The sequence below is a fragment of the Odocoileus virginianus genome, chromosome 27, assembly GCF_023699985.2.
Source record: "Odocoileus virginianus isolate 20LAN1187 ecotype Illinois chromosome 27, Ovbor_1.2, whole genome shotgun sequence".
NCBI classification, from domain to species: Eukaryota; Metazoa; Chordata; class Mammalia; order Artiodactyla; family Cervidae; genus Odocoileus; species Odocoileus virginianus.
The window spans coordinates 21,498,360-21,642,538 of record NC_069700.1 but is presented as its reverse complement, the minus strand read 5'-3'; the positions used below and the strand labels follow the sequence as shown (position 1 = coordinate 21,642,538).

General features: G+C 37.1%; 3 protein-coding genes across 7 annotated transcripts; all 3 read right to left on the bottom strand.

Annotated features, from left to right (window-relative positions):
* Positions 1 to 11,988: 11,988 nt before the first annotated feature.
* On the bottom strand, positions 11,989 to 14,481 carry DEFB114 (defensin beta 114). The gene is made up of 2 exons (XM_020894210.1): positions 14,415 to 14,481; positions 11,989 to 12,125 (listed from the first exon to the last, which is right to left on the bottom strand). Exons 1-2 carry the CDS (start codon positions 14,479 to 14,481, stop codon positions 11,989 to 11,991), a joined length of 204 nt encoding a protein of 67 aa, XP_020749869.1.
* A 24,822-nt stretch (positions 14,482 to 39,303) lies between these two features.
* Positions 39,304 to 39,733, bottom strand: LOC110137678 (beta-defensin 110-like). The gene has a single exon (XM_020894215.2). The coding sequence runs from the start codon at positions 39,547 to 39,549 to the stop codon at positions 39,397 to 39,399; it is 153 nt and encodes a 50-aa protein (XP_020749874.1). The 5' UTR covers positions 39,550 to 39,733; the 3' UTR covers positions 39,304 to 39,396.
* A 6,346-nt stretch (positions 39,734 to 46,079) lies between these two features.
* On the bottom strand, positions 46,080 to 100,506 carry LOC110137680 (beta-defensin 110). 5 transcript variants are annotated; one of them, XM_070456325.1, is made up of 5 exons: positions 100,368 to 100,506; positions 66,802 to 66,859; positions 65,335 to 65,435; positions 63,668 to 63,808; positions 46,080 to 46,321 (listed from the first exon to the last, which is right to left on the bottom strand). In XM_070456325.1, the coding sequence occupies exons 3-5, from the start codon at positions 65,390 to 65,392 to the stop codon at positions 46,173 to 46,175; spliced, it is 348 nt and encodes a 115-aa protein (XP_070312426.1). In that variant the 5' UTR covers positions 65,393 to 65,435; positions 66,802 to 66,859; positions 100,368 to 100,506; the 3' UTR covers positions 46,080 to 46,172. The 5 variants fall into 5 exon arrangements, 2 of the variants coding, with proteins under 2 accessions (XP_070312426.1, XP_020749878.1); XR_011483882.1 differs by lacking the exons at positions 46,080 to 46,321; positions 65,335 to 65,435; positions 66,802 to 66,859 and adding an exon at positions 55,762 to 58,334; XM_020894219.2 differs by lacking the exons at positions 63,668 to 63,808; positions 65,335 to 65,435; positions 66,802 to 66,859; positions 100,368 to 100,506 and adding an exon at positions 51,175 to 51,508.
* Positions 100,507 to 144,179: the final 43,673 nt, after the last annotated feature.

The following is a 144,179-nucleotide window of genomic DNA, read 5'->3' as shown; positions in this document are numbered from 1 at the left end:
GAAGGAAATCTAAAAAACAGGGGATGTATGTATACATATAGCTTCTTCCCTTTGCTGTATAGTAGAAAATAACACAACACTGTAAAGCAACTATACTTCAATAAAATAATAAATAAATGAAATTTCTTGTGTAAGAGAACAAATGGAACAGTGAGAAACTTTATTTTGGGGGCTCCAAAATCACTACAGATGGTGACTATAACCACAAAATTAAAAGATGCTTGCTCCTTGGAAGAAAAGCTATGACAAACCTAGAATAGCATATTAAAAAGCAGAGACATTACTTTGCTGACAAAAGTTCATCTAGTCAAAGCTATGGTTTTTCCAGTAACATGTATGGATGTGAGAGTTGGACCATAAAGCTGAGTGTCAAAGAATTGATGCTTTTGAACTGTGGTGTTGGAGAAGACTGTTGAGAGATCCTTAGACTGCAAGGAGATCAAACCAGTCATTCCAATAGGAAATCAGTCCTAATTATTCATTGGAAGGACAGATGGTGAAGCTGAAGCTCCAGTACTTTGGCCACCTGATGCGAAGAACTGACTCATTCGAAAAGATCCTGATGCTGGGAAAGATTGAAGGCAGGAAGAGAAAGGGATGACAGAGGATGAGATGGTTGGATGGCATCATTGACTCAATGGACATGAGTTTGAGTAAGCTCCAGGAGTTGGTGATGGACAGGGAAGCCTGGCGTCCTGCAGTCCATGGGGTTGCAAACATTGGAAATGACTGAGAAACTGACTGAAGAGAACAAATGCATAAAACTGAAAAGGTGGACGGACTCCTGGACTTCCTGCTTGTAGTGAATCAAGTCACATCCCTTGATCTAGAATCTGATGGAGATCCTATTTGTTCCATTTCTTTGGTCTCTTTCAACTTCTCATTCATTTGGAGAAGTGCTCCTAGCAGTTTGGATACCTTTGAGTTGAAGGCTCCTAATAATAATAAATATTTTGGTGTCATTTAACATTCTCCAGCCAGTTAATAGAGAATTTATATCCAAAATAATGAAATGGTTTTCACAGAACCACCCAACATATTTTTTAAAAGATATCATATCCTTAAAAGAGAAATTAGTTCCTCAGATGATGCCATGTGACCGAGAAAACCACACGTACTGTGCAGGAGTGGTTAGTAAGTCAGGCTCATTCATTACTAACCCTGATACTCACTGTGTTTAATTTTTCAAGGATGTTGATTTTTATTTCAGACTTCTACATACAACAGTTCGCATTTAGTTTTGTGCAGAAACCAAATGGTATTTCAAAATTGTGGCATGCATGCCTACATTTGCCTCTCTTGAGAAAACAACTATAGGTATCTTTCATGGCACATTTCACTGTTAAAAGGAAAAAAAAAAGCACATAAACCACTTAGTTATTATTTGTGACATAGGGCCCTGAACATGGAATAAATCAGTTGTGGATATGAAATTTATTATAACATCTGCACATGCTGTTTCCTCCCCGCACTCCCTTTACAATAGGGATTTAAAAAGTCATATATTTCACTGTTTATCCAACCATGACAGTTTTGTGATTTGTTGTCTGCTCTCTCTGCAACTTTTGGCTGGGCCTGCTACTGGCTACAGCTTAGTTCTCCATGAAAATTTATAAATAGTTATTGTTAGATACAGAATAGCTTTGGAGCAGATGATGTATATTCCTAAATGTAACCTACCCACCTGATTACTTTTCCTCTAATTCAAAAGAAATTAAATATTTAAAATTTTGACTTTACAAGTCAAGAATGGGAAAATCAATTCATGTTGTTTAAAGAGCTCTCTTGCTTTTTCTTTAGAACTCTCTCTGATGGGAAGAATGAATAGAACCCTAGCATGCACTGGGTTAAGAGGGATTGTTGAACACACACAGATCTGAGGCTTTCAGGGAAGAAGGAATCACTGTATTAGTGATTCCATGCGTGAACAGCCTTAGACACACAGTGAAGAAGTGTAAAATCGCTTAGCATTTCCTTTTTTTTTTTTTTTTTCAGAATCTCCTCCTTTATAAAGTACTCAAATTCTCCTTGATCACAATATATACCAATGAACAGAATCATCCATATCATGGATGGAAGACTTGCTGTTTCACCTCTTTAAGAAATGCTTGCATTTTTAAAGGAGTCACCAACAGAGGGAGACTTACAAAGTAAAAACATTAAATGTAATGGTGAAATATCAGATATCCACAAAGAAGGTACACAAACAGTGGTCTTTGCTCTTCCCCTAGAATCTTACTTTACAGGATCCAGTTGTGATGGGGTTGATGGTACTGATAACCTGATATATACTGATGCCCTCAGATTTCAGCAAACTTAAGTTAGCATGAAATCCCTGTTACTTTGGATAACTAGGCCTTATAGGAAAAAAGTCAATCCCATACTACATTGATTTTTTTCCCCCATATATTTTAGGCCATGTGATATCACTGTTCCACTGTATAAATTAATGATGTCTCTTTATTTGTAATATCTAGAGAGATGTTATTTATTGCTTTTGATGCCAGAGGGAAAAGACATTATCTCACCAGCTTAAAAATGCATCCTCAAATTATACCATCCTACATGAGGGTTGTGAAGCATGTATGTCGACTTAATTGGAATTTACAAATAACAGAAGATGACAGCTGTCAAGCACCAGTATGAGGAAAAGAATAGCATTATTTAAGTGGCAATTCTAAATTAGCATATTTCCACTAGTAACAAAAACAACAAATATCTTTTCTCTAGATAACAGCTATTGCATCATATAAAAATTCATATTTATGCACAAGAAGGAATTGCAAATTTTTCAACTTTTAGATGAAACCATGCACATAAACATGTCTCGTAGGTTTCTGAAGATACTGAAAATGTCATGAAAGTTTTCACATAAGTTTTTCAAAAACAGATGACATGAGGGACACATGTAAATCATGATCATGTGATTGAAAGTAATATTTTATTACCCAAATGTGGTTGCTCTGTATACTAATCTTTTCTATTTTAAGGAAATGTTTATTTGGGGTTAGTAAAAAGCAAAACCTGGTTTTAATTCTGTTTATTCTGAGTTTAGAAAGATGTCATACAAAAACAACTTTCATAATTTTCATCTGAGAAATTTTATTTTAATTGAAAAATAGTTCAAGTCATTTAACTCTTTTCTCCAAAATACTTAGGTTTTCCAGTTTTAAATTTACTCAAAGATAGACTTAACTGTTAGAGAATTTGATTTCATTTATACTATTAAGGAATGGAGTGTAAGTTCAATTAGTAAGTTATTGAAGTTATAGGCCACTCCTAAGTAAAAATTCTCCATAGTTTTGTTTGTTTGCTTGTTTGTTTTGTTTGATTTTTAAGGTGAATGGAATTATTTTCTTGGGTATGTATTTTCACAGTATTCTTGTATATACAAAAAACAAACAAACAAACTTCTTTTTCTATCTTAAGTAGCCCAAAATACATCAGAACAACCCATCCAGTGATCTCCATCAAGACACATCCTTTGGCTATAAATCCAACCTAAGAGTTGGTTGCTTCAGTAGTTTATAAACGAGGGTACACAACCTAAATGCATGAAGTCCAGCAGAGTAAACGTTGTGTTTTATTCTACAATAGAGGTAAAAATAGAGTTTCTTTCTCCAAAATGAGGCACCAAGAAGTTATTTTCTTTCTCAGACATTTCAAGACAATGTAAAAGTAATCAAAATGTTTCAGAAGGACATAATCATAGTCGATATTAGGCACTTTGCATATTTATATATCTGTAATCCTCATGATAATGTTATTAAATAGATGTACTTACTACACTTAAATCATGATATTGTGGCCAAATCTATCATTCAGTGTACGTTAGTGAAAAATACAGTTACTGCACAACACACAGTGCCTCACTGTTTTTCAAGGATAAAGATGATTATACTTTAATATCATATCTACTGTGTCTTTCTGGATGGCCAGCCTAGACTGAGAACAAAGCATTGATCAAGTCCTTAAACTGTCTCCCACAATAATATAACTCATCAGGAACCTTACTTTTTAGTAAGATCACAAGTCCTTTCTGTAAGATTTACTTCTGGGACTATCACAAACCACTTTTTTGGCAAGTCACTCTATCTCCAGCTGACATCAACCAAGACTTATCTCTCTGTAAAGATTTCAACCAATTAACTTTTCCATTTTACCTGGTAACAGTGGGGCTAGAAAGAAAAATACAACAAAGAGAAGGACAGGAATCTTCATGATTGAAGAAAGTCAGTTAAGTCAGCAGCTCTGAAGTCTTTCAGTAAGAAGAAGGTGGAGAGTGTATCTTTTTATATTTCTCTTCCTACAGTGATATGAATTTAGTCATTCATGTTTATCGAAGTTAACACTCCTGTTTAGCAGAGCCTGGGGCAAAAGTGCTGGACATTGCTTCTCTTTTATCTTGGTAATCTAAAGTGCCTAAGACATTGCCAGCAGTTTATTATGATTTTTAGTAGCTAGTTGTTTAAATAATCCCATATCACTGGAATTTCTTACAGGAGGTCTGAGGAGTATAAATATGACAGTGTGATCTTTTCTTTTCTTATTGCTTAAGAAACTATGCAAAAATAAACCACTGAATTTTAAAAGTAGCAGAAAATTTTTTCTACTAATTTATTCCTTTTGCTGTTAGAATCTTTTCCTCTGTGATCTATAGTTATTATTAAAACCCTCTTCATCATTACAGAAATAAATAATTCTTTGTTGTCTCTCACATGCAACGTGGATCTTAAAGACACAATAGGTATGAGAAAATTTCACAATGAATACTTCAATTCACATATATGTACACAGCCAAATAATAATGTGTGTAATGTCATATTTGTAAGATGCCAAATGATGACATCTTCAATAAATACTTACTAAGAGAATTATTTGACTGGTGTATGTAAGTAGTTATATTATATATGGTCATATAAAGGAGATATTTAGCTAAAGATCCAAGTCAAGTTTTGCTTTGCTATGCAGTTCTTTTTTTTTTTTAATTTTCTTTTCTTTTTTTTTTTTTTATTAGTTGGAGGCTAATTACTTTACAATATTGTAGTGGGTTTTGTCATACATTGACATGAATCAGCCATGGAGTTACATGTATTCCCCATGCCGATCCCCCCTCCCACCTCCCTCTCCACCCGATCCATCTGGGTCTTCCCAGTGCACCAGGTCCGAGCACTTGTCTCATGCATCCAACCTGGGCTGGTGATCTGTTTCACTATAGATAATATACATGTTTCGATGCTGTTCTCTTGAAACATCCCACCCTCGCCTTCTCCCACAGAGTCCAAAAGTCTGTTCTATACATCTGTGTCTCTTTTTCTGTTTTGCATATAGGGTTATCGTTACCATCTTTCTAAATTCCATATATATGTGTTAGTATACTGTAATGGTCTTTATCTTTCTGACTTACTTCGCTCTGTATAATGGGCTCCAGTTTCATCCATCTCATTAGAACTGATTTTTAAGATCTAGAAGTAATAGGATTATTGGAAAATGTATTTACCATGGTCCATTAAAGAGCTGTGTTACTGAAATGCCCAGTTTAAAGGCATTCCATTTCTCTGTTGTTAGAAAGCAAGGGAAGTTTCTCTATTAAAGATTAAAAAAATTCAATAAACCTCCTTATGCTTAATTTCTGAACCAAGAAACCTGAAACAGATTTCCAGATTATAGGTATTATACAGGAAACTATTGAATTCCTATGATCAATTGTGCAGCAAATTTGCAAAAATAGGATAGGTCTTCTGAAGGATACTTATTCTTAAGGTATGTTCAAAACCTTGGTAATTATTCTAAGTTAATGTGGATAGTTTCCGATTTGATATGACCTTCAGTCCAAAGAATGCTATCAAAGCTCTGGTGCTTATCTAAGACTGATGCTTTTAGGACATATTTCTCATTTTCAGCACACTAGTCATTGCAAGCATCTTTTAAGTGTTTTTTAATTAATTAATTGAATTAATTAAAAGTTGCTTGCTCCTTGGAAGAAAAGTTATGACCAACCTAGACAGCATATTAAAAAGCAGAGACATTACTTTGCCAACAAAGATCCCTCTAGTCAAAACTATGGTTTTTCCAGTAGTCATGTATGGATGTGAGAGTTGGACTGTAAAGAAAACTGAACACTGAACAACTGATGCTTTTGAACTCTGGTGTTGGAGAAAACTCTTGAGAGTCCCTTGGACAGCAAGGAGATCCAACCAGTCCACTTTAAAGGAAATCAGTCCTTAATATTCATTGGGAGGATGGATGCTGAAGCTGAAACTCCAATACTTTGGCCACCTGATGAGAAGAACTGACTCATTGGAAAAGATCCTGATGCTGGGAAAGATTGAGGGTGGGAGGAAAAAGGGAAGACAGAGGATGAGATGGTTGGATGGCATCACTGACTCAATAGACATGAGTTTGAGTAAGCTCCAGGAGTTGGAGATGGACAGGGAAGCCTGGTGTGCTGCAGTCAATGGGGTCTCAAAGAGTTGGACATGACTGAGTGACTGACTGACTGAGTCATTGCAAAGGTTACCTTTGCTGCTACAGAGATCACAAAAACTGATTAAAGCAGAAATTAGCATGAGAACAGCAAAGGCATATCCTCTCCATCTACTGTGGATTCCTTTGGTGGACCTCTTTTTTATCTGGGAAGAGTAATTGTCTAGAAGTTATGGTACCTAATTTCTTTTCTTTATGTTCTGTGTGTATATGTGCTCAGCCACTTCAGTCATGTCTGACTCTTTGTGACCCCATGGACTATAGTCCTCCAGACTCCTCTCTATGGGATTCTCCAGGCAAGGACACTGGGATGGTTTGCCATGCCCTCCTCCAGGGAATCTTCCCAAACTAGGGATTGAACCCGCGTCTCCTGCATCTCCTGCATAGCAGACAGATTCTTTATTACTGAGCAACTGGGGAAGCCCCTTCTTTAAGTTACTGATTTGTTAAGAAACATTTTGGTCAATTTATCTAAGTAAATTTATCACATCGTTTTCATTGTTGTTGTTCAGTCATTAAGTCATGTCCAACTCTTTGTGACCCCATGGACTGCAGCAGGTCACAATATCCTGGAATTTGCTCAAACCCCTGCCCCTTGAGTGAGTGATGCTAGCCATCTTAACCTCAGCCAACCCCTTCTCTTTTTGCCTTCACTCTTTCCCAACATTAGGGTTTTTTCCAATAAATTGGCTCTTTGCATCAGGTGGCCAAAGTGTTGGAGCTTCAGCATCAACATCAGTCCTTCCAATGAATATTCAGGGTTGATTTCCTTTAGGATTGACTAGTTTGATCTCTTTTCAATACAAGAGACTCTCAAGAGTCTTCTCCAGTGCCACAATTTGAAAGCAATTCTTTGGCACTCAACCTTCTTTATGGTTCAACTCACACATCTATACAAGACTAATAGAATGACTATATAGCTTTGACTATGTTTTGATTGTTGAGCAATAAAAGCTAATGTTTGGCACTGTTTTATTTATATATGTTAACTCATTTTATCCTTACAACCTCCTACAAGGGTAAATAAAAATATTATTTACTGCTTATAAATGTGGAAACTGAGACATAAGGAGATGAAATAATTTGCCCAGCTTGGTACAGTTAATAAATTGTAGTGATTGCAATTGAACCCAAGATGTTAGATACCAGAGTCTCATCCCTTGACTGCCTTCTACACTGTGTAATGAAAGGTGTGATTAAATTATTTAAACCTCACCAGTGAAAATATGATTTTGCTCTGATTTCTTTCATTGATTATGACAAAGCAAAGATAAAAATGTTTGTAAATGTAAAATACTAGAAAATTATGTGATATTATTATGAAATCATTAAGATACCTAATCTTGTTAGTATGGCTTTTAAAAAATAATTTTGCTATTTCTAGAATACCTTGGTTGAACTTGTTAAATATTTTAAGTAGTCATATTGCACATCACTTCAACTGGTATTCATAAGACAAAGCACAGCACCCATCTAATAATTTAATTACCAGTCTATCACATGTACTGAATAAAAGTACAATAGCAAAGTCTCTTTGTTCTTCAAAAGAAGAAACTTCTATAAGAACCCAAGAAAGTGAGACTTTCTGTGATATCAGAGTTGTAGCATTGATTTTTGATGGTTGAGCAGATAGGATCAAGGGCAAGGTCTGAAGGCAAAGTAACCTAAAAAACAGCACAAAGAAAGATGTACCTTACTAGGTATCAGCATACTAAAAAGTTACAGTATTAAAAATAAGATGGTATTTTTACAAAATTGGTCAATGGATCAGCAGACCCACTTGTATATTCATAAATTTAGTTTCTCATGAATATAGCATGTCAAATCTGTGTGGAAAATATAGCACAAATGTGGCACAAATGATGTTGGGATCAGCAAACTATCAGAAAAAATGTGCAAAAACCCATGTCTGCTAACACGCTGAATATTAATAAAATTATATATATGTATAATTATATTCTTTAAAATGAAATACATGTGTATTTGTATGTATATTTGTACATGCATGCATATAGAATACATAAAAAATAAATATGGACATATTTATAATCTTGTCACAGGGAGGGACTTTCTAATCAAGAAGAAAAGCCTTACTAGTTATACAAAAGAAAATATAATTTAATGATATACACATTTATAACTTCTTTATGAATGAAAATCCAGAAAAGCTTAGATAAAATACTTACAACATGTAATAGCCAAAGGGTTATTGTATATAAAAAATGAGTGCAAAATTATTTTAAAACTACAGTAATCATTCTAAAGAAAATTAAGAGCTGTTTATGAAAAAAAGCACATCATAGGAGAAGAAATGAAAATAGCCAGTAAACTGATCTAAAATATTTAACTCACTTGGAATAAGAAAAATATAAATAATTGCATTTGTGGCATGTTTCATAATCATCTATTAATTTTTATGTTCTTTAAAGAGCAATCAAGACCTGTGGGCTTTTTGTGGAAAAACAGGCATGACATCCTGTGTATAAACATTAAAAATGTACTTTGATCCAGGAATTTCAAAAATTTATGTTCCTCCTATTGACACTGTGCCAGTACTTCATGATGTCACCTATATGCAGAATCCCAAAAGCAAAACAATTAAATAAAACAAAATGAAAACAGATTTACAGATACAGAGAACAAATGGGTGGTTACCAGAAAGGATAAACAGGTACAAACTTCGAGTTAGTTATGCAATAAATAAGTCACAGGCATATAATGCATAGCACAGGGAATATAGTCAATACTATTGTAATAACTTTGTATGGAGACAAAAAGTTACTAGACATTATGGTGATAATTTCATAACATATGCAAATGTTAAGTCTTTATATAGTCCACCTGAAACTAACATAATATTGTACATCCACTATATTTCAATAAAAATGGGCATCTAAAAAATATTTTTGAAATGGCAAAAAGAACAGGTGGAAAATTGAAATGTCTAGGGTAAATGTTCTTATTACTTTCCAACATTTATTGATTAATATCTACTATGGTTAGAAGCCTGTTATAAGTTTGAGGATAGACAAAGTAATAGATATAAACCCTTTCTAAGACTTCATAATTTACTTGAAATCCAGCTGAGGCTCCAAGAGAGTGGTATCTCTAGGAGTCAGAGTACAGTGAAATACATTAAGCAAGTACAATACACAGTGCTGCCAATACCTTGGTTGGAGCTCTAGAATTGGGGATAATGTACATGGATCTTTGTTCCTAATTAAAACACCAAATCGGGCTATTGAGAAATGGGAATTCTGGATACAGATATGCCACTGACTGCATGAGCTAAAACTCATTTCCCTTTCCTCAATTTTCCCAGTCATGGCCAAGTTTCATTTCCACTCCCAGTAGTGTTTTTCTTAATATAGAGGTGTTTCTTGGAAATGATCCCTGTCTGCTCAATTTCAGTATTTCATAGGAGTAGATTTTCTCAACCCCTTCATGTATTGCTAATCACTTCACTTACTGTTAAAGTGAAAAATCCCTCTAGTTATAGCTGATATTAACAAATATGTATGCCCTTCCTCCAACAGCATTCATTGAATGGGACTCCACTTTTCTGCACATCCATAGAAAGACTGCATTTCTTCCATCTGATTTCTCCCATTCAAACACAGATTTCACAATAGACTTTAAGCTACTGGTGTTTTTTTTTTTCCCTCTCCACCCATTTTTATAATAAAGTATGTGGGGATATCTTGTCACCTAGTTTGTCATAATTTTTTCATGCATTTTGGTTTTACTATTCAAAAAACAATTGCAGGTACCATCTTCCAGAATCCCTCTCCTCAAAGTTTTAAAGTAAATCTTGAGTTACTTTGTCTTATTTCTTATTGCATTTAATGTTGTCAACTTGTTCCTTATCCTTGAATTTCTTTATATATGTCTCTCTTCTGTTCTCAAATCCTTGAATTGGATACTGATATCTGGTTCTTGAGCCTATAGAAGTACAGATTCTGGCTAAACTTCTTGCCTCCAATGGATACATTCTACTTGAATTCAACATTTTCCTCTGAGGTACACAACACTTAAACCCCTGGTGGCTATATGAAGTCCATCTTGATACAAATTCTTTAAGGTAGACATCCCCTAGGTTCACCAGATTTTCAATTAAAAAAAAGGCAATATTCTTGGGCCTGTAGTTAAATTAGTTCTAAAGAATGTGATGATTAAAAATATGTTTGGGGATGTTATAGAATATTGATAAAGGGTAGATTTATCCCTTGATTTTAGCTGAAAAACAAATTCTAGTCTTCATGTTTCTCCCCCAGCTTTTAACATTAAAAGACTATTTGTGTTTAGTACTTATGCTGTGCTATGCTTGGTCACTCAGTTGTGCCTGATTCTTTGCAATCCCATGGACTATAGCTTGCCAGGCCCCACTGTCCATGGGGGCTAGGTGTTCTCACCCTCCACACAGCCAAAAATCTATATATAATTATAATCTTTCCTTTGTGTCCACTGTTCTTCTGTATCTTGGTTCCTTGTTGTTGGTGGCTCTGCCTCCCCAAATCCAACCAAGCAGGATGGTATAGTACTGTAGTATTTACTATTGAAAAAAGTTGACATGTAAGTGGACCTTGCAGTTCAAATTTTAGTTGTTCAAGGGTCAAGTGTATAAGAATTAGATAATATAGAATAAAATGCCTTTTTGAAAGAGAAGGACCTTGGTAGAAGAGTGAAAGGGCCAATAAACATCTCCACGCTTTACTATAGCTCATGCATTCATCTCCTACTTAGGTTTCCTGTCTGTTAATGTAAATAATGTGATGAGGATATTTAGACAATTGACAAACTTATCAGTATTAATTTTCATGAACCAAGTTTCTATTGAGATCATGGTTACATTGGAAAATGCTCAGTGGTATAGGTTTAGGTGAACCACCAGACACAAAAAATGTGGTCCAACATTGATGCAAATACAGTACCCACGGTAAGAAATTAGCAAAAGATACGCCTCTGTCAGGGCTTTCCTCTTGGCTCAGATGGTCAAGAATCCACCTGCGATGCTGGAGACCTGGGTTCAATCTCTGAATTGGGAAGATCCCCTGGAAAAGCAATAGGCTACCCACTCCAGTATTCTTGGGCTTCCCCGGTGGCTCAGATGGTAAAGAATCTGCCTGCAATGTGGGAGACCTGGGTTCAATCCCTGGGTTGGGAAGATCCCCTGGAGGAGGGCATGGCAACCCACTCCAGTATTCTTGCCTAGAGAATGCCCATGGACAGCGGGCCTGGCAAGCTAAAGTCCATAGAGCTGCAAAGAGTCAGACATGACTGAGTGACTAGGCACAGCACAGCACAGCATGCCTTTATCAAACCTTTAGAGAAAATAAGATAGATCCTACCTCATTCCACTGAACACATAATTAACTTCTACAAAGGAAGATAACAATATTGGTTTATGTATTTATTACAGAGCTTCTATTTGCATTCTGACACCTCTCTGCACTGGGGGCACCCATGATTCCTTTGGTCAGAGGTAAATCTTCCTTTTCAAGATCAATTATCCTCGAATGACCTCTCAATGCAGCAAATCTTACTTGGTGACAAACACAGTTCAATTTGCTTTTCATATTTAGGACAGCGTCTCTTACATTGACCGTACAATTTTGAGCATCGTCCAGGATCCACCAAGGCTAGAGTAAAAGAAGAGTAATTGAAATTACTGATTTTTTAATTTAAGGATGTACTATTTGTGATTATAAAAAGTCCTATGTGTAGACTGTAACAAATTTGCAAAATGCCAAAAAATAAGAAGACACTAAAATATTATATATCCCCGTTATACATGTAAAATTGAAACATTCTGAATTAATACATGATTAGATTGTATGACATATATTGCTCTTCTCAACAAGATTCAAAAGTTTTAGAGCTACATAATATTCCCTTGAAATTATATATAAGATAATTTATCAATTTCTCAGCTACATAATATTTAGAACTTTATGAGGTTATTTTTTAACTTTATTTTTAATTGGAAGATAGTTGTCTTACAATATTGTGCTGACTTCTGCCATACAACAATGTCGTTATTATAAACAAATTCATATTGCATATCTTAATATTTACATAATATATTTTTAGGATAATGGTGAAAGAGTTTGATTCTAAAGTTTTTAGTTTATATATTGCCACCAACAGTATATGCAAATTTTACACCCTCCAAAAATGGCATCCGCTGCAACTTTAATTTATATGCCTTTGATTATTTGTTTTGTACAATTTTTCTTTTTCTTTATTTTACTGCTTATATACTTTGCTAATTATATTATTGATATAATTTTTATTGTTAATGAAAGAGCTGGCTACACTTGAATACATCCTTGTACTCCTTACCCTCTGCTGCTTCATCTAGTCTTTTTTCTTTCTGCTTCTACTTCTCTTCTTTCATTTCTTGAAATATTGTAATGCAGTCTTCAATGTGATAAATACTTTGCTTACATTATTTCTTTTAATCTTTTCAAAACCTTATGAAGTTAAATTACCGTCCATTTTATAGTTAGCAGAACTAAAGTTTTTATCACAGCTACAAAGGAGCTCCAGGTCCTTGAAAAGCCTGGCCCATTTAATGGCAAGCTCACTATATAAACTATTATAGTATGCTATGTTCACTATCCCTATAGATTATTTGATGCTTGCACTTCCCCTAAAGTACTGGCCATTCCTTCATGTTTTAATCAACATCAGTATTGATTTCATCATTTTACAACTAGTCTCTCCAGCATGGTATCACTCTGGAGCAAACACTCATCTGACATCTTCACAAAGTATTCACTTAGACACTTTTTATTGCTTCTTTTTTTACTTGAAGGTTTTATCAATAGTCAAACCACACCATTGTGCAAGTGATATGTACTACTTGATGAATTCTTTCAAAGCCACTCACTTTGATATCTTGAATTGTCTTTCCTGGTTTTTTTATTTGTTTTTATTGATTGATTGATTTATGAAAGGCCAAACATAGAGCATTCTGTCCATTTCAGCTGGCATGTCATAACAAGAACAAACTTTTTTATCAGATATTTTACCTTTTCTACAATTGCTATTGATTCTGCTGTATTTCCTTTGTTTTTTGTTAAGGACATTGAAAAATCACTTAAATTCTCTAAGTGGCAATATGCACAAGCTATTGAGTAGAAAATCCAAAATCTAGATTTTCTAAGTTTGCAACCAGTTCTATTTCTAAATACATGCTGCACCTTTTGAAATTCCAGCTCTCTAGTGCCAAATTAACACACTTTGAGGCATATATTTGTATCTTCCTTGTTAGAGTCTGGATTACCTCAATGGCAACAGATATTAAGAAGAGCATGTAATCATCACTGGAGCTACATATTTTAATGATTTGCTTTTAACTGATTCATAAAACCACTGTTGTATTCCTTTACTAATGCATTAACTATTTCAACTAAGATTTTTGAGGTTCTATTTATCTGCCTTTTTATTCTCACTGCACCTCATTGCCCAGCATATTTTGAGACTATATTCTGGATCATTTTATAGAGTTTGTTATTGGTATCCCAAGAGATATGTACCTATTCTTAGTCTATTCATCTTCCCTGGGGTTCAATTTATTATGAAGTCTTCACTGATAGAAGATTAAATAAATTTAATAAGTTATTACATTCTTAAAAACTTGAATATCAAAACAAATCAACACTCCAAGAAGAAAAAGAATCTCACCTTAGTCGGCTTATTTTATTTGCATTTTGATTTTCAAACTGAAATAAATTATATTGGTATAGCACTATTCTAAAATAGGAAACTGAGTTTCAATATCATCAAGAGACTTTTTGCAAGAGATTTTTTAATTGAAAAGATTGTATTAGGAATCTACACTTTCTAATTTATAATTGAATATTTCTATTTTCAGCCTGGAGCAATAACAACAAACATATGATACATACAAACACACCAGAAGCATCTATTACCTGGTAGAACGAAGGTCGCATAACACAGAAAATGAAAGAGATAATAAAAGATCTTCATTCTGTAGAAAGAAGCTATTGAAAGATTTATTAACAACTAGAACACTTTCTAGAAAGCCAAGAGACATTTACTATTTATAGTTTTCTAGTGGAAGAAAGGCTCTCTTTTTCCGGAAATTGTTTTAATTTTGTGTTCCTATCTCTGCTCCACTGACTAGAGTTGTGGGCAGAATTGAAAACATTTGATATTAATCAGTCTTTAGGGAAGAATTTGGATGTAGAAGATAGTTGTAACATGACATTCTTATAACCAATGGTGATCAATTAAACACCAACACAAAGGATCACACATGGAGTGAGCTTGAGATAAATATTTACCACTTTAAATGTAAAACAAATGAGCACTACTGTCAGTTAAACTTCTGATTATTTTTCAAAATATATTCCAATTACTAACCTGGTACGCAAATTCATCAATATGTTCATATATCCAAAATCCTACCTTATATCCAGCCATCTCATTAGCCTCCCCAAATTACTCATTTACCAAAGCCTGGATATTACGTCTCACTTTTGTCACTGATTTTTATTACCTTTTTTTTTCAAGTGTGACTTGAATATTTATGAAGCTCTGTTTCTTTCTAGAAAGGCCCAATTAGTTTTCACTTATTTTAAAGTTTTTGGCACAGTAAAATAATGAATATTGAAAAATAACTTGCAATGAATATAATTTTCTACCCAAATTTCCTTATTTTTGTGTGTTCTGGTTACTATAAACAAGAATTTCTCCTTGTTTTGCAACCACAGAGTGTATCTTTTGTCTCCATTTAAAAAAAAGAGAGAATTTAGGTGACTTACACCTTCTCCTGTGACAGCCTTCTCCTCAAATATTTGAAAGTTATATTACTTTTTTGTAAATAATCTATAGGACTCTTTAAGCATTTAAATACTTTATCTTTTCCCCCACCAACTTTAGTCACAACATTAATTTTTCTGTACTTAAAGTAGCTTGTGTTGTCACATGGTTTTATTTTTTCTTGCATATATATCTGAGAATAGAATTGCAGAATCAAATGATTACTACATGTTTAACCTTTTTACGAAATGTTCAACTGTTTTTCAAAGTGTTTGCACAAATTTACTCATCAGTACTGTGTGGAAGTTCTAATCTCTTCATATCCTCTCCAATATTTGTTAATATTTGTTGTTTTGGTTATAGGCTGTTTAGTGGATGAGAAGTGATAACTCATCATGCTATTGATTTGCATGCCCAAGATGGCTATTGAGGTTAAACATATTTCCACGTGCTTGCTGAGCAATTTTATACTGCCTTTGGAGAAATGTCTATCCAACTCCTTAGTCCATTTTATAATCATGCTTTGTGTTTCTTTTTGTCTAGCTGTAGATATTCTTTATATGTTATCAACTATTACGGTTGGGAGATGTCTGGTTTGCAAGGCTACTGTAGAGCTGGGATGAGTTGGAAGGTAATAGGACAGTTAAAATGCCACAAAGGTATTTAGCGATTTAGCACTTTTTCTTGAATATATGCTCTTTGGATTTTTTCAAGTCTGTGGTTAATTTCCAGAGCTCTTAAAAAAGTTTATGTTGACCATTTTATGCCAATGTTTTGTTACTTTTATCAAGGGGAAAATTTTTGCAGTTATTTATTTAATCATTTCCCATTTTATTGTTTTCCCATTAGAAAAACAGAATGGGAAAGACTAGAGATCTCTTCAAGAAAATTAGATATACCAAGGGAATATTTCATGCAAAGATGGGCACAATAAAGGACAGAAATGGTATGGACCTAACAGAAGCAGAAGATATTAAGAAGAGGTGGCAAGAATACACAGAAGAACTATAGAAGCAAGTTCTTCATGACCTAGATAACCACGATGGTGTGATTACTCACCTAGAGCCAGACATCCTGGAATGAGAAGTCAAATGGGCTTTAGGAAGCATCACTACAAACAAAGTTAGTAGAAGTGATGGTATTCCAGTTGAGCTATTTTGAATCTTAAAAGGTGATGCTGTGAAAATGCTGCACTCAATATGCCAGCAAATCTGGAAAACTCAGCAGTGGTCGCAGGACTAGAAAATGTCAGTTTTCATTTTAATCCCAAAGAAGGGCAATGCCCAAGGATGTTCAAACTACTGCCAGATTGCACTAATCACACATGCTGGCAAAGTAATTCTCAAAGTTCTCCAAGCCATGCTTCAACAGTACGTGAACCGTGAACTTCCAGATGTTCAAGCTGGATTTAGAAAAGGCAGAGGAACCAGAGATCAAATTGCCAACATCCGCTGGGTCATCAAAAAAGCAAGAGAGTTCCAGAGAAGCATCTACTTCTGCTTTATTGATGCCAAAGCCTTTGACTGTGTGGATCACAACAAACGGTGGAAAATTCTTCAAGTGATGGAAATACCAGACCACCTGACCTGTCTCCTGAGAAATCTGTATGCAGGTCAAGAAGCAATAGGTAGAACTGGACATGGAACAACAGGCTGGACCCAAATTGGGAAAGAAGTGTGTCAAGGCTGTATATTGTCACACTGTTTATTTAACTTATGTGCAGAGTCCATCATAAGAAATGCCAGGCTGGATGAAGCACAAGCTGGAATCCAGATTGCCGGGAGAAATACCAATAACCTCAGATACACAAATGATACCACCCTTATGGCAGAAAGTGAAGAGGAACTAAAGAACCTCTTGAAAGTGAGCGAGGAGAGTCAAAGAGCTGGCTTAAAACTCAACATTCAACAACTAAGATCATGGCATCTGGTCCGATCGCTTCATGGCAAATAGATGGAGAAACAATAGAAACAGTGACCAATTTTATTTATTTATTTGGGGGGGGGCTCAAAAATCACTGCAGAAATGAAATTAAAAGATGCCTGCTCCTTGGAAGAAAAGTTATGACCAACCTAGACAACATATTAAAAAGCAGAGGCATTACTTTGCCAACAAAGGTCTGTCTAGTCAAAGCTATGCTTTTTCCAGTAGTCATGCACGGATGTGAGAGTTGGACCATAAAGAAAGTTGAGTGCAGAAGAATTGATGCTTTTGAGCTGTGGTGTTGGAGAAGAAATTTTTTTTAATTTAATTTATTATTTTATTGAAGGATAATTGCTTTACAAACATTTGTTGTTTTCTGTCAAACCTCAACATGAATTGCCCATAGTCATACATATATCCCCTCCCTTTTGAATCTCCCTCCCATCTCCCTCCCCACCCCACCCCTCTAGGTTGATACAGAGCCCCTGCTTGAGTCTCCTGAGACATACAGCAAATTCCCATTGGCTATCTATTTTACATAAGATAATGTAAGTTTCCATGTTACTCTTTCCATACATCTTACCCTCTCCTCCCCTATACCCATGCCCATAATTCTATTCTCTATGTCTGTTTCTTCACTGTTGCCCTATAAATAAATTCTTCAGTACCATTTTTCTAGATTCCATATATGTGCATTAGAATATGATATTTAACTTTCTCTTTCTGACTCACTTAACTCTGTATAATAGGTTCTAAGTTCATCCACCTTATCATAACTGACTCAAATGTGTTCCTTTTAATGGCTGAGTAATATTCCATTGTGTATATGTACCACAACTTCTTTATCCATTCATCTGTTGATGGGCATCTAGGTTGCTTCCATGTTCTAGCTATTGCAAATAATGCTGCAATCAACAATGGGATACATGTGTCTTTTTCAACCCTGGTTTCCTCAGGGTATATGCCTAGGAGTGGGATTGATGAGTTGTATGGTGGTTTTATTCCTAGTTTTTTTTTATGGAATCTCCATACCGTCTTCCATAGTAGCTGTATCAATTTACATTCCTACCAACAATGCAAGAGTGTTCCCTTTTCTCCACACCCTCTCCAGCATTTATTGTCTGTAGACTTTTTGATGATGATTATTCTGACTGGTGTGAAGTGATATCTCACTGTAGTTTTGATTTGCATTTCTCTAATAATGAGCGATGTTGAGCATCTTTTCATGTGTTTGTTAGCCATCTATATGTCTTCTTTGGAGACATGTCTGTTTAGGTCTTTCTCCCACTTTTGATTGGGTTGTTTGTTTTCCTGGTATTGAGTTGTATGAACTGCTTGTTTATTTTGGAAATTAATCCTTTGTCAGTTGTTTCATTTGCTATTATTTTCTCCCATTCTGAGGGTTGTCTTTTCACCTTGCTATAGTTTCCTTTGCTGTGCAAAAGCTTTTAAGTTTAATCAGGTCCCACTTGTTTACTTTTGCTTTTATTTCCATTACTCTAGGTGGTGGGTCATAGAAGATCTTGCTTTGATTTATGTCATTGATTGTTCTGCCTATGTTTTCCTCTAAGAGTTTTATAGTTCCTGGTCTTACATTTAGGTCTTTAATCCATTTTAGTTTATCTTTGTGTATGGTGTTAGGAAGTGTTCTAATTTCATTTCTTTTACATGTAGCTATTCAGTTTCCCCGGCACCATTTATTGAAGAGGCTGTCTTTAACCCCATTGTATATTCTTGCCTCCTTTGTCAAAAATAAGGTACCTGTAGGTGCATGGGTTTATTTCTGGGCTTCTATCTTGTCCATTGGCCTATATTTTTGTTTTTGTGCCAGTACCATACTGTCTTGATGACTGTAGTTTTGTAGTATAATCTGAAGTCAGGAAGGTTGATTCCTCCAGTTCCATTCTTCTTTCTCAAGACTGTTTTGGCTATTTAGGGTCTTTTGTGTTTCCATATGAATTGTGAAATATTTTGTTCTAGTTCTGTGAAAAATGCCTTTGGTAATTTGAAAGGGATTGCATTGAATCTGTAGATTGTGTTTGGTAGCATAGTCATTTTCCCAATATTGGTTCTTCCTACCCAGGAACATGGAATATCTCTCCATCTGTTTATGTCATCTTTGATTTCTTTCATCAGTGCCTTATAATTTTCTGTGTACAGTTCTTTTGTCTCCTTAGGTAAGTTTATTCCTAGATATTTAATTCTTTTTGTTGCAATGGTGAATGGGATTGATTCTTTAATTGCTCTTTCTGATTTTCATTGTTAATATATAGAAATGCAAGTGAATTATCTGTATTGACTTTGTATCCTGCAACTTTGCTAAATTCACTGATTAACTCTAATAGTTTTCTGAAACTATCTTTAGGGTTTTCTATGTACAGTATCATGTCATCTGCAGACAGTGAGAACTTTACTTATTTTTTCCAATCTGCATTCCTTTTATTTCTTTTTCTTCTCTGATTGTTGTAGCTAGGACTTCCAGAACTGTGTTGAATAAAAGTGGTGAAAATGGACACCCTTGTCTTGTTCCTGATCTTAGGGAGAATGCTTTCAGTTTCTCACCATTGAGAATAATGTTTGATGTAGGTTTATCATACATGGCCTTTACTATGTTGAGGTAGGCTCCTTCTATGCCCACTTTTTGAAGAGTTTTAATCATAAATGCATGTTGAATTTTGTCAAAGACTCTTTGCGCATCTATTGAGATTATCATATGGTTTTTATCTTTCAGTTTTTTACTATGGGGTATATCATTGATTGATTTGCATATATTGAAGAATCCTTGCATTCCTGGAATAAACCCAACTTGATCATGGTATATGAACTTTTTGATGTGTTGCTGAATTCTGTTTGCTAAAATTTTGTTGAGGATTTTTACATCTATGTTCATCAGTGGTATTGGCCTGTAGTTTTCTTTTTTTATGTTGTCTTTGTCTGGTTTTGGTATCAGGGTGATGGTGGCCTTGTAGAACGTGTTTGGAAGTGTTCCTTTCTCTGAAATTTTTTGAAAAAGTTTTAGAAGGATAGGCGTTAGCTCTTCTCTAAATATTTGATAGAATTCTCCTGTGAAGCCCTCTGGTCCTGGGCTTTTGTTTTTTGGGAGATTTTTTTTTATCACAGCTTCAATTTCAGTACTTGTAACTGGGTTGTTCATAATTTCTATTTCTTCCTGGTTCAGTATTGGAAGGTTGAACTTTTCTAAGAACCTGTCCGTTTCTTCAGGTTATCCATTTTATTGCCATATCGTTGTTCATAATAGTCTCTTATAACCCTTTGAATTCCTGGGTTGTCTGTTGTAACCTTTCCTTTTTTATTTCTAACTTTGTTGATTTGATCCTTCTTTCTTTTTTTCTTGATGAATCTGGCTAAAGGTTTGTCAATTTTATTTATCTTCTCAAAGAACCAGCTTTTAGTTTTATTGATCTTCACTATTGTTTCTGTCTTTATTTTTCATTTATTTCTACTTGGATCATTATGATTTCTTTTCTTCTACTAATTTTTTTTTTTATCGTTGTTGTTGTTCTTCTTCTTTTTCCTGTTGTTGTAAGTGTAAAGTTAGGTTGTCTATTCAATGTTTTTCTTGTTTCTTGAGGTAGGATTGTACTGCTATACACCTCCCTCTTAGGACTGCTTTTGCTGAATCCTATAGGTTTTGAGTTGTAATGTTTTCATTGTCTTTTGTTTCTAGACATATTTGGATTTCCCTTTTGATTTCTTCAGTAACCTGTTGGTTATTTAGAAATGTGGTGTTTAATCTCCATGTGTTTGTGTTTCTTACAGGTTTTTTTTTTCCTTGTAATTGATATCTAGTCTCATAGCCTTGTGGTTGGAGAAGATGCTTGATATGATTTCAGTTTTCTTAAATTTACTGAGGTTTGATTTGTGACCCAAGATGTGGTCTATCCTGGAGAATGTTCCATGTGCACTTGAGAAGAAGGTGTATTCTTCTACATTTGAATGGAATGTCCTGATGATATCAATGAGATCCATCTCATCTAATGTATCATTTAAAATGTGTTTCCTTATTAACTTTCTGTTTGATGATTTTTCCATTAGTGTGAGTTGGGTGTTAAAATCTCCTACTTTTATTGTGTTATTGTCAATTTCTCCTTTTATGTCTCTTAGTGTTTGTCTTCTGTATTGAGGTGCCTCAATGTTGGGTGCATAGATATTTACAATTATTATGTCTTCCTCTTGGGTTGATTCCTTGATCAGTATGTGGTGTCCTTCCTTATCTTTTGTAATATTTTTTATTTTAAGATCTATTTTGTGAGATATGAGGATTGCTACTCCAGCTTTCTTTTGCTTCCTATTTGCATGGAATATATTTTTCCACCCCCTCACTTTCAGTCTGTATGAGTCTTGAGGTCTAAACTGGGTTTCTTGTAGGCAGCATATATATAGATCTTGTTTTTGTATCCATTCAGCAAGTCTGTGTCTTTTGGTTGGAGCATTTAATTTACATTTAAAGTAATTGTTGATATACATGTTCCTACTGCTATTTTCTTAATTGTTTGGGGTTGATTTGTAGATCATTTTGCTTCTCTTGTATTTCTTGACTATATAAGTCCATTTAATATTTGTGTTAAAGCTGGTTTGGTGGTACTGAATTCTCTTAACTTTTGCTTGTCTGAGAAGCTTTGGATTTCTCCATCAATTTTCATTGAGATCCTTACTGGGTACAGTAATATTGGTTGTAGATTTTTCCCTTTCTGTATGTTAGATATATCCTGCCATTCCCTTCTGGCCTGCAGTTTCTGCTGAAAGATCAGCTGTTAAGTGTATGGGGTTTCCCTTGTATGTTACTTGTTGCTTTTCCCTCGCTGCTTTTAATATTCTTTCTTTGTTTTTAGTCTTTGTTAGTTTGATTAGTATGTGTCTTGGTGTGTTTCTCCCTGTGTTTATCCTGTATGGGACTCTTTGTGCCTCTTGGACTTGATTGACTATTTTCTTTTCCATGTTGGGGAAATTTTCAACTATAATCTCTTCAAAAATTTTCTCATACCCTTTCTTCTTCTGGGACACCTATCATTTGAATGTTGGTGCGTCTGAAATTGTCCCAGAGGTCTTTGAGACTATCCTCAGTTCTTGTTATTCTTTTTACTTTATTTTGCTCTTCAGAAGTTATTTCCACCCTTTTTATCTTCCAGCTCACTAATTTGTTCTTCTGATTTAGATATTCTGCTGTTGATTCCTTCTAGAGTATTTTTAATTTCAGTAATTGTGTTGTTTGTCTCTGTATGTTTACTCTTTAATTCTTCTAGGTCTTTGTTAATTGATTCTTGCATTTTTTTCCATTATGCCTTCAAGATTTTTTTTTTATCATCTTTACTATCATTCCTCTGAATTCTTTTTCAGTAGTTTGCCCATTTCCTCTTCTTTTATTTGGACTTCTGTGTTTTTTGTTTGTTCCTTCATTTGTGTAGTATTTCTCTGCCTTTTCATTATTTTTTTTTTAAACCTACTGTGTTTGAGGTCTCCTTTTCCCAGGCTTCAAGGTTGAATTCTTTCTTTCTTTTGGTTTCTGCCTTCTAAGTTTTGTCCAGTGGTTTATGTAAGCTTCTTATAGGGTGAGATTTGTGTTGAGTTTTTGTTTGTTTATTTGTTGGTTTTTCCTCTGATGGGCAAGGCTGAGTGAGGAGGTAATCCTGTCTGCTGCTGATTGGGTTTGTATTTTTGTTTTGTTTGTTGTTTAGACCTGCACACAGGGTGCTATTTGTAGTTGGGTGATGCCTGGTCTGTATTACAGTGGTTTCCTTTGTGTGAGTTCTCACTATCTGATACCTCCTAGGGTTGGTCTCTGGTAGTCTAGGGTCTTGGAGTCAGCGCTCCTACTCTAAAGGCTCAGGGCTTGATCTCTGGTCAGAAGTGAAGATTCCACAAATTGTTTGTTATGGCATTAAGTGAGATTAAAACAAATATCCAAAAACGTGAAACCAAAGGTGAACCCCAGACAAATGGCAGTTAACAAAATTAGGCAAATAATAACTAAAATAATGGAATATACACATACATATGTACATCCATGAGCAAAGTGAAAACATTACAATGAAAATAAAGCACAGTAGATTGATCCAGCAAACAAAGGAAATAAAAAATTATATTTGCCAGTTAGGAACAAAACTAACTAAAAGCACAAACTGGAAAACAAAGCTAAAGCAAGGTGCCAACTGGGGAATAAGGTAACAAAAACAAAACTAACAAATATGTTGAGAGGAAAGGAAAAAAAGAAAAGAAAGAAAGAATAGATATGAAAAGTTAAATAGGAGTAGATGAAGAAGATTTATAAATATTAAAGCTATAACTGCAAGGGGAAAAGAACTGTAGGTAAAGCAAACAAAGGGATAAATGTAGAAAAACTGATAGGTTTAAAAAAATTAAAATTAAAAAAAGAGAGAGAGGGAAAAAAAAAAAACACCACCCCTCAGAACCACCAAAGCCCAATATAGAGGCAGAGGTTTATAACAACAATAAAAAATGTGAGTGAGAAAAAAAGAAAAAGAAAAAAGCTCAAAACTTAGCTAGATTTCATAGTGCCAATAAAATTGACAACTACAACAGAGGGGGAAGAAAAAGAAAATAAAGAGAAAAAAATCCAAAAGAGTAACAGAACAAGTCAAAACATAAGAATAATAAATGTTTTCCTTTTTTTTTTCTTATGAGTGATTTTTTAAAAAAAAATTTAATACATGTTTTTCTTGAGTCACTGCTGTCAGAGTCCTTTCCCTCGCTGGGAGTCACAGTCCACTTCACCTCCATAGAATGCCCTCTAACACTGTGCTGATCTCTGGACCTGCTGCGAGAGCAGCTCAGATTCTGATCTGCTCCTACTCGTCTGTGTTCTTGCCTCCAATGTCAACAGCTATCAGACCTAGTATGTTTTCTTTTGTGGGAGCTCTCTTTTATATATAACTTATATATATATAACCTTTTATATGTAACTCAGAGTCTGCCTAGTTGATCATGTGGAGTTAATCTGCAGCTTGTACAGCTGGTGGGAGGGTTTTGGGTTTTCTTCCTCAGTCACACACCCCTGGGTTTCAATTGTGGTTTTATTTCCACCTCTGGATATGGGTTGTCCACTGGGGTTTGCTCCTGAGGCTGCCCTGGAGGACTTAGGTTTGCCCCTGTGAGGGCCAGGTGTGGAGATGGTGCAGCTGCTTAAGTCACAAGGGTTCTGGCAGCACCAGGTACTCAGGGGAGTGGGCAGCTAGGGCAGCAGGAAATATAGTGCTCTAGAAGGGTATGGCAACCAGTATTGGCCAATACACTCTAGGACTCTTGCCTGGAGAACCCCCTTCCCTGACAGAGAAGCCTGGAAGCCCACAGTCCACAGGGTCGCAAAGAGTCAGACACTACCGAAGCGACCCTCTGTTCACAGGCACAAGACTTTTTTGCTTGTTGCAGCTCTCTCCCAGTGAGAGTTGACCGTGAAGATAGTGTAGCTGCTTGGCTCACAGGGACCCTGGAAGCGCCAAGTGTGCAGGGACACGGACTGCCTCCGCGGAAGGAGTTATGAGCCTATCAGAGTCTTTATTCAAGCCTCTTGTAGCTGGTGACCAAAAGTCTTTCTCCATAACTCCGCCCATCAGGCACTTAGAGGGTTCCCTTGCCTGGGGTCCTACTCTGTAGATCAGCGCATCAGGCACTTAAAGGAGCACCCTGGCTGGGGTCCTACTTTGTACTTGAGTGCATCAGGCATTTGATGGGCCAGCTTCTCTACTGTTTAGCGGCCAATGCTGGTGTGTGGAGGGAGAGAGCCTCTGGTGAGGGCTCCACCACCTAATGTGACTCAGCAGTATCGCCTTGCTTCCATGGCTGCCTGGCTTTCCTCCACAAGAATTTCCCACCACAATCTCCTTCCTCACATCCCCTCGATCTATCTCTCCACAGTCAACAGCAGCCCTGGCCCTTGGATTGCTCCACAATCCCTAAACTCCAGCTCCCAGCCACTGTGCCATCTAGGGTATGTATGGCTGGCAAGGACTGTCTGATTCTCATTCCATTTAGGCTGCCACAGACCAGCTGGTTCACTCTCAGCCTTAAATGTTTCTCTTCTGACTCAGACAATTGCCCCGATGTGGGGATTGGACCCCTGCTTCAGTTCCCCCACCCACTGAGGGCAGGTCCAGTCCTACTAACACTCCTGTTTTCCCTGCTAATTCCTTCATCCTACTGAATTTTGTGTGAGTCTATATTTTCTTTTCTGCTGGTCAGGTACTCTGATATGCTCTCAGTTGGTGTTCTCCATGCCCGTCTGTGTCTGAAGGTTTATTCCTGATGTATCCGTGGAGAGAGGTGTATTCCACATCCACCTACTCTTCCACCATTTTTTTTCTTCTTGGAAAGGACTCTTGAGACTCCCTTGGACTGCAAGATCAAACCAGTCAATCCTAAAGGAAATCAATCCTGAATATTCATTGGAAGGACTGATGCTGTAGCTGAAGCTCCAATGCTTTGGCCACCTGATCGGAAGAGCCGACTCATTGGAAAGGATCCTGATGCTGGGAAAGATTGAAGGCAGGAGAAGGGGATGACAGAGGATGAGATGGTTGGATGGCATCACTGACTTGATGGACATGAGTTTGAACAAGCTCCGGGAGTTGGTGATGGACAGGGAGGCCTCATGTGCTGCAGTCCCAGGGTCACAAAGAGTCAGACACGACTGAGTGAATGAACTGAACTCAGCTTCATCATTTCAGAATTCCTGGCTGTGATTCCTTATGCATTGTTTCTTTTCCTTTTTTTTTTTTTTTTTACACTTTTTTTGTTTGGAAGTTATACACTGGTTAATATTGGTGTACAACAAATTACTCTGAAACTTGATGGCTTAAAACAGAAGCCATTTTACTATTTTCATCAATTCTGTGGATCAAAAATTAACACAAGGTATAATAGGAATCCCCAATAATCTTGCCTGGAGAATTCCATGGACAGAGGAGCCTGGTGGGCTATGGTCCATGGGGTCACAGAGTTGGACAGGACTGATTACTAACACACACACACACTCACACACACACACACACACACACAGTAGAAATGGATTGCCTCTTTTCTTCTTTGTCTGGGATATTATTATTTGGGAAGGCATGAAGCCTGGGAGTGAGTTCTCACTAGCTGTTTCTGCTGTTGCTAACTTGCTTCAGTCGTGTCCAACTCTGTGCCACCCCATAGACAGCAGCCCACCAGGCTTCCCCATCCCTGGGATTCTCCAGGCAAGATCACTGGAGTGGGTTACCATTTCCTTCTCCAATGCATGAAAGTGAAAAGTGAAAGTGAAGTCGTTCAGTTGTGTCCGACTCTTAGCGATCCCATGGACTGCAGTCTACCAGGCTCCTCCATCCATGGGGCTTTCCAGGCAAGAGTACTGGAGTGGGGTGCCATTGCCTTCTCCTTCTCACTGGCTATCTTCGTCTTACTCCCCCTTGTAGTTTCTAACTTTTTCTTAACATACCTAAATGTTATTGCTTGAAATTTCAGACTTTTTTCTTCTTAATTTTCCCTTAAGTGATTCCCTAAAGTGATTTTCTCATTGCTTTCAATATATATTTGAAATATCTCAAATCTATATTTGAAGTACATTTTTTCTTTCCTGAGTTTTATACATGTTTACAGTAGGAAAATTTAAACTCAAAATGTCAAAGTTTCCTTTGACTCTATAACTCTTACTGTATTTCCTAATGAATGTGTTTCATCAATTTTTTCAAGTAAGAAAGCTGAGATCAGTAACCTCAGTTATGCAGATGAAACTACCCTAATGGCAGAAAGAGCAGAAGAACTAAAGAGCCTCTCAATGAAGGTGAAAAAGGAGAGTGAAAAAGTTGGCTTAAAACTCAACATCCGAAAAACTAAAATCATGGCATCTGGTCCCATCACTTCATGGCAAATAGATGGGAAAAAATGGAAACAGTGGCAGATTTAATTTTCCTGGGCTCCAAAATCACTGTGGACCATGACTGCAGCCATGAAATTTAAAGACGCTTGCCCTATGAAGAAAAGCTATGACAAACCTAGATAGCATATTAAAAAGCTAAGACACCACTTTGCTGACAAAGGTCCAAATAGCTAAAGCTATCGTTTTTCTAGCTATGGTTTTTCACACATCCATATAAGGATGTGTGAGTTAGACCACAAAGAAGACTGAGGACCAAAGAATTGATGCTTCTGAACTGTGCTAGAGAAGACTGAGAACCCCTTGGACAGCAAGGAGATCAAACCAGTTAATCCTAAAGGAAATCAACCTGAATATTCCTTGGAAGGACTGATGCTGAATTTCCAATACTTTGGCCACCTGATACGATGAGCTGATTCATTGGAAAGGACCCTGGATACTGGGAAAGGTAGAAGGCAGGAGTAGAAGGGGACAACAGAGGATCAGATAGTTGGATGACACCACTAGTTCAATGGACATGAGTTTGAGCAAACTTAGGGAGATAGTGAAGGACAGGGAAGCCTGGAGTGCTGCAGACCATGCAATCACAAAGAGTTGGACACAACTGAGTGACTGAACAATAGCAAAAAGAAAGTTGAGACTTACCATTTCTTCTTAAATCTCAAATTGACTAAACTTTTTTCATTTGCTCTGACCTTTTTTCCCCTTTATTTTCCAGATGTGTGCTCTAGCTACATGTAAAAAATACACTCAGTGGAGACTTGAGATTCTGAATACCAAGCATTTACTGATGGAAAGATTTATAATTCATAAGACAGTTTATGTTAACAGCTTTACATTGTGATAAAATTAATGTGGAATGTGGAAAACTGGAAACACAATGGATTTATTGAAGACAAAGATGAGGACAGAAATATTAAATACAGAATTACAAGGTGAAGGAATTAAATAAACTCTTATGGACCAGGAGAGGACTCATGTATTGGCTCCCTACATTACTGATTATGAGAAATAGTTGGCACAGGATGGCAGAATTAGAAATGATTTTTATTTTCATATTTAAACATTTCTGTAATTTTCCAAATGTTGTTACTATAAGAAGAAAAAGTATACCTTCTAAAATTTTTAACTTGCTCTTATTCTCATCACATTTTACTCCTTGTGAGTTTTGTTCGTTGTTCTTTCTCACAATTATATTATCATATGATTTTATTACATGACTAAAATGTATAAAACTTTGTGTCCAAGGCCCAAGTGCATTTTTGCTGAAACTGTGGAAAGGTAGCATAAACCATGATTGACAGCTGATACTTAAAAGATCTTGTGAAAAATAACTAGGCTATTGCACAGGCCAGAGGTAAAGAGAAGTATTAAGTGTGGAAGGTGTTTGCCATGTGGGTGGAGAAGAACTTCTTCAGGTTTAATGGAGAGGGTGCCACTCTTTTTTATTTTTTTTTTTGCCACTCTTCTTTATTTCTCTTGTATTAACCTAACACTGAACTCACTAGCTGTCATTATATAGTTGTATATTCCAGAAAGCTAAAAAATGTGTGAAAATAGATTTATAGATGGTAGAAAGTTCATTTTTATTAATAATATTGTTATAGTGCTATATAGTGGAATTATAATTTACACTGCAGTATTAGACAGTGTAGTAAAATTATGATTTACATCTGTACCATTATGTACTGTGATGTAATTATAACTTGCACTGGAAGTATGTAGTGTAGTAGAAGTATAATTTACATCTGTAGCACTATGTAATGTACTAGAATTATAACTTGCATTGATAGTGTTATGCAGTATAGTAGAAGCGTAAGTTACAGTTTTATAAGATTTACTGATAGGAACGGGTTGGACTGGTGGTACATATTCCCGTGCCACACAGCAGGGCTCCAAACCGCAGTCAGTATATTTGTATTCCCATTGGCCGCATGAAGTCTTGCAGGCACCACGAACAAGATAACACTGTCTTTTTCTTTCTTCAACTTCTTTTATTTTTTCTCTTGTTTTCCTCTGTAAAACTAGGAAAAAGTGTCTTTGATCATTAATCAAGGTTTAACTGCTTTGTGTAGGTAGATGAATAAATAGGTAGATAATAATAAAGTTGTTTATAGAGTTAAATCATTTTGTTTCTGAAATCATGTCCAGGCAACTATATTAAAGAATTTGGATTTTATTGCCTATAGGATTTAGGGCAGGAGGAGAAGAGGGCAAAAGAGAATGAGATGGTTGGATGGGATCATCGAATGAATGGACGTGAGTTTGAGCAAACTCCAGGAGGTAGTGAAGGACAGGGAAGGTGGATGTGCTTCAGTCCATGGGGTCGCAAAGAGTTCGACATGACTTAGTGACTGAACAACAAACAACATAAGTACTTATTTACCCAACGATATTTCCTTTGCCATTAGCTTTTTTGTTATTGTAAATAGAATATTCATAAATAATCTGTGCACATTTATCAAGAGTAAAGACAAAATGATGTGGATAAAATAGTCTACATATGTTGTGTTCTAAATAGTCATCCACTCCAACACCTCTTTCCCTTACCACAAGTTACTGGACCAGTAGTAGAAAGATTGGGCTTCCCAGGTGGCTCAGTGGTAAAGAGTCCACCTGCAATGCAGAAGTAGTGGATTCTATGACTGGGTTGGGAAGATTCCCTGGAGAAGGAAATGGCAACCCACTCCAGTATTCTTGCCTGGGAAATCCCATAGACAGAGGAACCTAATGGGCTATAGTCCATGGGGTTACAAAAGAGTAAACAACAACAATAGAAGTAGAAAGCTTAATTTTGACAACAACTATAATATCAGTTCCTTAGACTGAATTTAAAAAGACAGGGTATTATGAAGCATATAAGTAGTCATAGTCTCATCAAAAACAGCAATAAACAGATTTGATTGTACCATGTTGGTAACTGGTTCCCTTTTATATTCTCAAGTCTCAGTTCCACTCATTTCTTATTCCACACAAAATAATTAGTGAATCACATTGTGAATTCATATAGGGTCTCCTAACTATAATTTGGTTTATTTTCCAGAGTAAAGCACTTATTTTAAAAAAAAGAAACAGTTGTCCTTCCCTCTTTTCCCATGTTAAGGAAAATTACCTGCTGGACCACAGGAAACAGTCAAGATAAAGGTCAGGAAAATACAAAGTATCTTCATTGCTGACATTTTTCCTTGAGTGAAGTTGAGGCAGAGCTCAAATGACAGAGGTGTGCTATTCTTTGATAAAAGAAAGATGAACTCTTGTTTTTATAGCTTTCTCAGAGTGATTACTATGCTGATTAATTCTGCCATTCAAGATTGAGCAGATATGCATTAAGTATTGTGAAACAGCAAAAGGAAAATAGAGGACTTCTCTTATGACCTCAAAGAACCAAATGTGAACTCATTTTCGGCTATACAAGCCAATAATGAGGTTAAAACCTTCCTCATTCTTTAACTGAAAGCACATGTTCAGCATCATCAACATTTTCAGCCACATGCTTTTTTGAGTACTTACATGCTAGGCAGTGTTCTAAGCACTTTATAGGGATTAATGAGTTGAATCCTCATGACTATTTCCATGACATAGAAACTTCTCATTTTGTACCTGAGGAAACTGTGGCACAGAGGGACTGTGTAATTTCCTCAAATCATACATGTGATGATTGGTAGAGTAGAAATGGACTCTTAAGTAGTGTGGTGACAGGGTCCACACCGGCAAATTCTGACATTCTTCACTCTCATAACTGAGTAATGAGTGTTCACCATGTAAAGTCATATGGCCTGAGATAGATACTATTTCTGGAATTTTTCTACAAACAGAAAATATTTCTAGAACACAGTTCTAGTACTGTTACAGTAAAAATTATCATAGTTATACTATAAGAATAGTCAGTGTAATTCTTTATATACCATATAATGACTCATCCATAGGAATAGCTCACCCATAAGGGAAGGTAGTGCATTAAAAATGGAAAGACATACAGAGAACTAATCTTGAGGTCTGGCTCTTCTGTTTACTAACTGTATAACTGGGATAAATATTCACTAGTTGAGCCTCAAGATTTTCTATTTGAAGACTGGATTGGTAGGACCAATTATACTTAGAGGTTTATGTGAAGGATTAAATAGGTAACATATGTGAATAATATTATCTAAATATATTTAAGCATAAACCATTTGGCTAGGTGTGAAAATCCAAAAGAAAAGTGTATTCTTATAATTGAATGAATTATGGTCTAACTTCCTGGGTCATTGAGGAAAAACAAGTTATTAGAGTATTGTATAATCTGAGTTTTAAAAACAGTAATCTAGTATCATTACTTCTGTGCTCCATTCTTTTTTATTTTTTTGTGCTCCATTCTTTATCTCAAAGTTGCTTATATACTTATAATCAAGCCAAGGAAAATCATTTTCTTAATACCTCTCTAAAACATAAAAAATAACCCTTTAAACAGCTGGAGATTTAATAAGACCTATTGTATGTTAGTGGAACAAATTAGCAAGTATGAAAAATACAAAAGATGATTGTAAAGCCAGGTGTTGTTATAATGGTATGGGTAAGAAGATGATCTAGGACCAAATAAACCATTTTGCTTCAGTGTAGCTGTATCCATTTCACCCATACAAAATAAGCTGATCCTATCAAGTCGGATCCTATCAGGCCGATGCTGGGAAAGATTGAAGGCATAAGAAGAAGGGGATGATGGAGGATGAGATGGTTGGATGGCATCAATGACTCAATGGACATGAGTTTGAGTAAGCTCTGGGAGTTGGTGATCGACAGGGAAGCCTGGCATGTTGCAGTCCATGCGGTTGCAGAATTGGATACAACTGATTGACTGAACTGAACTGATCAAACTGGAACATCAGTTAAACTCGTAAATTGCATGACTTTTTCTCTCTTTGCTTAAATATGACATTAGAACCAGTGACATCTGAATCACCCAGAACAAACATAAGGATATGAGTGATTCTTATCTCAATTCTCCTAAGGTGTTGACATAAATAGAACAAAACTGGATGCATAGGAGACAAGTTAATTTATTGATTTATTGCTTAAAATGGATGCCATACTATTTCATAAGGGAGCAATTCAGATTCTAGATTTCTATTAATAAAATATTTTTTTAGAGGCAAAGGCAAAGAAAATGAAAGGTGGAAAATGGAAAAGAATGAGATCACAAGTAGTGATTAAGAAAGAGAGAGAGAGATGGCAGGGAGGAACTTTTTAAAATAGTGGAGAACTGACATGAAATATATGAACCAAATGATGTGTAAGGCTTCATACTTCCATTTACTTGAGTCAGGATTTTGGATTTTAAGAAAACGTTTTAACTTTCCTCCTATGAAGTTAGATGATATAATAAGTATATCATTCAGAACTACAGGTAAGGACTCTTGGAGTTATAAGTTCTGGTTCAGAGAAGGTGGCAAGACTTTAGTGATGTTGGACTGAGATATGTCTACCTAGGGAGCTTTTCCAGAAAGACATAGATGTTGGGGATGCTGGAAGAGTAAAATGCTAAGAAAGAGTATCAAAAGAAAATACCAAGTGTAATGCTAGTCTCTTACAAGTCTCCAGTTAAAATCTTGACACTTTCTACTACTTTCTGCATAAAGTCTTCGTTGGTCTGGCACTGGGTTTCAGGTTTCACATTTTAGAAATAAGAAACCTAAAATAACATCATGATCAATTTTTACTACAAAATTATGATGCCATTTTCATTCCTCTTCACTATTAGAAACAATGCACTATTTCAACAGTCCCCTTCAAGCTTTGTACATTTAAATTTACCAATGTAAAGCTTTAAAATTAAAGATGAAGAATTCATTATGGGATTAATTTTATACACCAGTACAGGTTAATGGACACTTTTAAAGAAGTTTCAAGTTGGAAAGAATCATAAAACTTTCTATAGATGAAGACATTGAGTATTAAATTGTTAAAACACCAAAGAATGCATATATATCAGTGGCTGAATCTTCTGTTATGATTTCTACTTCTTTCCACTATAAAAATATTTTATGCAAGCTCTCATCATCACTGATTGTTCCTATCTTTAGAATCCACAAGTCCAAGAGGCTCAGCTGCTCTGAAATTTGTAATCTTACTGCTCTTTAAAAACACCCATTAAATACAGACTACCTGTAAGGCATTATTCTGTGTTTCCTAAAGGAAATCAACCCTGAACATTCATTGGAAGGACTGATGCTGAAGCTGAAGCTCCAATGCTTTGGCCACCTGCTATGAAGAGCCAACTCACTGGAAAAGACTCTGATGCTGGGAAAGATTGAAGGCAGGAGGAGAAGGGGATGACAGAGGATGAGATGCTTGTATGGCATCACTGGCTCAATGGACATGAGCTTGGGCAAGCTCCCGGATATGATGAAGGACAAGGAAGCCTGGCATGCTGCAGTCCATGGGGTTGCAAAGAGTCGGACATGACTGAGCCACGGAACAACAGTACTCTGTGTAACTTGCATAGACTAGTATTAAGCCTTATGAAAGTCCTCTGAAGTAGGTATAATACTTAGCTCCATTTTTATGTACAAGGGTACAAACACCGAGATTGAAGTAACTCTCCCAAAGTCAACCAGCTAGCTGGTTAGTAGTGAAACTGGAATTAAACATCCCTGGAAGAGGAAACTGCAACCCATTTTTCTTGACTGAAAAATCCTATGGACAGAGGAGCCTAATGGGCTATAGTCCAAAGGGTCACAAAGAACTGAACAAGGCTGAGCAACTGAGCATGTATGCACATTGTGAATTGATAATCTTAACCATTATTATTACTGGATACCCAAATCACCTAAAATGGTTGTTTAGAATTCAAAGAAAACTACATAATAATGAAAACCTGTAGTTACCAAGGTAAAAGAAATGTTACAATTCATTTGTTCTCACCCTTTATTTTTACAGCTGAAGACTCCTTCTGGAAGGAGAAACTTTGAAAAAACAAAAACACTCCCTGGGAATTCTACTTTTAGGAGAATCTGCTGCTGCTAAGTCATTTCAGTCGTGTCCAAATCTGTGCGACCCCATGGACGGCAGCCCACCAGGCTCCCCCGTCCCTGGGGTTCTCCAGGCAAGAACACTGGAGTGGGTTGCCATTTCCTTCTCCAATGCATGAAAGGTGAAAAGTGAAAGTGGAGTCGCTCAGTCGTGTCCGACTCTTAGCGACCCCATCCATGGACCGCAGCCTACCAGGCTCCTCCATCCATGGGATTTTCTAGGCAAGAGTACCGGAGTGGGGTGCCATTGCCTTCTCCGTTTAGGAGAATCTAGACACTGGTAAATTGTGTAAACTGGTCTTTCCTTTCATCCCAACAAATACCTTTTCTAATTCAACCTGAATCTTCCTTGCTGTTCGAAAGAGTAGAGGAAACTATTGTATATTGTTAATGAGATGAGTCAAAAATAGTATGTCACGCAGAACTCCGGTGCAACTAGTTGTTTTTATTTTATAGTAAGCCATAACTGGGTGCTAAAGACAATGATATAAACTTTGAAAAGTAAACCAACCTTAAAGATAGCTATTAGAAGTATCGTCTGGTGAGAAAATGTTGCTCAATGTCCATTGGCTTCTGTGTTTTGTCTTGATTTTGGTGACAAATTTTATAGTCTAACGAATGTATTCCCAGATGGCACTAGTAGTAAGGAACCTGCCTGCCAATTCAGGAGACTCCAGTCATGGTTTCGATCCCTGGGTCAGGAAGATCCCCTGGAGCAGAGCATGGCAATCCTCTCTAGTATTCTTGCCTGGAGAATCCCATGGACAGAGGAGCCTGGTGGGCTACAGTCCATAGGGTCACACACAGTGGGACAACTGAAGTGACGAATGTATATTTTATGCTATCTTATTACTTGTGAATCATTTAAAAAAAAATTACACATGAAAGAATTGATGCTGAGAATTTGCTTACAGTTATACCACACTTTCTTGTAGTGTGAAAGTCTCTGCCTAATCAATACTACTACTACTACTAGGAGTAGTAGTAAATCTTAGTACAATGGGAATATTTATCTTAATGATTCAGTTAACAATGACCTCTTTCAGTGTTTGGGCAGATGTCTACCCTCACACTTTCAGAAGTATCCTTGAGTTTAGGGCAACAGTTTTGTGTTGTAAACAAAAGGTGAGTGGTAGGAAAGAGGATGGAAATGTAAGGGGAAAGGGCATTTAAGTTTATAGATTAAGGAACAGTGTGTACTCAGTCACTCAGTGTCTGACTATTTTGTGACCCCATGGACTGTAGCCCACCAGGCTCCTCTGTCCATGGGATTTTTTTAGGCAAGAATACTGGAGTTCTGGGTTGCCATTTCCTCCTCCAGGGGATCTTCCCAACCCAACAATTGAACTTGCATCTGCTGTGTCTCCTACATTGCCCGTGGATTCTTTACCCACTGAGCCATCAAGGGAAATATAAAAGAAAGCCACCGTGAAGTAGGCAAAGTCCATTACTATTTTACCTTTTTATACAGTGAAATAGAAATATTAATCTGTAACTACCTCCAGTGATCATAGTTTAGTAGTTGCTTAGGCAGTACTTAATGAAAATGTATGTCCTTACTGATGCTTCCTCTTAATATCTTTGTTCGTAATACTGTCACTTAAGTTAGTGGTTTGAAGAAAGGAAGAATTCAAATACTATCCAAATACATTGATTACTTTTGGTATTAAGGTATCTGCAAGTTGTCTTAAGCTAAGGAAATTAATGTGGTAATCAAAACATTACATTTTAATTTTGAAAACAGAGTATTGATTATGTTACATGTTTTAACTTGTTTCCCCTACTTATGTCTAAGTGAATTTTAATTTATGGATTTTAAAGTCACAATAGTTATTAATCATTCATACATATTCTGCATGTGATCCATTTCTGTGTGTCATTTCAGATTTCACTCAGATGAAGTTTATTTTCTCACTGAAAATGTTTCTTTACCCCTCACCCAACAGCAATCTTCCCTTTTCTTCAGAAAGATTTTGACTGTGTGTGCGTATGGGTGTGATACATGATATTTCAGCCTCATTATCAAGCATTCTTTCAAGCTGTAATCCTCTCACTCTTTTACCCAGAATCAATTTATTGTTTAAAAAATTTGATCTCTGCTACTCACATGTCACCTTATCAGAAAATATTTTAAAGGCTTTTTTTGTGACTACTCTAATAATTATAGTAAGCCTTGCTTCACTGAAATGTATTTTTGGTGTTCTTTATTTGTCTTTATCTGAAATTAGCTAGATTCATTGTCAGCTTTTTTTTTTAAGTTATTTATTTTTATGGTTTGGTATAATTATTACCACTGTCATTATTAACTGCCACATCTCATTCAAATATAAATTCCATGAGTGAGGGATTTTGACAATTTTAAAGTGATGTATAGGGGAGAATACATATTTAACACAGATCTATTGAATGAGGATTGAAACAAAGTTATAACAGCAAATACAGTATTTATTGTTTATCTACCCAGAAAATTTTAGAAAATGGCACTTCTGAGAAAGTGAATGTCAGAATTCTAATCTTAAGGCATCAGAGACCAATTCATAAAGGGTTATTACCCACTTTTCTCCCTTTCTTTGGTTATGGAAAATGATTGAGGGGAATGAATGCTTTGTCTTCTTAAGTTTAAATAAGTGATTATGACTTGTTAAGTGTTATTGCTCCAACAGACTCTTTGTGATCCCATGGACTATAGCCCATCAGGCTCCTCTGTCCATGGAATTCTCCAGGCAAGAATACTGGAGTGGGTTGTTATTTCCTTCTCCAGGGGATCTTCCCAAGCCAGGGATCTAACCTGGGTCTCCTGCATTGCAAGCAGACTCTTTACTATCTGAGTCACCGGGGAAGCCCAATTATGACTGACCACACTAAATATGGCTTGAATAAGGGACAATGGTGAAAGAAATGTCCTGAAGAGTACACAGATTGTATACATATTCTTTACAACTCCACTATTTTTATTTCATTAACTAATTCATTTTTTAGAAACTTTAATCTTAATATACTTATTTTATGTTTTAGGTCAGGCTGTGCATGGCATGTGGAATCTAGTTTCCTGACCAGGGATCGGACCCATGCTTCTTGCATTCGGAATGAATGATCTTAACCACTAGACAGCCAGGGAAGTATATATTTAGCCAAAGACTTGGTTCTTACTAGATGCCCAGTTACAATATTTATTGAATATTTGCTACATATTTGTTACCACCTGAGCACTTTATATTATCTCAATTAAACACAACAGCAAGCGTATGGGGTAGATACTGCTGTCATCACTGTGCCATGTTTTACTGTTATCATTTCACATGAAGGCAAATGAATATTAGAGGCATTCATTTAATAACTTGTTCAAAGTCATTGTACTAGTACCTGCCATTGCTGACATTAGACACCAAAGCAGAATGATTCTTGAGCCCATGTTCTTATTCACTACACTAGAATGAATGAATTTGTGAATGAACAAATTTCTGAAAGGCAATAATGAGCTCCTTTCATTTCTCTCTGTATATAACATAGCACTAAAGCTATTTAAGCTTTAGTAAATGGTAGATGACTGAATCTAAAATTAAAAGGTGAATTCATGATCAGAAACAACAGATGGATTATGTGAATCAGTGGTTCTCTGAACTTCATAATGTTTAGAATCAAATGGGATGACTTAAAGAACATACTGTCTTTGGAACCACCAGCGAACTGTCTCATTCTGTGATTCACGGGTATGGTTCAGAATATTGCACTTTTAAATACATACCCCTAAATTTTTCTGATGCTTATCCACGTCTGATGCCACTGATTTAGTCACACTCTCCATTTTAGTCAGGCACAAACTTGTCTACACCATTTCTTCCATTTGGACAATGTCTTATACTTCTCCTGCTCTGGTTAAGTGATGCCTGAAATGCAGAACAAAGCACATTTTCTCCCCACCAAGCCCAGGAGAACTGGGTGGGTATATCCAAGCTGTCTGTGAGGCCAGTGCTTAGGATATGTGGACAGACTGAATGAGTTTGAATGTCCGTTTACTACTTCCTGGCTGCGTGAGCCTTGGGCAAAGAGTGTTTCCATTTCTGGTCTCACCTTTCCAATAGGTTTCAACAAAAATTCCAATAAATATGCTCCTTTTATTAAAGAAAGATGTGCTAAAAAGAAGGAAAACATTATAAATTTCAAAGTCCTGTGGCTGGTGAGATTTCTTAAAGCAAGAAACAATGATATTATATACCTGAAGCTCACTAGAGTTTGGGGTAAGGGACACACATATCTGTTTTTATAGTTTACCTGTTTAGTTCATAGATTAGTTCTAAATCTTAGAAAATCATTGAATCTTTGGTTTATTAACAGGATGATAGCTGAAGAACTTCACCAAGTCATCCAAGGCCTAACAGGCTTCAAGGGTGTTGTTTGTTAATGATTCCTGAGTAGTCTATTGGGTAATGGTTTTGAGGTCTTTTTATCTTTGGATCTCCAGTTTTAACTTAGAAAACTTTGTTACTCTTGTTTTTGAACAAACTCCCCAGGGACTTTCATGGCAGTCCAGTGGTTAAGATTCCACACTTCTAATGCAGGGGGGCACAGGTCTGAACCTTGGTCCAGGAACTAAGATCCCACATGTTGTGGAGCCTGGCCAACAAACAAACAAACCAAAAAAACTAACTGTCCAGCTTTCATAACTATCTGTGGAAACATAATAAAAACTATGTGGGTGAAAGTCCTTGAACAATGTGTCTCTAAGCCACAGACATTCTACTTTCAAACTTGCAGCCTACAGGTCTCTCTTGTTCCCTGTAGGCCCTGGTGTGGCGTCTGTGTTCTGCTTGACAGCTGATATGTTCACCTCTGAAGTGGCTAGTCCAGAAAATAGTGCTTGTCTTGATTAAATGGAATCACAAGATATATTGACATCCATGTAAACAGTATAATTTAAGTATTTTGGACAAAGTAGTCTCAATAATTTTAAGCACACAAGAGTATGTGACATTAATAATCTCTTGTTAAACTAAATGATATCTTTTCTTTCCTAGCTCCTATAATAGCAAAAGTGGTCAAAATGAGATGATAAGCACAATTAGAGAGTTCCCTTGCTGAATTAATATGTCCCTCCATCTGAAATACAAAGAAAGTGTGCAAAGAATAAACAGGTTAGAGACTGCAGATTATTTTTATTGGTGTAAATAATGGTATTGAAGATTCAAAAGTACATATTTCCATTCAATACTGCAAACATTTTCTTTTTACCCACTCTTGGGTCAATAGGATGCAACTCTGTTCCAGACTTTGATGTTCAAATACTCTGATTTCCAGCACTTATATGCAGCATTGATTTCTCCATTTAATGCAATATCCGTAATCATACTCAATATCATCACAAAATGGTTTACATATTCCTTTAACTTCTTGGCATCTCTCAAATCTATACTTTGGTTCAAGTTCACTTCTGGCTGCAATCAAGAAAGACATCTTAGAGATCAATCTAATTTTTCATAGGGGGGACTTTTTACTCAAGGGTAAAAGAAAACCTGTTCTAGTCATGAGATCATGTGCATAGGAGATGGAGCATTTGAGATGTAAAATTGTCTTATAATACAATTTACCAATTATTTCTGACAATAAACAAGATAAAAACATTTTACTTACATATACCTTTTACCTTACCTTACAGTTCACATCAGTATTAAACTTCAGGTGGCTCCCAGCGGCTCTTGCTCTCCTATCTTTTTTTTTTCTTACTTTATTATTAAGAGCAGATTGACTTTCCCGGACTTTCATTAAGATGGTGTTTATAGTTCTTAAAAAGCCTATAATTTTCATTTTCATGTTTTCTCACTTTTAAAAAACCTATCTTTATTTCCTTATAGTATCATTTGTTCAATACTTTGTCAATTCCAGATCTTACTCTTAACTGAAATTGTTTTCATTATACCAGAGCAAATGGATATATTCCTATTAACAGTCTACATAACACAATTTTGTACTTCACTGTATGTTATTTTTTTTGAACACTTGTTGCAATACTTTATTCTTGCAGCCAAAATATAAACACATATATGACAGTTATGGTTTCTTCCGATTCTTTGTTTTCTCTTACTTGATAAATATATATTCTGGATGACTGTAACACAGTAGGCATGAAAATACTTACTCATACAGTCATTTATTAAAAACTAAAACATTTATAGATGCACATAGGAAAACAGTGTTGTTGCACATTAAGTATTTAGTAGAAAGTGGAGCCCCCTGATAGCCTCCTAGTTTGTTGTGAGTCATTTGGGACAATGCAAAGAAAGAAGTTTTGAGATTCCAGATTCACAGCTTTGTATTCATACATTAAATTATATTAAATAGAAGCAAATAGTTTTGGTACTTTAAAATTTTATTTTTCTTAAAAGTTTAATTTAAAAAGCCAGTTGTAAAGCAATGAATGCTTTAGAAGACACTCTGATGGTCAAGCTTATTTTTTTTTCCTTCAATTTTATCATGGTACTTATTTATCTTGGATAAATCATCCACTCATCTGCTCTACAGAATGTAATAAACATAGCTACCACACATACATTTTGAACACTAAATATTGCATATGTATGTGTCAGAAAAAAAACAGTAGAATAATTCATTAAAGTCTCCCACCCCTCCAGGTCATCACAGAGCTCCAGACTGGGGTACCACACAGTAACTTCTCACCAGCTATCCATCTTAGTGTATGTGTGTTGATGCTCCTATCTTTTTGAAAATCTTTTGTCAGGGTACTACTTTTTAAACTAATCAATATTCCTGAGACCTTAATATCTTGTCAATCCATCAAATCCATGTTGATTAAAATATATTAAATTCATTTTCTAGTCCTTATAACAACCTCACAAAGAATATATTGTTGTCATGCTCATTTTGTAGATGAGGAGAAGGAAAAGAGAGTATTTAAATAGATGACTCAAGGTCAACCTAGAAATAGTGAATTATTTTGCCAGGGTTTGGATTTAGAGTAATTGAGTTTCTTGTGATATCCTGCTCAGTTTTAGAGGTGATCTTTAAACATAGATCAGACCTTAATGAACCTGGAAAGTTTGAGCAGTGTTCCTTCTTAAGAGCTGGAAATTCACTAGACCAGTCTTGGTCTGTCAGTTATATATTCTAACCGTTAAGTCTAATATTTTAAAGGAATTTTTAGAAGAAAGTTAATGTCTTTAAGATGGTTTTTTGCTCAGATATATCAAGATTAAAAACTTTGGAAACCAGCAAAATATATAAGTCCCAAGCTGGTAATAAATACAGTTCTGTGGTTTGCGAAAGATATTGAGAAAAATACTTTTTGATAGAAGAAGTCAATGTAATAAACAAGATAATCTTGGGAAAACAAGAAGAAAGGATACTCAGGGATGAAATGCTAGAGGCCACGGCATCCAAGAGACTAATAAAATGGGGACGTCAGATGAGATTGGGCACATTCAGGGTGGTATGGCCGTAGAGTAGAGCAATTAGCCTCCAACTAATAAAAATAAATTTTAAAAAAATGAAAAAATAAAATAAAATAAAATGAGGAAGTCAGTTAATAATTGTCAATATGGTGACCAATTCCAGCCACATGTAGAATTCCAGCAAGATGAAGAATTAAAACAGGCCTTTGGATTTGCTTTTAAGAAGACATTTATAACATTAACAAGAAGATTTTCAGTTAATTGATACAGGTAAATATATTGGAGAGAACAGTATATAAGATTTGACAACGTGGAGGCTATGAGTCTGGGCTGCTTTTTAAGAATTTTGGTCAAGAATAGAAAGATTAGAAAATAGCTTAAAGGAAAAAAAAAAACTCTTAAAATTTGACTAACTCTACTTTTAACATATCCATAATTCCTCATTTTTTTGGGGGGGTTACCACCCTGGACCAAGCTATCATTATATATTACCATATTATTTCAATATCTCCTAATCATGAAAGCACTTCAGAGATGTCTTTTTAAAACACAATTCAACGAATGTTTTTCCGCTGGCTAAAATCCACTGGCTTTCTCTCAGAACAGAAGGCAAGATCCTCTCTAGTTCCTGCAAGGCTCCGACTAATCTGTATGTACATTTCCTTTCTGACCAGCTCACCCAGGACTCTCTTTCTAAGTCACTCTTGCCCAGCCACCCTTGCCTCACTGGCATTTCTCACAAATCTCAGGTATGTTCCTATGATCACATCTTTGCCTTTTTCATTTTTTTTGCTGTAATTTCAACTTCTTAATAAGGGACCCCTGAAAAACCCTTTTAAATTACTACAGCCCAACATCCTTTTGGGGTCCCTACCTCTGTTTAATTTATTACCTTCTAATATAATTTGCTTATGTACTATGTGTACTGTTTGTATTTTTCTCTACCTCTAAAATATGGCTCCACAAATCTAGGGATTTTTGTGTTGTTTATTGATGTGTCCCAATCTTATCACATTAAGGCTGACACACAGTAGGTTCTCAACTAGTATTCATTGAATTGGTAAACAAATGAGGGGGTGAAGAAGGCAGAATCTAACTCACTTATTGTCAGTATTATGAGTTGATGTTGATCTTCTTGGGGGCAGATCCCCTGTGCTATTCATAAAATTGAATACTACTTAAAACTCAAGTTTATAAACAATAAATGAGTGCCTTAAGACAGAAGCTGTAATTTTTTTAATCTTCAAATCTAAAACCCATGACATCATACCTGGGAAGAAACAAGTCATTAATCAGATGCTGTCTAAATAAATCACTAATTGGAATTAGATTTTGTTCTTGCCCAAGGACACTGAGGTGAAATAAATTCTGAGATAGATTGGGTTTGAATGCATGATATCAGGACTGGATGGTAATTCTTCTTTTCCTAGTCCTGCCCTTGAATTTCATGTTTTCAACATGATGCTTTTAACTGATTAAGTGTCATTGAGCTACTGAATAACAGCAAAAGTATCCGATACCCTGTGGGGTCTATTTCATCAAGGCCAATTGAGACTTACGGGAAACTAAAAATAAAGGGAAATATATAATGTCGTGGAAATTTAAATTCTGGGCCAAAGGAGCAGAAAGTGTAAACTTTCAGCTCTTGAGAGCTAACTAATTTAAGATTATTTAGCTGTTTGGTCCATAAATGTAATGAAAATTACAGTACATGAGCAAGAAAGGTACCAGAAATCTTCCCATTTATAAGCACTTTTGCTTTTTTCTTTTTTGCTAATAAATTCTGAAGACAATATGACTAATCTGTGACATCTTTTTCTTTTCTGACTGCAGAACTTCATTAAATTCTAGAGAATTTTCAGTTTATATCATACACAAAAGATTTCTGCAAGGAAGAATATTAATTTCGTACTTGATATGCATGGGTTTACCTTCTTCAAGATTATCACATTTGTGTGGAGGCTGGCAGCTTGAATATACACTGATTTAGACAAGGAGAGACCAAATAAAAACTTTAGATGGTTTTGGTTTTCTCTATCAAGAACTGAAAGATGGAAGTTCTACTAGCACAGACTAATGCATGTTCAGAAATGCCTCAAATGTCTTCTAAGGAACCTTTCACCATCTAACATTTCTTGCTAGTCACTAAAAAACTCAATTCTTATTTGTTCCATATTAGTAGTATATTAGGCTTCTCAATTCTATTTTACAGGTCTTGAGGTAATGATGACCCAGTATCTGGTGGTAAATAATACTCAAACTTTCACCTCAAGCATTTAATTTTACTAATATCCTCCTTCATGTGGCTGATATATGTACTATTCAAAAGTTAGGCTAATTTTTTTTCTGGAGTCATCAATGTATCATCATCTCTAACTCATTTGTAATAGCATTCTTTTTAAAAGAAATCATTAATAGATACTTGTTCTCACAAATATCTAATTTGTTCTCATAAAAACAAATAGATATTTGTTTTCATAAAAAAGTAGATATTTGATCTCATAAAACATGGGAAGTTTATTGGTTATCTGAAAACACTGCTGATTTTTTTATTTCCATTTATATCTTTACATATCTGTGAGAAAGAGTGCTTAATTATAAACAAATGACTCTAAACCATGAGAGATTTTGCCCCCTAAAGGAGATATTTAACAATGTAGATAGACATTTTTGGTTGTCATGATTAAGGGGAAAGGGTGCTATCAGCATCTGATTGATAGAGGCTTGGGGTGGGGAGAAAAATCTTGCTACTAAAGGCAGAGTGCAGGACAGCTGCCACAACAAAGAATTGTCTGAACTAAAATATCAATAGTGCTAAGGTTGAGAAAGTCTTTTGAAATGAATGTTGTAAAAATACTTTTGAAGATATTTACACTAGAAGGCAACACATTAAACAAAGTCTATTTTAAGTTATTAAAATGTGAAAGAGTGCAGGTAAGCCTCTAATGTATGCCCAGCAAATAACTGTTTCCTAATGGGAGCTCCTGGGCTTCCCTGATGGCTCAGCTGGTAAAGAATTGCCTGGAATGCAGGAGACTGTGGTTCAATTCCTGGACCTGGAAGATCCGCTGGAGAAGGGATAGGCTATACACTCCAGTATTCCCTTGTGGCTGAGCTTCCCTTGTGGCTCAGCTGGTAAAGAATCTGCCTGCAATGTGGGAGACCTGGGTTTGATCTCTGGGTTGGGAAGATACCCTGGAGAAGGGAATGGCTACCCACTCCAGTATTCTGGCCTGGAGAGTTCCATGGACTGTATAGTCCACAGGGTCACAAAGAGTCAGACATGACTAAGCAGCTTTCACTTTCAATAAGAGCTCATGTTTATTCAAATAATTATTTTTAAAAAACAAATTCAACTTTAAAATAAAATTGAAACTAAAAATTAAACAGTCTCTTGTGGAAGAAATATATCTAGAAATTTTATCTAAATAGGGAAAAATGATTTTTCCATGCATTTCCAGTAATAGATAATGTTCAGTATGCACGTAGACCCTTAGATCTCATATTTGTATTTAGAATATGGGAGGAGACACAATGGTAAAAATATCAAGAGAGTAGCTGGGGCCTGGAAATACTTGTATCCTTCTGAGTCCAAGTCCGGTACAAAAGTCTCCGCTCAATAGATTTCTTTTTTCTTTAGTTGAATGATCAAAGAATTATTTATTTTAGGAGGAAGGGAAATTTCTGTTTTCTTATTCTGTTGTGGTATTGATGATTTCTTTTAAAAACAATTCTGAGTTGATACGATTTACTAAATTGTATTCCTAAAATCATAAAAGAAGAAGAATTTGCATGTTTTGAGTAGAAAATGCATGATATGTATGCATTGTTGAGAGGACTGTGGGGAAAACTACTGTTGGAGCTTCAGAGGAGGTAATGAGAGGAAGTCTGGCAGAGTGGAGCTGAAGGCGGAAGATCCCGCCTCCTTCCATCTGCGGCCTGTGTCTCCTCAGACAGGCTCACCTCTCAGGATGGAGGAGCTGAGTTCAGCTGTTAGTCATAGTTTCTGACTTCCTAGGTCAGAATTCTCTTTTATGAAATTATTTTCTTCCCTTCACACTCCCTCTTCATTCTCCTGATACAGATTTTTTTTCTTCACTATATAAACAAATGGGTAGACACTGGAGTGATTGGGACTTTCCTCCGCTCTTCTGTTCTTACACTCTCCCATTCTCTCACTGCACCTCTGTCTCTCTCAGGAGACACTTGAGAGATCTGTATCTCAGTGTCTTACCTCACACATTCAGTGGATTTATACTTCTTTCCATGGGATAGTCTATAAACAGTGTTTCATAAAATAACAGCACATCTCCATGGAGGCACGTATCTCAGAAATTAGATGGGTCACTACCTCTGACCTAGGGTTTCTTCCAACATTGTTTATGCCAAATAGCACAGGGCATATAGAAATGTGAATAGTTCTTGAAGAACTTGCATAAAATAAATCATGCTTGTTTCTGGTACCAAGAGATCATGAGAAAATAAAAGGCACCAGATGCGTGTGTGACATAGAACCACTTCTGAATGGTTCATTATTAAATTTTATTTAAATCTTTGCACACAATAGTGATACACAGGCCTGGAAGGATGTACAGAAAGGCTGTGAAGGAAGACAGTAACACTGGTCCCTTCTTCTTGGAGCATGTGTCTCTCTCTTTTCTTCTGTCATCTTTACTTCTGCAAGCAGCAAAGAGATCCAGGTCTTATGCAGTAAGCAATCCTAACTTCAGATGCATGGCACTGATTTTTACATCGACCGTTACCCTTTACGCACTCTCTCCTCATATCCACGCTACCATACTGTGGAAATTTTTTTCTTGCTGTAAGAAGGAAACAGTGACTGAAATTAGCAATCTAACTATGACACAAATATTTTCAAAGGAAAATATCTGGCTAATTCATTTCAATGTATGACCAAAACCACTGCAATGTTGTAAAGTAATTAGCCTCCAACTAATAAAAATAAATGGGAAAAAAAAAGTAAAAGGAAAATATCTGAGAAGCAAAAGAGCACGTGATGTGGAATTCACTCAGTTGTGTCCGACATGGGGTTGTGTCATGACCCTGTAGGCCTGTCTCGCCAGGTTCTTTGTCCATGGAATTCCCCAGGCAAGAATACTGGAGTGGGTGGCCGTTCCCTTCTCTAGGGTATATTCCCTACCCAGGGATTGAACCTGGCTCTCCTGCATTGCAGGCAGACTCTTTACCATCTGAACCACCAGGAAAGCCTGCAAAAGAGCATAGAATAGGACAGAAAAAGAAACCTCCTAACTTATGACTGTGAAAATCTTACTGAGGAAGTTTAAGTGAATGCACTGTCCTTTGATGCAAGGTAAATCCTGGATATCAGAAAGTGTCTTGGACTGCAGTTAGGTGGGCCAACTTGCTTTTTTACAAGTGACTGAATAGCAACAGTAGGATAGTTCCAGGTAACAGTAAAAGTCCACATAATTTATCTCTTACTCTCACACACATTTAGACTGAACACAATGGACCAAAGCATAGTAATTGTGCTTTGTGAATTCTTCTACTAGAGATTTCTATTGCAGCTTAGTTTCACTTTTTTTTTTTTAATGGAAGGAGACGCAATGTTAGACAGTTTGTCTGAATTTCTACAACTCTCTTGTGTATCTTGAGATTTACTTCCCCCCGAAGGAGTGAACTTATACATATGTTTAGTGTCAGCATTTATTTTTTAAAAAAGAAGAGAGGCTAAAAGATGGGTCCATTTTTGGCCATAATATGATTTTTAAAGTTACTAGTGCTCCAAGCTCCATGTTTTATCTTGTAGTTTGGAGGTTGACTCTCACTAGAAGTTGATTATTTAGGATAGTTGGGAGTACTCAGGGAATTGAGAGATGCTGGACTGATAGCCTCCAATATCTATTCTAAGTCAATCTATTTTAATTTCATATTTCACCTTATCTGCTAACCCACGTACTTTCAGAAGCCCTTTATTCTGGAGACTTTTAAAACATTAACATCACTTTTGATAGGCATGCACCTTAAAATACAATGAGATTAAGGAGAAATAGCATGGGAGAATCCTAAATTTTAAGGTCAGACTTAAATATTTACTGTATATTCATGGTATGAAAGCAAACAAATCTTGCCACTAGTTTCTGTCTTTAATTAAGGTTTGGTGTCCAATAATTCCTTTAAAGCCCATGCCTTTCTGTTTAGATATTCTGTCTATATTTCCAACAGTTGGTGGTGAGTGGTGATACTTATTAATGGGTCCATAGACTTAGAAATTCTTTATCCATATTTTTGGTATAAATGGCTGGCATAAAACCTACCTCTTCTATTAAAAATTAGCTGTCTTCTCACTATTACTGAAGCAATGCAGATTATGACACAATTTATAGTCAAAAAAGTTACTCTGCACAGTTTAAAGACTAACTTCTAAATATCACTATTCATTCCATAATTTTAGGGGAGTTATTATTATCAAGCCCATAAATGATTTGCCAGTGATATAAACTTGAATCACACTCATTTTGACAAGATTTCTGTCACATTTAACCCCATTGTCCAATATGCCATCCTAAACTGACCACATCCCTTACTTTCCCTTGTTTTATTTAACTTTTCTAAAAATACTATTGTTTTCTTTTTCCTGATTCTCACCTCTAAATATGAGTATTCCCCAAGCCTGTATCCCTGGGTCACTAATACTCATCTTTGCAAGCATCCATCTATTCATTCAACTGTTAAGTTCACTTCCTGTCAAACTCTGTGACAGCACCCAGGGCAGGATTTCTCATCCTAAGAACTATGGACCCTTTGGACACTTCTTTGCTGTGGGATGTGATCCTATTCAGTGAAGGATATTTAGCAGTATCCTTGGCCTCGACCCATTAGATGCCAGTAATACCAGGAGTACAAACTAAAAGGTCTCCAGACACTACCTAATGTCTCCTTGGCGGCAAAGCTGCCCCTCATTGGAAACCACTGTTCTACATAGAGAACAAACCTGCGAACACCAAGGAGGGAAAGGGGAGATGATGAACTGGGAGACTGGGTGGACACATTTACACCACTTTGTATAAAAGAGATAACTAGTGAGAACCTGCTGTGTGTCACAGGGAACTCAGTGCTCCGTAGTGACAAGGCGGGGTACATGTATATGCATTAGGATTCACTTTGCTATAGAGCAGAAACTGACACAGCATTGTAAAGCAACTAAATTCCAATGAAAAATAAATAAATAAATCCGTATGTCCTTGGGAATAAAAAGGAAAGAAGATCACTGTTCTAGCAATGTGGTGATAAGCCAAACGTACAATGTCTCTGTCCTCAGAGACACTGTTCAAATACTATCTTCTCTCTGAAATTTCTGTAGATCACTTTCAGGAAAGTCATCTCTCTATTGCTCTCACAAATTCTTCATAGCGTCATTCATCTGGCATCTAGAGCATTTTCACATGTTAAGGAATTTCTTTAAACAATATATAAAACTCTACTTAATATTTTAAGTTATAAAGACATGCATGGCATCTCCTAAAGCATCTGTTCAACACATAATTTGTTTTTGTTTTCACGGACTTGCTATCTAATTTCTTAGACTATCATTAACCTTCTTGAAAACAGGGGGAAAATCATGATTACCGTTTTTTGTACAAAGCTATACTGTCCTATAGCCAAAGTACATGGCAGACTTAAAGAAAAGTCATTGTTATCAATAACAGAGATTTGAACTTGAGCCTTTATAACCTCTAGAAAATGAAGAGGAAAGCTAAGTGACTTCAATGGAAATTTTTTTGCATGGAAAATGTATGGATTTTTTTTCTAAACACTTTTTCATCTGTAACTGTTGGAGTGGAAAATAATGAGTTTTTCTGTCTCGACTTTGAGTGAAAATTTTCACCATCTGAAGGTGATATACAAAAGAAACAACTGAGGAACTCCAGAGTCATATATAAGACATTTAATTTTATCCAGTTTAGTTCAGCCACCGTATGTTGGTTAACTACAAGGTGAAAGAAAACATTCTTATTGCTTTATTATTGTCTAAAAGTATCTAATTTTCACATATACATTTTCTAATTTTATGAAGAAAATATGTATCTTGATTTATTTCTTTTATATTTTTATCACTAATGATAGAATTTCTCTAGAAGTTTGGTATGTATGTGATTAACTATATAATGGCCTCGCTTTGAAACTACAAGAAAAAAATATACAAAAAGTTAGTATCACTGATATTGTAATCTATACCACTGTATCTCCTCAAGTGGTATATAATTTCTAAGTCTACTGACACATAATTTAAAATTTGTTGGTAAACTAATGAATAATATTAGCCATTATTAGGAGCACCTGATATAGCTGTTATAAGGAAAAATTAAGCCAATAAAACATAAAAACACTTGCCATAGTGATCTACTAATTTTAGCTAATGTTGAAATTAAAAGAAGAAATTTAAAAAGATTTATCCCATGTTAAAAGCTATATGAATCTGTGTAGAATTTCCTTTTGGTCCCTTCGAGATATGGAAAAAATTCAGAGATCCTTTTTCTAACAAGTTTTGAATGGATGTAGAAGTTATTTCCTTAGTTAAATTAACAATTGATTGTATTATTTTGTCACTTTCCTGATGTTTTGCCCCTATATAGAACTTTCTCACTTACAACCTTTAAAAGATAATTTATCAGTTTATTATGTGAAAATTTTTTATGAAATGACAAAAATGAAAATTGTCACAATGGACTTGATAATATTCATAAAGAAAGAATAAGTTAATTCATTCTTATACATCTCTATTACAATTTCCACTTGTCCTAAAAATGTCAGCTTCTTACTACAAAAGAATATTTCCCCAGAGAGTGAATTGAGCCTAATTTCAGTGCCAGTAGTATAAATTGGGAAGATTTGAGCTTACTCTTTCACGTTAAACTAAACTCTTTCAGGAGAAGGGAAAACTCAATGATCTCTCCATCTCCAAAACTTACTATTTTATTTCTGTACAATTCAAACTTACACATTAATTCAGAGGAAGAGAATCTTGTAACATACCTGATGTGAAGAGATAATCCTTGAGGGGGAAAATCTCATGAAAAATATAGCTCATGTACAAGTTATTACACTCAACATTCATGTGATCTGAAAGGCCAACGAGGGACATGATTTGCCTGTAGTACCAAGGACGGAATATTAAGAAAGTCTTCCTATACTGGAAGTAGACTGAAATAGCTTAAAAAGAAGAAAAAGGTAAATAGTTCTCTCTCTAATACCGCAGCATCTACCACTTACCAGTTGATTATGTCAAAGAATATGTTTTTCAGCAAGAATTGACTCTGTTTCAGGATGAAGGTGATGAGGCTAATGAATTGATCTTGCAATTTTGAAATCATTTTAGATTTATGGAAGAGTTGCAAAGAGAAGAGAGACCAACTTCCCTTGGGGTAATATCTCACTTATCCATGATACGTTTATCAAAACTAAAAAATTAATATTGCTGTAATACTGTTAAACTACATATTTTATTCATATTTCACTAGTTTTCCCACTATTGCCTTTTTTAATGTTCCAGTGTTCAATTCAGAGTACCACATTGCATTACCATAACAATATTTTAATCCTTATATTATTACTATAAGCTTAACAAGGAAAAACTGATGCTTCCTCAGATTCATTAGCACAAGTATGCCCATAACCATTTCTATGTTACCTGGTAGAATTGTGACCCCAAAGAGTAGAATAAAGAAAAAGAGATGAATCTTCATGGTAGAAAGTTTCTTAGGGAAAAAAGGGCCAACAGATCTTCTTTTTCAAGTCGGGTGTTTTCAAATAAGGAAACAGAGAAATCTTTTATTTATAGATCCTCCTGGGAAGTGGTTTTAACTACTGAGGCTTACCAATAGCAAGAACATTTGTATGCTTGATTGAATAGTGCTGTGTTCAAAGAACAGGGTCACAAAAATCATTATTAAATTTTTTCATAAAAGTAAAACCTACTTGTGTTACCCTAAATAGACTCTCATGAAAATACAATCTTTAAGGAACTTCAAAGGATATGTGTTTGGATTGCTAAAACAATCCAAAGTAAAAACATGAGAGTAATACAAATCCTCTATTACATGTTACATATAATGCTAAATATTCTAATGCTCCTAGTATTAAATTATGTCTCAATGTCTGAATTACAGGATTTTAGCTAAAAGTCTAAAGGAATTACAGTTAAAAGTTTCTATTGATATCTCTTCTGTTAACAGATGAAATCAATGAGAACTAGGGATGGGGGTTGAATGACATTTCGATTCACATAATGTGTAATTATTTAAAGTAACATGATCATTCTGGAGTTGCTAATGAGTAAGGAAAATTACACAATAGGTTTTTAAGTATGAAATGAATTTCATGTAATAAATCATCTGATTTCACAATTCTAGGTTCAATGGTTTTAATTCTGTTTATGGAACTAGAGGTGATTTCTGATCCAATTTGCACACTGCCCAGGTCTATTACTTCATATATGTGAGAAAGAGCTGGAAGTGCTACAAGCATCCAGAGCAATTAATTGATTCTATCCTATCACAGAGTCAAGAGAGTTTCTAGGATACTCATTCTTAAACTTCAGCTACATCTCAATCCCCTAGAGGGCTTATTAAAAACAGATAGCAAGACCCCACCTCAGCATCTCTGATTTAGTAATTCTAAAATAGAGACTGACAAATGCATTTCTAATAAGATCCTGGTATGCTAATACTGCTAAAAGCCTCCACATATTACTCTAGGAAACTGGATCCATACACTCTACAAAACATCAGAAAAACAAACCAGAGAGTCAGAATCTGTGTCATAGTTTGGTAAAGAATGTGAAGCTGCTTAGAGAGTCTCATCAAATCCTCTCATGTTGCAGTTAAAAAAAATCACAGATTTAAAGAATGCATCCCCTCCCACTAATCTCACCACCACATTAACAGGCCCCTGAATCATAATAGATGATTATAGATAAAAGAATGGCAAGGTTTAGAATATTTAAGAATGAATCTCTAGGAAATTCAAAAACAACAAGAGAGACCAAATGTGAAAGTTTCAATCAGAGATACTTTCAAAAGACCTGACCTATTTTCTACAATAACTCTTAAGTTATTTAAACTTTTCTAACCACTGTCCTGTCAATCTGCTGGGTAGGGATGAGATGAATAAATTATTACGAGAGGTGAAAGACATGCAAGATTCCATAGATGAATGAGAGCCAGTGGGGAAGGATACTGTAGATCACTGGTCCTCCTTATCCTATTCACTCCTCAGACAGGTCAAAGAAACCCTAAACACTCTTGCTCTGAAAACAACTATCCATTAAATTAAGTGATAAAATGTACCACTTCACATTTGCCTTTCTGTAGCACTCAGTTATATGGCTCCTGACTGTCAGCTTACAGAAGGTGAAAAGCAGCGTACACATAGTTGGGACAGCTACAGGTGGTACATGGGGACAATCTTCTTCTTAAAGAAGGATTGGTGTGCAGAATAGTAATCTGATTTTTTTCCATGCAATTTCATTGAGCAAGGACACAACTTACAAAGCAAAGACTTCACCTATATTTTCTTCTGGAAATTTTAGTGTTTTAGCTTTTTATATTTAGATTTTTGGCATATTATGAGGTGATTTTTACTTGTGGAGTGAGATATGGAATAGCATGGATAAACTGAGCCCAGCAAAAAGACCAACGCAGGGTAAGTACAGAATACAACTTTAATGAAAATACATTTTTCTAAAAAAAAAAAAAGAAAGAAAATAAATTTTCTATCACTAAACACCTGGTAGAACGGCTAGTAGAATGGCCAAAATTCAGATCACTGACAACTTCTGGGAGGATGTGGAGCCATGGGAACTCTTGTTCATTTCTGGTGGGAGTGCAAAATGGAAATAGCCACTTTGCAAGACAAGTTGGTGGTTTCTTACAAAAATAAACATACTCTCACCGTACCATCAAGGGGACCTGCTCCTTGATATCTAGTAAAAGAAGCAGAACATTTATGTCCACGTGAAAACCTTCACACAAATGTCTGCAGTAGCTTATTCATCATTGTCAACATTTGGAAGCAACCAAGATGGCCTTCAGTAGGTAAATGGATAAACTCTGATATATTCAGATAATGGAATTATATTCAGTGCTTAAAACTAAATTAACAATCAAGCCATGAAAAGATATAGGGGAATTAAACATGTATTACTAAGTGAAAGATACTAGTGTGAAAAGTTACGCACTCAATGATGCCAACCCAATAGTATGACATTTTGGGAAAAGCAAAACTAGGGAAACTAAAAATATCAATGGTTGCTAGTCATCAAGGCTATATATTATCATCCTGCTTATTTAACTTACATGCAGAGTACATCATGCAAAATGCCAGGCGGATGAAGCACAAGCTGGAATCAAGATTGCCAGGAGAAATATCAGTAACCTTGGATATGCGGTGACACCACCATTATGGCAGAAAGCGAAGAGGAAAGTGATGAAAGTGAAAGAGGAGAGTGAAAAAGCTATCTTAAAACTCAGCATTCAAAAACTAAGATCATGGCATCCCTTCCTGTCACTTCATGGCAAATAGATGGGGAAACAATGGAAACAGTGACAGACTATTTTTTGGGCTCCAAAATTACTGCAGATGGTGACTGTAGCTGTGAAATTAAAAGACACTTGCACCTTGGAAGAAAAGTTATGACCCACCTAGACAGCATACCCACTCCAGTTCTCTTTCCTGGAAAATCCCATGGACAGAGGAGCATGGTAGGCTACAGTCCATGGGGTCGCTAAGAGTCGGACACAACTGAGCAACTTCACTTTCACTTTTCACTTTCATGCATTGGAGAAAGAAATGGAAACCCATTCTAGTGTTCTTGCCTGGAGAATCCCAGGGATGGGGGAGCCTGGTGGGCTGCTGTCTATGGGGTCGCACATAGTCAAACACGACTGAAGCGACTTAGCAGCAGTAGCAGCAGCAAACAACATATTAAAAAGCAGAGACATTACTTTGCCAACAAAGGTTTGTCTAGTCAAAGCTATAGTTTTTCCAGTAGTCCTGAATGGATGTGAGAGTTGGACTGTAAAGAAAGCTCAGTGCCAAAGAACTGATGCTTTTGAACTGTGGTGTTGGAGAAGAATCTTGAGAGTCCCGAACAGCAAGGAGATCAAACCAGTCAATCCTAAGGGAAATCAGTCCCGAATATTCATTGGAAGGACTGACGCTGAAGCTGAAACTCCCATACTTTGGCCACGTGATGTGAAGAACTGACTCACTGGAAAAGGCCCTGATGCTGGGAAAGATTGAAGGCAGGAGAAGGGGGTGAAAGAGGATGAGATGGTTGGATGGCATCACTGTCTCAATGGACATGAGTTTGAGCAGGCTCCAGGCATTGATGATGGACAGGGAAACCTGGTGTGCTGCAGCCCATGAGGTCGCCAAGAGATGGACATGACTGAGTGACTGAACTGAACTGAACTGAGTGGTTATGGAGGAGGAGAGGGATGAATAGGCATAACAAAGGGTTTTTAATGCAGTGAAACTACTCTGTATGACACTGTAATGGTGGATGTCATTATACATTTGTCAAAACCCATAGAGTGTACAATTCCAAGAGTGGACCCTAAGGTAAAGTATGGAATTAGGGTGAAAATGACATGTCATTGTAGTTTCAACAGTTGTAATAAATGCATCACTCTCCTGGGGGAAGTTTACAATGGGGGTTGCTAGCATATGTGGGAGGAGGTGGTATGGGGGAAGTCTCTGTACCTTTCTCTCAATTTTGCTATGAACTTAAAACTGCCCTGAAAGGCAGTCTATTAAAAAATAAAGTAAATTTTAAAAAACAGTTTTCTTGTCTCATGGAGAGAAGTGTCATTATTTAGAAGTTTAAAGAAATGCTTGGATATATAAAATCCAAATGAATAGGCACATTTTTTTTTTTAAAAAATTGGTAATAGAAAATGATTGAAAGCACAATTAGGACATAAAGCTTTAAGCTTTAAAGTTTTAAGTAAATTGAAGACTATTATTAAAGACATTTCTGCAAAAAAAAAAAAAAAAAACCCACACAAAACCCAAAGAGACAAGTAGCTTTACAACAATAGGCACAGACTACAAAGAGGAATTTTTCAAAAGATTGCATTTTTCTCTGCAACCTTACAACTAGTAATCTTATAAAAGATTTAATACTAGTTGTAGCACAAAGAATTATAGTAAATTCTAAGTGATATAATAATATGAATTTGCATTTCCACATCAATCGGGAATAAAAAGTTAAAAGTCATGAATACAACTTGCTTTATTAATAGTCCATATAATGGCATGCATGTCTAGTAAATTATTTCAACAGTGACATTGAGGAAGGTGGTTGCATAGGAATTCCAAGATTTTCAGGCCACTAACTAAAGGTGGATTCAAACCTTTTCATATGGATTACACTAAATAAGTGAGTTTTATCATTATCATATGTGCTTGAACATTCTGATTTTATAAAGCCAGGCCTGTCCACCTAGGTGTTTTGCCACCATTTCTAATAGCTAACAGACAATTATTAATGGTAATGATTCCTATGTAACCTCAAAACTAAAATTGCCACTAGACATGGAGGCATGAGATATGTCCTATCTCTATTGTTAATTGACTTTTCTTCACTAAACTTCAAATGAGGCAGATATAACAGAATGTAAAGAAATAAAATCATAGATAAATAGTTTCCCTGCACGTCCTTATTTGACTCTTAAATATTATTATTTAACCGATAAGTTAATTCTTAGGAGATCATATAATCAGACACACTTGGAATCTTCTCAAAATGAGAAACTTGAGCTATGCTTACCTTATCAAAGAAGGCCTCATCTTCTGTTAGTTTTTACTATTTGCCTGTATAAATTCTCTGAAGATTCCTTACCTTATACCTTTTCCTTTTCCTGCTCCATAAATTAAGAATTCCTAATTATTTAGTTTTGATCTTTTGTTCTAGTCACTATACATCCAATCATTCAGTTAATATTTAATTGAGCATTTACTATATGTCGCATACTCTGCTGGCCTCTATCAGAGATCAGGGAACAAAATAGATGCTTTCTGCCTTCATGGAATTTGTTCAGTACCAAATCTCATCCATCCTATGTAATACCTTCCTGAATACTTTTTAAAAAAGTGATTACATATACACACCACTATATATGAAATAGGTGACTAATAAGGACCTCCTGTATAGCATAGGGAACTGTATTCAATACTCTGTAATGGCCTATATAAGAAAAAAATCTAAAAAGAGTGGGTATATGTATGTGTATATATATATAGGCAATGGCAACCCACTCCAGTACTCTTGCCTGGAAAATCCCATGGACAGAGGAGCCTGGTGGGCTGCCATTTATGGGGTCACACAGAGTTGGACATGACTGAAGCGACTTAGTAGCATATATATATATATATAAAACAGATTCACTTTACTGTACACCTAAAACTAACACAACATTATAAATCAATTATACCCCAAGAAAAATGTTGTAAAAAGGGATTATCTTCTCCTTTGACAGCCATAGTATTTTAATTAATATTAATTGATTAATACTTTTGGCCTTACAAACAACAGAAATTTATTCCTCACAGTTCTGGAGTCTGGGAAGTTCAAGATCAAGATGCTGGCAGATACGGTATCTGGTGAGAGCCTGCTTTCTGGTTCATAGAGAGCTTTAGTTCATACCTTAGAAGTTGTGTTATAATCAGGACTGCCAGCCAAGCACACAGCCATGATAATATTCTTAGATTTTGCTAGAAGCTTCAATAAGGGCAAACCTTTATGCTAGATTATGCAGTAAGACTGCTGCTAACCTTTTCCCTTCAAAGCCATCCTTCAGTCAACAGATTCTTGAGCTTAGCTTTGCCTTATCATATAGGTATGCATATATACATGTATTCTATTGTTTTTTCCAAGAATTATGTACATACAAGGAAAATATTAAGATTAGAGATGCTGATAACAAGCTGATAGAATTATGTGATGTGAGAAAATATCTTAAAAACACAACACAAAACAAAAAGTTGCAATTATAACACTTCAAAGTTATTATTACCATAAGCTTCAGAGATTTATTTTCTCTTTCTTCATTCAAATAGTTCCCTTCTATACTACCATTTGGAGTTATTTTTTCTCAAAAGACAAGCTATGTTACTTGAATTATTTTTATTTTTAGAATTCTATCAATAAACAGAGGGAAAGTGTAGCTAAGAAAGTTACAATGACTTCACATTTCAAAGCTCTTGCAACCATTTTCACTAGTTCCAGGGATAACACATACCTTCCATCTCTCATAAACTTTCTCTCCACTCTTGTCTCTTCTAAAAGAATGCTTGATATACATCATGAATCATTGACAGCATGCTTTTCACATTAAACAGAATTGTCCCCAGAATTTCATTTAACACAGTAGTCTGAAGGTGGAATTTTCTCATTCTATTGCTATTCCCAAGTTCAGAGCTCTATTCTGTACTCTTGACTCTTTCCTCCTAGTAGGCACAATGTTCATGAAGGGTTCAGGTTGAAATGTATTTTATTTAGTCCTTTATTTATTAGAGATTTATGAACAGAAACACGAGGCTGTGAATGAAGTAATAGATGTAATGAAGTAGTGAGAAGACAGTTCATGTTGATCCTCTTTCTGTGAATAGGTCTCTTCAATTATTTATACTTCTTAGGCTTACATTGTCTAATGCAGCAAAGCGATGTAGACACATCACAATATACCATCCTGAATTCATTTCCACCACATTTATTTCTACAGTGACCACCAAACATTATACATGCACGTGTCAGATTAAAGATAGAGTGGTGCTCTTTACTTTCAGCTGAAAAAAAAAAAAAAAAGGATGAATGGAATTAATTATCCAGGTAAGAAATATATGTATTTAAAAGAAGCAGCACAGGCCACAGAGGGGAGAAAAAGAAACTTTCTCATTTTTTCATTGGAAATTTTCTTCTCTTTTTCAGAGCAAGTCAAGTAAATCAGAAAATATCTGATTCCTAATATAGATGTCACATTTCTACAAATTTTGATTGATTAGGTATTGACTCAATAAGGGATACATGGAAAGCCTGCAATTTACTAATGCCTTTGTCCTCTAGAGCCACTAAATATGAGTGGTCCAACCAATCTCTAGATTGCTTTAGATATTGTCACCATTTTTGCAATATTATTTCTTCCAGTTCAATAACACAGGTTATCTTTCCATTATTTTGTATCATTTCAATTTCCTTCATCAATGTTTTATAATTTTCAGATTATAGGTCTATGACTGCTTTGATCAATTTTATTCCTAGGTATTTTTTATCATTTTTGATGTGATATTAGTGATCAGCCTGTTCAAATTGTTTATTCTTGATTTAGTCTTGGCACGTTGTCTAGAAATCTGTCCATTTCTTCTAGTAGTCTAATTTGTTGAAATATAACTGCTCATAATATGGTCTTATGACTTTTTTGTATCTCTGTGGTATTGATTGATATCACTGACTCAATGGCCAGGAGTTTGAGTAAGCTCTGGGAGATAGTGAAGGACAGGGAAATCTGGCGTGCTACAAGTCCATGGGGTGCCAAAGAGTGGGACATGACTAAGTGACAGAACAACAATAACAACAGTTGACTGATAATGTTGTTTCTTTTAGTTCTTATTTTGTCTGTTTAGGTCTTTTCTGTTTTCTTCTTGGTAAGCCTGACTAAAGGTTTATCTTTCCCAAAAAACAGTTCTGTCTCGTTAATCTTTTCTATTTATTTATTTATTTTTTTGTCTCTGTGTTATTCACTTCTTCTCTGATCTTTATTATGTCCTTTCTGTTGACAGAGCTTAGTTTGTTTTTCTTTTTTAAATTCTCTTAAATGGTATGTTAGGTTATTTGAGATTTTCTTGTTTTCTGAGAAAGGCCTACATTGCTATGACTTTCTCTCTTAGAAATGCTTTTGCTGCATCCCATAGATTTTTAAAAATTGTGTTGGCATTTTCATTTATCTCAAGGTATTTTCTGATTTTTAAAATTTTTTCATTGACCCATTGGTTTTTTAGTACTATATTTTTTAGTATCCACATGTTTCATTTTTTCCTATTTTTCTTTCTGTAATTGATTTCTAGTTTTATATTATGTGATAGAAAAAATGTTTGATATAATTTCTATCCTTTTAAATTTGTTGAGACTTGTTGTGTGGCTTGGTGTACAATTTATCCTGGAGAATGTCCCATATGCACATACAAAGAATGCGTAGTCTGCTGATGGGGCTAGAATGTCCTATAAGTATCTATTAAGTCCAACTATTCTATTGTGTCATTTAAGACCACTATTGCCTTATTAATTTTCTGTATGGATGATCTATTGATGTAAATGGGATGTAAAGGCCCCTACTATTATTGTGTAATTGTCAATTTCTCCCTCTACATCAGTTAATATTTGCTTTGTACATTTAGGTAGTCCTATGCTGGGTACATACATGATTACGAGTGATCATGCTCATTTCCCATATTTTATATTTTCAGTGTCATTTTACATCTTCATGTTTGTCCTATAGCTGTTCATTTCAATTATGGTGGCTTCTGCAATTTTTATGTCTTTAAATCTTCACACTAGCATATGGAAGTGGTTGGTCCTCAGCCCTAACTATACATTTGTCTTTCTTAGTGGTATTTTCCTTTTTCTATAGATTCTTACTTCTTTCTACTTAGAGAAGAAATTTAGGGTAGTTTTAGTATTGTTGAACTTTTTTAATATTTTCTTTTCTGAGAAGTTCTTTACCTTTTATTTGGTTCTAAATAACCATCTTGCTGGACAGAGTACCATAGATAGCAAGTTTTTCCCTTTCAGTTCTTTAAATATATCATGCTACTCCCTTCCATTTGCAAAGTTTCTGCAGAAAAATAAGCTGAAAGCCTTGTGAGAGTTCCTTTATGAATGACTCTGTCTTTTTCTTGCTGCCTTTAGAATTTTTTTGTTTGTTTATAAACAATGGACATTTATTTCTCCCTGTTTTGGAGGCTGCAAGTTTAAGGTGAAGGCACCAGTAGATTTGGTATCTGGTGAGGAATTCACTTCCTGGTTCATAAATGGCCATTTTTCTTGCTGTGTCCTCACAAGGAGGAGGAACTTGATTTCTCTATTTAATTTTTGCCATTTAATAATGATATGTGTTAGAATGCGTCTATTTGGGATCATCTTGTTTGGGACTCTGTGCTTTCTCTACTTAGTTATCTGTTTTCTTCTTTAAGTTTGGGAGGTTTTTAACTGTAATTTCATCAAATGCATTTTCAATCTCCTTTTCTCTCTCTTCTCCTTCCGGGATCCCTATAATGTGAATGTTGGTATGCTTGATGTTATACCAAAGATACCTTGAACATTTTTCATATTTTTAAAGTGTGCTTTTCTTTTAGCAAAAGTCTCTGATTGAGTGATTTCCATTATTCTACCTTGCAGATCACTTATGCATTCTTCTGTATCATTTAATCAGCCATTTATTCTTTCTAGTGTGTTTTTTAATTTCAATGATTAAATTATTCATTCACAATCAGGTCTTTTGTATATTTTCTAGTTCCTTGTTAAATCTTTCACTATGTTCTCTTGCCATCTATTCTTCTTCTTAATTCAGCTAGCATTCTTACTACTAATGTTTTCAATCCTTTACCTGGTAAATTATTTATTTCTATTTCATGATTTATTTTTCACACATTTTCTCTTGCTCTTTCAATTGAGACCAGTTCCTCTGCTTTCTCATTTTGCTTAACTTTCTCTATGAATTTAGGTGAAACAGTTACCTGCAGTGGTCTTGAAGGGGTGTCCTTATATGGGAGGATCCCTATTCAGTTTACATGTGCCCAGTCCTCTGCTTGAAGAGGTAAATTTGATATAGGTACAAATCAAATGTTTTCTCAGTGTGTGATGGTAGCTACCGCCTTGGCAGGTAGCGGGGCTGGAGATGGAAGGAGCAGAGCTGAAGGCAGGTGTGAGGCAGGGTTTTTCCTCTACTGAGTGGTATTTGTTGCCCAATCAAGGGTAAGGTTGGCTCTCTAGTTGCTGAGGGTCAGGTCTAAGCTGGCTCCATTTCCTTTGAAGATGTGCTCTCTGCTCTCCCAGCACTGAGATTCTTGCCCTAGAGTAGGGAGTGCTGAAGCAAGAGGGGCTCATGCTTGCTCTTGGCTCATGATGGGACGCAGGCTGCTGCAGAGGCTACAGACGGGTATCCAAGCTGCCTCCAAGCACCACCTATGCACGTGCCAGAAACTATTGCCCCTGCCTTGCTCAGATGCAGCCTTGGGTCCAAGTCCTCGTTGTCCCTCACAGACAATCACTCCCCCAAGCTCCCCTAGCCCCACCCTGTTGTGAACCCACAGGGCAGGCGGGGCTTGCACTGGCTCTCAGAACGTATCAGGGCGCAGGCTGTGGTGGACTGGCGGCCATCCAAGTTCCAAGTCGCTCCTAATGCACTGCCAGAGTACTCACCAAGAAGGGCTGCCCTCACCCCACCCAGCTGCGAAGGGCGCAAGTCACCTCCTACCCCATGGCCCAGCTCTCTGCCCAGCTGTGGCAGCCCTAGGACTAGTGCACCGCTGTGACGTGGAATAAGTGGAGCTGGGGTGTTCACTCATCTCAGGCTGGGATGTATGCCAGAGTGGTCATGGGAAGCCAGGCAGCCACTGGAATAGTTCTCAATCCACCCTCCCACTCTGGCTCCCAGGCAAGTCAGTATGTGCAAGGGATTCTCATGAGTGAAGTCCAGCCTTTTCATGGTCTTTCTGTTAGTCCCAGCAGCCCCAAAACAGCCAAGGAGGCTTGTTTTCCTTCTGCAGAAACTTAGGGCTGGAGCACCCAATAAGGGGTTTGAAATGCTTCCTCCCCAGGGTAAATCTCCTCCTGTGTAATCTCCCTTTTCTTTGGAAACCCCTCCCAGGGGCACTCATCACTTCTCGTCCTTTCCTATCCGAATCCACGTATATCTTTCTCGCAGCCTTGCTTTTACAGGAGGCCTTCTGCAAGTCTCCAGTTATTTTTCACTGAGGGTTGTCCCACATGTAGACAGCATTTTTGTGTGTTCATGGGGGGACATAAGTTCCCCTTCCTCCTACTCTGCCATCTTGATGCCTGAATTTCTGAAGACTATTTCTTTGGTTCTCTCTCTCCCTCTATCCACTTATCTATCTATTCATTTATTGATTGATTCAATAAATCTTTACTGAGCTCCTACTATATATTGAGCACTATGGTAGGCTTTAGCAATGACACTCTGTCAAAAAAAAAAGAGACCCATGTGTGAGTAAACTTGACCAAAGACCTTATCTCTAAGTCTTTCTCTGAATAATGTCACAAAGTAACTCTCTTTGTTTACCCTCCCACAGAAATTTATCTTATCACTCACATGGTGTTCATATCATTCTAGCTTTAGAAGGTATTTTGCTGAATAATAACCTAAATCATGATTGAGATAAAGATTAAAACAGAAAAAAACATTTTTTAAACCGTCCTTCAGCACCCAGTCTGGACTTTTCTTGCTCAGCTGCCTCTTCAAATTATATTAATTATACCTTTCATGGCATTCATTAGAACACCTTAATTACTCTTTCTATATAACTATATCTTTTATGTATGAGGTTATCAGACCAAGGTTATAAGAGTTACAAATGATGGGCAGCAGTGATTAACAAAAATAAAATCTGCTGGTTGTCAGATAAAAGAAAAACTGAGACAAGTCTTACTCTTAAGCTTAATGGTAATAACAACACTTTAAAAAGCAGAAATTTGGAGGCAATGATTGGAGAATTTTCCCTCCTGGAAATACTGAGGACATTTGTCTAGAAAGAGTTTCATCAAAAATAAGACCCTATGACTTAAAATAGGAGCTTCTTTTCCACGTTAAACATGAAATTCAGGGACTTCCCTGGTGGTCTAGTGGTTAAGACTCTGCACTTCTGACGTAGGGGGCGCAGATTCAATCCCTGGTCAGGGAACTTAGATCCCACATGCTGCATGGCATGACCAAACAAACAAACAAACAAAAAAACCAAACCAAGATATTCAGCCCTCATAAGCCTAGAAGACAAAAGACAAGAAGAGTAAATGGGCTAAAAGCATCCTTAGGATAGTTCCTTCATTCTGTTTGACAGATAGTAATTAAAATATGCAAGATATAATTCTATTTGTTTTATTTTACCTTTCTGTTTTTCCTTTGTACGATACTGTGCATTTTCAAATATTGTGGAGGAATTACGTGTCTCTGAGTATAGTTTCTCAAGCTTCTGTAGACATGGGACTTTTGTTGGTGTCAAAGAATTTCCAACAGACCTAGAGCTCACTGTAAAAGAAAAAATTTCAGAAGTTAAAAAATAATTTTCCAAAGTGAAGACATTAATGTACTTATCTTTATTTCATGGTCCTATATACTATAAGAGGCTTTAGAAAATGATAAATCAGTAGTACATATTTCTCAGTAAATGAAAGATTTGGTTATTCCTAAGATACCTTACATGGCTATCATAAGGAGAAATAAATAATGTAGACAAAAAGCAGAACAGATAAATTAATGTGGCCAAAAGGCAGAACAGATGGTAGCTATTACAATCATTATTATTAACAAGAGAAAGCATCAGTGCATATTGAAATTTATATAATATACATAATATCATAGAAAATTTCTAGAAATAGAGGGAATTTTAGTGAGCATATTCTAATAAGTTTTTATGAAGCTGATGAAGGAAAAAATTAGTCATTAATTGCAATCTTTGAGTTACATGGGTTCTATTTTCAAGCTTATTTACTTTTCCACTTTTGTGAAGAAATTGTAAGCTAACATTTAGTTTTGAGCATTAAAGCAGAGTAGCAATGAGAGACTAGGATACTTCAGATTTATTTTTTGGTGATCATCTCTGATATCAATAGCGACAGATATCTTGGTGTTTCAGGGAAAGCATCAAGATAAGGAAGAAGAATTCAACGGGAAGAGTGTAGACATGCAGCTAGTCTCGTTTATGAATATAATAAATGCTATTTGCTGTTGTTCAGCCACTAAGTCGTGTCTGACTCTTTGCGATCCCATGGACTGCTGCACATTAGGCTGCTCTGTAGTTTGCTAAAATTCATGTCCATTGAGTCAGTGATTCTATCTAACCATATCATCCTCTGCTGCCCCTTTGTCCTTTTGCCTTCAATCTTTTCCAGCATCAGGGTCTTATCCAATGAATTGGTTCCTCGTATCAGGTGGCCAAGGTATTGGAACTTTGGCTTCAGCATCAGTCCTTCCAATGAATATTCAGGGTTGATTTCCTTTTGGATTGATTCGTTTGATTGCCTTGTAGTCCAAGACTCTCAAGAGTCTTCTCCAGCCCCACAATTTGAAAGCATCAATTCTTTGGCACACAGCCTTCTCTAAGGTCCAACTTTCATATCTGTTCCTGACTACTGGAAAAACCATAGTTTTGTCTATACACACCTTTGTCATTAAACTTCACATAACCTCTGTTATCAATACTATAAAAATGTGGGATGAATAATTTCCAAACCTAAATTTATTCCATTTCAAGTTTTAAAAGTATGTTAGTGTATATTAAGTTTAGTAGAATTTAAATAGTGACTCTTCAGGGACTGATGAAATCACAGTAAGTATTTTCTTTCAACAATTTACAAACTTAGTGAATTACAGTCTTTATTAGTTCATGTCCTTAAAATTATCCAAATATTTTCTTACTAGGGGCTGCAAATAAATATAATGTCATCCTGCTATGGTATTAATATGATTCTATAACATTAATGATATTTACTTAAAAAATCCTAATATCCCCCTTATTTAAAGCTGACTCCTCCTGGCAATAATATTCATTTTACCTGGTGGAATGAAGACATCAGAGAAGAATGAAATAGAGAAAAAGAGAAGGATCTTCATTGCAAATTATTTCTTAGGAGAAAACCGTCCACAGATCTTCTGTCTTAACTCAGGTGTTGTTGAAAGAAGAAAGAAAAGAATCTTTGATTATCGAGGCTTGTTAAAAGTAAGAACATTTCTATGCTTGGTTGAATAGTATGATGTTCAAAGATACTGCTGGTAGAAAAAAGCTGATGCTTTGCCACACAAAAATGCAATCTATTATGCCAATTCCTTTTGAGATCACTTTCAAGAAGCTTTTAACAATTACAAGATTATGGGCATAAATTGCTATGTGACCAAGGTTGGAAATAAAACTGCAGTAATCATGTGACATTCCAAAGTATGTTTTGTAAATCACATATACTATTTTAATGTCAGAAAGGTAAAAAATGAATTTCAATATAATGGGAAATTGAGAACAGAATTTTAGACTGAAATTGTCAATGAGAAAATTTAATTTTTTGTACATAAATGCATTGAATACCAGAGTGCCCAGGTGACTTCATGATACATATCATTTTATTTAAAATATATATGAACATAAATAATGACAGCATAATGATGTGTTTGGAAATTATTTGTACCCTGTAGGAAAGCCAGTCTCCTTAAGCAGGATTTATAAATTTCAATGCGTAAACAGGCTAGGTTAAAAAGTGAGATTGCGTTTCTCTCTCTCTTTTTTTCTATGTAGCTTGAAGTTATTTCTGAACTCATCCACAAGTTTTCCATGGTTTTTTAAAGTAGATATTGAAGAAGAGCAGCTGAAATTGTTCCCTAGCTCCCAAAAGTTAAGGTTAGGAGCAATGGTCTATTGATTCTATCTTACCACACCCGAGAAGGGCATTAAGAATCAGTGTAGAAAAGAGTTCTGGTCAGCATTAGTCACCCTTGTTTTATAGAAACAGAGGCTTTTGCTATTAAAATATGTGTAGATATTTAGCATCTCAGTAAAGCTCCCTGAAAAAGTAATAATGAGTTATGTCTAAGAATTGTTTCCTTCTGCAAGCAGTTTCTTCACTCTATAAAACATGAATTATAAAAAATGAAGAACTATTTTTGAAAGCTAAGAACTTGCTTGGAAGCACATGATTGAGGATTAACATCTGACATAGATTAATATCATTTAGGCATAAATCTATGTAAGAATGACTGATTCAACAAAAATTAATCAAACACCTACCATGTGCCTATTACTGCTCTAGTTGCTATAGCATATATGTGAGAAGATAAAAGTATTTGATTGCTGTGAATGAGGATAAATACTAGCTGAGTCACTAAAATTCAAAATCAAACTCTATTAAAATGAGTTTTTGGTACTTTCTCTGTTATCAGAACTCAAATAAACATAAGAGTAGACGAGAAAGCTCTCTCATTGATTTTCTGTTTTATTCCTTTCCAAAGATGTTACAGATGTGCAATATCATTACCTTCCTTCAAGGATCGAAACCAATTAGAAATTTATCTTGGATATTTCTTTTATTAAATCTGGAGGGAAAAAAACCAGAAAAATTATAACAGAACAGCTGATTCACTTAGGATTCTTTGTAACCCAAAGTCTAGTCCCATGGAGAATATGTAAACTACTTATCTTTTTGACCAGAAAAGCATCATTTCATTCTTTCACTCTGAAAGTCCAATATGTTAAACACATTCTACAAAATCTATGTCACAAGGTAGAATTAGATGACTCCTTTCAAAACTTATTATTTGGACATGAGGATACATAATATTTAAATTGCTTTTGTTTTACAAATATGCAAAGAATTTTAAATCATAGACAACTGGATAATTTAGGTATGTTTGGTTCATTGACTGGGAATCTATGACCATCTTGTAGAAATTTTAGATATTTAGGAAAATAAATAAGAAGATCTTATTACCACCTAGAGAACTTCAAATTATTTTTCAAAATACATGAAAAATACATGACAAATCAATAGGAAAAATGCCATTACAGTTATATGAAAATAGTTCTTGTTTGCCTTCTGAGTATATTATCCCTGTAGCACAAAGTTCAACATTAAAGATTGTATATCACAACATTTCTAGGCTATGGATTTTGCGGATCTAGTAAGAAAAGCCTAGATGACAGGAATTAAGGCAAAAACTAGTACATTGAATGAATTAATAAGCTTATTTTATTGTGCTTCATTTTTCTCTTAACTTTCTAATTCTCCTTTTTAAATTATAGAGAAGTAAATTACTACTGGAGTTAGTGATTTGGGGTCCACAATATTTAGATTTATTAAAAACCATCCCTTGGATATTAAAATGCATAAGATGCATTTGCTCTCTACTGATTGAGAAATAAGGGGAATGAATTACTTCCTTTGGATCCTGAGACTAATCTTTTTGGGAGTAAAATCTCCCCAATTAAGTTTTCCCTTATTTTTAAATGATTTTTATTTTTTTAAGCATCATAAAAATGAATTTTCAATTTTTCCAAATACCTTATGGGAAAGAAGCAAGAGGAAAAGAGCAAATACAAACTAAGAAATCAACTGTAAAGGATAACTATAAAAAGAGACATGGAAAATTTCAAATTTTAACAAATTGCTTCTTTTTGAACTGTGGGGCCCAAACTATTCCACTACCTTTATCTAAAACCCAAAAATCTATGAAAAAATTTCCTGCTGAGGACCCTCACTTGGCAGCCTGTCCCAGGGGCTCACTTGAGACCTGGGACATGACCGTTCTCTCATGTCCAATTTTTCCCATTGTAGGAAAATGAGAATCCCAGGCTTCTCATAGGAAAGAATTCAAGAGTCAGCCATTTTGAAAACTACTAGTCTACAGGACCCTTGGAGGACCATCTAAATCCCGTCCACAAATCACATTAACAAACTGAAAAATAAAAACCATATCATCATCTCAATAGATGCAGAAAAAGGTTTGACAAATGCAATACCCATTTATGATTAAAAAAAAAAAAAACAAAAAACAACTCTCCAGAAAGTAGAAATAGAAGGAGGCTACCTCAACACAATAAAGGCCATATATGACCAATCCACAGGAGACACATTCTCAACAGTGAAAAGCTTAAAGCATTTCCTCAAAGAATAAGACAAGGATGTCTACTCTTACCACACTTTTTCAACATAGTTCTGGAAATTCTAGCCATAGCAATCAGAGAAAAAAGAAAAAGAAAAGGAATCCAAGATGGAAAAGAAGTCAAACTTATTTTATGCCGATGACACAATACTATACACAGGAAATCCTAAAGATGTTACCAGAAAACTACTAGAGCTCATCAATAAGTTTTGTAAAGTTGCAAGATAAAAAACAGAAATCTCTTGCATCTTATTTTTACCAAAGGCATTTATGAATTTAGTAAAGGATTTGCTAGTGAATAATTTCATATATGAGCACTATTAGGCCGCTGAGAGAAAAATAATGGGGTAAGTGTCCTTTTCCTTCTAGTAATGCACCAAACTGTTCAGAGCCTGCAAACACTCCTCATCTGAGGACATTATTTAGAGGCCCCCAAGAGACAGGTGCTACGGTGATCAGACAGTAAAAGCGTCTGCTTGCAATGGCGGAGACCTGGGGTTAATCACTGAGTCGGGAAGATCCCTTGGAGAAGGAAATGGCAACCCACTCAAGTACTCTCGCCTGGAAAATTCCATGGATGGAGGAGCCTAGTAGGACAGTCCATGGGGTCGCAAAGACAGACTGAGCGACTTCACTTTCACTTTCAAAAGACAGAAAGCATATGATCTGAGATTTACTTTTGGCATAGCAAACAGAGAGGACATGTTATTCCTGCACAAACGCTCTTGATTAACACAACCTCAGTGTTCTCACCTTGGCTAAACTGTAAATAAGTGTCTTCCTGGCAATAGGCCCCCAGTCCCCCTTTTCTTAAAGCATTTACTTGAGAAAACGTGCAATATAAATTCTTTTTCTTTGAAATGTAGATAGTCTCCCAGTCTCATCCTAGTTTTACAACCCCAGAATGTCTTTCTCAAGGACCTTTTCAAGAAATAGATGATAGCCAAGGTTTGCTAACCTGTTAGGCGGGTGGTAGAAAAAAGTTGAAAAATGAATATGCACTCAGATTTTGAGATCTGATGGATTTTAGAGTGTTTTCAAGGAAACAGACAAAGAATGCAATGTGTGTATTAAGTGATGGTGAGAACATATTCCAAATGATGAGAAGATACTCATGACTTCTCTATAACTTCATGGGATGTGCCAATGGTGGGGGCGGGGGGGTGGGAAGAACACTTTTTGGATAGATGCTTGTACAGATATAGTGTCATTTGGAGAGAAGAAAGGGAGATTTTGCAAATGGTAAGATAAATCAGAGGAAAGTAACCCCATGAGAAATAAATTCGTGGTAAAGGAAAATGCTAAGATTTGATAGAGCAGAACAAAGTATAATTGAGGTGACCTTGAAGCGATAATGCCTTTCTGTGATCTTCAACCTGGAAACTGTGCTCATGCCAAGTATAAAGTGAAGTCTCCAAGGCTGAACCCCCAAGAACACTCTGTAATATCAAGCACAGATAACACAACTAATTAAAGAGGGAAAGTTCTTACCGAACAACCTGTAATATTTCAACCAACCACAAGGCTATTTCAGGATAAACTGTTCACTAAAATACCACATGCCCTTTGATCAAAATCTATGCTCCACTGATACTCTAAGTACTGATAGTCATTAGTGATAAAATTTTATTACATAGTGCGAATAATAGAAGTTATGTCTTTGTGTGAGACAAAAGAGGGGGAAAAGACAACCAAGGCAATCAGGGCACAAAAACACAGAGGAAGACAGAACTATGGCTTGGCTTGAAACTCTTGGTCATTAAACATTTCCTGACTTACACAATTCAGTAATATTTATGCCAGGAGTGAAAAAATGTTGGCTGTAGATTAGGGCGACATTGGAACATTTTTTGTGTGAAGCTAATATTTATCTGAGAATCCTCCTTGTTCCTTTGATCACTGATGTAACTCCTCTTGGTTCAAGGTCACAAAAGCATGTGGAGTGGACAGCCTTACACTGTTCACCAGTGTAAGGCTCCAGCATGTTCAGGGTAGGAGAAGAACCAGAACATGATTATCTTTTTTTTCTTTTCCCTTAACTATGTCACTGGGGGTTAAGGAAATGACTTCTCTATACTTGTTGCATATGGAGACTACTCATCAAAATGTTTTCTTTTTTTTTTTTCCCATTTAATATTGAGTGCTTTCAGAGGGAAAATGGAAAGCTTTGGTGAAAATGACATTTTCTTTTTAGTTATAGCACAATTTTATGTTCACAGTCCCAGAATATAAAAATGTAAAAAAAAAAATTTTCTGTGTGTGCTCAGTTGTACTCAACTCTTTGCAACTTCATGGACTATTGCCCACGAGGCTACTCTGTCCATGGAATTTTCCAGGCAAGAAGGGTTGCCATTCCTACTCCAGGGGATCTTCCGATCAAGGGATTGAACCCGTGTCCCTTGTGTCTCCTGCATTGGTAGGCAGATTCTTTACTATGAGTGCCACCTGGGAAGTCCCTCCCCCACAAAATATATAATCATCTTTTATATACTCCTTGAATGCGAAGAATTAGCTAGAAAGAAGTCTAATGCCTCTCCCCTGCTCAAAAACTCTTAAAATTAAAAAAAAAATACTGTGCATTACTATGTTGAGTATTGGGACTTAGTACTGTCAGTGGCTCAGACAGTAAAGAATCTACCTATAATGCAGGCTACAGTCAGGCGGGCTACAGTTCATGGGGTCACAAAGTTGGATACAACTGAGTGACTTTCATTTCACTTCTTCATGCTGAGTATTATACTAGACACTTCCCATGTGATCTGACATAACTTTCAGTTCAGTTCAGCTCAGTCGCTCAGCCATGTCTGACTCTTTGCGACCCCATGAATCGCAGCATGCCAGGCCTCCCTGTCCATCACCAACTCCCGGATTTTACTCAAACTCATGCCCATCGAGTCGGTGATACCATCCAGCCATCTCATCCTCTGTCATCCCCTTCTCCTCCTGCCCCCAATCCCTCCCAGCATCTGGGTGGTTATTGCTATCTTAATTTAAAGAGAAGGGAAACAGATTCATAAATAGTATATAGTTTAGGTTATGCTACATGCTATAACAGAGAAACCCAGATATGTACAATGCCTTAAACATGATAGAAGTTTCTTTCTTTCCCATGTAATGTCAAAATGGGTAACACTGGTCTGTAGGGAGTGTTTCTTCCAAGCTGTAGATTTGAAGACCCAAGTCCTGTTCTCTGGGTTAGGAGGATCCCCTGGAGTAGGAAATGGCAACCTACTCCAGTATGCTTGCTTGGAGAACTCTGTGGACAGAGGAGCCTGGTGGGTTACGGTTTGTGGGGTCACAAAGAGTCAGACACAACTGAATGACTAACACTTTCACTTTCTTCTTCCATTTTAGGATTCTATTACTTTCCAACATGTGGGTTTCAAGGTGACTGAGGAAAGCGGAGGAGAAACAGACTCTTATATGGGCTATTTTATGGAACAGTCCTAAAAATATTACATACTACTTCCTTTAACCAGAACTCAGTCAGGTGGGCACTTGTAATTCTAAAATAGACTGAAATATGCCTATTGTGATATCAGAAGGAAGAGAAAATGAATTTGGGAACAGTGAACCAGTCTTAAGCCCAGTTAACTTTTCCGGTCACCAAGTGTCTATTAAAATTTTTGTCCCATGTGTAGAACAGCCTCCCTGCCTCCCCAAAGGAGACAGCTCACACTCTCATTTCAACCAAACAGCTATTAAAGAATACAGCATCTTCTAGTACTGTGCAATCCTTTCTCTCAGATCTAGATATAATGTTAAAATATAAGTTGTCTTCCAAGAGATAGGTACAAGAATAATCACAATAATATCATTTGTAGTAGAGTATCATTGGAAACAAATTTCATGGAGGAGAATGAATAATCTATGGTCTGTTCAAAATGGCCAGTTAGTGAAAAGAACTCCAGAGACATCCAAAAATGTAGATGAAATATAGAAACCTAATATACATGTCTTGTATACAATTTGTAACACATTTGTGTTACAATATGCTGTGTAAAGTATGCTAATATTACACTGGCAGGTGGTATACATCCTTTCTAGAAAAACACCCTGCTATATTGAGCACCTTCTTTGAAAAGTTTGCTTTGGGTAGAAATGTATTCTCTAAGTGCAAGTAAATGAAAGCACCTGCACAGGAAAGCAAAAATAATTTGTTGCTCCAGGAAACTGAGATACTGAAAGCCACACAGAGATAGCAGACTGCTCATGCCAGAGTGTGAATCCTCCCAGGGACTCCTAAATCTTCATTAAACTACTATACCTAAACACTACTTACACTGAAGTGAAGATTTTGGAGTAACCAAAGAAGAAAGTTAGTTTTAAACTGATAAATTATGTAGGGCTGAGTGGCCCAAAGGGATTGACAGGGATCGAGTTCCCCATTATCCACAGAAATGGCAATCATGAGATTTATTATGTGAATTAAAAAGAAAATATATTCTTTTCATATATCTCAGTGTTACATGAGTAAATGTATGACTTCATAAAACAGTAACAAGCAAATCAATGAACTGTCAAAGCTCAGCAGTTTGGAAACTTTCTGAAGAATGTTTTTTTAACCATATGTGGACCTGAAGTTTATGAATTTCCACTTGTTAGACTTTACTATGATTATTGTATTCAAAGTACTGGTAACAAATTTTTAAAAATATGCCAAGTCAACCATATTTAAATAAATAAAAAAGAAAAAAAGTAAGACAGTTATATTTCAATAAATAAAACAAAATAAAATATGCTTCCCCAAGAATAAAATTGGGTTTCCCAGGAGGCATTAGTGGTAAAGAACCTGTCAATGCAGGAGACATAGAGACGTGGGTTCAATCCTGGATTGGGAAGATCCCCTGGAGGAGGGCATGACAACCCACTCCAGTACTGTTGCCAGGAGAATCCCAAGGACAGAGGAGCCAGGCTACAGTCCATGGGGTCACAAAGAGTCAGACATGCCTGCCTGGAGTGACTCAGCATGCATGCACAAGAATAAAGTTACATATTTTATTTGATATTTTTATTCTCAAATTGATTAACATACATAACAGTTTTTTTCTTTTTAAGTAAAAAGCCCTAGCCAAAGAAACCATCTTTTTTCAACAGAGGTTTCTGTAAGACCATCTCATACTACACTTTTATTGTTTTATGGGAATCCATGATGCTCAAAATCATTTAATTTCAAATTCAATATTATATTCATTAGTGTTTTAAGCTATATTCTTTACTATTTTCAATAATTTTCATCAGAGTTTGGCTTTAACAATCATCTCCTCTCTCTTTTTTATCTTGAATACCACTTTCTCCTTTAAATGAACCCCATTTTCTTCAAAGTAAGAAAAAAGAGAAAATAATTTATTCAGTGATTATTCTGTGTAAGGTTTGGTTCTAGATGTGTGTGTGTGTTAGTAACTAGTCATGTCCTACTCTTTGTGACCTCGTGGACTGTAGCTCGCCAGGCTCCTCTGTCCAAGGAATTCTCACCAGGCAAGAGTACTGGAGTGTGTTGCCATTCCCTTCTCCAGGGAATCTTCTCAACCCAGGGATGGAACCCAGTCTCCCACACTGCAGGCAGATTGTTTACCATCTGAGCCACCAAGAATCTTCCCAGTCCAGGGGTGGAACCTGGGTCTCCCACATTGCAGACAGACTCTTTACCATCTAAGTCACCAGTGTTCTAGATAAGGAAGTATTTTAAAAAAAAGAAAGAAAAGGTAGAGTTCATACAAACCTAGGCCAAATTTTAAGTCACCTAAACCACTGATATTAATAAAGATTTGTTAATTTATTTTATAATAGTTCAGAAAAACACTTCATCAATAGTCAAGAAAAATGCCAGCATTCTAAAACCAAGAGGACTGAATCTCATCAATGGTTGCCTGAAACTATTTCTTCCTGTGAAGGAAGATTTTTCCATATGTCTACCTCATCATTTAAAAATGAGCATTTTAAATTGTGAAACCTGAACATACATTTCAGACAAAATGCATGATGATCTTATGAAAAGATTAGGAATAAGGGAGCAAGATTTCTTGGATTGGTTGTCCTGAGTCAAACACTGATGGACTAACTAAAGCCCTTTTTCATTTTTTTTTTTTGACTCAGCAACAATAAGTTATTTTCCTTTTTTAACAGGGATATTGTGTTAATAATGACTTATGAACAAGAAACAATCTGCTGAAGATAGTTTTAAATATCTAGAGACTTATATTTGTGACATGAAATGAGAGTAAAGCTGTGTTTGCCCTTCATTTGTCAGAAAGGTCAAATGTCTCAGAGCATTTAATTTAAAAAGAAAAAAAAGTGCACAAAACAGAGCACTATTTCACCAGTTGAAATGGCTCTGGAGTCTTCCATCAACTTCAGGAATTAGTTTCCAAGTGTTGCTTGCTTTCATTCAGTCTGCAACCAGCATGGAGCAGATCACCTGCTGTGAAATAAGGGTGTAGCGACCAACAGTTATTATAGCAGTAGCCATAAGTTTATTGCTTATTGGTACTAAACTTAAATCTTTGTAATTTTGAATTACTGAGTTAGCTTAGATTTATGGAGATGCACAATCATTTAGAATGGCATTCATTCCAGAAGGGTATATTATCTAAACCAATTTTCTTATAGCGATGCAATTGCTATGCTACAGTTACGGTTGTATCAGCATTTCCATTATAAAGTCCTATTTTCAGGGTTTTATAATTTGACCATAAAAATTCTCTCCTTGTTGAAACTTGGCAAACAAGGTCTGAGGCATAGAACTCAGTTTTTTTTTTTTTTTTTAATTAAAAACAAAAAAACATACACACTTGTTTGGTCTATTCAGCCATTTTAGGCATTAAGTTTGCAAACAACAAAAATACACCAACTATATCTAGACGGAAAGAACTGGGAAAAAGAACAATTAGTCGAAACACCAAGATGTACAAATGGTCAGTTTCTATCAGTTGCTGCTAAGTCACTTCAGTTGTGTCCAACTCTGTGCAACCCCATAGACTGAAGCCCACCAGGCTCCCCCATCCCAGGGATTCTCCAGGCAAGAACACTGGAGTGGGTTGCCATTTCCTTCTCCATTCTATCAGTTTCTTACACGTTAATTTCCTGCCAAGGTAAGAAGAACAATGGTCTGAAAGGAGGTTTGAAGATGCAAATGAAAATCTCACCAATGCTAGTAGCAAACCAGGAATTGGGGCAAACCATCTCTAAGGATCAGATTCCTTATCTAGGAGGAGGACAGAATTATACTTCTCCTATAAAGGTGTGAGAATCCAATAGAAACAAAGTCTTTGATATTGTAAAAGCAGTTAATAAGTGTTGCGATCTTTTGCAGACTGGGATCTGGGGACCGGAGTCGACAAAAAGAGAGAAAGAGAGAGAGAGAGTAGTATCTCTCGGGTTAGGGGGAAAACCAATAAAGCCCATGCGCAGGACTTGTACCACTCACGAAGGCACAGGGCGTCCTTTCAACTAGGTCTTGAAAGTCTGGGCAAGAAAGCAAGCTCGGTAGGCTTCCACACTCCGAAGAGACTGGAGACAGGATGCGGGGGACCCAAGTCTCTAGTGGAACAAGGGTATTTTATTAGCAGAAATGCAGGCTTATATATCTTCAGTAAAATGATTACTCAGCCATTACAAAGAATGAAATTCCACCAGTTGCAACAAAATGGATAGTCTAATACATACAAGGTCGCTGAAGAGAGTCCCTGAAGGGAGTCACTGAAAGGAACCCAAGCAGGTGCCCTTTCCCATGATCTCAGTCCTGAGAACTGCGTGCAGATCTGCTCGTCCTTGTATTCCAGGAACTGATAAGGAACAGAGAGTCTTTGAGATATGGCACACAAAGGAAGAAAAATGCAACATATTGGATTCCTTAAAGTTGAACATCCCCTGACATATAAGCATGTAATATTACTTCTTTGCTGGACAATAGCTCTTTCTTCTAAATTTCCAAGTCTTAGTGTCCAGACTACTTTTTAAAATTTATAACATGTGCATAGCTCTCCCCCAGATATACTGCAAACTCATGGAGTAGACAATGTCTGTCTCTGTCTCCAAAGTGACACATAAAATCATTTGTTGAATTCATGGCGAATTAAACTGTTTTCACACTATCCTTTCACAACTGAAGAGTAGTTGCCTGACGATACTTTTGCACACAATCATTGTTTCTAGTTAGAATTGCTGCTGCTGCTACTGCTAAATCGCTTCAGTCGTGTCCGACTCTGTGCGACCCCATAGACGGCAGCCTCCACCCACCAGGTTCCCCCATCCCTGGGACTCTCCAGGCAAGAACACTGGAGTGGGTTGTCATTTCCTTCTCCAATGCATGAAAGTGAAAAGTGAAAGTGAAGTTGCTCAGTCGTGTCTGACTCTTAGCGACCCCATGGACTGCAGCCTACCAGGCTCCTCGGTCCATGGGATTTTCCAGGCAAGAGTACCGGAGTGGGTTGCCATTGCTTTCTCCATTAGTTAGAATTGAGTTCAGTTCAGTTCAGTTCAGTCGCTCAATCATGTCCGAGTCTTTGCGACCCCATGAATCGAAGCATGCCAGGACTCCCTGTCCATCACAAACTCCCAGAGTTTACTCAAACTCATGCGCATCGAGTCGGTGATACCATCCAACCATCTCATCCTTTGTCGTCTCCTTGTCTTCCTGCCCCCAATCCCTCCCAGCATCAGGGTCTTTTCCAATAAGTCAACTCTTCGCCTGAGGTGGCTAGTTAGAATTAACCCACCCTAAAAACATGATGGTTGCCCTCTAGTGATCAATAGGGAATGTGCCATGGTGTACCATGGAAAGGCCAGAATCAGGACAGATTATTGGTGATTTACTTTTTATAATTTATAGAGCACATGAAACAAATCATAAGTCCTTAAAAGTCTAATATATTCAGTACAAAAAAGGGAAGGCATTTCTCAGTGTTGTATTCATGCAAATACTGAAGAATGCAGGCTATGATGACGGACTGCTTAGGGTCAATTCTGACTCTACTGCTTGTCTGCTTTATACATTAGCAAGATACTGAGTAACTCTTGACACCTAATTTCCCATCTGTGAGATTGAGGGTAATAGTAACAATCACATCTGGAGGTTATCATAATGATTGCATGGTATTCCCTATAATCATGGACATTTCAGTGCTGTCCATGAAAACCTTCACTCCTATTAGAAGTGAAGTGAAGTCGCTCAGTCGAGTCCGACTCTTTGCGACTCCATGGACTGTAGCCCACCAGGCTCCTCCATCCATGGGATTCTCCTGGTAAGAGTACTGGAGTGGGTCGCCATTTCCCTCTCCAGGGGATCTTCCCGACTCAGGGATAGAAGCCGGGTCTCCCGCATTGTAGGCAGATGCTTTACTGTACTCCTATTAAGTATTAGACAAATGTTAGCTATCATGATGTTCTTTCTGCTGTTTCATTGTGAGTATAATATTCTTTCCAAAACTGTCATTCATAAAGAGTGTTTTCTTTAAAGTGTTCTCTTTGAATACTTTGTTTAAACAAGCTTAAAGAAATTGAAATTTTTGGGGAAAAAAACCCAAGTGAATGTTTCTTTTACTATTTAAGGTATAAAATATAAGTCAGCTCTTAACCTTCAGCACACTTATGATTCTTTCACTTATGATATAAAAATGTAATTAAGAATCACTAAGACCCTGGGCTTAGCACTGAATAGAGTGAAGATGTGGTCTTTACTCTGCAGAAATGTACACTCTCCTGGTACACAGACACAATACACAGGCACTTTAGATTTGGAAGCATAGAAGATGCTTAGTCCAGGGTTCACCTCTGTGGCTCACTTCAATGAACTTCTAGGTGGCATACTCTTAGTTCTGCTTTACAAAATTCAACAGGCGCACGTTCAATGTATGCTATGGACAAATGCTAAATTAGGTGATTGGAATTCAAACATAAATTAAAAATAGATCCATGTTCTCAAAGATATTATGGTTTAGTGGGAGAAACTGACTAACTCTGAAGATTTTAATAAAATACGATAAGGGTTTTCACAGAATATGGGCCAATGATACTTTGAGAATACCTTAGAGAGACAGAGAGTGTTGAGAGGAAGTCTAAAATATTTTCTGAAGGAGATTGTATACCTGAAGGTTTTAGTGAGAGCGATTTTTCATCAGTTAAAGAGAGGCACAATATGCTACTGACTGCAAATGCTTTTGGTTAGCCTGCTCCCCCCACCCTCCCCACCCCTTCTCTTCCCTCCACCACACCCACCGCCAGCCCCATCACATCCCTGAGTATCTCTCTCTGTAGCACGCTGGGCTGGGTCTCATTACACACACATGAATGTGACTGGTATTTACTCACAATGAATCATCCTCATGTTGGATGGACCAGTCACAAAGGGTGGGCATAATAAGACCTCACTAGATTTGGAAATACAGTTTAAAAGGTAGATCCTGATACTGTGTTGGAGTGAAACCAGCAAATCAGTCCACACTTGTTAGGATTTGGGCTACTTTCTTTGACAGAGCAGTAACCAAGAAATCTGGAGCGACTGACGACTCTTGAATTCTGTAGTGTGTACACTGCAGTGAAAAAGATGCACTAAACTGACCATCAAAAGGGGGTAAGGCCATCTGTAATGTAAACACAGCACATACCTGGAAGCTTCAAGAGTTTATAACATTAGGCCTCTAATTTGGCATAATTCAAGGAGTCTAGTGAGAAATTCTAGAAGTGGTAGTGATAGGAGAATTGGTAGGAGTTAGCTATAGGAGTGGGAGAAGGTAATGGCAACCCACTCCAGTACTCTTGCCTGGAAAATCCCATGGATGGAGGAGCCTGGTAGGCTGCAGTCCATGGGGTCGCGAAGAGTCGGACATGACTGAGTGAACTCACTTTCACTTTTCACTTTCATGCACTGGAGAAGGAAACAGCAACCCACTCCAGTATTCTTGCCTGGAGAATCCCAGGGACAGCGGAGCCTGGTGGGCGGCCGTCTATGGGGTCGCACAGAGTCGGACACGACTGAAGCGACTTAGCAGCAGCAGCAGCTATAGGAGTGACTGGGCTTGGGGACGGGAGCCCCAAATGTGCCAAGGTACCTTATGGATTATTTTTGAATTAAAGTTTACTTGAGAAACAGTCTGTATAAGAAGAACACTCTGACCCACTTTGTTCCCCTGAAATCGGGGGAAAAAAGCTCCTGTGGGAATGCATCCTCCCTACGCTGGGAGGATGGAGGTCATCCTTATCACAGGAGATATGGAATATGAGCCTGAGAAAGTCTTCTAAGCAAACTTTGTTACTTCATTAATTTGCCATCCTAAGCAAAAACCCCTTTGCTTTCAAACATAGTCATTATCTCCAACACTAGTGGGGTACAAAATATTCCTGTGTATAGACACAGGAATACACTGGGTTACAGAAACAGAAGTGTCTTGGAGGCACCTGGATGTATTACCCACAGCTGAAGACAGACTAGAAAGAGATGTAGATTTGAGAACTGGGGAAGAGAGATGTTTGGCATATTGAAGCTCTTGGGGTCTCATCACTTTCATTGAAAGACCCAGATCCCCAGTGCTGCACCTCTTAGCTCCACCAAGACAAACTTGATCACCATCCTTCACTAACTCTATGTCCTTAGCCAGGCAATGTCATCTCATTGGACCTCAATTATCTGTAACCTAGCAGTAATCATACATTAGAGATAGGGCATATTTTGAGAGTTCTTAAAATATTTGTACATATTTTTCCCTAGCTGCTTCATAAGCTGTTCCAGTATTTTTCCAATTAGAAAGTCTTTCTTTGGATCTATATTACTGGTATCTCCAAGAACTCCTATTTAAAATAAAATTTCCTTGACATATAAGAATAAGAGTTATAAAACTGTGCTTATGATATCAGACACTGCACTAAATAACTTGCATATTTTAATTCATTCAACCTCTTAAAAGCCCAGTAGGTAGGTACTGTTTTTATTACCCATTTTACAGGTGAAAAAACTGGGGAAAGAAAAGTCAAAACTGGATCCAGGTCTCACAGCTAGTGGTAGGATTTGAACCCTCACAGCCTAGCTCCAGAGTCTGTGCTTTGACGACTTCTACTACTATTAGTGTCATTAGTAGGATAAATAGTTAATGAAGAATTACATTAGTCAGATCTGAATACCTGATAAGTGCAATCAACTTATAGAATAAGGTTTTTCCAGAAGAGATTCAGGGCTGATGAACTGTAGTAAGAAGTAATGATGCTGTACTGTTTAATGTTTGGTTAGGCACCATGTTTAAACTCCTGGACATTTGGGTATAAAAGAGGATGTGCCTGGTGGAATAGGTATAAATAGGGACAAAAGAGTTACAAAGAAGGAGGAATCCACCAAAGACATGTTCAGATACTTTATTCTGACAGTACCTATCTGCCCCCAGTATTTCCATACTGTTCTCAATACATGTTTACCTGTTTGTATTTCCGCAGATAAGTTACTTGCCTAATGTGGTACCAAGTTCTTGATCAATTTGTTGAAAAGTGAGAGAGTCTTTGGAGACAAAGAATCTGTAAAGCATTTTAAATATTTGATAGCACTTTCCCCTCCCTGCCTCCATTTGTTTTCATCTCGCTCATTTTATCTTGATTCTGTTGTAACAGATGCCGATGGAGTTTTTGACACTGAGAATGCCAGATCTATCATTAATGTGTTGCCAAACTGGGGAAGATTTACTAACAATATGTTTTGCCTGCATCAGTTCGCTTCTTTTAATAGAGAGACTCATTTGAATAACATCTGAATAAGGGAGTTAATAATAGTAGCCTAGAAGCGAAAGCCAGATTGGATTAATGAGCAACTGACCCGAATCTTCACCCTGAATTAAAAGTGAATGGCATTAGAATAATTTTGGAGGCACAAAATGTTCTGTCAATTCTAAACCCTCCTTCCACCCTTTTCCTGCTTCCCCTCCTGCTACAATATTTTTAACACAGTACTTGCCTCTGCCCCTTCTGGCTTTACTTGGGAGTCTAAGAAAGAATGTATTGGATTGACATTAAAGTTATTTCATAGTATCAGCAAAAATAATGTTGTGAAGTTGGTTACAAATTTTAATTCTTCAGAGATGATGTATTAAGTAGTTCATGCTGACATATATGTGTATATACATATATATATATATATATATATATATATATATATAATGGTTAAAAATGGTAAGGGAAATTAAGAAAATAATTTTCTTTTTTAAAAATGCAAATATATAAGTATTTTACAATGTTATATTCAGTTTGTGGGTGGAGGGAGATAGAAAAAGAGAGAAGGAGAGAAAGCAGAGTGAGAAAGAATCATTAATGGTTAGCCATTCAGACTTATGTATTTGTAATAAAAGCAAAAATTTTCTGTGAGACAGGATTGTCTTCTTTGAGAAACACAACATGAGCTTGTGCCTATCTAAATAGAAAAAAATATCTATAAAAGGTAGAGGGGTCCAAGGAAGGTATGTGTGTATGTGGGAGGTAATTGAAAGATTTACTTTATTTTGTAGCTAATTTATCAGAATTGAACTTCTAGGTTTTGTTATTAATCTTTTTGAAGGGTTAAATATAGAACAAGTTAAAAAACCTTAAATGTACACCATGATAAATGTGTATAACTAGCTCCGAAATCAAAATCAGAAAATTGTCAGCATCTCAGCCATTCCCCTTTCTCCTCTACAAAAAGGTAACCTCTAGCTGACTTCAATTTCCATGAATTCTCTTTGTGTTTGTATTTTATATTGAGAAAATCAGACAATCTATAATTTTTGGAGTCCAGTATCTTTCATCCTGTTTGTGAGATTCAACCATGTTGGTGTGAATAATAAAATAGGTCATTCATTCCCCTTCTCATGTGTATGACTAGACTACCATTTATTTATCCATTTTCTAGTTTAAAAATTGAGTTGCTTCTAGTGTATGGCTATTATAAATAATGCTGCCACAAAGATCATGTGTGTCATTTTTGCTCAATGTATATGAATTTTTTTTGGTACTTAAAATATGAAAAATAATTTCCACAAACTTAAGAAAACACTGTTCCTAGACTTCTGTTTGGCTGGGGAATTCAAGACACTGTTTATAAACACACATTGTGTCTAACTGCCTCTGATTTTTGTTTGTCATGAATTTGTCTATGTCAAAATCTCAAACTTCTCCTAGGAAGCACTTTGACTTCCTGAATTAAGCTGCACTTTTCCCTAAATTCCTGGATTTTACTGGAATAGGGACAAAAAAATAGTTTTTACTTAGTATAAAAATGGTCATTAAGTGGGATTTCTGACATGTCAAAATCAATAAGTTAATATGCTTTAGTTTGAGGAAAATTAAGAGACAAAGCAACAAATACTCACTTTCTTTGAACCCTGTACTTAGAAATCAAAACAGTAAGTCATTCTAAGAATTTTGTGAAATACTTCTTATATTGGATTATAGATCTGCACTAAGTAGCTCAATTAATCATTAGCCCATTGATGGAGAGGATGTTCAAAATCAGCAGAGTAGAAAAGAGAAAATTTAAGTAGCACAGTTATAAAAATTTTTAAATACAATATTGAAAATACACTACATAAAGCAATTTCAAAAGCCTCTCTTGAAGAGAAGATTGAACACAGTTTCAATTCGTAAATTAAATTAAGATAAAACATAGACTGCAGGGAACATTCCAGTAGGATTCTGGGGTAGACTCAGCCACTAACATAAGGAAGAAACTTATCCTTTATTTTTAAAAGTAAATTCAAGCCCATTTAACCAGAAAAAAAATTAAAATGTGAAATTGTATTTTGGAAAATATTCAATGATGTGTGGTTAGACATTTCCAAATAGCCTAAAAAAGTAAATAGGCTAGAAATTAATATAGTTTAAGGCTCTTTAAATAAAACAACCAAAAGGATCAATGATCTGTATAATTTAAGAGTCTAGAGATAATAAAATATATTGTGTTGCAAGTAAAAAGCCTTTAAAAGAACCAATATTACACACTGGCAAAATTAAGAAGGATAACTATTAAAAATCTATCCAGTGATTCTGCTTCAAAGGAGTATTAACACTCCAAAATTCTCTGTCCTTCCTCTAATCTAATAGAATTGTTTATAATTACAGATGGGTAGTACAGCTTTCTTTTTTTAATGAATATTCCTATATACACATCTAATCCCACTACTACAGAATACCAGATACTTGAGAGAAAAAATTTAATTATCTTAAAAGTAAAAAAAAAAAAAATCAACTTTTAAGATTGAAAAAGGAGAAAGAATTTTACATTAAAGTAGAAATGACTAGTTTAGCCAGATTGTGAAAGAAAGGTAATAAAAGACAAATTTGAGGGTATATAGTAAGTCATAAAAGCCTTGAGGGGAAATAAACTTTACCTTAGCTTAATCAAACCACTTAAAAACTAAAAATACCTACACGCCAACCTCTAACCCATATTTTGAGGTCATTATCAGAAGAAAGTTTTGTATTCTCAGTGGTACAACTCCTACAAATATAATAGAGTTTGCTCCTGGATAAATTGCACTGCATCTTTGACACATAATCAGGTTATAACTGATCTAGATACCAGAATGCCCATACCAGGTATGGCTCAAGAATTTATCAAAGAAATACAATGATGGCAGCATTCCCATGGGTCAGATAGCATGGATTAACTTTATATTGATCTCCTATAATACTTTTCTTTTTTACCAACAGGAATATGTTAGACCTTGTTCTACATATGCTAACTCAACAACATGGCATGTGTAGAATAACAACTGTCAAATAAAGCTTATCTGCTAGTTTAGCAGCCAAAACTTAGCTTCTTTACCTCCAAGCAAATACAAGCATTAAATCAGTCAAAATATCTTTAGATCTTGGATTCCGAGGTCTTTACATGCAATGTTACCATATTAGTAAACCCCTGCTCCTAAAGAAACAACTGAATGTTTTTATACTAGTTTCTTAACAAATTATGCAACATCACTGCATTCTCCCCTACTACCACTGGTTGTTGTTTAATCGCTAAATCGTGTCCAATTCTTTGTGACATGTGAACTGTTGCCCACAAGGTTTCCCTGTCCATGGAATTTTCCAGGTAAGAATCCTGGAGAGGGTTGCCATTTCCTCTTCTCCAGAGGATCTTCCTGACCCAGGGATCGAACCCACAGCTCTTGCCACGTTTCCTGTATTACAGACGGATTCTTCACCACTGAGCCCCAGAGGGATGCCCTTACTGCCACCAGTACAACAGTCTTAACCAGGGCTGTCAACCAATCCTCTTCTGAGGGGGTGGATTAATATTGTCTTTGTGCCTGAGAGTATGGTACCATGTATCATCTGAGGTCTCATTGTCTAGTTTGAAGTTCATGAGTTTTTCCTGACCCAGAAGAGCTGGCATCCCAGGCATAACCACAAGGAGGTGTTTGGACAGCATCGCTCCAGCTTTTTCCATATAAGGTGGAGCTGGGAGCAGATGGACCTCTCTTGTCACCTGCAAGCTCTTCCTCTGGTTATGATCCAGGAGGCTCAATGCTTTTGCCCCCTCTGGTATGAAAGTTTTTGATGATCTCCCTCATGTGCAGGAAGACCAAAGTCTTTCTATTCGCTTGAGACTTCCCTTGGTAATTGTCAATTGAGATTCTGTGTGCTAGTGTTCATTTGCATTTTTAAAAATCTTTAACACTTATATTTTTATAGCACTATTGCTGCTACTCTGGAAAGGCAGAAATGACCACTATCCAAAATCTGGTTTGGGTGTCTAGACTGATGTCATAATTCCCCCTCCCCTTAAAATAATATTCAGAGTTTTTATTAGAGGACTGGAGTTTCTGGTGGGGGCAAGGCCTATCTCTCAAGCAGGTCCAAAATAGCTGATGAGGCCAAGGAAAGGAGAGGTTCAGGATTTTATGTGCAATTAGGGGGGTGGTGCTGGGGTGAGGTTTCCCTTACAAAGGGGCTTGCATGATTTCAATCTTTAACAAGTGACAAAGAGGGAACACCTGGGGTTTTCTCAGCTTTCCCATAAATGAGGCACAAGGGGAAGGGAGGAGGGTGAGGTTTGTAAGCTGACAGTAGTGCAACGTTCATAAACAGACCACTTGTCACGATAATGTTGTGTGTCAGACATCGTTAAAAGCACTCAGCATCTATCAGTGGGCAAAACAGAGAACAAGCCTAGTTATCATTGGACTTTCATTCTACTTAGGGAAGACAGAACATGCACAACTGATACAACATGTGAGCAAAACAAATAGGATGTTAGATTCCAGTGAACCATATGGGGAAGAAAGAGAGTAGAAAGAGGAAGAAGGATTAGAGTGCAGGGGGTGGGAGCAGAGGTGTCATTTAAAATAGAATTGTTAGAATGGATCTCACTGAGAAGGGGAAACTGAAAGAAGTAAGGCAGATGAAATTGTTAGCCCGGCAGAACCTAAGGAAGATCCAGGCAGGGAGAAGGACCAGCCAGCACAAGAACCCTAAGGAATCAGGGAAACTGCTCGAGTGTCTGAGAAACAGCAAGGAGGCAAGTGTGAAAGAGGGACGTGAGTCAAGGGAGGAGGAGCAGAAGGAGATTAAATCAGAGGGGCAAAGGGAGACAGATTACAACAAGCCTTCCAGATCATGGTGAGAAATTACTGAGTGAAATGGGGAATAAGGAGAGAGTTTGAACAAAGGAATGAGATGATATGATTTGTCTTTTAAAAAGATTCCTTTAGCTGCTGCCTGGAGAATAGACTGTAGGAGGGTAAGGATGGAAGCTGAGAGACCAGTTTGTGGTGGTTTAGTCACTGCCTCGTGTCCAACTCACAACCCCATGGACTATAGCCTACTAGGTTTCTCTGGCCATGAAATTTCCCAGGAAAGAATACTGAAGTGGGTTGTCATTTCCTTCTCCAGGGGATCTTCCCAACCCAGGGATTGAACCCATGTCTCCTGTACAGCAGGCAGATTCTTTACCGCTGAGCCACCAGGAAAGTCCTCGGGGACCAGTTAGGAGGCTATTAATAGAATCTGGGTAGGAAACGATTTTGACTTTTTGACTCAGGCCAGAGTAGAAGTAGCTGAATTGTAATATGTATTTTAGAGTCAACAGAATTTATTGCCAGGACTAGGAAGGAATGTGAGAGGAAGATGGGTCAAGGAAGACCCCAGTGTTTTTTGCTTTGACAACTGTGGACACCTGCTACAGGTGGAGCAAGTTTTTATAGAAACTTGTGAATGGAGTCAAGGTCTGCCTCGCAGCACTCCATTCACAGCACAAGTCTATGGAAAATTAAAATATGTAATATGTATAAGGTGGAAACAGATTTTAAAATATAAACAAGTTATGAGTCAAGGCACAACTGGGGCAGAAGCAACAATGGTTGTGTGTGTGGACAACGGCGTGAAACTTACTGGTCCTTAATCCAGATTCTGTCTTTTTTTTTGGCAAAACAATTTTCAGAAAATCAGTTATTTTCTCTAAGTTTCCTGTTTTGCAAAATGGAATGAGTATATAATTATCATGGATGAAGATGTTGGAACATAAAGACATTAGAATGGGAGTTGAATTTGAGTTCTTGCAAAATTCTTTACTAAATTAGGGTACTGTATTTACCTTTTTGACCTCAGTTTCTTTATTTGAAGAAAGATGTGTATTTTTTGTAGCACATATCCTAAAAAAGAACTGGAGCAAGAAAAATAATACCTAACTTGTGTATATGTTGGGCTTCCCAGGTGGCACTAGTGCTAAAGAACCTGCCTGCCAATGCAGGAGATATAAGAGACTTGGGTTCAATGCCAGTGTTGGGAAGATCCCCTGGAGGAAGGCATGACAACCCACTTCAGTATTCTTGCCTGGAGAATCCCATGGACAGAGGAGTCTGGTGGACTATAGTCCATGGGGTTGTAAAGAGTTGGGCAAAACTGAAGTGACTTAGCATGTATACATGCATGTGTATATGTAAAGAGCAGGAAAAATAATGTATTTGGCATAAAGTAGGAGTCCAGTCATTAGAAATTAATTATAACTTCAACTTTTGTTCTTTTATGTATTTATATTTCCATCTTTTTAAAAATGATTTAGGAAAAAAATAATGGAAGAGCAATATTCATAAGAAGTTCCTATTATTCAGAATGCTTCATTTCTTTTTTGTAGTTCGTGTCTATTATGCATTTATTTATTTATCAAAACTTGGTTGCATATATACCATACTTTTGGTACAAGAGAGGTGAAGGTGAATATGGGTCCTGTCATGAAAGAACCCCTTACTCTCGCCACCAAATTTCCTGAAGTAATTGGGATTCAAAATGGTTGATCTCTGTCCCATCAGGGGTCACTGTTTCACAGCTTTAAGCCTAATTCAATCCCCAGTTTCTTTGGTATATATTGTGTTAAAACGAAACAGATATTGGGACTTCCCTGGTGGTCTAGTGATTAAGAATCTGCCTTGCAATGCAGGGGACTCAGTTCAATCTGTGGTCCAGGCATTCAGATCCCGTGTGGCACAGACCACCGAGGCCCAGCAGCCACAACTTGTTGCGCTGCAACAAGAGATCCCACGTGACACAGCTAAGACCTGGTGCAGTTGAATAAATAAATAAATATTTTTTAAAATAACAGAAAACATGATTCTTGCCTCCAAGTTGCTTAAAATATCTTTAACTTTGGATGAAAGTCTCCAAGGAAAGCATCATTGAAAAATAAATTAAGGCATTACCATGACTGTGATAAGGGCAGCAGGAGAAATGCCCCAACTTAGAGATTTTTTTCATTTTGATTTTATCTTTCATTAATTTATTCATCCAGCAAATATGTTTAGCTCAAAATGTGGCCTAAAGGATGTGCTTTATTTGGGGCCACAGAAATATAGGAAGACAAGGTTTTTGTTTTTGTTTTCTTTTTGTATAATTATTCTGTAAGATGATAAACATGGTTATAAAAGTATGGCCAAACATTTGCAATTTTAGGAGAAAAAGAACTGATTCTACCTGAGGTGTTAGGTAAGATTTATTACTGGAGATTTTAAAGGATAAATCACAGGGCCAGGACTAGGATGAAATGATGCAGGTATTCTCCTTGAGCATAAAATTTAAGGAAAGTCAAATAATTAAGCAGTCAAGACAAATATTGCAAATTATGGTACATAGGCTGACCATCTATTTTTGTAAGTAAAGTTTTATTGGGCTTTCAACAAATAAGAATGAAGGGTAAGGTTATTCTAAGAAAAGAAAATCATATGAGAAAGCACTAGCAAACTTGGGAATGGTACCTGAGATGTTTAAGAATGATAGCTAGTCTTATGAGGTTAAGAAGATGGTCTGAATAAAATGGTTGTTTTTCTATTTGTTTTAATGTGAAATTCTGGATTATAGAGTCATTTCACCCTCTTTTAAAGTTTCCATCTTACTGGAAGCAATGAATTAGATTCATTTGTGATTTATTTGAAAATATTATGGGCTTTAAATAATCTTTGCTAAACTGAATAGTTTTCTTACTACTTTAAGAAGCCTAGAAAGAATGAAAGGACAGGGAAAGAAGGAAGGTGTTGGAAAGGAGGAAAGAAAAAGGGTGGCAAATGCTTAGAAGGCACATTTTTCTTACTGTACAGACTTGCTACTCACTCTACTGTGCATGAAAAAAAGTATAATATGGGTAAAACAAGGGAAATCTTGTAGAAACCATACACGTAGCACTCAAGGACTATGTAAGAAGACTAAAGATAGGTAGAACATATTTAAGTTTTCTTTTAAGAAATGAAACTGTACCTATTTGGGGAGTTTTTTGTTTTTAAAAAATTTCCCAACTTCACTGAGGAATGATTGACACAAATTATACATATTTATGTTGTACAGCCTGAACTCTTAAGGAGTACATGGTGATTTAATACATGTATACCTTGTGAAATGATTACCGCAATCAAGCTAATTAACACATTCATCACCTCAGTAGTTACCATTTTCCCCACCCAGTGGTGTAAGAACACTTCAGATGTACTTCCTTAGCAAATTTCAAGTACACAGTGTAGAATTTGTAATTATAATCACCATGCTGATCTGCAGAACTTACAAGAATCATCTTATAACTGGAAGTTTGTATGCTTTAACCAACTTCTCACCTTTCCCCAGTTCTGAGCCCCTGGCAATCATCGCTCTGCTCTCTAGTGGTATGAAGTCATACACAGAAAAACAAATAGTGTATTATTTTACTTACCTGTGGAACCCAAAAAAAGCCTGTATGTATTTGAAGGGAAAAAAATACAATACCTGTGATAGTATATGTTGATTGGAAGTATGTGCTATGGGAATGGTGGAGAATGTTGGAAAGAATAAGTCATTTGAAGCATATGTACAACATGAAGACAGATAGTAGTGTTCAAAAGTAGTATATCCGGTTCTGTACCATACGAAAATGAAGAACACAATAATAATTTTTAAAAATTTACATGAAAGAAAGTGGAAGTGTTAGTCGCTCAGTCTCGTCTGACTCTTTTTGACCCCCATGGACTGTAGCCCTATAGGCTGCACTGTCTACGGGATTCTCCAGGCAAGAATACTGGAGTGGGTTGCCATTCTGTTCTTGAGGGGATCTTCCCGACACAGAGATCAAACCTTGGTCTCCTGCATTGTAGATTCTTTACTGCTTAAGCCATCAGGGAAGCCTAAATCTTATATAAATGATATCAAATACATGTTTATTTGAATTGCATTTGGGTCTAAATGTGATTGGCTTTCCAGGTGGCTCAGTGGGTAAAGAACCTGCCTGCCATGCAGGAGATGCAGAAGATATGGGTTCAGTTCCAGGGTTGGGAAGATCCCCTGGTGGCAGGCACAGCAACCCACTCCAATTTTCTTGCCTGGAGAATCCCACGACAGAGGAGCCTGGCAGGCTACAGTCCATAGGTTGCAAAGAGTCAGACACAACTGAAGTGACTGAGTCTGGTACAGCTAGATGTGATTACATCTGCATTCGATTTTTAGATCATTACTGGTTCTTCCATAAAGCTCATCAGTAAACTTCAAGGTCAACAACGAGTTAACTTAAAATGTGAAAAATTCCTGGACTCAGGGAGAAATCCTTTAGAAAGTAAGGATACCACACCCTAAAATCTGGCCATGTCACCATTTAATGACTTCATACTAAAGACTTCTTAGGGTGTAAAGGTCCCATCTAACAACCTAGGGCCCAGACATAATATTGAAATAATAGTGTAGGTTATGCATCTATCTCAGTTTGCCTATTGAGTGGCCTTCCTAAGCTTGTCTTTATCTAATATACATTTGTTTAAAATCAGAGTGATACAACAAACTTGAAAGTAATGTCAGGGACAGTAAGAAAGGCTATAGTTATCACCAAGTCCCATTATATGCTTCTCTACTCCCAAGAGTTTACAATAAAAAATAAGCTGTCATCAGATATTGCATCAAAAACATTAACTACAGCCATAGGCGGACAGCTTTTCCTTTTTCCAGGTTCATCATTATTTTCAACGACTAAATATGAACCACCAAAATGAGAGAAGCACAAGAACAAAGTAAAAGATGCCTAGAGCAATAAGCAGATTTTAATTCTTTTAAAAATCTGTTCATGATAGATGTCTACAGAGAAGACCTCATGAAACCCAGTAACATACAAACATCATAGTCGGGACGCAAGCATACTACCCATGGCCTTGGCAGGGCCTTCCTCACTGAGCGCTGAGTATACCACTCAGAAATCTGGTCACAGGTCACTTGGACAGTGGTCGCTGTGCTGGATTATTTTTTTCTTGGTTTCTTTCCCCTTTCATTCATGGAATCCATCTGCTCTGGCTCTTGATTTTTAGAGTCAAAGTATTCATATATACACTTATTTTTGCCATGATTATTATAATATTCCTTTAGCCATTCATATTTTCCATATTCAATTATATTTATTACCTTATGCCATGACAGCCTTATGATGTAAGGGAGTTATCCACTACACTGACTGCAGAAGAACACGTCTAAATTGAGAGAAAAATAAATAAATATCATTAGCAGGAAGTGAAAAACTTTCAGGTTCTAAGCACATTTCCAGCCAAATCATATTCAGCCAACAATTATTTATTTTTCTCTTGTCTGCTACTCACCCCCTCCTATCATGGTCTCTGGCTTCATCTTTCTTCTCCTTTCTCCTCCCTTAATGATATCCCTCTCTTAAGACTTAGAGATAGAAACACTATCTACCTCTTTAAGTTTATTCCTTCTTCAGCCAAATTCTCAAAAATGCCTGTGCTAGTCTTTCTTATTCAACCTTTTTGCTGCTTCTTTCAAACTCTTCCCTCCGATTTGACCAAATCAAACTGATTGAGTCTATTCTTGGGCAAAGTTTTTTACTTTAGGAATCTCTTCCTGACCTACTGTGTTCCCTTATGAATTCTGTATCCAGGTATTAATAGAATTCCTGTCACTTTCTTGGGGTTTATCATGCAGTCTACTGTCAACGTGAGTATCTGTCAGAGAATGTGAAAAGCTGTGAGCCTGCTGAGACCTGCATTTAAAATGTTATGTAATGCAGGTGACATTATGGGTGCACCTGAGTGCCCAACTCAGGCTGGACAAAATGCCCACTTCCAGAGAAGTACCATGGACTAGAGGAGAAAGGCTTCAGAGTCAGTCTTACCTATTCTTGCAGAACCATTCATTTATTCGTTCAATTTTTTGGTTATATATTCTATGGGTTTTTTTTTAAATTTATGCTTTTAATTGGGATATAACTGCCTTACAATGTTGTGATAGTTTCTGCTCTACAACAAAGTGAATCAGCTATATGTACACATATATCCTTTCCCTCTTGAGTCTCCTTCCCATCCCTGCCCCATCCCGCCCCTCTAGGTCATCAAAGCACTGAGCTGAACTTCCTATGATATACAGCAGGTTCCCATCAGCTATCTATTTGTCACATAGTAGTGTATATGTGTCAGTGCTACTCTCAATTCATCCCCTAATTTATTTATTTTGGTTATTGTTTTTCAAGCTCTTCTCATCTTTTTCTTTTATCTACTAGGGTCTTAGACTTAGTACTTTGTAAAGTATTTCACTTAGGAAGGCTCTCTGTCCAAAGGGTAAACAAAATTAAGTTTATGATGCACTTTTATTTATGGGGAGGTTGAAGTGAATGATATAAGAGGAAATAGCTTGCTGATATTTGGGTCCGGAGAATCTGACACCAATCAAGGCAAGAAGTCTTTTACTTAGATGTCATTTCATGTGACTTCAGCACACTGCCGCTGCTGCTGCTGCTAAGTCGCTTCAGTCGTGTCCGACTCTGTGCGACCCCATAGACGGCAGCCCACCAGGCTCCCCTGTCCCTGGGATTCTCCAGGCAAGAACACTGGAGTGGGTTTCAAGCATACTAAATCTAAACAAATTTAGCAAATACAAGTGAAAAACTAAAACAGCTAAAATTATGCAAAATGGATGCCACAAAAGTTAACTATGTAAATTGAAACTTAAGGGATTTTTTCAAAGACTCTTAAAAGATTTTTTTAATAAAATATATAATTACCACAAAGCTGGATTCTGTTGCACATTTAAAATGTATTATATAAGTGTGGGAAAGATCTGACTTCGAGAGAAAATCCTCTGACCTCACATCAAATCTGATAAAGACAAAGGAAAGACAATCTACAGAACCTAGTTCCAAGAATTAAAAATAGTGTAGAGTTCTTGAGCCATTTCAATGGAGATAAATGAATGCCCAAAATATCAGCATGAGCTTTCAGACTATCATTGTATTTGAGTTTATTAGCCCCCAAACATCCCAAAATACTAATTTAAAAAACCACCCCATTATTTATTTAGCTCAAAATTCTAGTGGGTGGTTCTTCTGGTCTAGTCAAAAGTTTCCGGTCTTGACTAGGTTAATTCATATACCTGTCTGTAGATGGCAAGTCCTGGGCCACACTCACATGTCTGTTAGATGTCTGGCCATCATTTGGATCACTTAACATGAACTTATTCACATTGTGGCATTTTTTCCAAGAGCAACAAGAAAGGAAACTGCAAGACTTAGGTCTGAGTGTAGAAATGGCACAATCTCACTATTGCAAGTTTCTGTTGGTTAAAACGATCAGAAAGCCTCCCTAGATACACGGAGTGAGGAAGCAGATTCTGTCTCTTTGGGGAAGATGTATAAAGAACCGTGAAAGTCATTTCTTTGCAATCTACCACATAGGCAAGAGTAAAATAATAGATGTTTGAAACAGTATCTTAGAATCAAAAAGACAAAGCAAAAAAAATGGTCACTTACAATTTCTTTTAAGATTTATAATAGCAGATAATTTGAAGGCTAAAGAATAGCTTAGCTATTACTATGGCTATTATGCCTATAAAAATTCTTAATAAGTAAAGTAGTATTCACTAATAATAAACTGAATTTTATCATCTAAAAAACTCCAGTAGAGTGGCACAATTCCTTCCATGGTGTTACTTAAAAATGAGGGAAATAATTTGTTCATGTCCAGCATATACAATATTTTGTGACAGATTTCAAGTCTACAATGGTAAATATAAATATTCCAAGTCTCTATCCTCAAGAACATACAGTCTAGTGGGGGAAACAGATAATAAACCAAAGAAATAAACACATATCTACTATCAGTGAAGACTAGTATGATGAAAACAATGAGGTTTTGATGTAGAAAAGGAAAGGAAGGGAATGATACCTGCTTTATATAAAGTATTCCAGATACCATCTCTGAGGAAATCACAAGGGAGCCAAGGCTTAGATAAAGATTAATAATATTATAATTAATTCCATTTTAAAATACTATGTTCATTTGAATATTAGAGTTATAGATGGTCATAGAAATGATCTAATCAGATCCTTTTAGATGAAAAACATCTAACAGAAGAAATAATTTGCTCAATTATACTTACGAGCTGAAAAAATTTCCTCAGTAATTGGGAGTGACTTGGGACCAGGCTAGTTCAGGATGTGTCTTTATACCACTGTGCCCTCTTTCCCCTTATTCTTAAACACAATCCTGCAAAAAGCTTTGTTACCCACTATGAGTTCAATAAACCCAACCACAACAGTAAAGAACATTGATTTCAGGGACTTTGTGGCTGGTGTTCTTTTTGGGGCAAGTGCAAACTGATAGGGGAGTTGCAGGAAGGACTAATAGTTAAAATTCTTCAGTATAGGAGACATTTTGACCTGGTTAAATCCAGCTCCACAACTTAAAAGCTTCTTTCTGCCTCCAGTTTCAGAATCTGTGAAATGGGGATAAAAACATCAATACTTCTTTCATAGGACTGGTGTGAGGATTGTGCTGTGATGTGCTTAGTCACTCAGTTGTCAGACTCTTTGTGACCCCATGGATTGTAGCCCGCCAGGCTCCTCTGTCCATGGGGATTCTCCAGGCAAGCATCTGGAGTGGGTTGCTATGCCCTCCTCCAAGGGATCTTCCCAACCCAGGGACCAAACCCAGGTCTCCTGCACTGCAGGAGCCTCAGTCAGATTCTTTACCAACTGAGCCACCAGAGGATCCCAGTGTGAGTTAAGAACTGCAAAGCATTTAGAACAGCGCATGATACTCAGTACACCTGGAAATGTCATCAATTTTTAGTCCTATGTGTATTCATGAAGCTCAAGGCTAGACCCTAAGTTTCAAATAGCTGAGAAGAGAAGAGAAGCTAAAGGCAAGGGAGAAAAGGAAAGATACCCATTTGAATGCAGAGTTCCAAAGAATAGCAAGGAGAGAAAACAAAGCCTTCCTCAGTGATCAGTGAAAGGAATAGAGAAAAACAATAGGGGGAAGACTAGAGATCTCTTCAAGAAAATTAGAAATAAAAAGGCAACATTTCATGCAAAGATGGGCTCAATAAAGCACAGAAATGGTATGGACCTAACAGAAGCAGAAGATATTAAGTAGAGGTGGCAAGAATACACAGGAGAACCTTACAAAAAAGATCTTCATGACCCAGATAACCATGATGGTGTGATCACCCACCTAGAGCCAGACATCCTAGAATGTGAAGCCAAGTGGGCCTTAGGAAGCATCATTATGAACAAAGCTAGTGGCGGTGATGGAATTCCAGCTGAGCAATTTCAAATCCTAAAAGATGATGCTATCAAAGTGCTGCACTCAAAATGCCAGTAAATCTGGAAAACTCAACAGTGACCACAGGACTGGAAAAGGTCAGTTTTCATTCCAATCCCAAAGAAGGGCAACGCCAAAGAATGTTCAAACTACCACACAATTGCACTCATATCACACACTAGCAAACTAACGCTCAAAATTCTCCAAGCCAGGCTTCAATAGCACGTGAACCCTGAACTTCCAGATGTTCAAGCTGGATTTAGAAAAGGCAGAGGAACCAGAGATCAAATTGCCAACATCTGTTGGATCATCAAAAAAGCAAGAGACTTCCAGAAAAACATCTGCTTCTGCTTTATTGATTACACCAAAGCCTTTGACTGTGTGGATCACAATAAACTGGAAAATTCTTCAAGAGATGGGAATACCAAACCACCTGACCTGCCTCCTGAGAAATCTGTTTATGCAGGTCAAGAAGCAACAGATAGAACCAGACATGGAAAAACAGACTGGTTCCTAATTGGGAAAGGAGTATGCCAAGGCTGTATCTTGTCACTCTGCTTATTTAAATTATATACAGAGTACATTATGCGAAATCCTGTTCTGGATGAAGCACAAGCTGGAATCAAGATTGTCGGAGTAATATTGATGACCTCAGATAAGCAGATGACACCACCCTTATGGCAGAAAGTGAAGAGGAACTAAAGTGCCTCTTGATGAAAGTGAAAGAGGAGAGTGAAAAGTTGGCTTAACTGGAAATAGAACTGCCATATGACCCAGCAATCCCACTTCTGGGCATACACACCAAGGAAACCAGATCTGAAAGAGCCACATGCACCCCAATGTTCATCGCAGCACTGTTTATAATAGCCAGGACATGGAAGCAACCCAGATGCCCATCAGCAGACGAATGGATGAGGAAGCTGTGGTACATATACACCATGGAATACTACTCAGCCATTAAAAAGAATTCATTTGAATCAGTTCTAATGAGATGGATGAAACTGGAGCCCATTATACAGAGCAAAGTAAGCCAGAAAGATAAAGACCATTACAGTATACTAACACATATATATGGACTTTAGAAAGATGGCAACGATAACCCTATATGCAAAACAGAAAAAGAGACTCAGATGTATGGAACAGACTTGTGGACTCTGGGAGAAGGAGAGGGTGGGATGTTTCAGGAGAACAGCATTGAAACATGTATATTATCTAGGGTGAAACGGATAACCAGCTCAGGTTGGGTACATGAGACAAGTGCTCGGGCCTGGTGCACTGGGAAGACCCAGAGGGATCGGGTGGAGAGGGAGGTGGGAGGGGGGACTGGGATGGGGAATACATGTAAATCCATGGCTAATTCATATCAATGTATAACAAAAACTACTGTAATGATGTAAAGTAATTAGCCTCCAACTAATAAAAATTAAAAAAAAAAAGAAAAGTTGGCTTAAAACTCAACATTCAAAAAACTAAGATCATGTCATCTGGTCCCATCACTCTATGGTAAATAGATGGAGAAACAACGGAAATAGTGACGGACTTTATTTTTTTGGGCTCCAAAATCACTGCAGATTGTGACTGCAACCATGAAACTAAAAGACGCTTGCTCCTTGAAAGAAAAGCTATGACCAACCTAGACAGCATATTAAAAAGCAGAGACATTACTTTGTCAACAAAGGTCCGTCTAGTCAAAGCTAGAAGTATATATATGAGTAGTTTTCCCAGTAGTCAAGTATGGATGTGAGAGGGGGACTATAAAGAAAGCTGAGTACCAAAGAACGGATGCTTTTGAACTGTGATGTTGGAGAAGACTCTTGGGAGTCCCTTGGACTGCAAGGAGATCCAACCAGTCTATCCTAAATGAAATAAGTCCTGAATATTCATTGGAAGGACTGATGTTGAAGCTGAAACTCCAATACTTTGATCACCTGATGGGAAGAACTGATTCATTGGAAATGACCTTGATTCTGGGAAAGATTGAAGGTAGGAGGAGAGGGGGATGACAGAGGATGAGATGGTTGGATGGTGTCACTGATTCAATGGACATGAGTTTTAGGAAGCTCCAGGAAGTGGTGATGGACAGGGAAGCCTGGCATGCTGCAGTCCATGGGGTCTCAAAGAGTCAGACATGACTGAGGAACTGAACTGAACTAACTGAATGTAAGACTCCAGCAATGTTTTCATAACAGTCCACTTGGGAAAAAAGAAATAAATTAACTAATGGAGGGATTAGAATTGAGAAAGTTTTCACATCTCAAAAAATAGCATGGAAGCAAATTGCCAAATATTTTCTCCTTGAGCTGCAGCGAGATTGAGAGTAATTATCAATAAATAAATTTAAAAAATTAATATCAAATATATTTATGTTCCATAAGTCCCAGGTTGAAATTTCAGGATTTGGAGGCATGACTGATGTTAATGGAGATGTTTCCCTTATTTTCTTTTCTCCAGTGTCCACCCTGTTTACTCCTCTGAATGCTGCAGGACATTTAGTGTAGGGAGAATAATTACATAGAAAACTACCAAAGGATCATTGTTCCTAGGCTCTGTAAGACTGAGTGATTGACACCTGTCATTAATTCACATCCTGATCCCCATAAGGACATTTTGGCGACCATATGGCATGGGGATGGAGTTCAATGTATCCTGTCTGTCCCTGACCAACACACACACACACACACACACACACACACACTCTCTCAGAAGCTACAAATGCCTGTCCTGCATGTGAATGTTTGGGCACTGTCAGAAGTACACAGTGAGATGCTACAGTATTTTACATTTATGTTAATATGTCACAGGGTTAACGTAAGAAGTCAGCAAGTGTCATTCATTCCTGACTTTGGTAACAACTTCTATCACCCCAACCGCACATCTTGTCACTTTCCATGCTGTTCTGGCAGTGGCTTATGTTGCCACCTGATCGTAACACTCCAAATTATCATATAATTCCTCTTCAAGAGTCCCCAGCATTCCTTCATTTCTGAGTTGCGCAGTCCACGTCTGGTTAATCATAACATATATCTTCAAGGGCCTCCAGTCAACTTTGATTACCATCTGCTGCATATTTGAAAGTCATTCCTGTAATGGAGTGGCCAGACTGACACGTGTTATACCCAAACCTTCATGTTAAAGTGAAGAAGCCAGTTTTGATAAACTTAACTGAGAAGAATTCTTTTAAAGGGAGATTACCCTTGGCTACATGTATGCATCATTTTAATTAGTTTATCCCGTTGTTCTTATTAGTTTTTATTCCTTCTTAGAACTCTTAAGGCAATTATATTTTTTAATAAAATTTCTAGAGAGAAAGATAAGATCTACAGAGGCAGAATAATGATGCTCTGTTACCACTGGGAAGTCACTGAAACACTATAGCAATGTAGCTTGAAATCTGGATGTTTGAAGAAAATATTTAGATTTTCTGAATTTACCTATATCTTCCTGAAAGGGAATTAAAAAAAAAAAAAAACTCGTAGTCATTTCATTAGTAGTTAGTTCATATGATACTGGCTTGGGTGGATGAAATACAATTTCTATCCAAATTATCCTCATCTTAAACATTTCTTACAGGATGAAGGGTTAGTTTTGATAAACTTAATTGTTTATATACATATATATATAACTATATATACTAACTATAATTATAAGGTAATATATATATTATATATAGTAACTATATATATACAAACTATAATATACATGTACCAACTATAATATATATGGTAAAATAAGGAATTGTTATCACAGTTATTTATGCAGTTTGTCCAAGTCACTGTCATTCTGGTCATTAGCATCCTCATCAGCATCAGCCTGGGATAAACAGAAGGCACTCAAGCTTTAGCTCTTGTGATCACCGTCTTAGTCTGTTTGGCTGCTCGGACCAATTATCACAGGCTGGGTAGCTTATGAACAGCAGAGGTTTATTCCTCACAGATGCGGAGGCTGAAAGTTCAAGATCAAAGGGCCTTCACGATCAGTTAAGGCCATTTTCAGGGTCACAGTTTTCTCCCGTACGCAGAAGGGGTGAGGGAGCCCAGTGGGATTCTCTTCCATCAGATCACTAATCCCATTCATGAGTGTCACCCTCATAATCTAAGCACCTTCCCCAAACCTCACTTTCTAAAAACATCACATGGGGCAGTAGGCTTTCAACGTATGACTTTTGGGGGACACAAGCATTCAGCGATAGCAATCATCCTCCAAGTTTTATTCAGATACTGCTATCTATGAAGAATTGTTATAAATCCAGGGAATCATATAGAAGTGTATACAATAATTTCTGTCCTTAATGAATTCCTGATTCTAACTTAAAGTAAGGAATCGGATCAAATAAATCAATACTGACAACACCCAAGCTGCCTACAGGCCATTCAAACAGTAAACATCTTCACAGAACAGGAACCTCCTCGAGCAACTCAATGTAATGGACCTTGAAAATTCTGGTTTGGGGTCTCTCATTCTCTTCATGATTCATAAATATGAATTTAATATCTACCATATGCCAGACAGTGCAGAGTTTCAGTCCTTCCCACCTCTGATCGAAACTTTCCTGGGTATGGAGTCGATCAGAGCCTTGGGCAGGCTGAATTCAACTAATGAACTGAAAATTAACATAGTTCACGCTCTGTAATGAAGAGGCAACTCCAATTTACATTTATATAATGATTGTGGTGGGGAAGTGGCTTATAGGGGCTGTCAAGGACTCTCATTTTCCATGAAGCCAAAGCTCTAAGAACAGTTCACCTCAAATAAAAACTTCCTCCTTCATTTCAGCAGAAACTCCCATCCATAAGCCTAGAATTTAGTAAGAGTAGGTACACATGTACACCCACGGTTGACTCATGTCAATGTATGGCGAAAACCACCGCAGTATTGTAAAATAATTAACCTCCAATTAAAATAAATAAATTTTAAAAGAAGAGTAGGGATAGAATGCAATTTTTACAAACCTCTTTCTTTGATGAGATTTCCAGTTTCCTTTCCTGATGTCTCTTGAAAAGCAGCTCCTCCAAGTCTTAAAAGCAGGAGTTGTATGTTCAAGGGATAAACTGACAATTTAGAACTTCCGTTGTTATTATAAAAACAATAATGATTTGCTGTCTCAACACTTACTTGAAGTGGAGAAACAGAAATTGGCCTGTGCCCAATTCCTATGGCCTTGTGCCTGCTGATAAGAGTGTGTTATAAACTTTCCAATTGTTCTTCTCTACCAGGGTGGAAAGCTGAGGTCCAATTCACTGAAAAATGTGGGTGAATTCAGTTGAAAATAAGAGGTCATTTAAGCTTAATTTTGGTGATCGTAAAAGGAAAGATTCAATAATGGTGTCCTATATTTTAAATATCTTAAATTCTCTTGTCTTTGCAGAGAGAGGGGATAACTCAAGAGCTAGGATTTTCACTATGCATATAAATGTGTATGTAGCTATGAGCAAAATATTGGAACAAAATTTATGTTATCAGTATTCATGGTTAAGGGATCACTGCCAATAGCATTCTAAAATCAAATATTTTGGGGAGGGTTGAGGGTTGCATGTTAAAAATAAGTAAACATGTAAATGTTGGTCAAGTAATATTAAAAGAGCAAAGAAGAAGCAGGCTTTTACAGAAATGTGATGCTTTGTCAAAGTTTGTCTAACCACGAACCACAAATCACTGGTTTATTTAAAATAAGCTTTAGAAATCGAGGCTTGGTTTCCAAAGTGTTTTGTTTTGAATTTATTATAATTAATCTCATTTTGTCATTTGTATGACACATTTTCCCAAAGGATATCAAGATACTTAACAAAAGCTAGTAGTGATGGCAAAATAGCATGATAATTGGTGTTAAATGGATCATTTGTTAAAGTGTTTTACTACACTAGTTCATCTCTCCAGCTTCATTCTCTTTTTTCCTGCTCCCAAATGATGCCAATTATCTAAAATCCTCCTGAATAATAATTTATTAACCTTCACTTGTCACCTTATTAATTTGGTTCTTCCATTCTCTTTGCAGACCATGCATCTCACTATTATCTTACATTCAGCAATACTTTTAATCATCAAGTAATCGTAGGCTGTAAAAATACCTATCAGTGTTCATTACTAACATAAAATCTAAATGCAATTTTGTCTTCTGTAGATCCTTTTAACGTAACTTTGTTTTCCATCCATTTTTGGCCTTTGGGAGGGGTAAATATTTTTCTTCTTTGTACTAATAATAGATTATTTTATGGAATCAGATGGTTTTTCTATGATTTGGGGGACACAGGTCAGGGCCTTACTTTGTGTAAACTGGCCTCATTTCTGCTATTCCTCCTACAGTTTGGCTTTATCTATATAAAAAAAATTCTGTGTTCCTAAAATATCTTCTTTTCTGTTATACAAAAGATATTTAATTCTCCTTATAGACCTATTGTCAATTGTAGAGCTTTGCCTCAAGTAGACACAGTAAGAATAATGAAAAACTTTGAAAATAAGTGATTTTCTATTTAGCACATTTTATACTAACTGGAGAGTGGAAGAAAAATAAAACACATAGACAAAATAAAATATGAATATTGTAGTTATTCTCCTGTATATGAAGTTGACCTATGGAAATGTAACCTCATTGATTTCCTGGAATAAACACCCACCCAGCCGATGTAAAGTGGGCTCTTCGGCATTTCAACATTTAAAGTATATAGAGAGAACAAATGTTTTCCTTGAGTTTCTGGATGGTTTGCTGATGTCTAGGTCACAGGTCATCTATGTACAAAATGCCATGCACTTTAAAATTACCTACCAGAACTGATTCCAGATATTCAGCCCCACTGTCTCCACAGGTTCACCGTATACATCACAAACAAGTGTCTTGGTTTGGATTTGAAAGATACTTTGGACATGAGTTTGAGTAGGCTCCGGGGGTTGGTGATGGACAGGGAAGCCTGGCGTGCAGTCCATGGGGTTGCAAAGAGCTGGACACAACTGAGCTACTGAACTGAACTGAAACAGTCACAAGGTAAGTGATTCCAAACTCACAATCCTTAAAGAATAAGATTCCTAGGCAAAGTAATGTCATACCTCACTGTCTTGGAAAATCATAAGCAAATGAAAAACATACTTATCTTCACTTTCACTTGAGAAACTGTTTTTTTTCTGATACTTGTGAACACACTTTAAAGGAGGCTAGAATTCTGTTAAGCACCACCATAAGCTTTGGTTGCCAATCTAGGTCTAGTCAAGACACCAGGGCATGTGGTGAGCATGTTAGCATTGGCTGTGTGCTGGTACTATCTTCTGGTGAATGTCTGAGGAAGGTTCCAGCTGTGAGGAGTTCTCATTATACAGATGAGGAAAGAAACATTATGAGAGGACATGAAGGAGTTGAGATTTTAATCCAGATTTATGGGGCTCCAAAGTAAAGCCTATTACTCCTATGCTTTAATGCACCTATATTAAGTTTCCTAGTGTGGTTGTGATGGAGTACTAAAAACTGTGTATCTTAAAACAACAGTAAAAATATTGTTCTACAATTCTGGAAGCTAAAAGTCTGAAATCAAGGTACTAGTTGGGTCACGCTTTCTCTGAAAAACTGGAGTGGAGAATTCTTCCTTACTTCTTGTAGCTTTTGGTTTTTATCAGCAATCTTTACACTTCCTTGGCTTATAGATACATTACTGGAATCTCAGCTTCAATTGTTGTGTGGCTGTCTTTTCCTGTGTCTCTTCTTACAAGGACACCAGGCATATCGGATTAAGGTTTCACTTTACTCCAGGATGACCTCAATTTAATACTATGCTGCTCTGTCCAAGTAAGTCACAACTGTGAGGTACTAGGCTTAGGAGAAAGGGCCAGTGACCCCACAAGAGATGGACCCAGACTTGCCTGTGAGTGTCCAGGAGTCTGGCAGAGGTGTGGGTCAGCAGTGGCCTGCTGCAGGGTTGGGGGCACTGGGTGCATCAGTGCCTGCATGGGACCTTTTGAAGGGGGTTACCATTAGCTGTGGAAAGAAGAGAAGCGAAAAGCAAAGGAGAAAAGGAAAGATATTTCCATTTGAATGCAGAGTTCCAAAGAATAGCAAGGAGAGAAAACAAAGCCTTCCTCAGTGATCAATGCAAAGAAAGAGAGGAAAACGAAAGAATGGGAAAAACTAGAGATCTCTTCAGAAAATTAGAGATACCAAGGGAACATTTCATGCAAAGATGGGTTCAATAAAGGACTGAAATGGTATGGACCTAACAGAAGCAGAAGATATTAAGAAGAGGTGGCAAGAATACACAGAAGGACTGTACAAAAAAGATCTTCATGACCCAGATAATCACGATGGTGTGATCACTCACCTAGAGCCAGACATCCTGGAATGTGAAGTCAGGTGGGCCTTAGAAAGCATCACTACGAACAAAGCTAGTGGGGGTGATGGAATTCCAGTTGAGCTATTTCAAATCCTGAAAGATGATGCGTGAAAGTGCTGCAATCAATATGCCAGCAAATTTGGAAAACTCAGCAGTGGTCACAGGGCTGGAAAAGGTCAGTTTTCATTCCAATCCCAAAGAAATGCAATCCCAAAGAATGCTCAAACTACCACACAATTGCACTCATCTCACATGCTAGTAAAGTAATACTCAAAATTCCCCAAGACAGGCTTCAGCAATACATGAACCATGAACTTACAGATGTTCAAGCTGGATTTAGAAAAGGCAGAGGAACCAGAGATCAAATTGCCAACATCCACTGGATCATCATAAAAGCAAGAGAGTTGCAGAAAAACATCTATTTCTGCTTTATTGACTATGCCAAAGCCTTTGACTGTGTGGATCACAATAAACTGTGGAAAATTCTGAAAAAAATGGGAATACCAGACCACCCGACCCACCTCTTGAGAAACCTATGTGCAGATCAGGAAGCAACAGTTAGAACTGGATATGGAACAACAGACTGGTTCCAAATAGGAAAAGGAGTAGGTTAAGGCTGTATATTATCACCCTGCTTATTTAACTTATATGCAGAGTACATCATGAGAAATGCTGGGCTGGATGAGCACAAGCTGGAATCAAGATAGCTGGGAGAAATATCAATAACCTCAGATACGCAGATGACACCACCCTTATGGCAGAAAGTGAAGAGGAACTAAAAAGCCTCTTGATGAAAGTGAAAGAGGAGAGTGAAAAAGTTGACTTAAAGCTGAACATTCAGAAAACTAAGGTCATGGCATCTGGTCCCCTCACTTCATGGTAAATAGATGGGGAAACAATGTCAGACTTTATTTTTTGGGGCTCCAAAATCATTGCAGATGGTGATTGCAGCCACGAAATTAAAAGATGCTTACTCCTTGGAAGGAAAGTTATGACCAACCTAGATAGCATATTAAAAATCAGAGACAGTACTTTGCCAACAAAGGTCCGTCCAGTCAAGGCTATGGTTTTTCCAGTGGTGATGTATGGATGTGAGAGTTGGACTATAAAGAAAGCTGAGTGCCGAAGAATTGATGCTTTTGAACTGTGGTGTTGGAGAAGACTCTTGAGAGTCCCTTGGACTGCAAGGAGATCCAACTAGTCCATCCTAAAGGAGATCAGTCCTGGGTGTTCATTGGAAGGACTGATGCTGAAGCTGAAACTCCAATACTTTGGCCACCTCATGCAAAGAGTTGACTCATTGGAAAAGACCCTGGTGCTGGGAGGGGTTGGGGGCAGGAGGAGAAGGGGACAACAGAGGATGAGATGACTGGATGGCATCACTGACTCAATGGACATGGGTTTGGGTGGACTCCGGATGTTGGTGATGGACAGGGAGGCCTGGCATGCTGCGATTCATGGCGTCGCAAAGAGTCGGACATGACTGAGAGACTGAACTGAACTGAACCATTATCTTCACTACCTCCACCATAGTTTATGCCCAAGTCAAACAACAGGGAGGGAACACAGGCCCACCCATCAACAGAAAATTGGATTAAAGATTTACTGAGCATGGCCCTGCCCATCAGAACAGGACCCAGTTTCTCCCTCAGTCAGTGTCTCTCATCAGGAAGCTTCCATAAGCCTCTTATCCTTCTCTATCAGAGGGCAGACAGAATGAAAACCACCATCACAGAAAACTAACCTATCTGATCACATGGACCATAGCCTTGTCTAACTCAATGAAACTACGAGCCATGCCATGTAGGGTCATACAAGGCCAATGGGTCATGGTGGAGAGTTCTGACAAAGCGTGGTCCACTGGAGAAGGGAATGGCAAACCACTTCAGTATTCTTGCCTTGAGAACCCCACAAACAGTATGAAAAGGCAAAAAGATAGGACAGTGAAAGATGAATTCCCCAGGTTGGCAGGTGCCCAGTATGCTACTGGAGAACAGTGGAGAAATATCTCCAGAAAGAATGACAAGGCAGAGCCAAAGCAAAAACAACGCCCAGTTGTGGTTGTGACTGGTGATGAAAGTAAAGTCCGATGCTGTAAAGAGCAATATGTCATAGGAACCTGGAATGATAGGTCCATTAATCAAGGCAAATTGGAAGTGGTCGAACAAGAGATGGCAAGAGTTAACATTGACATTTTAGGAATCAGCCAACTGAAATGTATGGAATGGGTGAATTTAACTCAGATGACCTTTATATCTACTACTGTGAGCAAGAATCCCTTAGAAGAAATGGAGTAGCAATCATAGTCAACCAAAGAATCTGAAATGCAGTACTTGGATACAATCTCAAAAACGACAGAATGATCTCTGTTCGTTTCCAAGGCAAACCATTCAATATCAGAGTAATCCAAGTCTATGCCCTGACCAGGAATGCTGAAGAAGCTGAAGTTGAATGCTTCCATGAAGACTTACAAGACCTTCTAGAACTAACACCAAAAAAAGATTTCTCTTCATTATAGGGGACTGGAATGCAAAAGTAGGAAGTCAAGAGATACCTGGAGTAACAGGAATTTGGCCTTGGAGTACAAAAGAAAGCAGGTCAAAGGCTAACAGAGTTTTGTCCAGAGAACGCACTTGTCATAGCAAATACTCTCTTCCAACAACACAAGAGAAGACTCTACACATGGGGAACACCAGATGGTCAATACCAAAATCAGACTGATTATATTCTTTGCAACCAAAGATGGAGAAGCTCTATACAGTTAGCAAAAACAAGACCAGGAGCTGACTGTGGTTCAGATCATGAACTCCTTATTGCCAAATTCAAACTTACATTGAAAAAGTAGGGAAAATCATTAGACCATTCAGATATGACCTAAATCAAAACCCTTACAATTATAGAAGTGAGAAATAGATTCAAGGGATTAGATCTGATAGGAGGAGTGCCTGAAGAAATATGGACAGAGGTTCATGACATTGTACAGGAGGCAGGGATCAAGACCATCCCCAAGAAAAAGAAATGCAGAAAGGCAAAATGGTTGTCCAAAGAGGCCTTACAAATAGCTGAGAAAGGAAAAGATGCAAAAGGCAAAGGAGAAAAGGAAAGATATACCCATTTGAATGCAGAGTTACAAAGAATAGCAAGGTGAGATAAGAAAGCCTTCCTCAGTGATCAATGCAAAGAAATAGAGGAAAACAATAGAATGGGAAAGTCTAGAGATCTCTTCAAGAAAATTAGAGATACCAAGGGAATATTTCATGCAAAGATGGGCACAATAAAGGACAGAAATGGTAGGCACCTAACAGAAGCAGAAGATATTAAGTAGAGGTGGCAAGAATACACAGAACAAATATACAAAAAAGATCTTCATGACCCAGATAACCATGATGGTGTGATCATTCACCTAGAGCCAGACATCCTAGAATGTGAAGTCAAGTGGGCCTTAGGAAGCATCACTATGAACAAAGCTAGTGGAAGTGATGGAATTCCAGTTGAGCTATTTCAAATCCTAAAATATGATGCTATGAAAGTGCTGAACTCAATATGCCAGCAAATCTGGAAAATTCAGCAGTGACCACAGAACTGGAAAAGTTCAGTTTTCATTCCAATCCCAAAGAAAGGCAATGCTAAAGAATGTTCAAACTACCACACAATTTCACTCATATCACACACTAGCAAAGAAATGCTAAATATTCTCCAAGCCAGGCTTTAACAGCACGTGAACCGTGACATTCCAGATGTTCAAGTTGGATTTAGAAAAGGCAGAGGAAATGAGATCAAATTGCCAGCATCTGTTGGATCATCGATAAAGCAAGAGAGTTCTAGAAAAACATCTACTTCTTCTTTATTGACTATGCCAAAGCCTTTGACTGTGTGAATCACAACAAACTGTGGAAAATGCTTAAAGAGGTCAGAGTACAAGACCACTTGACCTGCCCTCCTGAGAGGTCTGTATGCAGGTCAAGAAGCAACAGTTAGAACTGGACATGGAACAACAGACTGGTTCCAAATTGGGAAAGGAGTATGTCAAGGCTGTATACTGTCACCCTGCTTATTTATCTTATATGCAGATTACATCATGAAAAATGCTGGGCTGGATGAAGCACAAGCTGGAATCAAGATTGCAGGAAGAAATATCAATAACCTAAGATATGCAGATGACATCATCCTTATGGCAGAAAGCGAAGAAGAACTAAAGAACCTCCTTATGAATGTGAAAGAGGAGAGTGAAAAGTTGGCTTAAAAACTCGACATTCAGAAAACTAAGATCATGCCATCTGGTTCCATCACTCCATGGCAAATAGATGGAGAAACAATGGAAACAGTGACAGATTTTATTCTTTTGTGCTCCAACATCACTGCCGATGGTGACTGCAGCCATGAAACTAAAAGACACTTGCTCCTTGGAAAAAAAGCTATGACCGAACTAGACACCATATTAAAAAGCAGAGACATTACTTTGCTAATAAACGTCCATCTAGTCAAAGCTTTGGTTTTTCCAGTAGTTATGTATCAATGTGAGAGTTGGACTATAAAGAAAGCTGAGCACCAAAGAATTGATGTTTTAAACTGTGGTGTTGGAGGAGACTTTTGGGAGTCCCTTGGACTGCAAGGAGATCCAACTAGTCCATCCTAAAGGAAATCATTCCTGAATATTTTATGGAAGGACTGATGCTGAAGCTGAAAGGCCAATACTTTGGCCCCATGATGTGAAGAACTGACTCATTTGAAAAGACCCTAATGCTGGGAAAGATTGAAGGCAGGAGAAGAGGATGACAGAACATGAAGATGGTTTGATGGCATAACCAGTCCATCATCACTGGATGGACATAGTTTGAGTAAGCTCTGGACAGGGAAGCCTGGCGTGCTGCAGTCCATGGGGTCGCAAAGAGTCAGACACGACTGAGTGACTGAATTGAACTGAAGGTTTTAGGACTTGAATATATCTTTTTTTTTTTTGATGATATAGGGCAACCTATAACTCCTCTCACATACTAATGCAACATCTTCAAAACAAGTGTTAAGTCTGTGAAAAACCCTCCTTGGCCTCAAAGAGTTTGAGTTTGAAAGAGAGTGGGAGAATAAAAGAGTTATTTCATTCAACTCATCTAGTTTATGACACAGTTATCAAGAATGTGGGTTTATTTCACTGAAAAACAGAATAGATTCCTCCCACAGAGAGTACTGTATCCTTTCAAACGGTGGCAATCACAAGGCACATATGTATAAGATACGTAAAGCAGTACAGAAACGACACATTAAACAAGGTGTTATTTAAAAAGATGTGGAAGACTATTTGCCTGTATGAATATAGATTATAAAAATGACAATTATGTGTATATATATCTGGAGAATTGGTAGTATTTCATCATTACTAAACACATGCCTTTTTCATGCTCAACAAAAGGATTCTTTGTTGGTTTTTAAGCACTCTACCATATTATTCCTGGGTTGTTTCCAAAGTGTTATGATCTCCAAGTAGTAAGTGATCAGGATTCACATTTCTTTGACACCTCTACACAACTTAATCTAAAACAGAACAGATGCTCTCTTCACACTTACAGATTTGAACCGAACTGCATTACACAGAACTGTCAAGGAGGGACAAGGTAGAGTAGCAGATCATCATCTAGGAATGCCTCTTCCACTCCTGCAGATGTGTCCCCTGGCTATAGGGTCTTGATTCAGTACTTTTTACAGAGCCTGGATGATTCAGCTTCAACAAGAAGTGATGGTGCGCTTTCCACACTGAGCCAGAGGAGGATGATGGATATAGTCCCATGAAATGAAGATGGTCCACATAGCCCAACCCGGAGGAATCTTTTATCATGACTTACTTAGAAAGGATGTTAATATAATGCTGCATTAATCAGGTTTCTCCAAGGGAACCCACAGGAGATTTGTGTATATACACTATTATTATTAATATTTATTGTTATATATGAGTTTATTATAAGCCATTGGATCACATAATTATGGAGGAGGAAAGTGCCACAGTCTGCTATTGGCAAGTTGGAGATCCAGAAGAGCTGGTGACACAGTGCCAGCCCAATGTCAACGGCCTGAGCACCAGGAAAGTCAGTGGTAGAAACTCTAGTCCAACTGCAGAAGATCCATGTCCCAGTTTGGAAACTCCCAGGCAGAAGGAGAATACATTCTCCCTTCCTTCTTTTGTTTTATTCAACCCTCAACAGATTAGATGAAACCTGCCATGCTGGGGGCCTTCCCAGGTGGCACTAGTGGTAAAGAACCCACCTGCCAATGCAGGAGATGTAAGAGACAAGGGTGCGACCTGTGGGTCAGGAAGATCCCCTGGAGGAGGGCATGGCAACCCACTCCAGTATTCTTGCCTGGAGAATCCCAAGGACAGAGGAGCCTCGCAGGCTATAGTCCATAGTGGTGCAAAGAGTTGCACACAACTGAAGTGACTTAGCATAGCACAGCACCGTATTGGGAGGGCAGCAATCTGCTTTATCCAATCTAACTGATCCAAATATTAATCTCATCCAGAAACACCCTCATAGATATACAGAGAAATAATGTTTAACCAAATATCTGGGCACCTTGTGGCCTAGTCAAATAATTGACACATAAAATTAACCATCATAGGTACTGTTCTTGAATTTTTGAGAGAATCATACTTAAATATTTATCAGTTACTTAGAAGGCATACTTCCCCTTCCTTTTCTGCACCCTATCCTAGATATTATGGGCCAACTCTAGGAAGTGATCAATATTAGAGAAGCTGAAGGCAAAACTCTGTGTTATCAGTAAGGAAGCAATTCAGGAGGTGAATTTCCCCCTAAATCACTGGTACTGCCCTCAGTATCAATCTTTTTTCTCTCTTACTGTTCTCTAAGTCTCGAAACTTGACCTAGAATTTTATTTCAGAATTAACTGAGAGTTACAGACAACATATCATAATTTAGAAAAGCAGAAAGCTAAGAATTCAGACAGACTCATATTAGAATCCTAGTTCTGTTTTTCATTTACCTGGCAGCTCTGGGGTCATAGTCTGACCTCTGCAAGTTATAGCTCTCACTTGTAATATCAGAAAATTAACATATTCCTATAGGGTTATTTTGAGAAATAATTGAGATAATAAAGTGATATGCTGAAAATATGCTCACCATCACACAACTAGTATTCAGTAGAGCTGAAATTTGAAATGAGGATTTATCTTATTACTTAGCCCCTCAGTAGGCTGGATTTGACTTACAGGTTTATAGTTTGTTGACCCCTGTCCATTTCTAGAAATAGTTTTATTGAAAGAAAGCTACACCCATATTTTAAAATGTATTACCCATACTTTTGCAGGCAGAGTTCAAAAGTTATGATATAAGCAAAAGTTTAAAATATTTACTATTTGTTTCATTGCATAAAGTTTGCCGAGACCTCACATTATACTGTTGGGGATACTTATGATAACGTTGGAATTTAAAAGATATGAAAAATAATATAATTATGATGTACCAATGTGGGTTCATCAGTTGTAACAAAGGTACCACTCTGGGGTGGGATATTGATGGTAGGGAGGTTGTGCCTGAGTGGGAAATACAGGACATAAGAGAATTCCCTATACTTTCTGCTCGATTTTGTTATGAACTTAAAACTCCTGTAAGAAATAAATTTAAGTAATTAAGTAAATGAATTTATATTGTTATATTTTCATATTATTTAACTATACTATTAGTTTATAAATATGTATACCTTTACATATATATATATATATATATATATATATATATATATATAAATTTTTGAAAGCAAAGAAAAATTGAAACTGAAAAGCATATTAAGAAGTCCCTTGGGACTTTTTTGGTGGCCCAATGGTTAAGACTTCACCTTCCAATGCAGGGGGTATGGGTTTGATCCCTGATCAGGGAGCTAGGATTCTACATGCCTTGGGGCCAAAAAGCCAAAACATAAAACACACGTGATATTATAACAAATTCACTAAAGACTTAAAAAAAGTGGCCCACATCAAAAACAACAGTTTCTTTATTTCAGCAAATGAGGTAGTACCTGGTCCATTCTCTGTCTACAGAGTAACTAGAAATCATATTTGCCAGAAATTCAGGTAAATAGCATTAGCCACACTCTATTTTTCTAGGATATTGCTATTCTAATAATGTTATTTTAATATGTCCCCACTGGTATAAGTGTATACCATATTTGTGTATTATGACATACTATCTAATAATAATACAACTAATAATAGTTATATCATTATTAACAAGTTGTCACTCTAAGGTTGACAAGGATTGTTCTGTCAGGGACAGATGGACACTATATTCAGCTAACCAGTTGCTCTTTTCTACATCGTGTCTAAGAAATGCAGCTTCCTGTGGATGACTGGGTATTTCTAGTACAACCAGAGATGATTTCACTGCCTTCTAATAATCAGAGCATTGTGTCTCACCAAAAATATTTTTAAAAATCAACCACTTGTGGATTTTAAATAAGATGCTCCTTTTTTAAATACTAGTATCTTTTATACTGCTGAATATACTTTTATACTCACATAAATACTTCCTAACAGATTATCAGGATTTGGAAATACAGTCTATCCTCATATTCCAGATTTGACAAAATCATGTGTTGGTTTCTTGTTTTAAACAACAAACTCCAAAACAACTCTTTGGTGACTTCTTGCAATAGATACTGTTTAACCTGTCGGATTGATTTTTTAAATTCAAGGTTAAAAATAAAAAAATTCAAAATTTAAAGCTAAGAAATTAGTTAATGGGTATCTATAAACTTGCAACTGAGTTTTATGTAAGCTAAAAATCTGCAAGATTTAATTGATTTTCCACATTGTATCCTGAGGACTAGTGTTTTGTACCTCATGACTAATTCACAGGTATGATTCCTCAGGAGCGTGCACACACACTCACACATGAGTATAGATGCATAACTACATATTATGTGTGTATCATGCATGTCTGTGTGTGTGTGTATACATGCATATATATCCACACACATATATATACAGCATATATATGGCTAATTATTCTGGTAGCAAAGGTCAAAGGTCAAAAGGACAAGGTGGCCACATACATTAATAATAGTTTAGAGGATTTGTATGGAATGTGGACCTAAATTGCTGTGTTACACTACCTTGCTGAAATCCTACTGCTGAAATTTTGCACTGCTAGGCAATAAACCAGAAAAAAAAAAAAAGAAATTGAGAAAGTGTTAATTTTTAAGCAAGTTTGACAAAGATTGAGTTTCATATGACAAATATTGTCAGCAAGACAGGATTCTGTCAGTGGAAGAAGTTTAAACATTAACAATTTCTGTCAGGCTGTTGACACAATCATGGCAGACATTTCCCAAGATGCCGAGATGACTGCTGGCATTTGTCAACAATCCTGTCATAGTGACAGCAATAAGACCATGTCTGGAAATGTGACAGTTTTGGCTTTGTGCTCCCCTGAGCAATAGCCCAAGTGTTCAGAGAAAGTGTGGGAAAACCCATATTTCTGCATTGTCATTCGAACACAGAAAACACAGGAGGAAAATGAGCTGTCACTCCAATTCCCATGATGCCTTGCTGCTTAGCATAACTCTACAGCGCGGCCCTAGGTCCACTGGTCCATACTCTGACAGATAATTAAGAAAGCAGCAGCTTTTTCTAGACGGCTCTTCCTCATGATTTGCATTTTAGCCAGAGGCGACCAGTTATAAAAAAAACATGATGGAAAGATGGTAAGAAGCCAATTAGATGGATGGATGGCTGACTGACAGCTCTCTGGTATTACGACTCCAGATTTCAGACTACATAGCCTGGCAGTTTTCTACAAGAACCAACTTTTTTGCAGGTTGGTAAAGCTGTTAAATGTGGGACTATATATAGCGCTATATAATTTTTGCAAAGTTGTACATTTTCCTTAAATAAGCATGTATTCTTTTCAATCAGGGTTTGCATTAAACAAGTTTTCACAATTTAATCACAACTTGTGTCACTAAATTTAGCAATATTAAAATTCAAGACAACTTGTAGGCACATTAGCTGTGCCAGTAGAGAAGTGATTAAAAAGCTGAGAACCACGTTGCGCCAGCAGAGATAAAGTGAACTAATAATTAGAATGTCTGTGCAAATGTGCCTTTGGAACTTTGAAATGTACATTGTTTGGTTCTAAGCAAGTAGAAGCATAAACCCAAAACTTCCTCTCCGTCTTTAGATTCTACACACATATATTTGCTTATTATCCTTGTAGAAGGTCTAATATATGCTTGCGTGTCTGCTACTTCGGCTAATTTTGATGTAAAAAAAAAATAAACTGTTAGATTCAAGCTTCCAGTTTGGCCGTGATATTCTATAGCTTCTAGCCAATGGGAGTTAACTCTTCATAATATTGTCCAATTTGGAACCTTAACCAATGTTTCCTGTGTATTGCATGCTGTGTATGTGTATGTTGTCTATATACATACACAGACATACTCACACACACAGATACACTTTCTGCGAAGCCAACCATTTGTTATTAGAGCGACATATCTCCATCTGTAGCTTGAAACGAGAGAATTTTTCTTTCAAATTGTAATGTTACCTCTGATTTTTAAACTTTTTTTGATTTTTCAATACTAAGAGAAGGCAATTATTTCACTGTGAAGTGAGGTTTTAGTAAGGAACATTAACCCGAGCCAAAATTACAAAGTGTATTTTCTTGCTGTGGGTAATGCATCTTCAAACTGAGAATGAATATTAAATCAATAGTGGGTCTGAATGCTTTTAGTAGCTTAAAATGGAGCAATGTAGATTTCAAAGGTCTATGTTGATCACTGAATGTAATTTTGATGTCAAAATCCACAATACATGTAAAGAATGATTGAGAATGACCTGTCGTATGTATTAACTCTATCTATTTATTTTCTTTTCAATCATATTGGTACTTGTCTTTTTTTTTTTTTACTTTTGCATTATCGCATGCTATTAGAATAAAATAACCTTATTATACCTATAACCATTCTAAAATATTCTACCTGTACTTACTTGGAGAGTTGAAACAGAAATTCAAGGGACTAACGACAATTCCATAAACTACATCACAAATTAGAGAGGAATAAAATACATGTCGGTTTTTCACTAGAAACATCTTTTCCTATTGACACAGTGTGATACCATTACAAATAAAAATCTTATAGAAGAGTTTTTATAAATTTTTAAGAACTCTATTTCCTCTCAATATTTGAAACTCTAATTATATAAGGAAAATATACTTTTATTGTTCAAAATTTTAGTTTCCTCTGAATTTGCTATTTTAAAGAGACAAATTCCATGCCCCGATAAGGTAATTCTTCAAATGAGAAAAGTGAAAAGCACTGAACTATTTACTTATTTGAATGGATATTTTTGCTCTGAGTCTCACTGGGTCTTCTTCCCTATGTCCTCAGCTTGCACCAGCCACTCATACTTTTTGTTGAAATTTATTTTCACGTTTGGATTCTTTTACTTATGGCACAATGTCAATGCACTGTATTTTCTCAAGCTCTGGGGGAAATTATGCATCTTTTAAAAAATAATTAGAACTGAAATGTGAGTAATAACAGATAATAGATTTTGAAATAACAACTGCACTTACTATGTAAAACTTTTTTAAACTACATATTAAGAGAAAATTTCTGTTTAAGGGAAAAAAATCTGAAGCATGATGATTATTAAACTGAGATGAGTTCTGAAAATTTTAGTTTTAAAGGAGAAATTTGTGTCACAGTATTACAAAGAGATATATTTCTAAATAAAAAATGAAGTGTATTATTACCAGAACAAAAAGATACCTCACCATGAGACTTTTGGAGTTGTGCCTGGAAAATGTACTAAAACTCATTGGAGCTTATCGCTACCACCACATTCATATTAAACTCATGTGCAATTTAAGTGGCTGGAATTTGAACATATACAGCAGTGTGGGGAATATAGACACGTTTTTTTAAAATGTTGGTTTCCTTCAATGTATCTGTATTTCTAATTGAATATTTGGCTATAGAAGTGCTCTGTCAGGTTTAAAGTAGAATGTTCTGATAACAGGTAATTATTGCAGTTCTGCCTCTCAGGTAGATATATGCAAATAGTAATCAGAGACATATTTTGAGAATGACAAAGGTTCTTTTCAGCACATTTTACACTAACAGAAAAGTAAAGGGAAGAGAAAATAAGGTGAAAACCATTATTGGGAATGTGAATTACATTAATGTGAATGTGAAAGTTATTTCCTGTTTCTTTTTTCTTCCAGATAATTTATAGAAATAGAGCTTCATTGATCCCTTTAAAATAAAGCTTTGTAATCCTACATGAAACTGGATTTTTGTTGTTCAATATGCATAAACAATTTCTGTAAGTACAATAACAATTGTCCTTGAATGTCTTTTAAGTGATACCATTGAGGAGTAATGTTATTTATGCTGAACTGATCCTTAGTACCTCATATACTTTTCTAACTCCCTAAACACCCAATAAGCCTGAAAACCGCTGTAGTGACAACACAAGGGTGATACGCCTCCTTCACTTATCTGCTTTGGAATACTCAACAGAAGCCAAGATATAACTTAAAATCTGTTCATCTTCCCTGAGCTGGAATTGAGTCTGGCTGTGTATATATTATTGAGAGAGAGAGAGAGAGAAGAAGAAAGAGGGCACAGAAGGGGCAGAGATACTGAGAGAAAAGCAAATCAGCAACAATTCTTTGTTATACCTTGCTCATAAATTGTTCAGAATCCCATTAAAATGAATGATTTGAATTATGTAAGAAAGTCCACCAACAGTGAGACACGTATAGAAAAACCAGAGCCTTCTTAAAGACTAGAGAGGTATGTACATCCCAACAGTAAAATGAATCCTCTCTCTCCCTGCATTCTGATAATCTTTCTCTTAAATGTCTTTGCAAGCGCATCTCTGTCTGTGTTGTATAACAGCAAACTGCAAGCTCTTCAGAGGCAGGAGCTACGCCTCCCTTGTCTTTTTATTCCGGTACCAACAACAGCAGCTCACAGTAGAGGTCCAGTTAATAGTGATTGAATTTAATGCTGATGTGTGCTTGGCTTTTCAGTCATTCGTTCTCTTATCTATCAAAGATTTAGTATTCCATTGGCTACTCACTTATGTCCAAGTTGTGACCAGGCCAGGCAGTTTTACTATATTTTTCAAGCACAACTGAGCCAAGGTTTTATATGTGCTTTGGCTATGAGAAGACTGGATGAGAAATGATGGTGAGAGCAACGCATGTCCTTCTTCTCCTCATCACATCATAATAATCATAGTAATGGTTCCTAGGTGGCACAGTGGTAAAGAATCCACCCTGCCAGTGCAGAAGACCTGGGTTTGATCCCTGGGTCAGGAAGATCCCCCAGAGTAGGAAATGGCAACCTACTCCAGTATTCTTGCCTAGAAAATTCCGTGGACAGAGGAGCCTTGCAAGCTGCAGTCCATAGGGTTGCAGAGTCGAACACAATTTAGCACACTCACAGCGACTTGGCTATGAGAAGACTGGATGAGAAATGATGGTTAGAACAATGCATGTCCTTCTCCTAATCATCACATCATATTAACCATAGTAATGGTAGTAACTATCATTATAATCCATCATCTGCCTAAGGCTGACCATTGACCGATCATCTGTTCTGTAGGGAACAGTGTATGCTGTCTTTCATAGCAAAATGATTCTGTGTGTGTGGGTAAAGATGCTAGAATTTTGGTTTTTTCTTACTATTCAACTCAATTTTTCCTATTAAATCATTCAAAACTACCTTAAGAAAGTGAAAGAAAATGTTAGTCGCTCAGTTGTGTCTGACTCTTTGCGGACCCCATGGACTGTAGCCCATCAGACTCCTCTGTCCATGGGATTTTCCAGGCAAGAATACTGGAGTGGATTGCCATTTCCTTCTCCAGGGGATCTTCCCAACCCAGCTTGAACCCAGGTCTCCTGCATTGCAAGTGGATTCTTTACTATCTGAGCCACCACCACCACTGGGGAAGCCCTCATTTGCATATGTGACATTCAAAAAGTTTAGTAGCTTTCCCCAGATGTAATTTGAACTGGGATTTGATTTCAAAGCCTCTCTACAGTGCCTGACTTTTTAGTAAATAAATAAATACATATTCACATTAACAATAGGTTCTAATTTTAATGCAAGCATGTCTAAAGGCAAACAAACAAAAAAAAAAACCTTATAAAGCATTAGTAGTGTTGTGTCCTTTAGTGAATGGACACTGACTGATTTAACTGTGCTAATCCTCATGTCATCAATGCAAACAGAATTTTTCTTATAACCTGGAGGATCTCAAATTAATAGGAAAAAAAATGGGTATTAATCCTGTTTATAAGACAAATTTAGGGAGATAGAAGGAGAAACAGTGTGGAACATAATATAGTATTTGCCCTTGACCTAAAAATCTATTGGAAAAAGACACAAATTAATTCTCTTATAATAACTGATACATACAGTATAGGGTTCTGAGGAAATTTTTCAGTGATGGCCCTTAGATGTGAAAAGAAGTCTTCACTTGTGTTAGGTCTTCTCAAGTGATTATACAACTACAGTGGTTGAGATAGCAGAGAGCATTTAAGGTAAGAGGAACAGCAAGAAACAGGAGCTGTAAGAAGGTACTAAATTATCACATGTATCTAGAACATAGCGTGAATTCTGCAAGCACAAGATTGTGCAGGAGGCTTGTGGAGGGATGAGTACATTGGCAAATAATCTTGAAAAATCAGGCTGGGACAAAATAAAGGAGACACTTCTTTGCCAGGCTCAGAAGCTTCCACAGTCTTCTGTAGGTAATGGGAAATCATCTCTAAGCATCACTGTGATGTGATTGAATTGGTGAATTAGGATGATAACTCTAACAGCAAAATGGATCAAGGTTGAAAAGTAGAGTTTGGTGACAGAGAGACCAGTATAGGGACTGCTTCAGTGACAGGGATGATGAATAACTGAGCTAAAACTGTGACACTGGATTATAGCAACGAAGGTTTAGCAGCCAGTCCTAGTTGGTAGTGTATCAAAACACCTCATTTTTGTGCGATTTTCTCTAGCTTTCTAACAATGCTAATAGCTTTACTTTTCTGAGATTTAGGCTCTAAATCTGTTGGTAATTGCCCAATTTGATTGTTAAGTATAGTTCTCTGTCAGGAGGGAAGAGTCAGAGCATAAGAGGAAAATATTTCAGTAATTTTCTTCTCTTTGGGAAAAGATTTATTATATTCCTGTTAATTTCTATTTTTATTTTTTCAACAGAAGGTCATACATATGCTATTTCAGAGTTCACAGCTAGCCCCTCACTACTCAAATTGTGGGTGTTATTATTGCCAGACTGCAGAGATGCAGAAGAACTGACTTGAGAAGCCAGGAGATTATTCATGCACCCACACACACTGTTGTCTCTGGGAACTCTTAATCAATGCAGGGCATGAGCCAGTTAGCACGACTGAGGTTAGGGCACCCGGGCTGTTCTGTGGAAGATGAGGAATTAAAACGTGACTATTATGCAAATTGGAGTGTAAAATAAAGAGCACATTCTAGGAAAGAAGAAGAGGATAATAAAAGTAAAGACTTAGCTACAGAATCACTGGCTATATTGTGTCTTTTCCTTGAAATGTCAAAACATTATAATAAGCTTTGATGGGAGGGATGGAAAGGTTTGGGGAATGTATACCCCATTTTTCTTGCTCCTGTAGGTATGCTGAAATAGAAGTTCTTAAAAGCTGAGAATGTCTACTAAGGATGCCTGAATATATAGGCTAATATTCTTATAGACAACTGCACTAAAATTTAAAACATCTATGAATGAATCAGAAAATAAATTATAAATGTCAATTAATAGTCCAGTGATTACAAAGAAAATAGACAATGGACCAAAATTCTAATTATAACCCTTAGAACTTAGATTGCAATTTTGAGCTCATTAAGGACATGCTGCTGCTGCTGCCGCTAAGTCGCTTCAGTCGTGTCCGACTCTGTGAGACCCCATAGACGGCAGCCCACCAGGCTCCCCCGTCCCTGGAGTGGGTTGCCATTGCCTTCTCCGGTCATTAAGGACATAATGATAGTGTAATTTACCTAAAAATTAAAAATTTTTCTTGACAGTTAAAAACATGATTATCTACTTAATAATAATTTATTTTATGTTTAATTTAAAGACGTTTTGGTAGGGTGAAACAGATCACCAGCCCAGGTTGGATGCATGAGACAAGTGCTCAGGCCTGGTGCACTGGGAAGACCCAGAGGGATCAGGTGGAGAGGGAGGTGGGAGGGGGGATCGGGATGGGGAATACATGTAAATCCATGGCTGATTCATGTCAATGTATGACAAAAACCACTACAATATTGTAAAGTAATTAGCTTCCAACTAATAAAAATAAATAGAAAAAAAAATAAAGAAGTTTTGGTCATAAATACATGCTTGCTTTGACTTCTTGACAGTATTGCTGCTAGGTTAAGAAAAAAAAACAACAGTGATTTAAATTCATGTATATCCTAGCTATCTGAACCATTTTATTTTATTTCTCTTAGATTGTGCCTATGAATTCACATTTGTTTTTTTCCCCTGTATTTTTCAGTGTTTCTGACCCTGTATTTTTATTCTATATTTTTACCATGTAATTTGACTTTTTTCCCCCCTTACCATCTAGTTGGCTTCTGGACTTTTTTTTTTTTTTAATATTGAGACTTCAGCTGTCACTAGCACTGGGCCTCAGCATTCAGTAACTCACTATCGGCAATTACTAGAAAAGATAACATTCCATGGAAATATGCACTAACCTTGGAGTATTCTTTTCAAAGTACCTTGACATTCCCTCCCCAAATCCACACATCCCCAGATACATGCTTAACTCCTTTTTACTCCCATAGTCCTGGGTCAGATAAGACAAAATCCACTGCATAAGAGGCATAATAAAAATCCGTACCTTTAAATCAAAGTGAAATTATTAGATTTTCCTAATTTTTCAAATGAATAAGCCACATATGACAAGCATGGACTACAAAAGGAGCATGGAATAGTTCATTCTTTTTCTGCAATGCTTTAAAGCTGAAAGTATGACCAGCTGCCCCCACCATGTGCTGTCTATGAGTAATTAGTTCAGTCCATATTTTTAGTGTTATTTGACATCATTTTTAGGTAATTATGTAATGTTGACAGTCTCTATTAACATGAGACCTTGAACTTATTATCATGCTCCCTGCACAGTCATTGCTATTCAGGATGGCTAAAATATCTTTTTTTTAAGAAAAATCTATTCATTTTCCATATAAGTACATTATAATCTCACAGTATTTATCCAACCTGAATAAAATCTTTATCCATTCTTTAAAATAACTAGTTCTTACAGGTATCCAATTGTAAATACAAACCATTTAATCAATGAAATATGCATAAATGTAAGACTAAAATGAAAAAAAAGACTAAAATGAATTCTGTGTGGTCAAGACCTTATGGTACAGCTCTAAAAGCCAAATTTATACGTTAAATGAAAATGAATTTAGAAATAAAAAATAGAAATAAAATCATTTATTTCACATGATTGAAGAAGTCATTTTCCTGTAAATAAACTGAGGCTAGTTATCTGAATAGGATACACTATCATACAAGATTATACACTGAACTCCATGTGATAATGCAATTCTCCCATCACTTGTTCTAGCCCAACTACTTAAAAAAATAGTTATTTTGTCCCTTGACTTGCAATAATGTATATCACCTCCAACCTGTCATAAATGCATTGTTTGCTTATTAAACACACTCAATTCTGTCCTTTTCTTATAAGCACAAGGTCATTGAAAAAGTACTCTTTTCCCCTTTGTGATCGTAAACACAATTGCCAAAACAGACAGTGAAATTGCATGATGCAGCAAATTATGAAGGGGCCATCGAAATGATCCAAAATAAACAAACATTTTTTAAGATTATCATTCAAAAAACCCCCACAAAATATAAAAATTTATATAAATTACTTGTAACTATTAAGACACATCCATTGAACTTTAGAGATGTATTTATCCTTATATGAAAAATGCTGAAGTAGGTCTGATGGGATGGCAGCAGGAATAGAGTTATATAATGTAATATTTTCAGTATTTATGTTTTCCTTCAAAACACTTATGAGTTAAGACAATAATATGATAACCAAGCCAGAAATTTAATCAAAATTTTAAGGATCAAAATGCTAAATGTAAAATCCATGACTTTCCCCAGATCTCTGTAATTCTGCTATTAGTATTAGGGTGAGTTCAGTTGTACTTCCTAAATCTATTCTATCAATGCCTCAGGTCAGGAGTATAAGAATTCAGGTTCTAAACATGCACCAGAGCACAGCCACCTCTAGCACGAGGAGAGCTGCTTCCTTTGAATTAAGTTGTGATGCAGCTAATAAAAGCGTTAATGGGAGCTCATAATGCTTTGCTACATACAACATATCCCCAGTCTGACCATACAGGCCTCCTTGCTGTTCTTGCTTTGAGGTCTTTGCACTAGCTCTTTCCTTGGCCTGGAATGTTTTTCCTCTAAATATCTACTAGCTCACTGCCTACAATTTTGTTTTCTAACTTACAAGCTTCTCAGAGCTGTCTTCCCTGAATTCACTGTGTAAAACAACACTGCCTCTGTTACATGTCCCCGTTAGTCACTTAGGGCTTCCCTAATAGCTCAATTGGTAAAAAAAAAAAAAAACCCACCTGAAATGTAGGGGACCCTGGTTCGATTCCTGGGTCAGGAAGATTGACTGGCGAATAGCTAAGCTACTCCCTTCAGTATTCTTGGGCTTCCCTTGTGGCTCAGCTGGTAAAGAATCCACCTGAAATGCAGGGGACCTGAGTTCAATCCCTGGGTTGGGAAGATCCCCTGGAGAAGGGAAAGGCTACCCACTCCAGTATTCTGGCTTGAAAAATTCCACGAACTGTATAGTCCATGGGGTCGCAAAGAGTCGGACACGACTGAGCGACTGAGTGACATTCACTTTAGTCACTTAGAATTAGTTGAAGCTATAGCAACAATGACAAATTCTCAAAGAGTCTACTAGGAAAAACAACTTAACTGTGTAAAGTCAGTATAATGGCAATACTCTACTCTGGTCAGACAGAGACATCTTCGTAATACTTTAAAAACTCATGACAAAAACACTTCAAAACAGATTTTCTAACAGATGATGCTTGATCTGGATCAGAAAGACTGGCTCATTTAGTCAAAGGACTAAAGTAAGCTGAAGCTTAGAGTTAGAGTAAATACCATGAGCAAATGAACAGGTTTGTGATATGGCGTGAGGAAACTATGCAGATTGGCAAATCACAAAAGTGGAAGGTAAGGAAAACTGGGAGACACTTGTGGATGTGTTTTAGGTTATAAGTATAGATTTCCCCCCTTTTTTGTGATTTCCAAATCTATAGCCCTTGCAAAAGGAGCATTTATAAGGAAACATTTTAAAATTATAAATACTATATGGCCTTCATATCCTCAGAAGTAGCTAGAAAGAGCTGACTAAATCAGGAGACAAATGACACTAGGAAACCATTTTACTGGATTTTCACTGACCAATCAGATTTTGGTACTCAGTAATGTAAGCTACAAGACCTACAGAGAGGTGAAAAGTCACTTACTAGAAGGGTTTGAGTGGAGGGGATATTAAGTCAATGCCACATACAAGCTGAAATCACGGAGGGCATAACTTACGAGTCAATTACAGGGATAGGAAGTAATTATAAGAAGACAAGAAAGAAGCAGAGAGAGAAAAAAAATGAGAGAGACACATCAGTTCTCAATTTCCAATTTCTCCTATCTAGTCTCTTTAGTGCCAGGTAACTTTTTCTTCTTGACCATGGATATTAGTTTGACTATTGGTTATCTTTTGCTAATGTTACATCAATGGAACTTCTTTTGTCACAGTTTTTTGGACCCAAAGATAATAGATTCAAACCAGCTCCACAGTCCAAAGCTGGTCAAAGACAGTAGACCTTCAAGGAGGAATTCAAGGAGTATCTTTTCATTCTTTAGCATCAACAATGAGCAAAGGAGTAACACTAATGGCAGGGAATGGTCTGAACACAGGAGGCCAGAGAATGGTACTTTAGGGCAGGAAGGTTCTTGCTACAGTTTCTTTTCATACTTTTAGACAAACAGTGGTGATGGTACCAGAACTTAGATAGATAGTGTGGGTTTGAGATAAAAGCCATCCTGATAAGAATATTTGGGCTTCGGCCGGGATCACAGAGAGTCCTCAGAGTGGCAAAGGAGGATCACACACAAATCCTAATTGGATGACCTGAGTGAACAAGGAGAAATCCAGAGTTCTAAGAGCTCAGAAAAATAAGAGAAAAAGACCAAGAAGGCATTGAAATATGAAGATAAAATCGATACAGAATTGCCTAGGAAATCAATAAGAGGAATAAAGGACGTGCAGGGGATGTGAAATATGTGTTCTGTCTCCTGTACAAGGGAGGAATCTGGCAGTGTGTTTTGAACAAGCTGCAATGCTGTAATTAAAGCTCGAGGGAGAACAACGAAGAGGAATCTTAATAATCAAGTGAAAAGATGCCACTCCAATAGTGACTCCTTGTCAGGAAAACAGTTTCATAGGCAAATCCTAAGTTAAATATGAACTCATGTACATAGCCAGAAGATGGGTGTATAATTTTGTCTGTGTATTAGTGGATGTAGAGAGTGGGGCTTGATTTTAAACTCATAACCCAATAAAACATCATCCTTCAATAGGCCAAAGTAACTTGCTCACACAATTACTGCAAGCGTGATGATCACAGCATTGTCTTGGGCTATACTTCAAAGTAAGAGATTATCGCCTCTCAAATGCCCATGGTATCTGTAAAAGGCCAGAGCCCATAAGTCAGTATGTCACAGTTAGATGTATTCATAGAAAACCAAGGATAGATGTCTTACCCCTCACACACCAGACATGAATAAAATGATTGGAGGGAAAACCTAGAAAATGATTTATGCACACACACACACACACACACACACACACATATAAACAGACATATATATATTAACAGAGTTCCTGGGAACTAAGTTTGATCATGTGAGCAGAATATTAGGAAACCATCTGTTTAAAAAATATATAGTCTTTTTATTGTTCCTTCCTTATTTAAGCAGAGGTGATGTATTTAGAAGAACAAGGGAAAACATTCATATCATAATCTATGTAAAAGTTACTGTTCCTTGAATTGTCTTTCAAGTTTCCATTCAGAGACCACAATATGCATAATGGTTCCATTCTGGGATTTTTCTCAGATGTACTCCTAATTATAACCAAGTTGGCCTGAATACAGGACTATGAAAAATAAAGTGTTTCCTCATTTGTAAAAAATAAATCTACCAGAATATGGAGATTCAAATGATGTTTGTCTCCTTCAAAGGTCTCATTTAGACAATTACAATTGCTGGCTACTTTTACGTATCCCCAAATTGCCAATATTTTCCAAAGAGGACATTTTAAATTTGATAACAAAAGTAATTTAAAATATAATTTTTAGTGTCATAGATTCTAGAAAATGGTAGCAGGGGTGTAAATTTTTAACTTAACAGATCACCACATCAAAAAAGACAAGCTAGGTCATATGGCAGTTCTATTTCCATATGACCCAGCAATCCCACTTCTGGGCATACACACCAAGGAAACCAGATCTGAAAGAGACAAGTGCACCCCAATGTTCATCGCAGCACTGTTTATAATAGTCAGGACATGGAAGCAACCCAGATGCCCATCAGCAGACGAATGGATGAGGAAGCTGTGGTACATATACACCATGGAATATTACTCAGCCATTAAAAAGAATTCATTTGAATCAGTTCTAATGAGATGGATGAAACTGGAGCCCATTATACAGAGCAAAGTAAGCCAGAAAGATAAAGACCATTACAGTATACTAACACATATATATGGACTTTAGAAAGATGGTAACGATAACCCTATATGCAAAACAGAAAAAGAGACTCAGATGTATAGAACAGACTTGTGGACTCTGGGAGAAGGCGAGGGTGGGATGTTTCAAGAGAACAGCATTGAAACATGTATATTATCTAGGGTGAAACAGATCACCAGCCCAGGTTGGGTACATGAGACAAGTGCTCGGGCCTAGTGCACTGGGAAGACCCAGAGGGATCGGGTGGAGAGGGAGGTGGGAGGGGGGACTGGGATGGGGAATACATGTAAATCCATGGCTAATTCATTTCAATGTATAACAAAAGCTACTGTAATGATGTAAAGTAATTAGCCTCCAACTAATAAAAAAAAAAAAAAAAGACAAGCTAGGTAACAAAGTAAAAAACATGACAACTTTTACAATAAAACAAAGATGATGAAGTATCTTCAGGAAGCCCCAAATTCAAGGACATAGAGAGAAACCCCCAACAGCCACATGACATGCATGATATCAACATCTGTGCTGGAAGAAGCAGAGGGGAGAAATAGGTATCTGACAATGATAAGCAAGGGGAATACCAAAAGAGACAACATGTATTTTCAGGAGAGTATGGTGAGCTGTTGTAAGAATAGTGTGTGAGCCTGGAAGAGGCTTTCCTTCTTCAATAGTGGTGAATGCAGGGAGTCTGGAGTAAGAAGGTCTGAAGGCGACTGGAGCAGAGGGGCTCTTGTGAGCTGTAGAAACAAGTCATCCAGAACAAGATTCCCCTGCGTGGAAGAGGAACTCCTGAGTGTCATCGAAACTGATTCAATTAATAAAGATTAAGAAACGAGGAGGTCCAGATAAGAGTGAGGGACAGAAACAGAGCCAGGACATCTCAAAAAAAAAAAAAAAAAGTAGCGATATTTTTGAACATTGTATTAACAGAAACAAGATCTCTGTGAGGCTAGAACAGCTTTCCTGAAACCCATCTGTTAATTCAAAAGAAAGTAAGGGCCAAAAAGTATTGAAATCAAATCTCTTAGTTGTTTCAAGATGTTGTTGTTGTTGTTTAGTTGCTCAGTCGTGTCTGACTCTTTTGCAGCCTTATGGACTGTAGCCCATCAGGTTCCCCTGTCCATGCTATTTCTCAGGCAAGTATCCTGGAATGGGATGCCATTTCCTAGTCCAGATAGTAAAAATACTAATAAAAAGCAGGATAGCATTTCTATAAATAAGCAGAGTACATAAGAAATGCATGCTCATAATTACATAAATAGAAGGACAAAATAAATCAGAATTGCTGCTCAGCCACTAAGTCATGTCCTACTCTTTCTGACCCCATGAACAGCAGCATGCCAGGCTTCCCTGTCCTTTACTATGTACCAGGGTTTGCTCAAATTCAAGTACATTGAGTCAGTGATGCCATCCAGCCATCTCATCCTCTGTCGTTCCCCTTCTCCTCTTGCCCTCGATCTTTCTCAGCATCAGGGTCTTTTCCAATGAATCTGCTCTTTGCATCAGGTGGCCAAAGTATTGGAGCTTCAGCTTCAACATCAGTCCCTCCAATGAATATTCAGGGTTGATTTTCTTTATGATTGACTGGTTTGATCTCCTTGCAGTTCAAGGGACTCTCAAGAGTCTTCTCCAATACCACAATCAGAAAGCATCGATTCTTTGGTGCCTAGCCTTCTTTATGGCCCAACTCTCACATCCATACATGACTACTAGAAAAAACATAGTTTTGACTTATGGATCTTTGTTGGCAAAATATGTCTCTGCTTTTTAGTACATTGTCTAGGTTTGCATAACTTCCCTTCTAAGAAGTAAGAGTCTTTTAATTTCATGGTTGCAGTCACCATGCTCAGTGATTTCGGAGCCCAAGAAAATAAAATCTGTCACCGCTTACACTTTTCCCCCTTCTATGTGCCAGGAAGTTATGGGACTGAATATCATGATCCTGGTTTTTTAATGTTGAGCTTCAAGTCAGCTTTTTCATTCTCCTCTTTCACCCTCACCAAGAGCTTCTTAGTTCCTCTTCACTTTCTGCCATTAGAGTGGTATCATCTGCATATCTGAGTTGTTGATATTAATATTTCTCCCAGCAATCTTGATTTCAGCTTGTCATTCATCCAGCCAGACATTTTGCATGATGTACACTACATATAAGTTAAATAAGCAGGCTGATAATATATAGCCTTGCTGTACTTCTTTTCCAATCTTGAACCAGTCAGTTGTTCCAAAACTGGTTCTGTTTCTTCTTGATCTGTGTACAGGTTTCTCAGGAGACAGGTAAGGTATTCTAGTACTCTCATCTCTTTAAGAATTTTCCACAGTTTGTTGTGATCCACACAGTCAAAGGTTTTCATGTAGTCAGTGAAGCAGAAAGTAGATGTTTTTCTGGAATTCCCTCGCTTTCTCTATGATCCAACGAAAGTTGGCAAATTGATCACTGGTTCCTCTGCCATTTCTAACCCCAGTTTGTACATCTAGAAGTTCTCGGTTCACATACTGCTAAACCTAGCTTGAAGGGTTTTGAGCATAACCTTGCAAGCATGTGAAATGAGCACCACTGTACACTAGCTTGAACATTTTTTGGCATTTCTCTTCTTTGGGATTGAATGAAAACGGATTCTTTCCACTCTTGTGGCCCTTGCTGAGTTTTCCAAATTTGCTGACATATTGAGTGCAGCACTTTAACAGAATCATCTTTCAGGATTTTAAATAGTTCAGGACAGTACCAAGAAGCTAATGAAGTTTAAATCTTTAAGGATTCCCTTGCACAGCTGTTTCCAAGGCTCTAGTAGGATCCCCAGACACTGTCTACAAAAATGTGTTTTTTGTAAAGTTTGAAAAGTAAGAAATTTTGACCACAAATAGTCAAGATTTGTCTCTTTCCCATTGGCCAAATATCTCCTATACATTTGGTGTCACTTTGTGACTGCAGTCATTTCTGGGATTCAGCCACAGGGAAACCAAATTGATAATATGGCCAGTTGGTTTGGGGAGATACTTACTGATTTGTACTCACTTCGATTTTTACATAAGTTTTTGCTCCCTGTCCAAGTGGAGGGATAGATCTGAGAATACTCCATTGTTCAGACTTTTCACAGCGATGAAGGGGCAAGTTCCAAGATCAGATCACTATGTAAGATGTCTGACAGCAACAGGTACTGGAAGTAATCAATATGTACAGGTTCTGCAGAAGGTACACATTCTAAGTAGGGACTGGTTTCCTGTGGTACCTAGTCAAAAAAACCAGAATATTCTCAGCAATGCAAAGCATGCACACTTTCCCTTTTTTGATGAGAATGACACAAATTGAATTTGTCAAAATCCCTGTATTTATGTTTGTGATATTATTAAGCTTTTTAAATATATATATATGTATATATATATATATATATATACATATATATATGATTTGTTGCAATTTATTTCTCTTGTACTAAATGTTTTTATTCAAAAATTTTATTCCTAGTTTTGTGTTCTTTCCTTTAAAATAGACTCCCAAATTGTTAAAGATTCAATTTCTACAAAACCTGCATCAGCCTCTCAGGGGATATCAGTGGGTTAATGGAAGGCATATTAATTTTTTTTCTTCTGTCATACTCTATTGTTAATAGATAGAGGTTAAAAGGATAAATAAGAGCATTAATTTTGGTTGGAATGAACTATGTTAATGGATTTCTTTTCTCTTACCAACACTGTACAGGCACAGTATGTTCAGGCCCATGCCAGTACTAGGGCTTCTCAGGTGGTGCTAGTGGTAAAGAACCTGTCTGCCAATGCAGGAGACATAAGAGATGTGACTGATCTCTGGGTCAGGAAGATACTCTGGAGGAGGGCATGGCAACCCATCCCAGTATTCTTGCCTGGAGAATCCCCATGGACAAAGGAGTCTGATGGGCTATAGTCCACAAGGTCGCAAAGAGTCAGACATGACTGAAGCCACTTAGCATGCATGCTAATGCTGGGTTAATTTTTGCAATGAAAAATCAATTCTTTGATTGATGAAAGAGTGCCATCTTTGAGGTGAAAGAGGCCATTGCCCAGAAGTCAGGCATTTCTGTTCTACAAGAAAAAGAGGCAAATTATATTATATGAACATGTCAGACTTTGATAGAGGGACTCTATTTAATATATATCTAGTGAAGTCACTATTTTTTAGAGGTTTTTTCATACCTAGTGGTATTCAGTCTTCACAAAAGCCCTGGGAGGGAAGTACTTCCCTGTAGTTTTTTAGATGAGAAAACAAGCTCAAGGATATTATGTGCCTGCTACAAATTAGTAGTAAAGTACATATTTGAACCCGGGCCATCTGGACTCCAAAGTTCACATATTATTCCATGCTTCTAAAAATAGCTAGCCAGCCATTTAAACTCTCTAGCCCTAGTTTCCTTATATGGACAAATACATTTGACCAAATGATCTTGCAACCCTCAAAGTCTTTAATTCTAGGAAACCAAGTCAAGCAAACATTATAATCTCCCTCGTTAGCTCATTCCTATGTCATAAAAGTTAGGAAATCCGTCTTGATTTCCTTGTGCCTCATCTAAATTTAGTAATAATTAAAATCCATCTCCTCACTATCTGTCCTTGGCAGAGGTGTAGAACAGCTAGTTTGTCACAATCTTGCACAATAATTTTATGTTAGGATGACAGAAGCAAAAGCAGGTAAGGAGGAATGAGGGAAGCTCTTGATGGGAGTGTCTAGTAAGAAATTTGGACATGTTGAGGCTTCATCTCCTCTGAAATATTTAAACGTGAGTCTCAACCTTGGCAAGTAATAGAAGGAAAAAAAATAATGTTTTACTTTTCTCATTTCTCAGGTATAATAAGAAGTGTGAATATCTAAATGTCATCTAGAGAGATTTAAGTGATATATAAGTAATAAACTTACTGATGAGTACTTTTAAAAGGCCTGTGAAAACCGACTGTGGATTTCCTTCCCTGGCTCTCTATGTAAAATCAGGAAGTGTTTCTGCCAATTTGGCAATAAGGATCTGGACCTGGGAGCCACCAGGGGTCTAGGGGTGAAGGGGGCTTCCACCGTGGGGAGCTTGGACTCTGTGATATCTTGGTGGGTCATGGTGGGCTCTCCGGCTGCAGCTTCACTTCTGCTGTTGTCATTATCACATCTATTTCTGATTCTGTCTCTCCTGCCTGGTGGTGGGCTCTGCAACAGCTCTCGCTGCAGTTTCTTTGTTAGCGATTTGCCCTCTTGACATATCCAAATGAAGAAGTTGTAGCACGAAAAGAAGACCGGTGACAGACCCCGCAATTTCATTCCCTGTTGTAGGTCCTGAAATCTTATCTACATGTCATCTGGCTAATCAGAGGTCCATGGTGAGATCTGTCAGAGATTTGTTTTAAAAAAGAAATTCAGACACAGTTGACAAGAGAATTGGAATGCTTTCCCCCGTCTCGTGGCAGCTACCAGCATTGTCTGTTATTATGTGAGTGCCAGCCAGAGGCTGTGGGGAAGAAGGAATCTTGGCGTGGCCTCCTAAGGACATGGCTCCGGTAAGAGCAGTCCCCCTCCCCTCTCTCAAAAACAAACAAAGAGGAACTCACCCCCAACAGCAAAAAACAGACACCAGGCAAAAATAGAACAGCTGAACATCAGTCTAAATGGGTTCTTCAGAGAAAATAATGAAACTCAGGAATGACACTGCTGGTGACGCAGATAGTGCCAAATAGGGTAACTGCAATCTTTCAGAAAGGTTGGAGAGTCATATATGTAACCAAGCCAATAAAATCTCCAAGCAGAACATGCCTTTTTTAACTTTTGGAATTTATGAAACTATGGAAATTAAAAGATTTACATCTATAATTCTTGGCTCTGAAAAAAAAACCAAACAAAAAATACTCAGTTCCTTGGAAACTCTTGACCTTTTTTTCTCTTAATGAAATACAAAGTGCATTGGCCATACAGTCAGATCTTACCAGAGATGGGAATACAGACATATATCAAGCTCTTTGCCAAATCAGCCCATAATAGTAAGAAAATCATCTTTGGAAACTGCACAAGAGAAAGTAAAGCTCAGTGGTTAAGGGCACATGTTTCAAACCTAAAGTGTCTCAGTTCAAATCTTGCCTCTCTCACTCATAAGTTTTCTTTACCCTGGACAACTTACTTAGCTTCTCTCTATGTGTATTGCCTCATCTGTAAAAATGGAATAATAGTAATAATCTATGGACATCATGATAATATAGAGGGGATTAGAAGCATCAATACAAAGTGTCTGACATATAAGAAACATATATGAATATTATTAATGTTGCTGTTATTGGTATTATTTTAGTCTTATCATTGGGATTGGCTCCATTAATCTATGTAAACATTATGCCTGATAGCTTAAGCATTAGAGCAGGGAAATTTTATTTCTTACTCAAACTATACTTCCACTGGCAGAGAAGCTTTATTCATCAGCTATTCATGGACCCTAACTGATGGAACAGCTACCATCTTGGATATTGATGGTTGATGTACCAGAGGGAAGAGAACTCTGAAGCATCTTGAGTCAACATTCAAATACCCCAGCCCAGGAGAAACACATATCACCTTTCTCACAACTCATTGTCCAAAAAACAAAACACTTGGTCCCACTGAAAAACAAAGGTAGTAGGCAATGAAAGCATTTTATGTGTCAAGAAGGAGAAAATCTATAACTGGGGAACAATATTAATACCTACCATTATTTTATTATGGTAGTAGTAGTAAATACTGAATTAACTCTTGAGGATACTTATTATCATCTACTTATTAGAGTGAGATATTCCTATGTGAGAGAAAGCTTGAACCAAAAAAGGCTATATTTATGTATTTCATTCTCACCAATACAATATTTAATTGCAGGCTAAATAACATCACTTGAACATGTGTAAGATATCAGAAAATATCCTAGGTTATTTCACATGCCTTTTCACATAAATATAACAACCCTAAAAGCAAAGTAATTTTAATCTAATTTCACAGGTGAAGAAGCAATACTAGAGAAATTACATAGTTTACCCAGTGACATAGCACTTGAGCATGGAGTCAGATGTTGGATTCAGATCTACATGACTCTATGCAATCATCTTTCTATTATATTAAGCCAAAACATGGCTTCAAAAAGATAATCTATATGCATCATATATTAGACTCCTATGTCCCTGAATGAAGTACACATAGACATAAAGGAAGGGCTTTCCTAGTCGCTCTGAAGGTCAAGAATCTGCCTGCAATGGGAGACCCAGGTTTGAACCCTGGGTCAGAAAGATCCCCTGGAGAAGAAAATGGCAACCCACTCCAGTATTTTTGCCTGGAGAATTCCACGGACAGAGGAGCCTGGCGGGCTACAGTCCATGGGGTTGGAGAGTCAGACATGACTGAGCAGATAAGCCTGAGAGAAAAGTAAGCCTTTACCTATAGATTTAATAAAATCTTAAAATTTTCTTCTTGATTTTATATGAAAAGAAGGTAAACTTTTGGTCAACTTAGCATTATAAGATTTATAACATGTATTTTGGATTGTGTTCAATTTTAAGTTCAATAAAATGTTTCATTCATTATCCCAGTCTTCATCCCCCAACGTGAAATTTGAATTTGGGTCCTCAGCCATAAAAGGGGAGTGAGGCATACTGTAAATGTCAGCTTATTGTTGCTAGTTCTATTGGGAACCAGAATCCTTATCTGCCCCTCCAGCAGACCCTCTGTTCTTGAAAATCACGGATTGGAAGAAATCACGGATGGACTGGCAGGTTGGTAAAGTGAGCAATGACTCCTTCAACACGCCATTAGAGAACTGTTTGATAAAGTTATTTTAATGTGTGGACTTCCCTAGTGACTCAGATAGTAAAGAATCTCCCTGCAACATGGGAGACCCTGGTTCAATCCCTGGGTTGGGAAGATCCTCTGGAGAAGAGAATGGCAATCCACTCTAATATCCACTCTAATATGGCGAATTCCATAGACAGAGGAGCTAGCGGGCTAACAGTTCATGGATTGAGGAGAATGTTTGTCATTTTGGTTCGGGTTAAAGGAGAATAAGAAGAAACAGTGATAATTCCTCAAATGCAATGCTTCTCATGAGCTATCCAGGATCTTAGCTTTACTTTGGGAAGCCACATTTGAGGCAAGAATGGGAACCCACTCCAGTATTCTTGCCTGGAAAACCCCATGGACAGAAGATCCTGGCGAGCTACAGCCCACAGGGCTGGGAAACTCAGACACAACTTAGTAACTTAAACCACCACCATCATTAGATCAGTTCAGTTCAGTTCAGTCACTCAGTCATGTTTGGACATGGACTGCAACACGCCAGGCCTCCCTGTCTATCACCAACACTTGGAGCTTGCTCAAATTCATGCCCATTGAATCAGTGATGCCATCCAACCATCTCATCCTCTGTCATCCCCTTCTCCTCCTGCCCTCAATCTTTCCCAGCATCAGGGTCTTTTCCAATGAGTCAGTTCTTCACATCTGATGGCCAAAGTATTGGAGCTTCAGCTTTAGCATCAGTCCTTCCAATGAAAATTCAGGACGAGTTTCCTTTAGGATGGACTGGTTGGATCTCCTTGCAGTCCAAGGGACTCTCAAGAGTCTTCTCCAACACCACAGTTCAAAAGCATCAATTCTTCAGTGCTCAGCTTTCTTTATAGTCCAACTCTCACATCCATACATGACTACTGGAAAAACCAGTACTTTGACTAGACAGACCTTTGTTGGCAAAGTAATGTCTCTGCTTTTTAATATGCTATCTAAGTTGGTCATAACTTTTCTTCTAAGGAGCATGCATCTTTTAATTTCATGGTTGCAGTCACCATCTGCAGTGATTTTGGAGCACAAGAAAATGAGTTCTGTCACTGTTTCCATCATTTGCCCATCTGTTTGCCATGAAGTGATGGGACCAGATGCCATGATCTTAGTTATCTGAAGTTGAGTTTTAAGCCAACTTTTTCGCTCTCCTATTTCACTATTATCAAGAGGCTCTTTAGTTCTTCTTCACTTTCTGCCATAAGGGTGGTATCATCTGCATATCTGAGATTATTGATATTTCTCCCAGCAATCTTGATTCCAGCTTGTGCTTCATCCAGAATGGCATTTCTCATGATGTACTCTGCATATACATTAAATAAGCAGGGTGACAATACAAAGCTTTGATGTACTCCTTTCCCGATTTGGAAACAGTCTGTTGTTGTTCCATGTCCAGTTCTAACTGTTGCTTCTTGATCTGCATACAGATTTCTCAGGAGGCAGGTCAGGTGATCTGGTATTTTCATCTTTTGAAGAATTTTCCATAATTTGTTGTGATCTACACAGTCAAAGGCTTTGGCGTAGTCAATAAAGCAGAAGTAGCTGTTTCTCTGGAATTCTCTTGCTTTTTTGATGATCCAGCAGATGTTGGCAATTTGATCTCTGGTTCCTCTGCCTTTTCTAAATCCAGCTTGAACATCTGGAAGTTCACGGTTCACATATGGTTGAAGCCTGGCTTAGAGAATTTTGAGCCTTGCTTTGCTAGCATGTGAGATGAGTACAATTGTGTGGTAGTTTGAACATTCTTTGGCATTGCCTTTCTTTGAGATTGGAATGAAAACTGACCTTTTCCAGCCCTGTGGCCACTGCTGAGTTTTCCAAATTTGCTGACATAATGAGTGTAGCACTTTCACAGCATCATCTTTTAGGATTTGCAAGAGCTCAGCTAGAATTCCATCACCTCCACTAGCTTTGTTTGTAGTGATGCTTCCTAAGGCCCACTTGACTTCACATTCCAGGATGTCTGGCTCTAGGCGAGTGATCACACCATCGTGATTATCTGAGTCATGAAGATCTTTTTTGTATAGTTCTTCTGTGTATTCTTGTCACCTCTTCTTAATATCTTCTGCTTCTGTTAGGTCCATACCATTTCTGTCCTTTATTGTGCCCGTCTTTGCATAAAATGTTCCCTCAGTATCTCTAATTTTCTTAAAGAGATCTCTAGACTTTCCCATTCTATTGTTTTCCTCTATTTCTTTGCACTGATCACTGAGGAAGGCTTTATTATCTCTCCTTGCTATTCTTTATAACTCTGCCTTCAAATGTTATATCTTTCCTTTTCTCCTTTACCTTTTGCTTCCCTTCTTTTTTCAGCTATTTGTAAGGCCTCCTCAGACAACCATTTTGCCTTTTGCATTTCTTTTCCTTGGGAATGGTCTTGATCCCTGTCTCTGTACAATGTCATGAACCTCCATCCATGGTTCTTCAGGCACTCTGTCTATCATATCTGATCCCTGGAATCTATTTGTCACTTCTACTGTATAGTCATAAGGGATTTGATTTAGGTCATACCTGAATGGTCTAGTGATTTTCCCTACTTTCTTCAATTTAAGTCTGAATTTGGCAATAAGGAGTTTATAATCTGAGCCACAGTCAGTTCCCAGTCTTGTTTTAGCTCTCTATATAGAGCTTCTCCATCTTTGGCTGCAAAGAATATAATCAATCTGATTTCAGTATTGACCATCTGGTGATGTCCATGTGTAGAGTCTTCTTTTGTGTTGAAAGAGGGTGTTTGCTATGACTTGTGTGTTCTCTTGGCAAAATTCTATTAGCGTTTGCCATGTTTATTCTGTACTCCAGGGCCAAATTTACTGTTACTCCAGGGGTTTCTTGACTTCCTACTTTTTTCCTACTCTAGTTATTTCTTGACTTCCAGCCACCACTATGGAAACAGCAAAAGCATGACCTAGACTCTACATTCACGGGTAGAAACCATTTTTAACTAGAAAAGCATTGCTTTGCATGCTAAACGATATGTATAGTCCTAGAAATATAGCATAACAACAGAGGTGTCCTTGAACAGGTTTGCTCTAAATAATGGTGTCTTTCTAGGAAATAAAATCATGGAGCATGCTGTGGGGAGGGGGAGGATAACTGCATACTCTAGCTGCATATTTTTTCATATGATCAATTTTATAAAGACTTATTAAAAGAAAAAAGACAATAGTAAATGAATAAACAATTGCAAACTTCTGGTATTTTCATTTATCTTTCTAGATTACATTGATTCCTTTCTTCCATTTTCAGCCTTGTAGTACTCACTTCAACCATACGCAGCTTTTTGCAGTAACCTGAATGCACCTAATTGATTATATACATCAATGTAAAACAAGCAGATGCTTACACGGTACTTCAGACTTTCTGGCATTGCTCTATGTGATTGATACAGAGTGTTTTATGCTCACAATAATCCTTTGTACTAATTATTATTATTACCCTTCTTTTATGGATGAGAAAAAATTCTGTATGTATGTACATACATACAGAATGGTATGTAACTTGGACAAAGTCACACAGCTGGTAAGAAACAGGCCAAAATTCAAATATAAGCAATAGAGTTCCAGAGTCCATCCTTTAAAAACCTTAAGTTATGCTTTTAAATTTGATATTATCTATGCCTGGCTAATTCCTTTATCATTTAAAACTTAGCTTTAACCTCATCTATGTAGCAAAGCTTGTCCTCGACCCCTCTCAGCCTCAGTACCCTGACATTCTTCACTGGAGAGGTGTCAATCCTCTGCGCCTCAGACAGCCTGAGATTGCCCTATTATTTGTTGATCTCTTCCACTAGATGTGATATCCTGTACATCGGGGTAGGATTTATTCTTTTTCACATCTATGTCCATAGGTGGTACAGTGGTAAAGAATCTGTCTGCCAGTACAGGAGATGCAGAGATGGGGATTCAATCCCTGGGTCTGGAAAATTCCCTGGAGAAGGAAATGGCGATCCACTCCAGTATTCTTTCCTGGAAAATTCCACGGACAGAGGAGCCTGGTGGGCTACAGTCCTGGGGGTTGCAAAGAGTCAGACATGACTGAGCGACTGAACACACACACACATAACCACACACATATATATATGCCATCTCTGTATGCGTGCTATGTCACTTCAGTCGTGTCGGACTCTTTGCAACCGCATGGAATACTGTAGCCCACCAAGCTCCTCTGTCCATGGGATTCTCCAGGCAAGGATACTGGAGTGGGTTGGCATTTCCTTCTCCAGGGGATCCTCCCAATCCAGGGGTCAAACCAGAAGCTCTTATGCCTCCTATATTGGCAGTCTGGTTCTTTATCACTAGTGCCACCTGGGAAGTATCTCTGTTGGTACCAAGTAAATATTTGTTGAATGAATTACTACAATAAATAGGATGATACATCTGTGTAGGAATTAGAGTTGTCATTCTTTCAGCAGTTGGTAATGATCTTTGGAATTTAATAAAACTATTTTAGGTATTTTTGAATGGGTGTAGCTCAGAACATCAGCTACCACACAAAAGCTGAATGAAGAATTCTGTTGACATGTAGGTGTTTCTCAGAGGGAAAAAAATGAGCTCTGTCTATTTTTAAACTATTTTACAGTTTCCAACCTTAATCCACAAAGTGTCAAATTTTCCATGTTTCTTTCTCTAAAAGGACAGTTACTCCTGGGATCTAAAGAATGCTTTCTTTAGTTTTTACAGAAGGAAAGAAAAGCAACCAAACAAAACAGATGTTTACAACTACATTATAATTTGAGGAAAGTTTTTTTTTTCCCAGATACTAAGTGATTCAAATCTCAAGAACTCTAAAGGAATCAGGATTCCAAGCTTGAACTAAGAAATATCCTTGTATGGACTCTGTTGACAGAAGTCAAACCAATGGTTTTAGACAATGTGACATTAAGTCAACAGCTTGTTTTGCAAACTGCACTGATGTCATTGACTTCTTTATAGTAGGAAGGACATCACTGTGAGCTGCTATAAAAGAGCCTGCTGTTTACATGGATGCTCCTTCAATGTCCCTTTCGGAGATTTCTTCCCTTTAACCCTCTACAGAGAGCAGAGAAGTCACAGCATCCAGTAATCCCAGGCTGTTATAATTAGCATCCCCCATGCATTATTTAAGGTGAGAAAAGCAGGGTAGCCAGTAGATTAAGGTATGTGTGTTCTGTTCCATGTTGGATGAATGTGGACTGGAATATTATTAATATTCCTATAGAAGCCAGCAAAATGGATCTGAGAGAAAACTGACATGTAAATGAACACTGAGCAGGCTGTGGGGGATTACCCCAAGGCTTTACACATCTGTAAGAAAAGACTAAGGAAAACCAAACTTGCCCACAGTGACATTAAGAGAACATCTTTTCTTATCCTAGGTTAGTCTCAGGTATTTTACATTCATTGCAAGGGAGCACTTTTTCTTCTTTATGGGATTTAAAACATTTCTATGCTACCTAGGCATGATAGGCACCTTGTGAAATGATAAGCAGTGTGATAGATAGAAGAGTGATAGATAGAAGAGCTGAATGATAAGGAAAGAAGGAGGTCATATAATTTTTATTTTAACAGTTGAAATTCCCTGGTCCAATTTCTGGACAGAACCAGTAGCTCTATCTACAATCCCCTCTATTTTTTCTCCATCCCTTTCCAATATTCTTCTTTACCATAGCAGAACTTGAAAAACTACAGAAGCAATTCTGAAGGCAATGACAGTTTTTGTATGGATTAGAAATTTAAGAAATCCTACCATCTCATAGCATGGATAGAAGCCACCAGCTTCCTTCACCTACCTCTGGCATCCTCTGCCTCCTCCTTGTATGTTGGATGACTATCCTCACTAGGACCTCAGCCCACCATCTGTGCTTTGGGTCCTACATCCTGAATCCTCTTCAAGATTGATTCACAATCCAAAACAACATGATGGACCTATAGATTATCATAGAAAGTGGAAGTAATTCAGAGAAAGACATATATTATTTGATATTACTTATAAGTGGAATCTAAACACTAGTACAAATGAAATTATTTGCAAAACAGTAAAAGGCTCACAGACATAGAAAACAAACTTAGGGTTACCAAAGAGGAAAGGGGGCTGATAAATTAGTAATATGGGATTAACAGATGCACACTACTATATATATAATAGATAAACAACAAGGACCTACTGCATAGCACATGGAACTATGTTCAATATCTTGTAATAACATGATTGCTATTTAATAATCTTGAATTAAATTATTAATAATTCTTGTAATGAAATTTTAAAAATATATTTTCACATATATACATATAACTAAATCACTTTGCTGTACACCTAAAACTAATACACTACGTAAATCTAGCATACTTCAATAAAAAGGAAAAAAAAAAGGTTTGTCCATAATTCAATTTCCTCATTCAGTTCAGTTCAGTTCAGTCACTCAGTAGTGTCTGACTCTTTGCAACGCTATGGACTGCAACACACCAGGCCTCCCTGTCCATCACAAACTCCCGGAGTTTACTCAAAATCTGTCCATTGAGTCAGTGATGCCATCCAACCATCTCATCCTCTGTCATCCCCTTCTCCTCCCACCTTCAATCTTTCCCAGCATCAGGGTCTTTTCAAATGAGTCAGCTCTTTGCATCAGGGGGCCAAAGTATTGGAGCTTCAGCTTTAGCATCAGTCCTTCCAATGAATATTCAGGACTAATTTCCTTTAGGATGGACTGGTTGGATCTCCTTGCAGTCCAAGTGACTCTCAAGAGTCTCCAACACCACAGTTCAAAAGTATCAATTCTTCAGCGTTCAGCTTTCTTTATAGTCCAACTCTCACATCCAATTTCCTCATTAGTTGTATCCTTTTGTTGACATAAAACACGATTCAATCACTCCTATGTTGAAGGAAGGAAAGAAGGTGGTTGTGGTTTGGGCTGGGGTGAGAAAGTTCAGGGACAGAAGGGGATGTGTTGGAAAGTCATTGAGGACATGTGCTTTTTAGGGTCATAACCATCAAATGATACAGTGTTGTTGTAGGGTCAGAATTCATCTCCCTTTTTGCTTTATCCAGTCTATCCTCTACAGAAAAACACAGTTGTCAAAACGTGTGGTTTCTGGACTCTGTGAATGCTTCAAGTTAATTCTTACTCACTTCATTTGTCTGTTCTTTACCTGGGAGGACCAAATATCTCTAGAAAGGTGAAGTTAAACATACAGACATTCTAATCAATGACTAGTAATAGTAGCTCATTTTCTGTTTGTTTCAAATGGATTCACTGGTCAAACAGCAAGTCCCAGCATGACCAATGAATCCATTTGTAAGGATTTGATGTTGAGTTCTTTGGCAACTTCTCATATAGATGTAAGAGGATCAGCTTCGATGATACTCTCAATAGTAGTTGTCAACTTTCAATAGCTGGCCACTACACTCCTCATCTTCGAGGTTCTTGTGTCCTTTTGTAAAACTTCTTGAACCACCACTGTACTGTACATTTGTAAGCAGTTCCTGGGCCAAATGTTTTCTTGATGTTGAGAATTGTCTCTGCTGCTTTATGACCCATTTTGAACTCAGGTAAGAAAATTGCTTGAATTTTCTTTTTGCCTAACATCATTTCCCTAGTCAAAAATAAATATAAAATAAACAGCAAGCAATGTCATTGGCAAAAAAACATAAAATGAGAAATGCACATTAAAATGATGTATAACAAAACCACATTTATTTAATAAAAGAATGTATCCAAATACCAAATGGCAAATTTCAACAGTGCAAAAATCGCAGTTACTTTTGCAATAACCTAATGGGTCGAGCCAAACTTCTAAACATTTAGAGATAGTCCAGAGCAGCCATACTTCTTTGGAGATCTGAACAAACTTAAAAGATGGTAGAAGACCCTAGATCTCTCCTCCCTGCATTAGGAGTACATAAATGGACTCCCTTCCCTGGAGCTTTGAAAGAAAAAGATAGACCACTGAGAGTTGTAGAAAGATCTCTGACTTGAAATACTTACCCTAATGGTGCTGGGCAAACTAAAATAATCATTCTATATTTAAGTGTAATAGCTCTTAACTATTCAAAATCAGTTCTTGCCCATCTGACTTGTTAGTTGCAGTCCCCCTGGGAGACTTCCTGTGACTCTAAGTCAAATCCTGACATCACACCTGCCAGTTCTGATTTATGTGGCATTAACACTATAGTCAGAGAATAGAATAGCCCTCCAAGAACTTCAGGGTTTACCTGTTAGTGTGGAGTGGAGGAGAGAACACATTTCTTCAAATGAAGAAATTGTGAGTTTATGGAGCAGCATCATAGCTTAAGGAGATCCAACCAGTCCATCCTAAAGGAAATCAGTCCTGAATATTCATTAGAAGGACTGATGCTGAAGCTGAAACTTCAGTACTTTGGCCACCTGATGTGAAGAGCTGACTCACTAGAAAAGACCCTGAGGCTGGGAAAGATTGAAGGTGGGAGGAGAAGGGGACGACAGAGGATGAGATGGTTGGATGGCATCACCGACTCAATGGACATGAGTTTGAATAAACTCCAGGAGTTGGTGATGGACAGGGAGGCCTGGTGTACTGCAGTCCATGGGGTCACAAAGAGTTGGACATGACTGAGCAACTTAACTGAACTGAATCATAGCTTAGAGGAGAGGCACCCTGGCTGCAGAAGCACCCCATGGGCCTGAATCCCAGCTCTAACACCTCCTAGCTCACTGGATCTCATTTCTCTCATCTCTAAGATAAGGATGATATTAATGTGTAGTACATAAAATTGTGTGAGGGTTAAGTAAGTTAATATATGTAATGGGTTTAAAACAGCACCTGATACATATATAGGGGCTATTGTTATTATTGTTGTTTTACTTTCTTGCTTGACAGATTTTGCTGGGCACTACCATCCATCTCCCAGGAATTTTGACAGATCTTAGAACTATTAATGGTCTTCTTCTTTACTCCTGTCCAGGCCAGAATGGGTTTTCTGGTCAGGCGGGTCTTCAGTTGAATCAGACTCTACATGTTGCAAAATGTCTCTGGAAAGACAATGGCGTCACAGCATTGTCATTTAGAAGAAAAAGAATTTTTTTTTCTAATATTGTCTCATTGGTCCCACTTTCCACAACAGCTGTTCTTCAGCTTTTGAGCAATGACATTCATACTGTGCTGGTGCTTTGTCAGATTTTTACATGTAGGCTTAATTGCTGGACTATCTCAGGATCCCTATTTGTTAGTCTCTTAATCGCAGCATTACGTTTCTTCTGACAGCTTCCCAATTTGTCTACATTGTTTTCAAAATGAGACATCTCAGCGCAAAAGGGATTCTGAAAGTGGAATTTCCCCATCATTAGAGGGGGAGCCAGCATCTTCCTTCTCCCCAGCCTGATGACTCTATGTCTGCATCTCCAAATAACATTGGCCTTTTCAGACTCAATATCACATGTCTAGCTGATTTCAATGTCACCTCATAAACTGGCCCCCTTCCTGTTACACAGTTCTTTGACAATATCACTTTCTGCATTTTATACTTCTTCTTGACTGTCTACAAGCCAAATGTGCAAGTTTGCTTTTTCTACAGATGGAATCTCATTGTGTCATGTTCAGCTCCTACTTAAAATGACATCTGATGGAGACAGTAATAAGTTGCTCTCAACACTTTAGTAGGTTACCTCCTTGCATCAGGGTGAGCTTTCCAGAGCCTAGAAGAAATAGTTTTCAAGTATATATATATTTTCTTTCTTTCCTATGTGTGGGGGGAAAATGGTGCCATGTTTTATAAAATGACCCGACTTTTTTAAAATGCATGTAGCAAATCTAGTCCAATTATAGAAACAGGAGGCTCATGCCACTTACTCACCAGTTTGTTTTGCCAGGTACACAGTTTGATAACTATCCACAGGATGACTGATTTATATTTTGTACGGGAGGAAGAACTTGCCTTGGATAATGCTGGACACCTTGTTAGATTCCATTCCCAAATCTGTCAACCATTTAATGACAGCCAGAGCACAAAACAATATTTCGCTTGTTCATAAGCAACAAGGCTCATAAGTAGAAATAGCTATTTTTCTACATGTTTGTATGGTGATGGACAAACTATAGAACATAGCTCATGTTCTTGGGAAATCATCATAAAATGGCATGCTATGTTAATTTTCAATATACCTAATCAGTAAGATTCTATATGCATTGTTATTATACTGCTAAAATACTTACCAAAAAAAAAAAACCTCACTATAAGTCAAACCCTAATGGATTTGCCTCTCTTAATATAATTAAATGTTTCAAGAGAATCCTTTCAATATCAAATTTAATTCCCATTTCCTCAAAGCCAATATCATAAATTAAAGTTTTTAAGGATTTCAGGACACCACCATTTAAAATTAGTGTTTTGGGGAAAAAATATACGTAGATAAAACTGAATCACTTTGCTGTCTACCTGAAACTAACACAATATTGTCAATCACCTCAGTTTCAATGAATGAACGAATGAATAAAATTAGTGTTTTTGGCCAAGTCGCAACAAATGTTCTATTGTTTCTTTCATTTAAATGAGCAACAACAACAAAACAAGATGGACTGGAAACTTACCAGGGAACAGAATTTTACTTATTGTCCTAAAATGTGATTCATCAAATGAGTACGTGGAATTAAATCAACCCCTTGTAGCAGACATGCGTGTCTTTGCTTCCTCATCTCTCTGACCTCTTAACTATGGGCTCAGTCCTTGACACTTTTTTCTGCCCTTACTTACTGCTTTGGTGATTTCTTGAAGTCTAGGGAATTCAAATACTTAGTCCTGTCTAACTCTTTGGGATCCTTTAAACTATAGCCCACCAGGCTCCTCTG

Bases quoted from the DNA above. Each gene is read 5' to 3' on its own strand.
- DEFB114 (XM_020894210.1), bottom strand. From the start codon at position 14,481: ATGAAGATCTTTTATTATCTCTTTCATTTTCTGTGTTATGCGACCTTC. The intron at 12,126-14,414 runs GCTTCTGGTGTG...CTTTTACTCTAG, and splicing joins CGTTCTACCAGGTAATAGAT to CCTTGGTGGATCCTGGACGA.
- LOC110137678 (XM_020894215.2), bottom strand. From the start codon at position 39,549: ATGTCTTTCTTGATTGCAGCCAGAAGTGAACTTGAACCAAAGTATAGA.
- LOC110137680 (XM_070456325.1), bottom strand. From the start codon at position 65,392: ATGAAGATCCTTCTCTTTTTCTCTATTTCATTCTTCTCTGATGTCTTC. The intron at 63,809-65,334 runs GTAAAATGAATA...TTTCTTTTACAG, and splicing joins TGATGTCTTCATTCCACCAG to TGAGCTCTAGGTCTGTTGGA. The intron at 46,322-63,667 runs GTAAAATAAAAC...TCCTTCTTACAG, and splicing joins TACAAAGGAAAAACAGAAAG to CAAGAAAAAAATTTCCACAG.